At 41.9% G+C, this 141,754-nt stretch overlaps 2 protein-coding genes and 1 pseudogene across 3 annotated transcripts; all 3 read left to right on the top strand.

The window, feature by feature from the left end:
• Positions 1 to 24,733: 24,733 nt before the first annotated feature.
• On the top strand, positions 24,734 to 44,969 carry CEP78 (centrosomal protein 78). Of its 2 annotated transcripts, XM_053407991.1 has the most exons (16): positions 24,735 to 24,949; positions 26,132 to 26,414; positions 26,969 to 27,147; positions 27,232 to 27,304; positions 28,452 to 28,555; positions 29,412 to 29,586; positions 30,501 to 30,614; positions 32,132 to 32,196; positions 33,626 to 33,731; positions 36,023 to 36,158; positions 36,972 to 37,017; positions 37,305 to 37,445; positions 39,918 to 39,995; positions 40,426 to 40,592; positions 42,280 to 42,433; positions 44,247 to 44,969. In XM_053407991.1, the coding sequence occupies exons 2-16, from the start codon at positions 26,162 to 26,164 to the stop codon at positions 44,742 to 44,744; spliced, it is 2,289 nt and encodes a 762-aa protein (XP_053263966.1). In that variant the 5' UTR covers positions 24,735 to 24,949; positions 26,132 to 26,161; the 3' UTR covers positions 44,745 to 44,969. The 2 variants fall into 2 exon arrangements, with proteins under 2 accessions (XP_053263967.1, XP_053263966.1); XM_053407992.1 differs by lacking the exon at positions 39,918 to 39,995 and having other exon boundaries at positions 24,734 to 24,949.
• A 4,899-nt stretch (positions 44,970 to 49,868) lies between these two features.
• PSAT1 (phosphoserine aminotransferase 1) lies at positions 49,869 to 70,356 on the top strand. Its single transcript, XM_053408145.1, has 9 exons — positions 49,869 to 49,995; positions 52,642 to 52,702; positions 53,377 to 53,446; positions 55,150 to 55,355; positions 58,077 to 58,249; positions 58,899 to 59,068; positions 63,486 to 63,614; positions 65,676 to 65,813; positions 68,463 to 70,356. Exons 1-9 carry the CDS (start codon positions 49,936 to 49,938, stop codon positions 68,566 to 68,568), a joined length of 1,113 nt encoding a protein of 370 aa, XP_053264120.1. The 5' UTR covers positions 49,869 to 49,935; the 3' UTR covers positions 68,569 to 70,356.
• Positions 70,357 to 100,370: 30,014 nt separating this feature from the next.
• On the top strand, positions 100,371 to 102,413 carry LOC128423496 (dynactin subunit 6-like; annotated as a pseudogene).
• The last annotated feature ends 39,341 nt before the right edge of the window (positions 102,414 to 141,754 follow it).

The following is a 141,754-nucleotide window of genomic DNA, read 5'->3' as shown; positions in this document are numbered from 1 at the left end:
GAACTTCTTCTTCTTGGAGCTGAGGGTGTCCGTGATGGCCGCCGTCTCCTTCGCGAACCCTTTGATGAACTTGCGATAAAAGTTGGCGAAGCCGACGAACTTCTGGACCTCCTTCCGATTGCGCGGGCTCTTCCAGTCCAACACCGCGCGGACCTTGGCGCTGTCCATGGCGAGTCCCTTGTCGGACAGCTTGTAGCCCAGAAAATCCACCTCCGTCATGTCGAACTGGCACTTCTCTAATTTGGCGTAAAGTCTGTGCTCCCGTAGCCTCTGCAGGACCTCCTTGACGTCCCTCTCGTGAGCCTCCTGCGATTCCGAGAAGATCAGGATGTCGTCCAGGAAGCAGACGCACTTCTTGTAGAGGAGTCCCGCTAACACGTGATGCATGAAAGCTTGGAAGGTATGGGAGCCATTTTGCAGACCAAAAGGCATTACGCGATATTCATAGGTGCCTAAAGGTGTAAACATGGCCGTCTTCCACTCATCGCCCTCCCGCATGCGTATAAGGTTGTACGCCCCTCGTAGATCCAACTTGGTGAAGATCCGTCCCTTCCTCACCGTCGCGAGCAGGTCGTCGATCTTGGGCATGGGGAATGCTGCGGGCTTTGTTTTGGAATTTATGGTCCTATAATCAACTATGAGTCTCCGTTGGGGCGTGTCCTTCTTCTTCACGAAAAACACGGGACTGCCCCCCACTGCTTTAGATTCTTGGATGAACCCCCGCTTCAAGTTGTGATCTATGAACTCCCTGAGTTCTTGCAGTTCATCTTCAGACATAGAATACAGTTTCCCAGTCGGCAGCGTCGCTCCCGGCAGGAGGTCAATCTTGCAGTCGTAAGGCCTGTGGGGAGGCAGCTTATCCGCTTCCCTCTCGCAGAAAACCTCCAAAAACTCCTTGTACTTGTTGGGTACCGCTTGCACCATGCCTAGGTGTAGCTGCGGTTCATCTTCTTGCCCCTCCTCCTCCTGGTGGGTCTGGATGCAGTGTTCTGCGCAGTAGGAGGAGCAGAAGGTCAACTGCCGCTGGTACCATGCTAATGCCGGGCTGTGCCTATCCAGCCAACTCATACCCAACACTATGGGCGTGTCCGACAGGTGGGTGACGTTGAAGCTGATGACTTCGCGGTGGTTTCCAATTTGCATCACCATCGGTGGTGTTTGCTGTACCACCTCTCCTCCCAGTAGCTTCCTGCCATCGACCGTGACGACGTTCAGGGGCATCGTGGCTGGCATGAGTGCTATGCGATGTTGCTTGATAAAGTCCACTCCAATAAAGTCTGCGTTGCTCCCAGAGTCAATGGTTATTGGTACTTGCATGGTGTGCCCATTGGGCAACTGGAGCGATGCGGTGAGTTGCACCACTGGTTTGGGTGGGAGGGGGTCTGTGGGCTGTAAAATCTCTGGGGACTGCTTCACTGACTTGCCTGGTTGGGCCCCAGTGGCTCTGTTTCCAACCAGGCTTCTTCTTCCCCCTGCAGCTGTTTCGGCTGCTCACCTGTTCCCTTTACTGTTGCTGAGGCTGCAGTGTGCTTCTGGAGCCTCTGGGGACACTCTTTGGCCATGTGCTGTGCACTGTCGCAGATGTAACACTTCCTGGTCCCTCTAGGAGCCTTCCCCTTGACTGCTCCCGGTGTTTGGGCTCTGCTGGCAGTCTGAGCCCTGACACCACCAATCTCCATCGGCTCTTCTCCCCTTCCCAAAGGAGGCATGGACAGCGCCCGCCCCGCCTCTCTGGGAAAGAAAGGGGTTGTCCTGGCTGGGGTGCTTGCCTTACGTCCTTCCTCCCTGCCCAGCACGTTCAGTAAGGCAAAAAAGCGCGAGTGATATTGCCTCACCGTCGCTTTCCCTTGCTGTAGTCCATGCATTTCCCTCCGAGCAATATCTACATCTACCGTAGATTTAAAGCAAGCGTCCATAGCTTTGATAAATGCATCGGAATCTTTGAGGGCGGGGTCTTTTTCGCGCCACAAATTCCGCAGCCACGCTTTTGCTTCCCCATGCAAATGAGTGATTATGAAGCCCACCTTCTCTTCCTCATCTCTAAAGTCTTTCCGAAGCAAATTGAGCGCGTAAACCACGTCAGCTCTGAAGTTAGGGTATTGCTGCAGGTTCCCATCAAAGTGGGCTACTAGGCTGCCCCCCCTCTTCCCGAGGCCAACTCCCTCCGGTTTGGGTCCTGGCAGCCCCTCTTTCCCCCAACGGTCCCACCTGGCCTGCAGATCCCGGCAGAGCGCTACTGCTTCTTCTTCTCTTTTCCTGGATGCTGCTACTTCTGCGTAAAGCGTCGTGACTGCTTCTTGCAGTTCTTTCACCTGGCTCTCTGTAGTCATCTTTGCCTATCTTCGTGAGCTCGCAAAACACCAAGTCTTGCCCCTCGCTGCACCAACTCACGCTGCGAGGTTTTTATTGGGGACGGAGCATACTGTCAGGGCTGCCCTAGGTCCCAGCTCACAAAGGACCAACGCTGCTTCGTTGTTAAGTATAAAAGTCTTTATTGAAGTTCAGTTTCACTTCCAGAGCCGCAGCGCGCAGCCCCACGTCTAAAGTGTCAGACCACTGATGCTCCGTCTGAGTCTCCTCCCCCCTGACACCAATTTAAGATCCTAGCCTTGCTCCACCTTCTCCGCTGCTCCTTCCTCCTCTGGGTCCGCCTGCCCGCCGGGGTTCCGCCCTTTCTAGCCTCTTCTCCCGCTGATTCCCCTGAGCCTTCTCCCTCCCTCCGGCGGGCTTTAGGAGCTGGTTCCCCATCCGGGTCTCCCGCTGTTCCGCGCGCCTGCACATTTGAACTTGGCGCGCGCGCCCAGCCAGCAGCTTTCCTCCTGACCGTTTCACTGCTGCTTCCACTGCTTCCCCCTTCGGGGGGGCTAGCTGCAACTGACCTCCCTTCCGTTCCCCCACTCTCCGATGGAGGCGTGGTCAGCCCTGACTCCCTCTCTGGAGGAGACGCTGGCCCTGACACATGTGACTCCTCCCCCCCACTATGCTCTGGTGGGGAAACTGGTCCCGATCCTCCACTGCCGCTTTGGGGTTCCCCTCTGGCTCCTTGTTTCTGGTGCGTCCCCCCTGGGACCCCCCTTGCCCTGACCATCGGCGCCCGCTTCTGGGAATCTTCTGATTCGCTGGAGAAGCTCATGGAATCTCTCGGGCCACTGTCATACTCCCCTACGCTGCCCTCAGATTCTTCCCCTTCGCTCTCCCAATCCTCTCTCCCCAGTGCTCCTGCTCCTGATTCCCTGACACCATCAATACAACATTTTCTTACATTTTTCTCTTAGACCATAGCATGCTGTGAATTTTATATCCACAATCCACGATTCCACAATCGTTTCCATGCTTCCATATCTATATTATAACCAGTATCTATTGCCCTATGAAACAAATCAACCTGATCTTTGTCCATCCTGGCACCATTGCACTAGTCTCATAGCCAGAGGCTCATCTGGGGTGGGGATTGATAAAGTCATGACTCATGACTAGATGAACATGATGTTGTCCCACATCTGGACTTGATTTCCCCATTTCTCCTACTTCCTGGAATAGGCCTCATAAACGCATGTTTCAGACTGAGCTAGCGGGGAAGGGGCCGCAGCATGGAATAGTTGGAGCGGGTGTCTCCAAGCAAGTAGCATCTCAGTAGCATCTCTGAGTGATCACCACAATCTGATCACTCAGCTCTAGGTTGGTTCTCTGGTCTTATGGTTCTTTATCCTTAAACTGGACTTGGATCAGAGTGCCCTTCAAATAGAGGGCTGACATCTGCAAAGTAGGACACATGGCTACCCTGCAATGTAGCCAACAAGTTAATTTTCATTTTTAAGACTTCCACCCAGGCAGACAAGAGCCATGATCAGAGTTGAAGGACACATTCCAACCAGGTAACGACTCAAGGTGGATGTAAAGCAAGTCTGGTGAGGGGTGTGGCTAATGAGGGGGTGCACCCTGGGGGTGAGTCCCATGAGACAGATAATCGTCTCAGAAGACCACATTTGGTTCCTCACCTCTGTGCTAGAGTACTTGTTTTTAATTATCTGGGGTTAGTATCCATGATCAGAGAGATCAGTTGGCATGTTATGATGCAAAGTACTGTGCTTCTGGTTATTTTATTGCATCAGCAGACTATCAAGAAGCAATTTTCTGATTCCTTTTTTAACACATATCTTCTGATTAAGGCTGCTTTCCAAATCCAGTTATTGTGAAGTTACACTGTATTCAGTGTGATCTCGTTTCTGCATCCATGCAGTTAGAACTGGGGTGTGAAAATTTTATTGGCTCTTAATAGAGAGCCCATATGATATAACCCACTCATTTATCTCAGCCTAGAGAAGAGCAGGGTGACTGTTTGCCTTTGAACAGATTATCTCTTAAAATGTGGTTTCAATTTTTTTCTAATCATTTGAGTGTTCTATCAATTGAGCCCTAAAACTTTATTGATGACTACATTCCTTTGGTGTTCTCTTTTGTTGTCCATCAGCTGAACCAATGATACCTGCCATCCTTATGAAGCACACTTTACCTGTAATCCTTCCACTGTTAGGTATTAAAAACTATTATGTTTTAAATATTTGTGGGGATACCTAAATTTGGACTTTGCATGGAAATGTCACATACCTTGCATTTCATGGTTTCTTGGCATCACTGGTAAACTTCAACCCTACTGGTCCATGTGTGTATTTGTGTGTATATACGGAAGATAATACTTTATGCATCAGATGGTCTTTAGTTTCTACATAAGCAGTGGCATCTTTCATTCTCCATAGTGTTGTCTAGTATTCCAGTATGCTCTCTTATTATAGTTTAAACTTGCATATAATTTGTAACTAACACACACTACCTAATGTAATTCCATTAAGTCTAGCCCTATTATAGTGAGTAATCCAAAATCCATTTCCAACCCAAAAGCAATATATTTAGGCTGCAGCCAGGTACTGAATCCTGTGTACTTATCACTGATGAGCTTAAATATGCATAGAAATATATAAAAATAAAATAAATTGTCCAGTAGCACCTTAGAGACCAACTAAGTTTGTTCTTGGTATGAGCTTTCGTGTGCATGCACACCTCTTCAGATACACTGAAACAGAAGTCACCAGACCTTTATATATAGTGAGAGGGTGGGGTATTACTTTTACAGTTATTCTTCTTCATTTCCCTTTTTGTTATTAACTTTTAATTCATGATGAAGTAAGTTTATGTAAGAGCTAACTATGTATATTTAGAAGTAAGTTCTATTGAATTAAATGGGGTTTGCTCTCAGGTAAGTGGAGTTAGGATTGCAGTCAAAATCTTTAAGTAGGTTGATGCATAGTGTGAAAGCACAGCAGTTTCCATGTGAAGACATGGGATTGAACTAGATAATTCTTAGGGAAATTTCAGTTGTGTTGCACTATGTTTATGTGACTATTTTTAAAAAACAGTAGTTTTATTCTTGTGCATGAATGACATGGGATAAGAAAGGTTGTGCCCAGAGTCAGGACACAGACTTCAAATCATGCAATGCACTAAAAACCCAGATGTGTAGATAAGTGCTTTAGTAAGGATGGATTCCTGCAAAAGCCTCAGAGAATCTCATTAAGGTGCACACAATGGTGTCTCACATTTTTCTGCTAAAAGCAGATCTTTGCAGTCTGTCAGAAGCTACTTTAAAAGCTCCCCTGAGTTTATGATTTGTTAGACAGTCTGTGATGGCACACCCTGCTTTTGGAAGGAGGGAATAACGAAGACCACAGAATGCATGGAGCTTGCCCACTGATTGCAGTCTAAGAACTGATTCACACCTTCATTAAACCAACAGATTTAGGGTGCAGTCTTAAACACACTAACTAAAGAATAAGCTCCATTGAATATAGTGGGATTTGCTCCCAAATAATCATACATTAGGAGTGAACTGCTAGGAGCACTGCAAATTGTTTAAATGGATGTAAAAATAATTGGGTATCTTCATGTTGTCTCTGTATAGAGGGTTTTAGAGGATAGGGCATAGAGGAGTAAGTAAGAGCTGTTCGACAGTAAGAGCTGTTCGACAGTGGAATTTGCTGCCAAGGAGTGTGGTGGAGTCTCCTTCTTTGGAGGTCTTTAAGCAGAGGCTTGACAACCATATGTCAGGAGTGCTCTGATGGTGTTTCCTGCTTGGCAGGGGGTTGGACTCGATGGCCCTTGTGGTCTCTTCCAACTCTATGATTCTATGATTCTATGATTCTAGGATCCAAGAGGAAGAGGAACGGCCCTGTGTCATTTGAGGTTTGCAAGTGTGATGTGGCAGTTTGGAGCTTGGGGAAGCTCTCTGTCCCCCCAGAAATCTGCATCAAAAATTACTGATGGCAACATCAGGTGATGCTGGTTACAGAAAATGCCAGAAGTCATATCATCCACATTATTACATTAGGTAAAGGTAAAGGACCCCTGGACGGTTGAGTCCAGTCAAAGGTGACTATGGGGTGCGCTGCGCATCTCGCTTCAGGCCGAGGGAGCTGGTGTTTGTCCAAAGAAAGCTTTCCAGGTCATGTGGCCAGCATGACTAAACTGCTACTGGTGCAATGGGACACCGTGACGAGTGCCAGAGCACACACAAATGCCATTTACCATCCCACCACAGTGATACCTATTTATCTACTTGTACTGGTATGCTTAGTGCTAGGTTGGCAGCCCAAGATGATCAGGGGTCTGGAAACCAAGTCTTACAAGGAACACTTGAAGGAGCTGGTATGTTTAGCATTGAAAAGAGGAGATTAAGAGGAGATATGATAGCCTCCTTCAAATATCTTAAGGGCTGTCACATGGAAGAAGGAACAAGCATGTTTTCTCCTGCTTTGGAGGGTAGGACTCGATTCAATGGCTTCCAGCTCCAAGAAAGGAGATGCTGACAAAACATCAGAAAGAACTTTCTGACAGTAAGAGCTGTTTGACAGTGGAACAGACTCCCACAAGAGATGGTGGACTCTCCTTCTTTGGAGGTTGTTAAGCAGAGGTTAACAAGGCGGGTGGCGCTGTGGGTTAAACCACAGAGCCTAGGACTTGCCGATCAGAAGGTCGCGGTTCGAATCCCCGTGACGGGGTGAGCTCCCGTTGCTCAGTCCCTGCTCCCGCCAACCTAGCAGTTCGAAAGCACGTCAAAGTGCAAGTAGATAAATAGGTACCGCTCCGGCGGGAAGGTAAACAGCGTTTCCGTGTACTGCTCTGGTTCGCCAGAAGCAGCTTAGACATGCTGGCCACATGACTCGGAAGCTGTATGCCGGCTCCCTTGACCAATAAAGCGAGATGAGCCCCGCAACCCCAGAATCGGTCACGACTGGACCTAATGGTCAGGGGTCCCTTTACCTTTAAGGAGAGGTTGGATGGCCATCTGTCATGGATGCTTTAGCTGAGATTCCTGCATTGCAGGGGGTTGTTCTAGTTGACCCTTGGAATCCCTTCAGACTCTAAGATGCTATTATTCTATTAACTGATTTTCAAACTTCAATTTATTTTAGTGGGACTAAGCATTATTGGATGTGGAAGTGTGCTCAAGATCTTTCAAAGTCTATTCTTCAGACAACACATAGGAGTAGTTATTTATTTTAAATTGACACAGGATGATAAAATACAGCTTTCTTCTGAGTATATCTCAGTGGGCTTAGTGACCGGAGATCAGAAGCTGAACTTGATGATACTGGATGAGAACTGTCTTTCTAAAGCCAGCAGAATAGAACAAGCTGAAAAGATTTGCCCTTCCCATGTAATTGGAACTGTCATGATAATGATTGTTTTAGTCACCACTTGACATGGAATGTAGCTGATGCTGACTGAAGAACAAATTCTACTGCCTCTGTTCTTTAAATTAATTCTATTCTCATGTTCAGTAATTTTAATTGGTTAATTACAAAAATATGGACTCCCTCCCCTCCGCCTTCTCCTGGTTCCTAAAAGAGTTTAGAGCTTCACCGTATGGATACACTTCCATATATATATAGTTTGTGCATGCAGATGTGTATACATACAGATGTATGTTTTTGTGTAAAACTGTTTAAATAGTAAGATTGCAGGAAAATGTTCTGTAAATGGACTCGTGCTTATCTTGAAACTTTCCCAATGGAAAACATGTTGTGATTATTCATGTCACCTTTCAGATCAGCTGGATTTGAAAGTCTTCTTGTTTTGTCAGACTAATGTCCTGCAAAAATGAGCTTATCGGGCTTGGCAGATCTGTGTAACAGAAACTCTCTTATCCCTAAACATCAGTTACCTGCAACACTTGCTTTCAAACAGTAGTCTGAGCAGGGGTGTCACTAGGTATTTAAAAGATTTAGGGCACAAACACATTTGTATAACATTTTTACATGCTAATTTCTATGTATAGATGCTTCTGGGAAATTAAGGTGATGGGTGGCTGGACTGTCACCAGCACTGTGCTTTGCAACATTCACAACGCCCTATAAGCCACATGTGGAGGACCTTCAGTCTGTGGGCCAATCTTGGCCCACCAGCTGGTTGAGGTTGGCCCAAGAGTCCATTTTCCCCAAAACATTCCCATCCACCCATCAGCTGGTGTCACTTGTGAGGTCCTCTGATAGGTGCTAGAGTGAGGTTAAATCCTGCATTGGCTGTATGTGCCTGTTTCCATTGGGAAACAGAGGCATGCTGCCAAACTGAGCATACAAACCCCCTCCTAAACCAAGAAGGAGTTTGGATTATGAACCTATGCTGAAATGGAGGCTTTCCTCATTTAGCAGAGGTTTCCATGCAAACCTGCACGGGATCCCTTGCTAAAGCAATGGGAGAAAACCCTCCCATTTAGCAGGCTTTCTGAATCAGGAAAGGGTGTGCACCAGAATTTCCTGCCGAAATGAAAGGTTATTCATCATCATTTTGGCAGAGGATCCATGGAAATCCCTTGCTAAAATGAGGGCAGAAACCCTCACTTTTTGCAAAGTGGCAAAATTGATGTACATTAACCTATACTGCAGCCACAGTAAAGTCAGAGGTTTCTAGACACACACACACACACACACACACACACACACACGCGCGCGCACACACACACCCTCATTCCAGGCAAGGAAGAGACTTGCTTTAGTTCCCATTTGCAGAGTATGCAGAAGACAGCCCCGGGTGGTTTGACCCTTTAGTTCTCTTTTCCCTCCTATAAAAACTATGCAAGACACCCATTTAAAGAGCATATAACATTTACATTGTGTACTTGCAGTTGCAGATTTTATATATATACAGTAGTACCTCAGATTACATACGCTTAAGGTTACATACGCTTCAGGTTACAGACTCTGCTAACCCAGAAATAGTGCTTCAGGTTAAGAACTTTGCTTCAGGATGAGAACAGAAATCATGCTCCGGCGGTGCGGCAGCAGCAGGCCCCATTAGTTAAAGTGGTGCTTCAGGTTAAGAACAATTTCAGGTTAAGAACAGACCTCCGGAACAAATTAAGTACTTAACCCGAGGTACCACTGTACAATGAAGGGGATGTTTCTTTTAGTTGCTAAAACATCTTACATAGATTTTAATTAGGTTGGCTCTGTTGTTTTAAATTATAGTTTGTATTAAGATGTTAACAATACAATAATGAAAATCAGATAAATATACAGTGTAAAATATTGTCTAAACAAGTAAGATAAAATAAATATTGGAGACATGATTAATTTCAGCACATATAACAATTCATAAGCAAATGGGACAATTAAGGATATAAAAGCTTAGACACATTTTATAAGCTTTTATAGTCTTAATTGTCTTAGTCTGAGAAAACTAATATTTTCACCTTTCTCTTCCAGGAAGGATAAACAACAGAAATTATGATTGGGATAATACCATGACAGAGAAGGTGCAGAACTTTTTTTAAAAATGAATAAAAATATATGTACGTGTGTGTGTGTGTGGAGTGGGGCTTTGTTTTTAATAATTGGAGCGATATCCAAATACTTCATTGAAATGAGACCCATTAAAATCAATAGATTTACTAAGTCTTTTGATTCAGTAGGTCTACTCTGAATACAACTCATGTTGGATATAACCCTTGGGTTTTATTATGGGGTGGGGAACCTCTAGTCCACAAATCAAGAGCAGACCACTGGATTCTGCTTTAGTTTATTCCCCTCACCAGCTGCACCCCCTTATTTCCTTGTACTTTTATTATACTTCTTATTTAGTGAATTGAAAGATGGGCAGGGGGACTATAGAAGCCTCTCAATTTGCATAGCTGAAATGGAGCTTACACTACCAAGGTAGAGTCACCTGGTTGCTCAACTCCCACCTGCCTCTGACCCCCACCATCACTGGCATGCAGCCCCAGAGAGTGGGGAGGTTCCCTACATGGAAATGTGTCCCTTGTGCTGAAAAAGGTCCTCAGCAACAGTTTTATAATATGCCCCTCCGTAATATCAGTACAGATGAAGGTTGGTCTCCAAATATTTTTAACAATAAACAAGCACACAAGTAAGTCACTGCTGAGGTGTACCCACAATTGTGAGGCCTGGGGAAATGAGGATGATAATGATGCATCTCCAGCTGTTGCCATTGGCTACAGACTACCTGTGACATCACAGGTACATGGCAGCTAAAGGTGGGTCTTTTCCTCTTCCCCAACAGAACACAGCAAGCAACAGCTGTGATATTCAGTCTTCTTCCACCTGGAGGAGGTGAACAGGCAGATGGACAGAGATGATCATCTGGCTGTAGGATGCTATGGAGCAATAATAAGGCAAGTTCACTTGCAGTGTAGAATTGTGACTTGAAGGCAGCTGATATCCATGGTCCAAGCTAGTGGTGAATGTCCAGTGGTGGACTTAGCAGAAGCTGGCAGATGTTGGTGGTTGGAAGCCAATACAGTTATCATTTGGATGTTGTGAGGCTGAAACAGGGCGATGATGTTTGTTGATGTGAACTGGTTGAAATTCACCTTCGGAAGCTGATCGACAGAAGCCTGCGGATATTTGTGGGTCGAAGCCAGGGCACTTCCATGAATGAACAAAGAGCAAAAGGTGAGTGAATGTGTCTTTGTGAATATTGGCTGGCGTATGCTTGTGTCTGTGGATAGGAGGTTTCAAAAGTGGGCAAGGTGAAGGGTGGAAGTTGGGAAGCTGAAGCTGTTACAGACTAACATTTACAGACTAACTGATACTCTGACTGAGGCAGACAGCAGCACAACGTAACATACCTGCTGCTGCTAAGACTCACAAGACTGTTAATAACTGAACCAACTGAAATAACTTCCACAGAGTGTATGACATCACAGGTTTCTACAGCCCTTTCAAACATTAACCCTTTACATATGCATTTTGATTGCTAATATCCCACATGATTGTAGTTTAAGGAAACATTTCAGGCGGGCAAAAGTCTTCAGGGAGGGCATAGAGCAAGGCTGATGAGAGATTTGATCTGAGGAGAGGCCTAAGGACTACATTTGGCTTCCAGGCCGGAAGTCCCCCATGCTCATCTGTTTTTAAATAAATCAATAAATCCAAGTGGATTAACTGTGTCCTCACTTTCACTTCAGTGACTTCTGAAGAAAGTTCACTAAGATTTGCCTTTAATCAGTCCATGGTGTTGAATTAGCCAGAGCAAAAGTGGCCTCACTAATGCTTATTATTAGAGACTGATGGAACTTGGCCCATTATTATTAATTATTATTATTATTATTATTATTTTAAAAGCTGAACTATCATGAAAGGCAAACAGTAGGATGTTATGAATGTGAAGCACTAACACAGTTCAGGAAGTTCATGTTCAGGATAGACCATGGTTTAGAAATAATGAGGCATATAATATTTAACACCTTGATTCTTTAATTGACAAGTGTCAGTGTGTTTGCCAAACCTGCATAAAGCTGAAAACTGGTAAGTGAGATTTGCAATTACAATGATGTATGTTTTAGTTAGTTAAGTATTTTTATTGTTTTACTTGATCTAGGGGGCAGCTGCCTCCCCTGTCCCCGCGTGGCTATGCCCTTGGGGTCCCTTCCAGATCTATGGTTCTATGATTGAAGTTGAATCCTGAAAATACAGAAGTATTGTTTTTGGGGGACAGGGGGTGGGAAGGTGTGGGGTCCTGAATGGGGTAACTGCCCCTGAAGGACCAGGTGTGCAGCCTGGGAGTCATGGGTTAATTCTGTCTACCAGCTCCATCTCGTACGCCACCTGAAACCCTACCTGCCCGCAGACTGTCTCGCCAGAGTGGTACATGCTCTGATTATCTCCCGCTTGGACTACTGCAATGCGTTCCATGTGGAGCTGCCTTTGAAGGTGATTCAGAAACTACAACTAATCCAGAATGTGGCAGCTAGACTGGTGACTGGGAGCAGCCGCCGAGACTACATAACACTGGTCCTGAAATACCTACATTGGCTCCCAGTACATTTCCAAGCACAAATCAAAGTGTTGCTGCTGACCTTTAAAGGCCTAAACAGCCTTGGTCCTGTATACCTAAAGGAGCATCTGCATCCCCATTGGCCAATATAAAGACTGGGAGCCCAGACTGAGATCTAGCTCCGAGGGCCTACTAGTGGTTCCCACACTGTGAGAAGTGAAGCTAGAGGGAACCAGGCAAAGGGCCTTCTTGGTAGTGGCACCCACCCTGTGGAATGCCCTCCCAATCAGATGTCAAGATGATGAGTAATTATATAACATTTAGGAAACATCTGAAGGCAGTCCTGTATAGGGAAGCGTTTTAAGGTTCTTCTATGTTTTTCTATATGCTGGAAGCCGCCCAGAGTGGCTGGGGCAACTTGAGTCACGTGGCGGAGGTTACAGATTAATAATAATAATAATAATAATAATAATAATAATAATAATAATATTTTTCTGCTTCAACAATGTTTCATTATGTTCCCATTATCTTATTTAATGGTAATTTGTATAAATCATAAAAATTATAAATAAAACATGTTCTATTTACAAACAAAACATTTAAGTAGCTACCTTTCTACTGGTAGGATAGGGGGGTGCACAGGAAAGAAACAATTTGGAAAACACTGGTTTAGACTAGAGCACCACCCGCTCCCTTCTAGCTGGCTGTGTGTGCTTTGTAGTATGTCTTGAGAGCCTGGTTTTCAGTGTGGAAGTGGCAGCCAGGGATGCTGGCAACAGTCAGGCTGCATCAGGAGCTGAATTCAATATAGTTGCATCCCATCAGGCAATATAAAGACTGGGAGCCAGGCAGCCATGTGCCATCTGAAGCATGTGCAGGGTTCTTTTATCTCCTAGTTTATCTCATTTTGCATTTTTATGTTGTGAACTGCCTTGTGATCTTCGGATGAAGGGTGGTATACACATTTAATAATAATAAAAAATAAAATAAAAATTAATAATACAGCAACAAACAGAGTTGATGTAGCAGCTTGTTCATTTCCTCTGCCTCTCCCTGCCCCAAACCAGAAAACAGTTATCAATAGTTCAGCAATGACGTAACAATATGGCACCATCTGCTGGTGGAGGTGCTCCTTTTCAGCCCGGTATTTTTCTATTTTGCTACTTCCTCAGATAAACAGTGGCATTCTGTCTATTTTACCCAGTGGTCTTCTGAAAACACATTTAGGGAAGCAGATGATAAAATGACAGAAGAAACACACCTTTGAAATGTGCATTGCTGCAGTTAGATAATTTTAGATTTAATTTAACAGGTGAAATCCACAACTAGATACCCTGAGAGTAGACTGCTTTGAGTAGGACTAACATTTCCTGCCCTCCCTATATGGTGATGTGTGTTACTTCAAATAAAGATGCAATTATATATATATAGCTTTTATTAAATTGTTTAATAATAACTACCATTTTAAATTATATCTGTACATATTAAGATATTGTAAATTATAAAGACTCATGTTGAAAAATAGTATCTAAATATGTAAATAAATATATTATTAAAAATGTGGAATCACTGCAGGCTCAAGTCCTGACAAGAGATTAATCACAGCCAGAGCAGGCAAGGGGCCAATAAAAATATTGGAGATAGTGTTCTATCCTTAAGGTAATAATTATTTGCTTTTGTTTTTAAACCTGCCATGTTACATACAACTCTATTCCCTAGAAGTCATGTGGAACACATCTCATACAATTAGCATGTGTTCATTAGAGAATCTGGAAGTCAAAAAGAAGAGAAACCAAACCCTTTAAATTACCGTATTTTTCGCTCTATAACACGCACCTGACCATAACACGCACATCGTTTTTAGAGGAGGAAAACAAGGGAAAAAACATTCTGAATGAAACAGTGAATGTATCATTTTTGTGCTTCATGCTGTGGCCACAGACATGTGATCTGATGGTGAATTTGGGGTGACCCAATGCAAAAATCCTGAGAATTCCTGTGGATCCATGCTTTGTAACCACGTTTTTGCACCATTGCAGCCCCAGGCAACAGTGGGTACGTGATTTTTCTGGTGCAGGCTGTAGCCATGGACATGCTATGTGATCTGATGGTGAATTTGGGGTGACCCAATGCAAAGATCCTGAGGATCCATGTGGATCTATGCTTTGTAACCACATTTTAAGTGGGGAGCGAAGGAAAAACAAAGAAGGGACATGAGAGGGGTGTGCAGAGAAGCAGCTGGCTAAGAATGCAGGAGAGGGATTTAACGGGAGGGAGGAAAGAAAGGCAAAAGTTTCCCCCCACCCAAGCCAGCCATATCTCTCTCTCTCTCCCCCTCCCCCTCCCCCCCCCTCTCTCCCTCTCCCCCAGCAGCACCGGAGCACAGAGAGGAATTAGAAGGAACGACACTCTGCTTTCCCCTCTGCTTGCCTGGAGGTGAGGGGCTTTCCCTGCTCTTTGTTCCGTTTGAGCAAACACAGCAACGAAATAGAGGAGGGTGGGCAGTAAGACCCTGAGGCAGAATGCAGGAAAGCAGCCGCTTCCTCTTTTCAGGTTTCCCTTCTCCGTGAAGCGCGATTTGATTTTTGCCTGAATTTTCGGCTCCAGGGACCACACATTCGCTCAATAACACGCACAGACATTTCCCCTTCCTTTTTAGGAGAAAAAAATCTGCGTGTTATAGAGGGAAAAATACGGTATGCTTAAAACAAATTTTATTTCACAAAATAGTCACCCTGGTGCATTTTGGCATCTTCTCTCCTTCAAAGGCATTAAGACCTAAGACAACAAACACTTTATGAAGCCTCCTTAGTATCAAAATAAACACATTATACTAAACATATAAACAAATTGTATGTATGGACCATCCATAACTGCTGAGGGGGATGCCAGGTTGCTACTGCGAATAGGCTTGCTTCGGACTTCATGGAGCTGTCCAAACACATTATAGGCCCAATACATCTAGCCAGAGATGCCTTTGAATTGGTTGTTTACTGGTTAGAATGACAACAGCAGATTCCACCTGCAGGGGTACAGGCCTGCCCAGGTCAGGATGCTCCACCCCCAGAGACTGGGGCCCACCACAGATTGTGGAATATTGAGGGGGTCCGGCCCTCCTTGAACATTTTGGGGGACCATTGGGCTCCTCTATATAGCGCCCCTGCTATGGAATCACCAAGAAGGGACCTTCTCCAATGCTGAGCCCAACATGGCATGTTGAGTTCTCTGGCAGCTTCAGACTATAAAGCAGGTACGACGGCAACGGCAGCACAAATAGTGGAAGTCTCATAGTGAAGATGACCAAACATGGCTGCCAGCACTTACCGTATTTTTTGCTCTAGAAGACACACCTTTTCCCTCCTAAAAAGTAAGGGGAAATGTGTGTGTCTTATGGAGCGCATGCAGGCTGCGCAGCTATCCCAGAAGCCAGAACAGCAAGAGGGATCGCTGTGCAGCGATCCCTCTTGCTGTTCTGTTTTCTGGGATTCAGAATATTTTTTTTCTTGTTTTCCTCCTTCAAAAACTAGATGCATCTTATGGTCTGGTGTGTCTTATAGAGTGAAAAATACGGTAATCATGCCTATCTTGTAGCACTGACAGCAGCAAAGAAGGCTTTGTCACCTCCGCATCATCTACTGAAGCTATTGATATTTGGCCAGAAGTGTTGGAACCCTCAGAATCTTGAGGACATAATCACTTGCCTTCATGCTGAACTGTGGTTGCTTGGAGGTTATTGCCCAACCATATGCCCTCTGGATGACTGCCCATCAAGGCTGATAAAACTTGCTGGAGGGGGTTGACTGGGTCAGTCCAGAGCATAGTTATTGCTTCTTTGCAGGGGGAGATGTTTGGAGTGTTTACCTTAGCATGTAGAACATATGGCCCTTCCACAATCTTTCATTTGGGTTGATCAGTGGGGAGGAGGGGGTGCTTCCATGTGTAGTCTTGAAAAAACACACACCAAAATAATTAATTAAACTGTTGGAAACAATAATATAAAAGCAATGCTTTTCTTTTGCTGCAAAATAATGCTTTCTCATGGTGATTTTCCTATGCCCTTACCCCTACTCATTCAGCTGTGTATTGTTCTATTCACAATTGCTCAGCTGTTCAGTTTTCTCAACTAAACAAGAGCCTACCGGGGTATATTCTCCTGAATGTATAACCATTTTGAGCCCATTTGCCAGAAAGCTTAAATCTTCTTATTTTTAATTTTCTTGTTATTACATATGTAATATGTTCTAGAGCCTATTATGCAAGACTATGCAAGAATATGTAAATATACCAATCACAAGTGAAATAATTCACTACAGAGTCTTGAAATGTATAAATCTAACGGATGAATACAAGAAGTGAGTAGATTGGCTAATAAATGGAAACATGTTTCCTGTTCCAAAAATGATTTTGAAGAAAACTATTCTAAAACTCTAATCCTTTAACTATAGTAAGCAACCCCTATCTTTAACAGATTTTATTGTTGAACCTGGCTTTTAATACTATATTTAGTTTAAACCATGAACTACACAGGGAGCCCCTATCAAGCAGAAATATTATATATAAATTTCAAAAATAAAAAATGAATATATCCAGGTGCTGAAAAATACTAAATGTATCTCCATATTAATTAAATACCCATTTGTTAAATACCTATCTGTTAATTTGCAAATAACAAGGCCTAGCTGGGTAGAAAAGGTTGTTACATCATCCTTGTTTTCTTTACTGAAGCATTGTGAAACCTTTTGGCTAGCTTGTTTTAACTGAGAGAACAGTTACTTTTGCTACTTGCAGATCTGTATCTCGTTTTACGAGTTGTTTGCTTTAAAGTGTGTTTGAGAGAAAAGGAGGTGAGATTGAGAGCCCCCGTCTTTTCCTACTGACCTGTTTACAAAGCCTGAGATTAACTAGCAATGTAGTTAAAATAAGGCAAACTATTTTGGGGTGTTGGGGTGATATCAAATGCTAGTCATACTCAGAGTAGACCTTTTGAAATCAATGGACTCAAGTAATTTGTCCATTGATTTTAATGGGTCTACTCAGAACGTGACTTAGTTGGCTATCAGTCTTTGTTTTATAAAAGCAGGAGGACTGTAGTATCATAGGCTGCTTTGGTTGTTTACAATGATTTGGGGTGTTATCATATGCCTTTTATGTACATCTCCTTGCCACATTCCAATTACAACACTACATAAATGATAAAGAGTATATTACAACTATGTGGCTGGGCAATTGTAGGTTAAGCCAAATGCTACTGCTAATGGACTTAAATAATTGTTTGGGTAGGCATTAAAAATAAAGATCTGCAGGCTTTGTGAGAATCTTTTTCATGAAGGACATGACCATCTAGCAACAGCCAACAGGCCTCCGGATAAAAAGCTATAAAGAACAGCTTCAGCAGCTCCCAGAACATTTCCAAATACTTTTGGAAGTTGTGCCTTTGTTCCTTTGCCATTTAGCATTCAGCGCCAGCTGGCTTTTGGAAGAACACTGGATGAAATAGCAAACAAATTTCTCTTTGAAAGCAGACTTAAAAAGGAAAGGTGCTGTGAAAGAGCCTAGAGGAAAGCCAGACTATTGAGTTGCGCTTCTAGGCAGAGCACAAAAGAAGGAGCCTTCTGGGAAACACCCCAAGGGCATCAGGCCCTGTGGCATTGGGAGAACTGTTACATCCACCAGCTGTTTTTGTAGGGTAGTGAATTCTTCCTCCCTTATAGGTCTTATTTCTACTAACAGTCAGTTTGAAATCTGCCCCACATGGCTCATTGGGAGTGTTTCTGGACAGCAACAAAATACCGTATTTTTCCATGTATAAGACACCCCCATGTATAAGATTCCCCCCCATTTTTGGGGACTCCAAATTAAGAAAACACCCCCTTAGCACTACCCGTGTATAAGACGAGCCCCAATTTTAAACCTATTTTTTTGGTTAAAAAACCTAGTCTTAAACATGGCAAGTGTTAACCCTTTTTTGGTAGAATGCCATCTTTCCTCCAATACTTGCTTGTTAGCTAGACTGGCATCTTCTTGGCTCTGATGGGACATCCCTTGATCTGAAGTATACAGTCTAGGGCCCCTGCGTCAGAGGACTGTGCGCAAGAGCACCAGAGACTCCCATCTTGGTGGCACATAACTGTCAACAGTCCTGTAACAGGTAAAGGACTGGAGCTCAGTAACGCACATGCTTTGCATTCAGGTTCAATCCCTGGCATTGCCTGAAACATTAGAGGGGCATTACCAGCCTGTGTAGACAATACTGAGCTCAAAGAGCTAATGGTCTAACTCCAGAGAAGCAATGTATTATGTGTCAGTAGCTCATTATCCTCGTCTGAAGGAAAGGCTACCACCAGAGTCCCGAAATAGATGCATTTCATGGCACTTTGACACTGCAACACAATTGGGTTTGTTTTTTGCCCCTTCCTATGTTTTTTAATTTTAAAAAATGATTTTGTTAATTTAGAATGGCTTACAAAATGCTGAATCAACGAACTCTCTAAGTGTCTACAAAAACCAATAAATAGAAAAACAAGGTAAAATCAGTATAACGTTGTCAACCTTGTTTCCATGCCCCACAATTGTTTTGTGACAGGCTAAATAGTTAAATACTGCATCATTATTGAAAATCCACTGCTTTGTGTTTTAAAAATGCAGCAGTTACCAGAGAAGTCAAACAGCTAGCGTTGGAAAAACTCATTACGATGTGTGTATAATTAGAGTTGTTCATTTGTGAATAATTTTGAAAAAGCTATTGCTGTCCATTTGATTCAAAAAGCATGGTGCCTATTCGTGCTCTGTAGAAACAAATAGGAATAGTTAAGTAAAGTTGTTTTGATTGTCTGACACATTTTCATTCTGGCCATTCTTTGTTTTTCCATCATAAGGTGTTCTCACTCTGACCCTTCAATCTGTCCCCTCCACAAACAATGACAAGTATAATATAAAAGCAGTTGATATAAAAAGCAAACGAAGAGCTTTTCTCATCATTTGCATGCCAACAGCAATGCTGCCGAGATTTATAATATATCTGAACAATTCCAGTTCACTTCAGTTGACAGGAAACTTGACAGCAAAATGCCTTCCTACCTGAAAACAACCAAGATCTAATGTTTGCAATTATCCAGAATCTGATCTTCTCCTACGCAAGATGAGCTCGTATTTCTGAATTTTATTGAACAACAATATGGAAGAGGGAGTGCTTTTTAATCCATTGTTGATCCAAATCATCTTCACTGCTTAAATGGAAATGGAAAAAATAGCAAGTTTTTTACAAGTCTGTGTAATCTCTCAAGAAAGAAAACAGGACAAAGGTAAATAACTGGGGATAATTTTATACATACCTTATTTCAATTTCTTATTCATTGCTGTTAAAGTTTACATGAACTGTTTACGATAATATTTCAGAATATTCCTCTACACAACTCTTTCTACTACATTATCAGCCTTACTTTATCAAGTTCTGTTCTCTTTTGCTCACCGTTTTTAAACCATCTAATGTAATGAGCTTCAGCTTTTCCAAGGAAACAACCAGTGCAATTCTAGGCACATGTACCCTGCAAGCTAACCCCACAATAGGGGGTTATGGGGCATGGATGGAGCAGAAGTCTTCCTCTAGCCAGCCCACACCAGCTCTGCTGGCCTCCACAACATGACACCGGTGTCACTCTTCTGGTGTGGTCTTCATTCTGCCTGAAGTGCAGGTAGGCAAAAGATCCACCATTGGGATTCCTGCAAAAAAATAAATAAATAAAATCCAAAATGAGCCATTTTCGGGTCATAGAGGGGCTGAATCAGTCTAGGATTGACTGGATCTTGGGCTGGCCTCACTGGCATCATATGATGGCGTTGGCTCTGATGTGGACCTGATTGCTACGCCAGCATCAGGTCTTTAGCTGTCCCAGCCAGTGGGAGCAATGGGGCTGTGGATATGACTGTGGCTACACCACTGTGTTACAATCCGCTGTTGCCAAGCTGGGTTTGGGACTGCTATCCCCCTGGAGTAAAAGCCATTGAACACAGTGGGACATACTCCCAAGTAAAAGTGTAGTATTGCACTGTTATTGTGTTGGTCACTGGACTTTGAGGGAAACTATTTTACACATACTTTTAGACAACATAAAGGCTGTAAACAAAAGCAAAGCTGGATTGTTTTTTGTAACTGGCTTATGTCATTTTTTAACTGGCTTCTGACATCTCATAGGAAACTACAAGGAGGAAGCAGCTGGAGGGAACAACTCATGGTTTGTTTTCTCTACACAAATCCACACAGAATATGGGAAACAAGCAAGACGAATTGGAATAATTCAGAGTGGCAAATATGTCCTGGTAGGCATTACTGAAACCTGGTGGGATGAGAGCCATTACTGGAATGCAGGAATTGAGGGGTTAACCTGTTTAAAAGGAATAGACCAAACAGGAAGGGAGAAGTAGCAGCATTATATGTATAGGATGTGTAAATTTGTGAAGAAATCCATGACCTGGATCATGGAAAGCAGACTGAGAGTATATGGGTAAAATTGTAGAAGAGAGAAACAACAGTGACCTTACTGTAAGGTCTGCTATAGATCACCAAGCCAGGCAAAAGACTTGGAGGATGCCTTCCTAGAGCGGATCACCAAACACTAAAAAAGGAGAGATATAGGAGACTTCAATTTCCCTGATATCTGCTGGAACTCAAACTCTGCCAAGAATGTAAGGTCTGACAAATTTCTCCATTTCTTGCTGACAATTTCATATCCCAGAAGGTGGAAGAAACAAGGGGATCATCTATCCTAGACTTCGTCCTCACTAACAGGGAGGAATTGATCAAAAAAGTGGAAGTACTGGGAAACTTGGCAGGAAGTGATCAGTTCTTTCTGGGTTTCATGATACAGAGGAAAGGGAAAGCTGAGTGTAGTCAGACATGCACTCTGGACTTTAAGAAGGCCAATTTTAAAAAAACTGAAAAAGCTACTGGATGAGATCCCACGGTCAAAAATACAGAGAAGGGAGTCCAAGATGGATAAGTGTTTCTAAACGTAGAAATATTGAATCCCCAAACACAGACAATTACAACAAGAAAGAAAAGTGGGAGGCATCTAAGGAAACTGGTGTGGCTGCATGAGTAGCTTACAAATGAGATGAGAGTTAAGAAGGGCACATATGATTCTCAATAAGCAAAGCTGGAATATTCCTCCAGACAGCATTCATTTTCCTTATCTGTCTTTATATCAATGCTACTGAAATGTTTCCACAACATTGCCTTCACATATTTCTTTTAGCCCACCTAAGTACCCTTTTAATTATAGCTTAACAGTATTTGTTCTCCAATAAATTTCCCCCTACCAAGGTACATCTAACCTTCCCAGAAGTTGCATTACGCTCCCAAATGACCCTACTGCATTCATCTGTCCACCATGCAGTCATATTCCAGTTTCTTCCCACCTCCTTCCATCTAGGAATAGCATGAGCTGCTCCCAAAATACTTTGCTCCAGCTTTTTAGAAAAACTCTCAAAACCATTGAACTCACATGACCTACCAATATCCAAACATTTAAGCCTGATATCTTCTCAAATTCCGTGTAGGGACCATATCCACACCACTAAATTCCCATCTCCATAAAATAGCCACTGGGAAGTAATAACGTCTTATACAGGGTGAATCCGTTAAAAGAGACCCTGTGGATACAGAGTACACATGTTCCACCAGGGCCTCTTTTAAGACTCACCCTGTATTATTGGAAAGCTTCCAGCCACTCTCCTAGAAATTTCCCCAGCCACACTGAGCTGCAAAAGGCTTAAATACTATCCCTGCCAAGCCAAGCAAAGGATCCTGCAAGAGTCATATTGAGCCAGGCACTCTTTCTTACCTTTAAAAGGAAACGTATCACAAAACTGTCTGTAAAGCTCCTCATGTCTATTATTCTTCTGACTATGGAGAGCTGGTGAGTGCTCCACAAGCCAAGTTTCTTGAACAGAACTCACATCAGGCACCATGGAGGGGCAGCACGTTCTTTCTTAACCATGTTCACTCAATACAATGGGGTATTCTTATTGAATACAATGGGGCTTATTTCCAGGTACGGTTAAGACTTCAGTCTAATCAGCAAATTCTTTAGCACTACCTGCATTCGAACTCGGCACTGCAAAGCCCAAGACGTTTGCTCCAGAACCAAGTTACCCCCTTCTAAAAAATACTCATCTGCTGCTTTCCAAATTCACACCTTTTCTGATCTTTTACCTTTGAGACATAAACCACAAAAGCCATTCTTCACGAATAGCAAACCCACTCCACATTTCTTCCCCTGCACCACCACCCGTTTGCAAGGCAGCTCCCAGTTACTAAAAGAGCCCGTCGCTCAAGACTGGGCCTCGGCCGGAGGGGTAGTTCAACAAGGGGGGCACCTGAGGCGTGAGGGCCGGCGCATTGTTCGTGAGAGACAGCCTGCTTGCACGCGCGATCAAGTCAGTGACTGTAAAGACCCCACCCCATTTTATGGTGACCGGTAGGATCCATAGCTGTCAACGTTTCCCTTTTTTTAAGGGAAATTCCCTTATTCCGAATAGGATTCCTCGCAAGAAAAGGGTAAAGTTGCCAGCTATGGTGGGATCTCGTTGTCCAGTTTATTCTGGTCTACGAGCGTAATAAAGAGTTGTCGTTGTCGTCGTCGTCGGTGTCGGTGTCCAGTACTATGAACAATCGTGACTCTACAGTACTGTATGTTTGAAAAGTTGCTTGCAGAAGGGGCATGCCGTCAGCAGCAAGCCCAGCTGGAGGGGCAGCCAATAGGGAAGCTGCTTCCGGTCATGTGGCTTGCTGTGTCGGCGGGGGGGGGGGGCTAGGGCAGGGGCGAGGCTCCTGCAGGCGCTGGAGGGAGGCAGGAAGGAGCGAAAACTCCTCCTCGCTCTGCGCGGTTCTTGCGCTCTTCCTGCTCCTCCCAGATCCAGTCCAGTCCGTTCCTCCTTAGAGCGCGGCTGACGTTTTCTTCTTCTAGGCGTTGGATAGGTAGGGATTTTGCAGGAGAAGCAGAGCAGTTGATTCTCTGGACTTTTATTAGCCCTCCTCTTCAGATACGCACTCGAGGGAGGAAGAAGGATTGATGTGCATCCAAGGCAGTGCGTGCCTGAGTGCGGAAAGAGTAATTCTGTGTTACATAGAAGGTTGTGGGAGGAGCGCCCTGCATTCCCTAAAGCAGGCATGGCCAAACTTGGCCCTCCAGTTGTTTTTGGGACTGCAATTCCCATCATCCCTAGCTAACAGGGATGATGGGAATTGTAGTCCCAAAACAACTGAAGGGCCAAAGGAGCTGCTGGGAAACCAGAAACACACTCTTCATTGCCAAGCTTTGTACATAAACAAACAAATAAAACACTAGTGAAAAACCTGTGTGAGCATACAATGGATGGGAAGTATTCACGTGTGCAGGGATGATCAAGATGATTTGCGTAAACGGTACCGAAAGGGGCAGAGAGAATAGAACTGGGCTGCTGTGGCTTCGCAAATGACGTGCATTTGCGTTTAGGCTTGAACTGGTCAGAAATATCATTCATTATATTTCCATCCCGTCTTTGAGCGCTAGGTGGTTGTGTACTTGCTTCTCCCACTCCTAGTTTTATACTCACGACAGCCCTGCAAGGTAGATTAGGCTACTCATAGGTGAGCGGTCCGAGGTCACCCGCCGCACATTCGGGGCTTTAGGTTTTGCAGGGAGCCTCCAAGGGTAAAGAAGGCTCCTTGCATTACAGAACTTGGCCATCAAATTCGTGTCAGCAGGCGATACACGGAATATAAACGCCAGGCCGGACGCTGGGGCTTCACAGCGAGGCCCTTCCCCATTTCGCGATTGCTTGCAGGCGAATACAGTACAGTGAACGCCCGAATAGGGTCAGAAGTGCTAATATTTCAGGCATTAATATTACCTGTGTAATTGCCTTGATTCTGTCACTTGCTCCCATAATTCGTGTGCGAATGTTGTGTGTTATTGCTACACTCTCATTCTTTAAATCCAAATTCTCTGATGCCAGGTGCCCCCCAACCCCAATGAAAACATGATAGAAATATACAGTGGGGGGGTCACATCATATGGGCTAAGTTTACGTGTTTTTTGTTGTTGTTTAGTCGTGTCCTACAAATCTTCAAATAAATATTGACTGTCCAGGTATGGTACTGAAATTAGTAGGGTGCCACCCCTCCCCCCAATACATTTTTCTAGTGTTTTGCTGGGAAAGGCAGATAACTTCGGGGACGGGGAGGGTCTTAAACATTAGAAGGCGGCCTAGCGGAGCCTGCGCGACTCCTTTCAGCTTCTGGTCTTTTGCAGCTTCCACCCTCCCCGAACTTCTCGGACTGCATCCCGGTGTCCCTATTGGCTCGCCGTCGCTTTTCAGCCCCGCGGCCGCAGTTGCCATGGAAACCAGCCGGTCTCGCGGGCGCTTCGCGGGCCGCCGCCGAAGTACAGGGAGCCGCGAGGGTCAAGTTTCAAACAGCAATGGAAATGACCCTCGCGGCTCCCTGTACTTGGTCGGCGGCCCGCGAAGTTTCGGCGAGAGCGGCTGGTTTCCAGGGCGACTCCTGCAAACACAACGCGGGTTCCTCGGCTACCGGGAGCGAGCAGGGCCATTTTGTGCAGCGCGGGGAGACGCGGAGCTGAGAGAGGGGAAGAAGGCGGGCGCCGCGTAGGGTGAACTCGAGGTAAGAGGCAGGGAAGCGGCCCCGTCGAGAACCTCGGAAGAAGCCGCTTCTCGCCCGCCTCGCGCTCTCCGCCAAGGGTGGCCGGAGCAGCTGGGCGGAATATGAACCCGGCATTAAGCGAGGCGGTATTATTCATCCAAGCAAGACAGGGAAACGAGTCGAGCTTCTTGCCTGAATCGTTTCCACGGCGGTTTTATGAGGCGGAGACGCCGCGAGACTCAGAGCAGCGCCTGGATTTCGGCAAGATCAGGGAGGGTCAAGGAGTTCAATGGCGCTCTTCCTCACGATGGTTTCTCCCCGATAGCTGGAGTACCTGGGTGGGGATAATTGTATTTTATTGTTTCCAGTAGCACCTTAAAGACCAACTAAGTTAGTTCTTGGTATGAGCTTTCGTGTGCATGCACACTTCTTCAGTATCTGAAGAAGTGTGCATGCACACGAAAGCTCATACCAAGAACTAACTTAGTTGGTCTTTAAGGTGCTACTAGAAGGAAAAAAATTTTTTGTTTTGACTATGGCAGACCAACACGGCTACCTTTCTGTAACTGTATTTTATTGGACTAGGAAGCTGTCAATACCTACTAGCAGGGGCGTGGCCAGAACTCACGGGGGGGGGGCAAGAACCGACGAGATTGGTCAGTTTGTTACATATTTCTATTATTTTACTGGGGAGGCAGGTGCCCCCCCCCAGCCCATGGCTACTAGCCATGATGTCTATGCCGTGATCCATCAGGGTCTTATGTTCTTCCTTATCTGTATAGCTGTTTGAATATTCAGTAGTTCAGGAATAAAGGGCATGTCAATATTCCCCATGGACTATATAGAGAGAGAGACCTCAGGCTTGTCTGGTCCTTCCCGTGCTCTTCTCAGTGCAGGGAGGAGGTGAACCAGACGACTGCATTTATTTGAACATTGAACCCTCCTTAATCCTGTGAGCTTCATCCCAGCTTTAATCTCTTGCATCCACAAAAGATTTCATCTTCAAATAAGCACAGTATCTCTCCTAGTGAAGTTGTTCACTTCTACAGGAAGGGAACACAGAAGTCCAGTGTCTTCTTCAAAGCATCACTTGAAGGAAAAGTCTTTGGACAGAGCCATAGTTCTGGTGAATTCAGGAAAGCATACGCCAAACATTGTAGCTGTTGAAATAACTTCACATTATCTTTTGTTTTCTCTTCTTAGTTTCAGTTGCCGCCCAATACATGACTAAAAATGATTGACTCAGTCAAAGTAAGAAGACAGTGCAGCTTGGATTTTTACTCTCATTATGAGCACCTTTGTTCAGTTCAGGGCTGTGTCCCTCTACAATCTGTAAAAGCTAGAAGGCTTCTTGGTGTTCTTGATCTAAATGCAGATCGCATCAAACCTCCTGATTGGGTACCTCTCTTGGATGCTATCAGGCACAACAAAACTTTGACTTCTATTGCCATAAGAAGCTTTCATCATCAGGGAAATAGAGACTCAGGTAGTAACCAGTTAAATTGTTAACCATATGACCGCTCTTTCTCTTATAAAATTGTGTTCTTGTGCTAAATCCTACTCTGATCAGCTCCCTTCATCATGGTCAGTGGTCACGGATGATGAGAGTTAGAGTCAAACAAAAGCAGAAATACTGCAAGTTTCTCATTCCTGCAGTTACCTTTTTTTTTAAAAAAGAAAAAAGAAAAATTGGGATTATAAGAATTGTGTATTTTGGGTTGTCGTCCTTCCCCTTTCTGTCCATTTTTTTTCATTTAACGGTCCATTCCTCCCCCATTCATACTCCTTAGTATTTGTTTCTTCAGGTTACAATAGAAGAGGGAGAGTTATGCATGTGACTTGCATTATGTTTAAGTTGCCTTTGGCCATGGTGTCACTAATACAAAGGAATTTGCATCTGCTTATATAGCTAAAATGGGATGGTAGGCAGAATCAATCAATCAATCAATCAATCAATCAATCAATTACTCATGAATGGCCTATGTAAACGCTTAAGTGGTGTTTGTTCTGATGATTTTATTAGCTTTTTTTGTTTTCTAGGTGTTGAAAAGCAGGGAACATATATTGTAAGAAGGAGAATTCCAGCAATTCGATCCAAAGACTTTACTGCTCAACTATGTAAAGCTATTAAAAGTTGTCTGATGAGATCAAGTGCTCTAGTAAATTTGGAACTACAGGGACTGCTTTTGAGGGAAAAAGACTTAATATTACTGACAAAAGTAAGACTGCTCAATTGCAATAAATATTTTCATAGAAATACTTCTGTGCCCATTTTAAAATTACTAATATTCTTTATTTTGAAGGGGTTGGCTAACACATCATCTCTAGAGAGACTGTCTTTAGCAGACTCACCAATTGGTGATGGAGGTTTGGAAAGTAAGTTCTGAATTTTCTGAAGAAAACTAGACTTAATATGCGACACAGTGTCATTTGTAAAAATACATCTTGTTTCACACATTCATAATACTGCTGTAGTTAGTACATTTTAATTTGAAATGTCCTGTTTAACCTTGTTTTATGTTCTTTGGTATGTTAAAAACATTTCCCACATTTGAAATGAAATAATGGCATTCTGATTACATCTTGGCTTTCTTCTGTCGGAAGTTCATAGAAGTTAATTTGATGGTATCTTGGAAATCCGTGGCTGCCTTGGTGGCCATGATCTATCTATTTTTCTGTATGACAACTTAGGTAGCTGCTTCAGGTGCATTGAGTTGTAAAGAGGAGCAACTGCACGTGAAATACAAAGAAGAGTATAGCCTTTCTCAGGCGTTCTCCCTTTGCATGAGAGAGAGTGCAGGGAAGCCCTTGCTGCCCCTCCCCACCGATGCGACCCTGCTGCCCACTCCCAAACCCGTAGCTATTTACACATTGTGGGGAAAAGTCTGTACACACATAGGCTACCTCTCACCCCTTAGGCTTGAAAAGATACCTTCCTATTGCCCTGAAAGTTTCTATTGAGGCTAACTGCATTGCTGTGGGAGGGGCAATGATGCGAGGTTGTGGGCCAGGCAAGGAAGTCCCAACATGCCATAACTGTTCAAATTTGTATTCTCTGGAAATATACCACTGATACTAGGTAGTGTTGTTCAGCAGTGAGACTGACAAGAGCTTCAATCAGAGGAGTGAAAAATGACATACTGCATGAGGAACTGGTGACTTGTTGGCTTGTATTACATGACGTGCAAACACACACAAACACAACTTGGAACTACATTAACCAAAACACTTGTACAATAGTGTTTTTCCACAATTTACTATGTGATAGGATGTATGAATACACAAATGACACTGAAATTAATGGACGTACTTAGATTTTTTCTTTCTTTTACAAAAGCTTTGGGAAAGTAGACTGTTTAGTACAGCAGTTGCCACTCTAGAGTTGCCACCCTTGTTGCAAGCACATGGCAGCACAACATTGCTGATCAATGAAGTGAGAATGTACTGGTGATTAAAAGGAGCTTGAAGCTGTAAAGATAGCAACCTTCTATACTTAATTAGTGACATCTCTCTTTATTTCCAGTGATTTGTCAGAGTGTGAAGAATTCAGCTTGCATCAAAACTATAGATTTTACAGGGTGCAGTTTGACATGGCGAGGAACCCAACACATGGCCAACATTTTAAAGGTAAAACCACTTTTGAAATTTGATGTAAATGTTGCTATTCCTGTCTGTAATTTATATGTGAACCAAATGCTAACTATACCTGCATATTAAGCAGACAGCCTTGGCACTATCTGCTGTCTCGTCTGCTAAGTCCATGTATCAACTCATCTATAGGATGACTTTTTAAAGTTTGAAATGTCCCGTTTAACCTAATTTTATGCTCTGTGGCATGTTAAAAACATTTTCCAAACGTGAAAGGTTTTTGTTTTTTAATTGAAAAGTTGACTTCAAATTATGTCAGCTTTTAAAGGGATGTTTGTGGATGTGCATAATCCTCAGGATTTTTACTTGGAAGTAAATTCCACTCAGTTTTAAGGGATTTACAATGTCATTCTAACCATTCTAGCCATGTCTACTGAAAGGTAAGTTGTATTGAATTCAGTGGGGCTTAGTGAGGTTTGGAGTGCAAGCCTTACTCCCTAGTTTAGGATATTTAGAATTGCACCCTGAGTGTTCTGTAACACAAATCCATGAACTTTAAGCTTATGTTTCTGTTTGTGATGAAAATTGCCTGTCCCTAAGGACTACTTCTGAAGCCCTAGTATATTAACTTCTAACATAGCATCCAGTTTTCCTGAAGTTCACAGTAAGACAAGCCATTCAGTTTTGACAGGCATGCAGCATTCTGTTTGTCTTCACATAGAAAAGAATGAGTTTGAAATGTAACTTATTCTCAAGTGTGTTTTAATATTACTTTAACTTTAGCTTTAGCTCTCATTATACCTTCAACAATATAATGGTCATTCAGTTTTTGTATTCTAGCTGGCATTTTCAGCAACTATTTGCATTTGCATTTTGGTGGTTTTGTCTTTGAAAGCACCAGGCACTGAAAAGACACAGTGAAGCTTGGGCTGAGAGCCTGCGCTATAGGAGACCTGATTTGGACTGCATGGCTGGCTTAAGGCGCATTACTCTCAACTGCAACTCACTTATTGGTGACCGAGGTGCTGGTGTTTTAGCTGAATGCCTTGGAGAAGACCTATGGTTAAAAGGTAGGTGCTAATTATAGATATAGTTGTAAACAGCATGCTTGTGTAGGATACAACACCTTTACATGGAGTAAATTACTGCATATTTTACAAGGTCTGTTTCTTACTATGGGGAGAGGAATGTCAAGTTCCCTGCCCTTTTCTGTGAGCTAACTTGTAGCTCTAATATGGTCCTATAAATAAGGTTTAGAACCATTCATAAGTACAAACTATTTCAAAGAATTTCTGTTAAGCCTTCTGTTAAGCCAAATGTAGGCTCTGCATTTAAATAATTTTGCCCAACATGATTGCTTTCTTCTGTCCCTTTCTTAGCTTTCCACCCCTCCCTCAACTTTATTTCCATGAGCTTTATTAGTTAGGGACTAGGTTTGGGGAGGGCCTTCAGCAGCATGAGGAATAAGGGCTGTTGCTCCACTATCAGGAGCGCTTGCTCCTCAGAAGTAACACTGAATAATCTCAATTACCGTATTTTTCCATCCATAAGACACCCCCTATTTTGGGGGACTCTGATTTAAGAAAATGGGGGGAGATGTATCTGTGTATAAGACGCCCCCTAATTTTTGACATTATTTTTTAGGGAAAAAACCTAGTCTTATACACTGAAAAATCTGGTAAGTAGCCATGACCAGATGAATCTTGCTATGTGTGGACAATAATGCAAATAACAGTGTATGTACTTGATTATGTATGAGACCAGTTAACATGTAACTGACTGAGTGATGGGCAAATAATTTAGTGGGCAAAGTGTGTGTAAAATCACACATAATTTGTTGAAATAACATAATACTTCTTTTTCTACCAGTATTTGGCAACTTCAGGTTGAAGTTAGAGGAGGGTCTGTCTAAACATTCTGCTGTGTCTGTGTTTAAATACTTCTAGATCATGCCAATTAATAATATTCTTCTTTAATATTCTAGCACTTGATTTGCAGCAGTGCGGAATTACCAATGAGGGAGCTAGATCACTTTTGGATATATTTGAGACCAACAAAACAATTGTGGTTCTAGACATCAGGAAAAATCCATTAATAGGTATGCTTCTTTTGGTTGCACCATCCAGGAGTATAAAAATGTATATTAGAATTTGAAAAGTATAATGCACTTAAAAACAGTGTGACATTAATGTTCCCCACCGCCTTGAGAATGAGGATATTCAGGGCACTCTTTATAGAAAGAGCATCTTCTTGTGGGGCAAAACCAGATTTACAAATGTGCAGGTATTGTAGGATTCTGCCTTTTGACAGGGTCATATTTTGAATGGACAAATGCTAGAGAGCGCTCTCTGTTGCCTTCACTGATGACCCCTTCCCACAAAATTGAGCCATAAAGTACTCTTTAATACCTTCTCTATCCCCAACATGAATACTAATAGGCAGGTGCTCATGTTCTTTCCTTATACATCTCTGTTGCTGGCTGCCATGTACTAGCAAAGAGACATGTGTAAGGAAGTGACTGAGGTGCATTGGGAGAAAATGGAAACCTTTTGGTTGTGTAGAAGAAAGTGACTAAAGTACATTGATTGGTACCTGTGATGGGTACATACACACTCTAGGGCAGCAGTATCCAATGTGGTGACATCCAGATGTGCCATCAGCCCCACTTGTCATGTCATGGTCAGACAAGATAGGAATTGTAGTCTAACAGCATCTAGAAGTTACCACACTGGCTTCCCTGTTCTAGGGGCTGCACGTCCAAACTGCATCAGCCTAAAGCTCCCAGATCTAACCAGTCTTCAGTACAGTAAGCTTAAAAGGCTTCAGGCATCTGCCTTCTAACACCAAGGGCCAATACTCATGATTACTGAGCTTGTAAGAGTGACTCAAACCTACTGTGTGGGTTGGTTATATATCCATGGTTCACCAGCAGTAGATTGTGTCATGAATAAGGCCTTTGAGGGCAGAAACTAGAAAGTGCTGGAAGACTCTGGAAAGTTCATATTGTTTTGACTAACTCAGAGTCATGTGGAGCCAGGAGAGATAAATTCCTGGACTCAGCGAGCTGCCTTATCTCTTTGCTCTCTCTCTTTGCTCTCTTTTACTCTGCTTGTACATTGCATGGAACAGAATTTTTGCCACAGTAAAGTTTTTCTTTTACTGTGGATCTTTGAGTCTGCGTGGTTCTTTTTTATTTACTGCAAGACATTACTGTTCGACAGATTCACCATACGGAAGCACATGCCTGTATCTCTTGTGATGTAAAAGAAAAAAATAGCCATTTAATGGTCTCCCCCTCTTTCCACTTAATAACCTTAGTGTCTTCATAACTTAATAACTCAAAACCTCAAAGCTCTGGTTAGACAATCATTGAGACAGTAAATTCCTGGTCCCTCTTTCTGCACTAGCATTTAGATAACTCTGGGGATATATTTAGGTCCTTTGACTTGGCTCTTTGATAGATATGGGGCTGAGCCATGGAGACTTTATATATAGGTAGTTCTTTTAGCCACTCTAGTAGTAGAAATGAGGGCAGAGGAGAGGCTGAATGGATTATAGTGGGTGCTAAAAAAAATAACATATAATGAAAATGTATTTGTTAATCTTTTTTTGTAGATCATGCTTTAATGAAGACAATAATTGAAAAAGTTCTGATGAATGCAAATGGAAGTAACATGGAGGTATATTCTGTAACAGAGTTTGTTTGTAGTTACTAGTATAATGAAATAATCCACAAAATACCACATAATTGTGCCAGTCATTTCTCTGCTCATTACATTTTGGACAATGGAACTCTTGGGGGAAAAAACACTTTTGAGTTATAAAAAGGCAGAGCATGTTTTTAAAATTCAGACTAGCATTAGGTTGCTTCTTCAATGTGCTCAGAGCAGGTTTTTAGTTTGGTCAGACAGGGAGACACTTCCTTTTATCTCAAGCAAATAATTTTTCTCCTGTTCCTGAGAATTTCCTATTCGCATTGCCTCGTGTTTTGCTTGAATTCATCCAGTTTGCAGACACTGCTTGAAGACTGGGACAATACTGATGACACCTGGTCCCAAAGCACTGAATGACCTCACTCAGTGGTTTCATAGATACATAGTAAATAATATATAAAACTCTGTCGAAATGCAAACAACAATTCCAATGAAGACAAGTGACTGGAAGTGTTGAATTAGACAAAACAGAAGAACTACTGGAGAATCACCACCACCAGATGTTCTAAACCGTGTAAAGAATGGTGCAATCTACACAGTCAAAAACTGCTGAGAGGCCCAGTAAGATCAGTAGGGAGGTGATGTCTTTGTTGACCTTCAGGAAAGGGATCCCCTACCAGGGCTGCTGGTCTCTTGCTGATACTGGACTGAAAAGGGTTGAGAGGTGTATCATTCAACAATACCTTGAGGAATTCTTCTTGCACAAATACCATAATCATTCCACCAAAGAGAAAGATTTGGTGCTGGTTGAAAACTGGCTAAACTTCTTTATTTGGTGTAGATTTTTAAAAGAATGATTGGACCACTGCCAATTTGAAATTCTGGACTTTAAAGAAATATTACCAGTTTTGTTGAGAAATTTGCTAAGCTCTCCATGATAGATCTGTGCTAGCCAAGGCGTGTGAAGTTGCTATTTTAATGTGGTGGTTTTCAAAATCCCAAGCACCCTGTCATCATCCTTGAGAATGATCTTATGTCAATCCAAGCAACAGCAATGGGTGGCTGTAGACTACATATGAACTACAGCATCCAAGCCAGACTGAATTTGAGCTAGTTTATCAATGATGCATCAGGCAAAACCATCAGAGCAAGCAGTTTCTGGTGACTCAGTCTGGTGAACCTCCTGAAAAAGCTCAGCTGCATGCAATTCTTTTGATGTTGTGGCAGAGAAGAAAGATTTCTTTGCAGTTGCCATCACTACCACCTCATAGGCCTGGGAATGGCGTGCTCCATGAGCCCAGGAAGTATGCAAATGATAGATAAATTTTTAAATACATTTAAAATTCTTATGTTTCTCCTTTATTCCCCAATATCTGGTATCAATTTAAGTAAGGATGTTCATCTTGACGTAGTTACTACTAAATCAAAATATACACTCTTTTTTTTCCTCTTCCAGTATAAGTGGCTTCCATCTCCACCCTCAAAAGACCTTAAAAATAAACCTAAAAAAAGAACAGTTGTCTTAGGAAATGGCAGAAAAGGAAAAGCTACTATTCGTATTGGTAAGTATATTGCTTTGTACAAGTTGATATAAAATAAAAATTAACTGATATGTCAATGAGTTGATACAGCTTGTATATATAGATGGTCATATTTGTTTAGAAGCAAGACTGTAAAAAAAATAGTAAAACAAATGATAAGAAAGAAACTTAAGAAACTGTCTAATAAACTAAAAAAGATATTCCAACACATTTTTAGTTACTAGTGAACAAAAAATGCAGAACAATCAGGATCTTGGAATAAGAGTGCTTCCAGGAATTCAAATTGGGTTGTATCTAGGTTACTAAACCATGGTTATCTCCTGGCTGAGCTAGTCATACATCAATTTATTCAATTGATTCCAGCCAGTTGGCAAGGCTGAAAATTATTTTGGCTTGAAGAATGAAAGCTTCAAAAACAAACCAACAACCAGCAAATAAAATCATTGATTCCATTTTGCATTTTTCTAACTGGGACAGTTTTTGAAGTGCTTCTCATTTTCAAAGTAGAACTATTTAAAACACACTAGCCTAGCCAGTCCAAGGGCTTCTGCCTCTTGCTGCCAAACCACCCAACATTTCTCTCTACCTTGAAGCTAGCCAGGGAAGGGCGACTGGGATCTTCCCCTTCTTTACATACAATCCTCTCAACCTCAGTGAAACTTCAGGAGACATTTCCCCACTGCTTCCAAGCTAAAGCTTAAGGTGGTAGCTCATTGTCACCATTAACAAAGGGTCATGGACCACTTGCTAAGGCAGGGGTAGTGAATGGAAATATGGATGGCTGCTAATATACTTAACTAGGATAGATAGTATACAGAGTTCTGAGACATGCCCTATGTTTAGGATTAAATGTAGTCAGAAATTTCTGACTTCAATTTGCTGTGTTCATACTTTACCAGTGTTCATGTCCTTAGGTATCTATCCATCTATGCACACAACCCACGTCGCTTCCTTAATACAGCTTGCATACTGCCTTCCATTTTAAATCCATTCACAATCCAGGCTTTATTTGAAATATGTGGAGGGAAAATGAATCACCTGAAGCCCAACATTCTAATTTTAAGTGAGGTCTGTGATGACCTCATGAAGTAAATTTAATGTCCTGCGTGATGTTTCATTAAACAAAAAGGTTTGTTTTAAGGCTTTTCTAGTAATTGGGAGTTTGTTAGATATGCTTCAAATATGAGCCTCCTAGTTGGCATGGGAAAACCTTAAACTTATAACAACTTCTGAGCAAGCAAGCCAAGGCATTTTTATGACTACTTAAATTGAAAGGTATTTAAAATGTATTATCTTGATTAATTTATGTATCTGGCTATTTCCCTACTTCTGCTTCAGTAATCTGGAGACACAGAGGTAAGCATGCGAGCGAATATCTATGAACTTTCTGGACACCAAGGCTGCAGTTCTGTGTAGTTGCCTGGGAATGAACATGCATAGGATTGTGCTACAAGATTGCCATTTGCCATGGATGGTATCTCCACCAAGCGGGGCACTTTTCTTCCCCATGGAAGAAAATGGATATGATTGGACTGTGCAATGGAATATTAAGTACATTTACTCATGAGTCTTGCTCAGCATGGTGAGACTTAGCCTGAATCTAGCATCTGACTATAAAAAGAAAAATTATGTTAAAACAATGTTTATATATAAAATCTGGAATTTCATCAACAGCATGCTCTAGTGACTGAAATATAAATCACAACAATATATATATATTAAGCCTTGAATCATTTCCATTTATATTGCTTTTCCTGCAATAATCTCAAGGCAGCAGCCATGATTCTTCCTATTTCTTACAACAACCCTGTGAGATTGGTTATTCTGAGAGATGGTGGCCTTGATGGGTTTGCTATATAGCTTGCTCTACCTAACCTAAGTTCCTCTCTCATAACTTTTTAATTTTTCTTTTAATTTTTAAAACCGTACACTTTCACAGGTCTAATGAGGACTAATGTGCAACAATAGGGGATCACATAAGGATTCCCTGTTGTTGCACATTAGTCCTCATTAGCCCTGTGAAAGCAAGTTACCAGTAAGTCCTATAAAGTTTTATGAACCTATGTGGTGGTAGAAGAATTATTTGTTGACTTTTAATCAGCATTTTCCCAAGTACTTTCCAACTGTGGAATATAACCTGGGACTTATGGAATAAAAACAATTTCTCAGTAAAATCTTAGGTGATTGACGTTGGATTGACAGCAGAAACCCATTTCATCTACTTCTTGTCTCCTAAATTTTTACAATTCTGTATCCCCCCCCCGTGTTATCTAGATCAATTTTTCTTCTTTCTCTTGCTTGCTATGATACAGGGTTTGCATCAAAAAAGCTCTTAAGTCCTAGTAAGACAGTGCTGTGTGATCAAGACAGCTATGTTCCAAAGCCCTTGCCTCCAGGAGCACGTGGCTTCCTGCCTTGGCGTACTGCTGAACGTGCAAAACAGCACAGGTAATATTTATTGAAGGCAGTGAAGAAATGCCATATGCTTTGTGGATTAAGGTAACGTGGAAGAGGCTAGTATATTCTTAGGTAGCCCTGGTATATATATTTTCACTGAGTTCAAATTGTGTTATAGATAGGTAAATGTACAGTGCTATAAATAGTTTTTAAAGAAATAAGTGACATCAGCATCTGTGTTGTACTCAGTAGCTCAACATCTGAATGCCCTGCAGCTTAACAACTTCTTTAGGGACCCCTACAAGCACCACTCTCTTTTGAAAAGCTTGGCTTGTGTCTGGGATAGAAATAACTCTTGATATTGTAGTGACTACTTTGATGACACATGAATCCACCTTGTGGCTAGTTGCTGTACATGTATGCCATACAGGGCTTGTGCCCATGTAGAAAATGTAGGTGAAAATCAAGTAATGCTCCCAATATACCATGTTCTTGTGAAGACAGCTAGTATATTTGTATCAGTTCAAGAGAGATTGGAGAAAGACGTGCATAGTTTTTGCTGTGGTGGTTGAACTCATCTAAATAGGAATGTCTGATTCTGCAAATAAACATGGAACGCAAGTGAATTAGGGAGAGAGATTCCACTGACCCCATTCACAGTCTACTATGAATTACTTACTGTCAGCAGCTTGCTGTTGTACATTAACAATATTTTGGGTGGAGGGAAAGTGAAGGCTTTGGTTGGGAATACTGATATGAGGACTTGATCTCAGGCTGAAATAAACTTTGCTTAAATCTGTAAAGTCATGCTGCAAACATCAGACTCCCCCTCCCCACTTCTTAAAACATTTAATTTGTGTTTAGGGCTGCATCTAGGAAGAGTACTCATGAAATTCCATTGCAAATCCAGGTAACATTATAATTTCTCTTCATTTCTAGGAAACAAACAACAGAGTATTATCACTGGCTTTGGGAAGGACAGCTTATTTTTGACAATGTCCGATTGTAAAGATTCTTCCTTAGGGAAGTTTATGACTTAAATTCACTAACAAGTACAGTGTGACCTGGACTTGTAGAAAAGGCAAAATAAAAGATATCTATCAGATGATCACTAATATTATATAATCCACTTGTAAAATGAGATCATGAGCATAATTAAATCTAATTGTATACTGTGCCTATTGTATGTGCATGCAGGCTGGCATTCCAGTGAAAGTAACTGTGGAAAGTGCGTCTTCATCTGAAACGGAGACAGATGGTGCTGCAGAGGATGTTATATGTGAAACTGATGCCACAAAGTCACCAGAAATAAAGTTAAAACAGTACCATCAGTTACAGGTACAGTTTCTGTCTTTTAGATTTTATGAAAGACAAATGAAATTCAGTGATTAGCCTTTGTGCGTGGGACTAGGCACATAGAAATAGTCCGCAAATGACCCCATATAACTTAATTTTTCTAGAAGGCTGCTAGATGTACAGGTCTTTAAATTTTTTATAAATACAGAAATAAATTGCAAATATAGGCTGTGATCCAGATGAATGCAGGCAAGGAAACCATATGTGCAGTTGGTACATCACTTTGCTTTGGGAGTTGTAGTAACAAAAGCAACTAGATAAGCAACTTTTTGTCTTATTTACTAAGGGCAACAGTGACAAAAAATTAATAGCACCTTGTCTGCCCAGAATTAAGTTTTTTTGGGTTAGACAATATGTAATTTATAATATATTTCTATGAGATCCATGCCCTCACCTGTCTTACATTTGTTTACAGAAACTTTATTTAACCCTCCTGCCAATACTAGTTAATCCTACTATCTTTCCCTTGACAAAGGCCACCCTATAAAGCAGCCAAGGCAGTTTGTGTCTTCAAAGGAGACCTGAAACCGAAATGGATCTGCATATTTGTCCAAGAGTAACTAATCACCCTTTTCATTACCTTGACACGGAAAGGAATATTAACCACTTGCCCATTGCAGTTAATGTCATACTTGTACAAACTAGGAGCTGGTCAAATCATATCAGGAGCTGGTCAAATTATATCATCTTTTAAAGAAGCTGGAGTTGTGCCATCCTGTGATCTCCTAGACTCAAATGAACATCCGCTCCCTGCTACATTTATAATAAGCCAGAATTGATCAGGTACCTTGGTCTACATACTCAAGTAGCAATAACAGTGCTCCAGGCACCTCCACAAATGATATGGCATTAATTGTGGCAACCAAATCATGATAGATGCCATCTACGTGATCCTCAGAGTGCCTTGCAAATGTGTCACAGCCTGCTGTATCTCCTGAAAGCCAGATTTCAAAAGGCCCCACAGCACCCAGAAAAGCTCTACTGGACACTACAAGGTGGATGCAGTGGTGGAGGAGAAGGACCCATTTCCTCGCTTGCATCATGACAGAGGAGGCCTGATGGGTTTGATCAGACTCAGCATGTTTTTCTCCACCTTCACTGCAGCCATCTTCATTAACCTCAGTTCAGGTGTATAGCAAAGAGGGTGCTTTGGAGTGATTGTGTCACCTACCTGAGAGTAGAACTTCAACAGGAGTGCCAACCATACCAGCTGGAAAATCCCCCAGAGCCCTCAGTAATCAATTAGTCTTGGACTATTTCACTCCACAGACAGGTAAAGTCACTGATAGCCTGAAGTTCAACCAAAAAGTGACCTGATTGCGACAAGGGAATCAATATCAATTTCCTCACTGTTAGAACACTTATCTTTCTGCCCTGTTGAGCAAATCAAATCTCAAGTATTCCAGGTTTCTATGTTGAACCAATGACATGCCCGTGGTTGTCATAGCTGTGAAGTCCTGACCTGCCTCACAAGGCAGCCCTGGCATGAATGGTGAGATACACCAGAAGCCCTGGAAGTCTTCAACACTGTCTCTGAGAACAGCTCAATCAGCTCAATCAGCTCAGGTAGGGAGGCTGCTGAGCAGAAGGGAGTGGTATACCAGTAGCACCCCCAATATGAATGCCCAAAATGAGTTACAAACACCTCAAATTGGTACGTATCCAGATCAGAGACGTAGAAAAGCAGTGGCTCTCGTGCTGCACTAAATAACCAGATGGGGGCTTTCTATAACTGTGTGCTGCAGATTGAACCTTTACATGCTTTCTACCACTTAACTATGACCTCTCCTTCTGAGAGATTCTGTGTAGGACATGGTGTGTTTCATTCCTTGCTCTGCCTCTGACGCAAAGACTGTATCCTAGAATTCTGACAATGTTATCTAGTATAGTAGTCAAAGGGTAAAATATTCCCATCAATTCATTGGTGAGTACTGTGTTTGTTGGGGGAGAGAAGTTAGACCTTTAACTGCTTGTGCTCCCTTTACAGCTGTTTGCTATAGTTTCTTTCCAAAGTGATGTGTTAGTAACCTTTTTCTCTTCCAACTTAAATGTTGTTTCAAACAAGAGCCACTGGAGCGAGCCAAAATTGCTTGAAGGAATTACTATAGGAAACAACAAGATTGTAATTAAAAGTTAACTACTGTAGTTAAAAGCTTAATGATGCTTAGTTTAACTTTATTTACATCCATATAATAGTTATTTTGATCATAGTGAGGGTAATGCACCTGATCTGCTCGATTCATGTATCTAAACTTTACTTATGTATGGGATGTATACAGACACAGCAGTAACATATTTTAATATGGTCTTGTCTTTTGAGGTTAAAACCCCTGATTTTGAGAGCAGAGGTAACCCAGAAAATTTTAGAAATTCCAAAGTTCTAAAGCATAAATCCCAAAGAATCTAATTTTCAGCTATAGTACCCTTAAGAAACCATGATCTTCCTTCTGACAGATGGATTATGAAAAATGTCAATTAAGATTAAAAGAAGAACGAAGAGAGAGGGCAACTGCTGAAGAACGGATAATGGAGGTAGCACTCATTTTCTTTCTTAGCACTTTTTTAAAAAGAGACACTAACTTGTCCTGCTTTAAATATTGTTTTAGCCTTTTTTCTCACATAAGTAGAAAATTGAATTTTCCAGGATTTTAGGTTTTAGAGGCTTTTCAAACTGAGTTCAATAGAGCATACACAATTTGTCAGCTTTAAAGCCATAAGGACATCAACACTCAGTGTGATATAATTTCTTTTCTGTTCAGGGCTTTTAAACTCTTATCTGATAATATAGCTTTTGTTTAAATGACTGTATATAATATTGTTGGAGTGGTGGTTATGGGAAAATAACAGCAACCTATTCTGCCCTAAGGGCCACACACGAAATAGGAAGCAGCAGGTGTGTTTCCCCAAGTTGCCAGGTATTTATTTTAGTATTAATTAAATTATGTTTCATGATTTCTTCTAGCTGGAACTAGAAAACACCCGCTTACGGAATCTAAACTGCTCTTTGTCAGAGGTCCTCCATGCACAGTCAGTCGCCAGCACAATTCTTGAAGATGAAGGAGTTTTGGGCAGCATTGAGAGTTCTTTCCAAAAGTTTCATGCTTTTTTAGATCTTCTAAAAGACGCAGGGTAAGAGTGTGTTTTTTGAGTTACCCTTGGGATTATCCATTCTAATAGATTAGTTTGTTATAGTTCAAAACCATCCGTGGTTCATCTTCTGAGATCCTCACTGCTCAAAAGTTTGCCTAATCCTGGGGTCGCCAATCCAGTATCAGCAGGCACCATGGCACTTGTGAAGGCCTTTCTTTCTGTTCTTCAGGTCACCTGACCTATATTAATTTTATTGAAGATGAGGCCCATCACCTTCTATATAGAACACTTATAGGCCCCATCCCTTTCTACTCCAACTGGTTACCAAGGGGGGGAACCATCCTCTTTGGAGGGAATCCTGAACATGCTATGGGGAAAGCTGGAATGTTACTGGCTTATGCATTGTGAGATAAAGGTGGCATGGAAAGGAAAAGTAGGGTGGTGGCCATTCCTTTGAATGCCCAGAAGGGCATTTCATTTCAGCATGGAGTGAGGAGGGAAAAGCTACAAAGATGGTTTCTCCAGATGCTTCCTAGCTTGCATGTGGACCTGTGAATTGTGAAGGCAGCAACAGGGTTTTCCGTGTCCTGGGGGGGGGGCATTTTCTTTCAGTGTGAGTTGGATGGCAAAGAGAAGCAATGAGGATGATGTCCCTGATTGCTTCATGGTCAGTCTGACCATCCCCCTAGCGGGCCTTTACAAGGCATTTGGGTACAGAGGGGGAGATCTGTGTGGTCAGTGTGTTTGTGTAAAGAGAGTCTCTCCCCCACCCTTTTAAAGAGCTTGGTGTGTGGAAGAATAAAGGAGCATGAAAGGTCAGGTGCTAAGTCTTTTGCAAACTACACTGTTATGAACTGAATACCATTCAACCTCTTTTCTTTGCTTAAATGCCCAAGAAAGGACATCCCCTCTTTCTTTAACTTTTCAGTGCTGAAGAAAGGGCAGAGGAATTGACTTCATTTAGCTGCCTTTCTTTGCTATGCACATGTACAGCTTCTTTTCTTCCTCTTGATTTTATTTTCCTCCCCTTCCCATCATTTTCTTTAATGGAACTACTGCTAGTGTGGCATACCCCAAAATTATGTGTAAATTCATTGCTGTCCTCCCCACTCCCACCAGACCGCGGGAAGTCAACTACATTATGCTGGTCCTGATTCTACAGATCACACAATACTGATTTTCTCTGCATGCATGTGTGTGTGTGTACACACCCACAGATGCTCCAACAAAGAGCATTCCCCTGTACTAGGAAAAAAAAAATATGACTTGGCACTCCACACATGCTCTCTCTCACACATTGCTTCCCCCCTCCCTGATTGAGCCTGCCGTCCCTGGCAGTCAGCCAGCTAGTTGATGCTGCACATATGGTGAAAAGGAGCAACCTCTAAGCTAGCAACAACAGTTCTTGGACTGTGTGTGGAGCGGCTACATCATATACTTTTCCTAGTATGGGGGAATGCCACCCAACAGCAGCCATTTTGTGTGACACCCATGACACTCTCTCCAAATTCCCATTGCCCCCAAACACCTGACCTACTCATTCTTGGAGAGCAAAAGTGTATAAAAATGATCTAAAAATAGTTTCTTCTCTATACTTATGCTGTGAGCAGCTGTATTAGCGTATGATTTTACTAACAATTGTTTTATTTTAGATTTTTGTAAACTGCTTAAATGTTTTCTTACCATCAAATGGTATATAAATTTTAATATGTATTTTATCATGCAGACTTGGACAGCTTGCAGCAATGGCTGGTATAGATCAATCAGATTTTGGCTTATTTGCCCATCCTCAAATGACTTCTACTGTAGCTAAACCAGCAGTAACAGAAAGGGAGAAGTCATTTGAAGAAGAAAGACAAGAACACATGGAGAATTTCAAAGTAAGTATGGTGACAAGTGAAAAATACTGCCTGTTCAAAATTCATCTGGTGTGTTGTTGTTCAAATCCTCCCCCTTTTGCTTTACCTACAAATTTTTCTTTCATGACTTCTCTCTTCTTCTTATGCTGTTGTGTGTCTTCACTTCCAGGAAACTGTGGTTCAAGCACTGTTTTACTCTCCATTCAGATTCTTGGAATAGCTGCCTTTTTATTGGCGATACCCAAATGAAACCCTTGGTTGTAAGGCTTACAAATTGAAGTCCAAGGATTTTAGACAGCATTTTTAGAAAAGAAACCACCTCCCTGTGCAAATGAAATATAAGCTGTTACCAAATACAGTTAAGAGTGCAATTTATGGTTCCTTAGAAGTGTCCCAGAAGCCATAAGATACTTCAGAGTTCTTAATTGGTGGAGAGTAAGTCTGCCCCTACAGGCCTCTTGGTTGTGGCTGAAGGCAGCTCTGTAGGGCTGACCTCTCCAGCACTGCTGCTCCAACATTTGTATGGAGAAAAAAATTGTATGGAGAAAAAAGGGGAGTGAAAGGCGGGATATCAAGTCCAAACTCTTCTTCTTTATGCCTGGGGCAGACTGAGTGAGGCTTTGGATTGCTCTGTTAATGGTGAAAATTCAAGTTTCCTAGGATTGTGCCTAAAAAGCCAAGTGAACTAACTATTAAGACATGAGAGTGTTTCCTAATGATACTTGATCATTGGTATGTGGAGAGATTTCTATAGCTGAGGGAGTAGCCAGGGAGATCCTCTATATTGATTTCTTTACCCTGGCCTTTGATAAGTATTTTGAGGACCCACTCAATTCTTGCGTCTGTAATTTGTTTTAAGCTGTTCTTAATATTGAATATTGAATTGCTGTATCTTGGTTCCTATGGTGAATAGTGGGTATGAAATAATAATATCAATACATGCCCTCATCATCCTGGCACTACCTGGATTATGATGGTAAGAAGAAGATCCTCTCAGTCAGTCTTAAATTATTTGGACAGACATGCCAAACAGTCAAGTATCATTCTTTTATGCATAATGCTCAAGGTTTTTTTTAAAGTTGTTTTCAAAAATAATTTTTATTAAAGGTTTTCTTGGTTTACATGCATTGTCTTTTTCGGATTGTGAAGTCTTTTCTACAAATCAGTTACATTTGATATGAGACATTAGTGTTGTAAACAGTATAAGGTTGGGGAAGAAGGGGGGTGATGGGGTGGTGAATCTTATGTTCTTTTATATAGTGTGCATGTGGGGGTTTTGTCAGCATTTAACTGGGTAGGTTTGCTATCTATTTGCTTATTACATTTCCTTGGTGTTGAGAGGGATTGCGGGGCAAAACGTGGTTGGTTGTCTGCAGTTGGCTGCAGTGAGGTTTGTTTGCATTTGTGAGGGGGGAGGGATTGTTTGGTCAAGTAAACCATATTGATTCGTATGCTGTTGGTGGATTCTTCTTGTTGCCTTGTTGCATACTGCTCAAGTGTTGAACATTATGGAGCAATCATCTTTGTGACTGATGACAGCATATGCTGTCAAAATGCTTACAGATGGGAATAGAGCATAAAAAGACGTATTAGAATGAATTGCTAATATGATAATGAGTTTGGTGAGACTTGCTTATTTCATACTTTCCAGCTATCTCCCTTTTTCCCAGTGCAGAGAAAGTGGTAGCCAACTCTGAGCACATTGATGATGTTTTACATTGGGGTGGGAGAGAAGCAATTCTCCCTCTGACTGTAAAGATAGCAGTCTAGTTAGAAAATTGCTGCAGATATTCAGTTGATGTTCATTTTGATTTTCTTTTCTTTCCCTCCCTAGAATGCTGGTTCAGCTGTTATTCCTGATCCCATCTGCTTCCAGACTGATTTAGCTCCATTTCAAATTGCAAATAATGTCCTAGCTGCTGCAACAGAAGGACAAGAACTTCAGGGCATTGGGCAGCCCAATAAAAGTTTATGGCAAGACTTTGAAGGTGAAGTTGAAAGTTGGAGAATGGAAGAAAATCCATCAAAAATCAGCCAGGCAGCATCTTCTGAGAAGAGCAGCCAACCTGTGGAACTGGAAGCAAGAGGGTCCTCTGTAAGGCAACAAGTTGCTAGTTGGCATTCAGTCTCTGATCCCAGTGCAAATGTGTATAGTAGCAAATTCAGCAATCTTTCTAGTGAAAATGGTAAAGTTTCCTCAAAAAGACTTCCCTATATTGCAAGCTTTGTTGCTGGAGATCAAAGTGTACATCAAACAGATCTTTCTAGAAATGACACAGTAGGTTCTGATTCTGAAATACAAGAAAGCATCCATTCTATGGGAGGTATTTAAAAAACCAAAACATTCCTATTGGGGAGTTCACTTCACGGGTCTTGGAGATAAATGCATGCTTCAAAAACTTTATGCAGGACTTTGTGCATCTATGTCATGCCTAACTTCTTGCAGTGTAAATCTTAGCAAGAATACTCGCTGGCAGTATCCAAAAGGATTGTGCGTTTTACTTTTTATATTGTTTTATAAATGATCCCATGTGATTCCGATAATTCTTGTGCATAATTCTAATGATAACAAAATGCTGTGTGAATAAAATGTTTTTTTTTTAGTTTGTCTAAAAATATTTTGTTAACAAGTTTTGATGTCTGATGTTGTATAGACTATTCACATACGGAATACCAATATTAGGAATCAAATACCAAAATGTAAGTGGCTGTGGCTTTTTTTTAGTATTTCCCCCTCCCTTTTTTACGCAAGTATAACTTGTCTTTAAAGGAGCTTTATTGATTAAAAAAAGTATTTCAAAGGTTTTTGCTTTTCATTTTAACTAACTGTGAATATTATAAAATACAAAAATATTTTTGATGACTGAATCTTGTTCAAACTGCATCCAAACTGATTTAGGGGGTATGCAGGGGAAGAGAGGGAGGAACATTCCATTGCACAAGCAGAAATCCTTGTACTGATGGAATGAAAGACCTAGTGCTATGCTGGATAAAAGCCTATACGATATGCATGTGTGAACCAGGCCTAAGTTATAGCAATAGGTATGAAAGGTATACCAGATTTCAGCCTACAGTGAACAGTTTGCTCTCATACCAGTTTAAAAATAATTTTATTTTAATTATTAAACCTGAATTGACTATAAACAAAGCTAATTGTTTTCCATGGAACAACTGCTTTTACTAAGCCAAAACAACAGTAGACTTTCATCATTCTTAAAACTAGATTTACGGTACATGGTACTGTTAACTCCTAGCAAACAAAGCAGTTTGATTAACACTTAGTTTTGAGTGTTAATATTTTATTACAAAAATGGTTTCAACTTGTTTTAAGAAGCATAGAAATTAAAATGTCTTTTTGCTGTAGTTGCTTTGTGGCTTTTAAAAGAACCCCATGCGTGGTGGTTAATGTTCTACTTTTGAGTGCTTTTGTGTTTGACATGCCAAACGCTTTACATCAATACTCTGACCTCTATTTGTTCCATAGCTTATCAGTGTCCATAATTTAAATTTGTCATTTTACAACTTCTGCTCACTTTTGATGATATAAGTATTAGGTTGGCTGGTTGGACAATTTCACAGTTGTTTACAGCTCTACGGCAAGCTACTGAAGGCATTGGTTTCTTGGTCTCATGCAGTAATATCATGAACTTGTTGGCAGCTTTCTGCTTAAACTTAGGAGAGTATTTGCCCTTTCATATGACGTCAGTTTGTCCATTTCATAATCTGCGGAATGTGTGCACAGTTCACATCTACTCAACATCAGTTGCTTCACCTCCACACCACATTGCTTTTGGGGTGGGGGTGGGGGGTAGGATTTCACCATTTGTCTTTTTGATAAATTGAACCTTAACCTGAATTAATAAAGGAGTTTCTTTCCAGTTTCCCAATATTACACTGAAAAAGTAAATTGCATCCCTATTTCCTACCCTTTTTCTAGTGCAATCAATGCTTGATAAATTGGTTTGCTAACATAGGGTGAACCTAGGAAGCCAACTTATTCTGTGTTGGGACATTACTCCATTTTTCTCTCCGGCTCTTTCACATCCCTACTTGAACATAGAATTGAATATGGGACCTTTGGAATTCAAAGAAGGATAAATATTAAGACATTTTAAAAATTCATTCAAACCACCTCTCAAAGCCCATTTTGGTACTCTCCATTCTGGTAGAGTTTTGAGCCCAATTTCAGTAGAAAGTGCTTATAGCATCCCACTCATTTCAACCTGGAATACTTACAGGCCCTCCAACTTCCCTCTCCAGTACATTAGGCAGAGACAGAGGCTGGCCTAAGGTCACTCACTGATCTTCATGGTTGAGCAAGAATTTGGACACAGATATGCTTAGTCTGAGTCCAATATTCTAACCACAATAATAATAATAATAATAATAATAATAATAATAATAATAATAATAATAATATCTTTATTGTCATTGCCCCATACTGGATCACTGAATGGAATCTATTGTAACACAGTTGGCTGCTAGAGTTGCCATTGCAGCAGCTACTTCAAAGGACAATTGTGTTGTATGTTGAGCGTTGAGAAGTTCCAGGGCGACAGTATTTTTTGGATTTGGTTTCCTTTGGATGATTATCAAGGGTGGCTTATAATAAAATATAAAAGTTGAGCACAGGTAGAGGCACAGTGTAAATAGTGCCTTAGCTCACTGCACTGCAAAACTATGCTTTTCTCAAAACTGCACCTTCTCTTACACAAGTCACCTGCATTACCACCTCCTCTGCGGTGGAGCAAGGTCTGCTCTCTTTTCTTCAAATAAGTGCATTTTCATCAGAACATTCTCAAGATGAAGAAGCAGTTGACTAACTGCTTAGTTCCATGACAGCAACACACTACTATTAACACTCTCTTGTCAAGTCCTGGTATAGCCTCAAGACAAAGGCTAGTTAACTATGAATAATCCATACTGGTTTTGGAAACCCTTAACAATACTTCTCTGGCTGGTTAGGAAATTCTGTTCTTCCAAATGCTGATGGAATGCAACTCCTGCCACCGCTTTGAGGTTTCTCCCCTCCTTTACAATCAGCGGTATATACATTTCACAAAATAAATAAATAGTTACAGTAGTTTAGGAAAATCTGTCTAGAGGGCCCTAGGTGCCACATTCCTGTTTTAAATGCACCCCAGTGACCACTTGAAAATTCAAACAGTGTATTCCACTATCCATTAATAATAATAATAATAATAATTTTTTATTTATACCCCGCCCTCCCCAGCCAAGGCCGGGCTCAGAGCGGCTTACAAGCAATAATAAAAACAAGTTGAATGATTACAACTTAAAAACAAAATTAAAATACAACATTAAAATATTAAAATATAGCCTCATTGTAGGAGGAGAAGGAAAGGAAAAAAGAAAGAGAGGGAGGGAATCAAATTGGCTCCAAGCCAAAGGCCAGGCGGAACAACTCCGTCTTACAGGCCCTGCAGAAAGAAATCAGATCCTGCAGGGCCCTGGTCTCATGAGGCAGAGAGTTCCACCAGGCCAGAGCCAGAGTTGAAAAGGCCTTGGCTCTGGTTGAAGCCAATCTAACTTCCTTAGGGCCTGGGACCACTAGGGTGTTGCTATTTATGGACCTTGAGGCTCTCCGTGGGGCATACCGGGAGAGGCGGTCTCGTAGGTACGAGGGTCCTAGGCCGTGAAGGGCTTTAAAGGTCAAAAGCAGCACCTTAAATCTGACCCTGTACTCTACCGGGAGCCAGTGCAGTTTGAAAAGCACTGGGTGAATATCCTCCCATGGCAGAGACCCCGTGAGGAGCCTCGCTGCAGCATTCTGCACCCGCTGGAGTTTCTGGGACAGCTTCAAGGGCAGCCCCGCGTAGAGCGAATTACAGTAGTCAAGCCTGGAGATGACCGTTGCATGGATCACTGTGGTCGGGGCGGGGCGGGAAAGGTAAGGGACCAACTGCTTGATGCGGCGAAGGTGGAAAAATGTCACCTTGGCTGTTGCTGTAACTTGCACCTCCATGGAAAGGGAGGCATCAAGGATTACACCCAAACTCTTAACGGAAGGCAATGGCACTAATTGGGCCCCCGCAAGAGAAGGGAGTTGGTCCCTCATCCCCATGCCATCCCGACCCAGCCATAGGACCTCTGTCTTTGAAGGATTTAGTTTCAGTCGGCTCCCACGAAACCATCCAGCCACAGCTTCCAAGCATCTGGTCAGTGTGTTCGGGGCCGAGTCGGTGTGGCCATCCATCAGCAGGTAGAGCTGAGTGTCATCAGCATATTGGTGACAGCCCAGCCCAAAACTCCGGATAATCTGGGCAAGGGGGCGCATAAAGATGTTAAAAAGCATCGGGGAGAGAATTGCGCCCTGCGGCACTCCACACACTAAAGAGTGGCGTGACGACATTTCCCTCCCTAGTGCCACCCTCTGTCCCTGACCAGAGATAAAAGAGCACAGCCAGTTACGGGCTATGCCCTGTATCCCCACGTCTGCGAGGCGGTGGTCCAGAAGATCATGATCGACCATGTCAAAGGCTGCTGACAAATCTAAAAGGATCAGCAGTCCTGACCTGCCTCAATCCAGTTGTCTACGGAGATCATCTGTTAGGGCAACCAGAGCCGTCTCCGTCCCAAAACCAGGACGGAAACCGGACTGAAATGGATCTAATGCCGATGTTTCCTCCAGAAACCTACGAAGCTGTTCAGCAACCGCTCTCTCAATTACCTTACCCAGGTATGGAAGATTTGAAACTGGGCGGTAATTGGATAGGTCTAAGGGATCTAATGAAGTTTTCTTTAAGAGTGGACACACCACTGCTTCCTTCAGTTCCCCTGGGAATGTCCCAGTGTCAAGGGACAAATTGATAATTTCAACCAGGGGGGTCCGCGCAACATCTGGACACTCCCTAATCAGCCAAGACGGCACCGATCAAGGAGGCAGGTGGTGGGTTTACCAACTTGGAGGAAGTTAGTTAGGAAGGAGCCAGCGCATTCCAACATGCATTTGTAGCCCATCCTTTTCAGGGCGGGGTGGTCTGGTTTCAAATAAATCTAGACTTCAGCTCCCTTTCTTTCTTCTTTCCCTAGAGCCTTCCCCCATCCCTTTTGTACTCTTCTTGAAACGCTTTGCAGAGAGCAGAATTGCTTTGTCGGTGCAGGCGGGGCGGGCAAGGTGCCCAGCGCAGAGTTCGTCGTCCTCTGAAAGAGAACAGGCGCCCGCGGCTCCTCGGCTCCGCTGCCAAGGGGGAGTGGCAGCGGCGGCGTCGCGGCTCCAAGGTTGCCGCTGCCCGGACGAACCGCGAAGAGCCGCTTCAGCTGCCGGAGCCCCTGGAATGTTGCAATCTGCCTCCTGCCTTGCATCGCCTCTCTCCTGCGCCCCTCCGGCCAATGGCTTGGCCAGACCCAAGCCGCTGGCCAATCGGAGCGTGGCAATTACCATACCTCGGCACAAGGAGCCAATCGGAAAGCAGGCACGCTCAAGGGCTGCGGAATATCCGGAGAGGCGGCTGGGCTGCAGCCCCACAAAGCCGGAGGGACGCGGAGGAAGCCTCGCCTGGACCATGGACGCCCAGAAGCACGTGGCCAACTTCGGCGCGGGACCCGCGAAGCTGCCGCTGCCGGTACGTGCTCCGCGGGGGCTCAATCCTGCAGGCAAGATGCGCGGGGGGGGAAGAGAATTTGCACTGCGCAGCCCGATCCTATGCATGTGCCTTCGGAAGCCCGTGTCGCCGTGGCTGCGGTCCTGTATTCACGTAACCATGGAAGCTGGCCAGGCTTGCTTCCGAGTAGGCTTGCGCTGTAAGTTGGAAGTAAGCCCCACTGCGTTGGAGGTGCGCGCTTTTTGGTGCCCTCGGGACGGGGGTTATCTAGTTCGCAGCAGGAGCTGCGGATCGTTGATCAGGGAAGAGACTCCCCGAATCAGCATTCCACAATGCTAAGAGATGTTGCCAAAGGGGCGTGCTTGTGTGCTTGTGTCCCCGTCCTCTCTACGCTGTTATGTGAAAAGATCAACAGCTATTACACTGTGGAAGCGATATCTCCAAGGGGCAATTTGCAAGTGTTTGCTTTAAGTGCAGAGGACATTCCCGCATTCTCCCGTCGGAGAGCTGCCTCGAGACGGGTGTTAGCAAGTTGTAACAAAGGAGGGATTTTGCATTCGTGGTTAAAGTGGAGCAAAGGGTGAGAAAGGCTGGGGCTTTTAAAAAGTGCTGTACAGGATTCTTGTCAAGTACGCTAATTAGCTGACAAGTTCGCACTAGCTCGCCTCTTCATATCTTCGTTTATCTTGCTGTGCTGGCGTCTTCTATTCTGGCAGTGAACTAAAGAGCAATTGCTAACGCCTTGCTCTTTCAGGTACAGTAGTAGAGGAGGGAATATGTATTTTTCGAGGCTGTCCCAGAACATCTGGCAATTCCCCCTCTTTTTAACTCCCAAAGCCTTGTATTGGAAGAGTGCAAAGCGCGTTTTGTCTCTGACTCCCACTCTCTTTAAAAGGACATATGTCTGTTTTAAAATGTCGAACCTATGCTCCCAGATCTATTATTGGTTACCCATTTTAACTTCCTATCGCTCCTAAACAAATGCTTTGCATGGCTTTTATTACAGGATAACGTTTTGTTGAGTTGTAACACAAGGGCCATTTCAGGGGTTTTAAGAACAGTACACATTCTCTTTCTGTGGAGGTGTGTCCCAGCAGCTGTGAAAAAACTACCTAAATTCCCTCCTTCCTTGCTCCAACAGCTGTGAAAAGGAATATAGTTTGCTTGGTTTTTTTCCAGTCGAAAAAGCTACTAATATCAGAGCTCATGGAATAAAAATGCTTACCCCTTTTGTTTGTGTGAAGGGCTGGAATTAAAAGAACCCTTTGTTTACCACTGCTGAATAAATGCTTTGTGAACATGTAGGACAGAAAAACATTTGCAGATATCCTAGTTTAATGTCAGGGGACTGGAGAAACAGATTTTATACAACATATGATAGTAATATGCTGACTGTAAACTCATCTGCTCAGAAAGTTACACCAGCATCTGCCTTGATCCAATCACATATGGGAGAGGTTTGGCTCCTTCTCAGATGTAAATTATTTCTCCAGCTTTCCGTAAGAATTGCATTCCTAAGCGCTTTAGTTAGTTTAAAGCATTCTTGTGCATTGTTCTCTTTTGGACCTGGGAAGCTGCATGGACATAGCCGGGGGGTGGGGGTGGGCAGCTGCCCTGTCCTAATCAAGTAAATCAATAAAAATATTTTACTGAGGTTCTCCCTCCCCCAAAAAACACAAATCCTGGCTAAACCCATGGGAAGCTGTGAGGTTGTTGCTACTTTCTAAAAGACTGCTTTAGAAGTCTGCAGCAAACATTTTCATTTGAATTAATCTTGATACATAATATTCTGATAGGGATGTGAACCTTGTGGTCCTCCAGATGTTGTGTGATTCCAACCCTCATAAGCCCCAGCCCATAGGGCCATGGGAGATGGAAGCTGTAGTCCAGCAACAGTTAGAGAACCAAATTGCCCATCCCTAATAACATGAGTTTGATACCTTTTCTAATCAAAGGATTGTGCATTAGTGTCTTATTGTTGTGCTGAATCTGATTAATCAGCTGGAAAGGAACTTTGATGTTCAATAGAACTTGTACCTAAACACATGTATATCAGTGGCTATTGAAAAATGCCTTTATTTTTCAGTGTTTTACTGGGGAAAAATGGTGCCCAGTGTTAGTAATGCCAGATCTGATCTGTCCAAAATGCTGTGCATGAAAATGATAAATTAGGTCATTTATTCCAGCAGTCTTTCACATCGGTGCAGAGAGAGAATGACTCTGGATGCGAGGTGTTTTGTTAATAACTCATTCCCGGTGTAGGACAGTGTACCTGAAACACTGAACAATCTTTGATTGGCTGCTAAAACTTTAGCCATATTGAAATAACCACATGATCCGATCCTGTTGAATCTGTCTTTTTTAAAGTCTTTATAAGAATTCCTTTTTATTAGAAATATACAAGCTCAGAAAGCATAGCTCAAAAGTAGAAGGTGCATGCCCAGTGTGCAGAAAGTCTCTGGATGTGTTTTTGGTATCTCCAGTTCTACAACAGCAAAAGGAAAAAGAAACAAAAAAGGATTAGTTGATAGAAAACAACCTGGTATAATTATGTCTGCCCATGCTTGGATAACACATACACTTACAAATGATTCTATATAGTAACTAGGATTTGTGAGATTTGACACTGAAATGTCCACAATGATATCGAATTGATTTCTTTTGTAGGTATTGTTAGAAGCCCAGAAAGAGTTGGTGAATTATAATGGCCTTGGCATTAGTGTTCTTGGTAAGGCACTCTTACTTATTCTTGATGTCTTTTTAGCATTTGGAGCTTTTAATTGTATTTTCTAATGAACACAACAAGGAAGAGCTACACATTTAAATGTAGGCATTCCCAGTTTGAGAATTATCCTTTCTGAAATATCTCTCCAACTTTTATCCCACCCTTGCACCAATGAGCTCTGGAAAGCAGATGTCTGCAGGGGCCAGGGGTGTTCATTTTCTCTTGAGAAACTGCAGTTGGTTCAGAGTCACCCAATGAACTTTGTAGCTGAGCAGGACTTTAAACTTTGGTCTTCCTGGGCCACCTGCAACACTCCAGCTACGGCTCTGCAACACCAGCTCTTGCTATTTCCCTTTCACTTGTCCAGTGAAGTGAACTGAGGATCCAGCTCCCTTTGCAGTTTCTACCCCCTTTGGTACTGAAACAGAAGCTGTCACCCTGGTCTAGCACTTTCCTCAAGGTTGTAGGAGCTCTGATATACACAGCTGTGCTGCCTAAAAGAGTGTTCCATTCATTTCAGTGGAGGAAGCGGACATTTGCACACAGTTCCTGCACACACTGCCCTTCTGTCTCCATTGAATAAAGGTGGATTAAAAGATGGCCATTTTATAAAGCCAAATTTATTTTAGTGATACGGTTTGTTTTGTGTCATTTCTGATATATTTATTTTGTTGCAGAAATGAGCCACAGATCATCTGATTTTTCAAAAATTGTCAAAGCAGCTGAAAAGTGCTTGCGTGAACTCTTGTAAGTGATCATTTTTATTCACATTCTAAAAAAGCCTTTAATCTGAAGACATAGTAACTAGTACAGTTCCCACTCCATGTGTAATTTCCTTACAGTAAGTTCATCAAAGTGTCTGTTTTATTGATAAGGACACAAGACCAAATACTTCGTGCTCCTGTTCTCAGAATGATTTGTTCTTAAAAGGTTGCCAGCAGGTTCGGTTATTGCTTCTAATATTGTATTGGCAAGTTCAAAATACATGTAATACTTGCAACTGTAGCACAGTACCATGGTGTGGTGATCACACAGGGTCCCTGGACGTTTAACGGTCTATTGATCCCTGTGCCACCACTGTGATTGCTTCCCCGCTGCCACCAACCAGTTACTCTCTTCCTATACCTTCCTAATACCCTCTAACTGATTATCTTAACTGTTTGACTGACTCCTCTTAACAAATTCTCTCACTCTTTCACACCAGACTAGCCCAACCCACAGACTTATCTTCTCTGTCTCTTCTAACTCCAGACTGTCTTCTCAACAACTCTAACTCTCTAAAAACCTCTGTGCTTAAAACTTGCACACTTAACTCTGCCCCCTGGGTTTCCATTGGTTAGTCATTTTACAATTAGTTAACCCTTTTCCTATGAACCCAGTATGATGTCACACACATAGGAGGGCAAACGCCACACATGGGTTAGATGAAGATACGGGATATTTGCTCAAGTTTGCTCTGAAGAAGTCAAGAGTAGGCCTTCCTTTGTGGTGTTTTGCCAACGGCTGTCCATGCTTGAAGACTGGAGCATGTGACATGTCTGAGATCCACAGGGCAGCCTAGAATTCTGCCTAGCATATCTGGGAGCGGGCTTCAAGTGATGCTTCACAAACAAGAAATGTCAAAGAGATTATCGTATTTTTTGCTCTATAAGATGCACCAGACCATAAGACGCACCTAGTTTTTGGAAGAGGAAAACAAGAAAAAAAATATTCTGAATCCCAGAATCCGGGACAGCCAGCAGGATCGCTGCGCAGCGATCCCACTGGCTGTCCTGACTTATGGGAGAGCCGCACACAGGCTCCGCGATCTCTTTAAAGGGAGCGCTGAGCAGAGCCTCCCGCCTGCATTCGCTCCATAAGACGCACACAAATTTCCCCTTACTTTTTAGGAGGGGAAAAGTGTGTCTTATAGACCGAAAAATACAGTAGGTACTTTTTTGCATGTATCTGGTTATAAATTTTGACTTCCGCAGTTCATTCTGGAACAGCATTGTAAGATTCCTCACTCTGCTAAAATTTGTTCAGCAGCACCAAGCACACGCCTAGTTGATTATCTGTAATTTTGCATTGTCATCAGTCATCCGACCGCATCACAAGGCTTTCTTCTTCATGTTGTATTAATGTGATTGGTCCAGTAGCAGCATTTATAGAGCTTCTGGAACTTAACAACTTAGAAACATTTTTCTTATTTTCTTTGGAAGCTAAACTATGTAGACTATTATATCTAATGCTTATTAGTCTGACAGAGGGTTATACTGAAATACTGTGTATCTGTTGAAATACTGGATAGTAACTATTTACAAATAATGTAAAACATTTTAACAAAAAAGTTTCATTGATCTATAACTGATATTTTCACCAGGGATCTAATTTGGAGAACAGCAACTGTCAAATATTTTGAATCCTGAACTGATAGTATTGTTTCATTTTCCCGATACTTCTTTGCACAGAAATATACCAGACAACTACAAAGTGATTTTTCTCCAAGGAGGTGGATCTGGACAATTCAGTGGTGTCCCACTTAATCTTATTGGGCTAAAAGAAGCCAGGTGTGCTGATTATGTGGTTACAGGAGCTTGGTCAGCAAAAGCAGCCAAGGAAGCAGAGAAATATGCCAAAGTGAACCTTGTTCATCCTAAACTCTCTAGTTATACAAGTAAGTAAACTTGCAAACTTCAACATTTGTGAAAGCTAAACTGTTGTATGTACATTTTCTTTCCTGCTTACTGTTTCTGTTTTTTATAAAAACAAACTGTGTGTGTATTATTTACTACAATCCTAAAGAGAAATGGGTCCCAAAGTATGAAAACTGGTTATCTCATTATTGAAATGCAGCCATTCTTATGATTTGGCCTGGATAGGAAGCTTTCGCTGCTGCTTCCTAGCCCTTGACCTTGACCAGCTTTCTTAATGGTCTTTTAAAAGACTGCCGAATTTGCACTGCTGGTACCTGTGAACCCCTTCATGAAAAACTAACCGCTTCTGCACATTGCTTTTAGGGGAGGCTAAATCTGGCTGTTAAACTCCCATCTTGGCCCTCCCCCCTTCTGTGGGCACATTACATCAAAGTTATTGGACCATGTATGGGTAAAATTGTGCGTGGGAGAAAAAAGAAAACAAAAGTTTACGAGCCTGGGAAAATCAGTAGAGGGAGAGTGAGGATCAAAGCAGAAATGCAATTTGACAAGAGTGCTGGCCTGGAAGTACCCATGCATGATGAAAAAGAATAGGGCAACTTGCTGTATCTATGAAACACATCTTGTTCTACCAATTCAGCCAAATGCATGATGATATTGTGTGTCTGCTGTGCAGTGCATAAATTAGGGTTCTGCCCCCGCTTTCAGAACAGCTTATGAGACTGTGCAAACATTAGGTAAAGGAAAGAGACCCTTGGACTGTTATGTCCAGTCAAAGGCGACTATGGGGTGCGGTGCTCATTTTGCTTGTGAGAATGATGGCGAGGGTTTTTTTTGGTAAGCAGTGCAAGTAAATGCGTGTCTACTTGCAAGCAAGCCCTACTGAATTCAATGAGGCTTACTCCCAGGAAAGTAGAAGTAAGTTTAGTTGAACTCAGTGAGGCTTCTGCATGCACAGATTCCACTTAGACCTCTGAGTGGGGAAGCCAATGCAACTTGACTAGTAAATCACTTAAAATACTCTTAAATTAGGGACGCAGGTGAGCCTAGGGCTTGCCGATCGAAGGTCGGCGGTTCGAATCCCCGCAACGGGGTGAGCTCCTGTTGCTTGGTCCCAGCTCCTGCCAACCTAGCATTTTGAAAGCATGTCAAAGTGCAAGTACAGTCATACCCCGGGTTACAGATGCTTCAGGTTGTGTTTTTTTGGGTTACGGACCCACCGAAACCTGGAAGTACCGGAACAGGTTACTTCCGGGTTTTGGCAGTCGCACATGTGCAGAAGCGCTGAATCGCAACCCACGCATGCGCAGATGCGGCGCTGTGGGTTTTGAATGCTGCGGGTTACAAACATGCCTCCTGCACGGATCACGTTTGCAACCCGAACGTCCACTGTAGATAAATAGGTACCATTCCTGTGGGAAGGTGTGCGCTGCTCTGGTTTTGCCAGAAGCTGCTTAGTCATGCTGGCCACATGACCCGGAAAAACTGCCTGCAGACAAACGTCGGCTCCCTTGGCCAGTAAAGTGAGATGAGCGCCGCAACCCCAGAGCCGTTCTCGACTGGACTTAACTGTCAGGGATCCTTTACCTTTTTTTTTTTTAACTCTTAAATTAGTTGAAAATATATTAAATATATTATATGGAAGTTTATTTAATTTTTTTATTAAATTTACTACTTTCTTAAATTTTAAGGCCCTCCACTGCCACAGGGAGCCTTCACTGCTGCAGTGAAGTGCGGCACACCCTCTGCCACCATGGGGAGGTAGTATGGGACCTTATGCTGCGGGGGAGTGTATCGCACCCTCTGCCACTGTGGAGAGGTACGGCGAACCCTCTCCCACCGTGGGGAGGCCAGGCAAGGCCCTCTGCTGCTGTGGGGAAGTGTGGCACACCCTCCACCACTGCAGGGAGGTTGAAAACCAGATATCGCCCAGCCCTAGTGCCAGGTTGGGGAAGCCTGAATTATTATCTAAAGCACGACTGGTTAACCTGTGGCCTTTCAGCTGTTGTTGAACTACAATTCTTACCATTCAGAACCATTTGTTGTGCTGTCTGGGGCTGATGGGAAATGTAGTTCTTGATACATGTGTAGCTTATGCATGTCACCATGGGGAAAATGTCTGTAGCAGCAACTCCTACATTATAACACAGCCATTTGCAAATGCTGTGTTGGTGTTTGGGTGGGTGAGTAGCCTGTTAAGTTCACAAAATACATTGGCATCAATGAGGATTAGCATGCATCATGGAGATCAGGGTGTACAACTTATGGCTTACTAGATTTGCCGGATCCCAACTCCTATTAGCCTCAGCCAGCATACCAATGGTTCAGGGGTGATGGAAATCATAGTCTAGGAACGTCTGAAGGGCCACAGGGGCCTCACCTAACTACCTTATTACGCCACAAAAGATTACTTTCTGGCTTGAATGTTGAAATGATTTTGAATGGTGTCTGTTTTTAGCATCTTGAAAGGAACCTGGTATCCTGTTTGTTTAACACACTCTACTACTTCCATGATGAGAAAGCGTGGTGGGTGGTGGGTGTTTTTTTGAAATTGGCCGTTTCTCTTTTGTAGCCATTCCAATAATGAATTAACTTTGCTGGCAAAGCAATAGAAATTTGTTGAACTAGAGTTGCTTTCAGAGTTCAATATTTAAAGGAAAGTTGTATCTCATCGGACTTCTGAATCTGCTGGCTGGGAAATATTTCCATTGTTTCTCTCTCTGTTGTCTTACCTGCTTCAGAAATTCCTGATCCAAGCACTTGGAACCTTAACCCCGATGCCTCTTATGTCTACTATTGTGCAAATGAAACGGTTCATGGTGTGGAGTTTGACTTTGTACCTGATGTTGGAAAGGCAGTTTTAGTGTGTGATATGTCATCCAATTTCCTCTCCAGGCCGGTGGATGTGTCTAAGGTAAAGTTCCAAAAGGGCAGTTTGTTCCTTTGCATGGTGTAACCTAATATCTCAAACCTTGGTTTGCTCAAGCTGATTCGTGTAATGCTTTTACTCACTTGTTCAATGAGCATGACTAAATTTGATCCATTAATTTCAATAGGTCTGCTCTGAGTAAAACATATTTAGGATCACATTTAGTTATCACATGAGAAGGACCTCCTGAGAGTATTTCACTTTCAGTATATGCATTGTTAAGTGATTTAGCTTGCTAATGTTTCACAGCAGTGATCTTTTCCTTTATTTGTGTGTATAGGAACATACAGCAGTATGTGTTCTGCTTATACAGTCATACCTCGGAAGTCAAACAGAATCCATTCTGGAAGTCAGTTCAACTTCTGAAATGTTTGACCTCCAAAGCATGGCTTCAGATTGGCTGCAGGAGCTTCCTGCAGCAAATCGGAAAGCACAGAAGCCCTGTCAGACATTCGGCTTCCAAAAGAATGTTCAAAAGCCAGAACAGTCACTCCTGGGGTTCAGTTGTTTGGGAGCCAAAATGTTCGACTCCCAAGACATTTGGGAGCCGAGGTACGACTGTAATGTACAAATGAGTACATGGATTTTATATCCATTTCCCCTTTCTTTTCTCCTTCCCACTTCCAATGTCAAGTTTGGTGTAATCTTTGCTGGTGCCCAGAAGAATGCAGGCTGTGCTGGAGTTACAGTGGTTATAGTACGTGAGGATTTGATTGGCTTTGCGCTCAAAGAGTGCCCAACAGTGTTGGACTACAAAGTGCAAGTGGAGAACAGCTCACTATACAACACTCCTCCGTGCTTCAGGTAATTTTGCCACAGTGCAATATCCTTCATTTTGCTAATTACTCGGAAGTTTACTATGCAGAGCAGAGGTTAGGAATGTCCAGTCTGTGGGCTAAATTAGGCCCACCAGACCTCTCCATTTGGCCCCCAAGGCCATTTTGGTGAAGCCGTGGCCACCTGCCCTATACTAGATAAAGACATGACTGGGCCAAGTGGAAGTTTGCAGACATCTGCAAATGGTGCACAGTGCTTTGCAAACTCTGACAGTCAGCTGATGATTGCATAACGCCATGCATGGCGTTTTGCAAACCCCAGTGATCAGCTGATTGCTGCTGATTTGGTGTACAGTGCTATGCAAAAACAGGTTATCTAATGTCATTGTGATGTCAGGCTATTGGACAGGTGGCTGTCCGAACCCACTGGATAAGGGGGATAAGGTTCCGCCCCAAGCTTTTCCAGAAAAGAAAGCTACTCCAGGAAATAAATGTGAGTTGGTTATGTCTCAGTGACATAACCAAATTTTCCCAGTGAAATAAAATATCAGGGTGGTATAAATTTTAGCAGAGTCTCATTTTCCTGAATTGGTCCTCAGCGGGACTGACTACAGACTTGAAGATACCCTTGACATAATGCTTCTTTGGACTTCCTATCTGCTGGCAGATAGGCTTACATAGCAGTAGTGGCTAATTCATTGTTGTGCCCTTGATGTAGTGTCACATTGCGGCACTGTGCGAAAACTGCAAAGATGGTCATGGCAATGCCAGGTCTGCTTCTGATCATGGTCTGAATTGAGCCGAGAAATTCTCTGCCCATAGTTTTAGTCCCTTCCACTGCCTACACGCATCTCTTGACTTACCTGTTTCAAGCTGAACTGGCTCAGGTGATTATTTCCCCAGACCAAAATCCCAACCAACAACCATGCCTTTTCCATTTTAATTGTCATCTAGGCATCATGGTTACTAAATGGAATTTAATTAGCAGTCTGGATGCAAACAAGGCAAAACTGAATAAAAGGTTACTCTCTGTGTTTCTGAATTGCTGACAGCAGTGAAGTTGTGCTTTTGTTAGTAGGGTAATTAGGAGTTAATAGTTAAGAGGTGAGTGAGTGTATGTGTGACTACTGAACCAAATACTCTTCAGATCTACTGTGTGAGCACATGAATTATGTGAATGGAAAATTTTAGTTATGCAAGCAGTTCCTACAACTTCTTTCTGTAATAGGTTAGGAGTATAAAACAGGTATTTCAATTTTTTCAGGCATTTAAATCCCCATTTCTAAAGGTCTGTTTCAACTTCATAGGATGTACTGATGGAAAAATGTTATGAATGTTACCTTGCAAGGTGGAGAAAAACCATATCAGATGCAGGAGTTCAAACGGATCTCTTAGTATTTAATTGTGCAACATGTGTCTACCACGTACAATAGGCTGGTGCCCCCCCAACCCTTTTCCATCACTAGAAGTTTCATACAGATTTTATTCACACATGCCAAAAGTTACTTATTCGATAGTGAGTGTTGGCAGTGTTCTGGAATGTTTGGAGTATTTTAGCTTTATTTCAAATAATTTTATATTGCCTTTTAACTAAACATTTTCAGGGGGGGTTTACAACCCCATCAGAAAAGCACCATTTCCTTCTCCCTGACAAGCCCAACACAAACATTGCAAGGATTTTAAAATTTGGAAATATGGCTATGCCATATAACATGATTGGTTGTTTCTGTCTGGCTAAACAGAAAAACCAAGAAAAGCTTCTCTGCAAAGACAAAAGGGGGTGTGGTGGAAGGGAAGAACGCATCATTATTGATAAAGTACCCTATTTGACCAGTGGTGAGTTTTGCATCTATTGGTCATTTTTGGTGCCTAGTTTAAGTCCTTCCCCATTACATTATTCTAGTAACCTGAGTATGGAGTGAAAGGTTTACATGCATGGAAAATAATTTCAATTAAGAAAAACTGAATTCTCCTTGAAGCCATAACTGCTAAATTATCAGTAGCTTGCATAATAATTGTATACTGTAGTAGGGACATAAAACTCAGGGCAGACAATTGCAAACTTTTAAACTTCATTTTTTCTTATATATTTGTAAACTAGTTACCCATTTTGTATAACATTCCATATTTACAGTGCTGTAAAATTTGTAACCTGCAAGTTGGCTGGATGTTTCTGCCTTGTGTTTGCTTCTTGAAAACAACATGTGTCTTGCAAGAGATTGACCAAACTCTCTTTCCTTTTTTCGGTAATTCTGACTGTTTCTCTTTCTTCTCTGTGCAGCCGTTAGTTGGCTGGGGACCTGACCTGAATGTCCATGAGCTGCTGTAGTGAAGCACTGAATTAAATTATTCCAATACGGATCGTTTTAACCTCTTGCCAAAAGGAGTCCTGGCTTCCTGACGTTAATCTGCTGCATGAAGATTAACAGTGCTCCCCCCCCCCCCGGGAGAAATCGCATTTCCTAGCTACAAGGATTTCCCTGATATTCAAATCTATGACTAAACCTGCTTTGGGGGTGGCATGGAAGCTTGCTATGTGGCTTTTAAAGTGGGTCAGTCTATTACGCCCCCTGCCCCCACTTATTTAGTGAGTGTATTTTTGTGGATCATAAAGGCTTATGTGAAATTCAGTACAGGATATAATGAACCGGTACCAAACTAGCTCATACAGGAATTCTCTGAGTGTGGGACACTTTTACAACAGGTGTGCAAATGTAGAGAGAAAGAGTGATGTGGAAATGGAACAAAATAGCTAAGGAACAGGAATGTTTTATATTTTAGCCTTATTGTCTGCCAAAGACTTGTGCTGGTTTGTGTTCTGGCATCAAAGTCTGTCCTTTTGTCTGGAAGGTGGATTAGAGCCCCCATACCAGCTTCAACACAATTCACGCTCCACATTGGAACACTGATTTCTGGGCGTTCTCTGCTTCCTTAATGCTCATGGCTTTTGTGTAATGTCCTGGAAATGGGGCATGTATCTGAGTGACTTACAGATTTGTGTGATTCTGGGACCAAATCCAGGCACTGGCATAATGGAAGCTTTACAAATAAAAGGCCCACGTTCCTGCTTCCAAAGTAGTGATCAACCAGAAGGTCCCTGGAGAAGGCAGGCAGCTTAGAAGGACACTCCTGCATGCCAGTTGAATAGGGTAAATGATGCTTTTCTGCACATGGGGACAGTAAAAGATCAGATGACTTGGGTGAGCACTGTGAGATGCAGTTGGCTCAGGCTATTTGCTTACAATAAGCACTGTTGATTTAGCAATAATCCAGCTTGGTTCAGTAGGAGCAACTTCCTAGTTAGCTGAGAATCTGAGTTGGGAATCTCTGCCTTGAATTCACAAGGTAGTCTTGGGTCAACATCATCCCTCAGCTCCCCACCTGTAATATGGAGGTGATGCTATTCATCTTCCTTGCATTCAAAATGGCAATCCTTACAAACAACACTGTAATGTACTTTTAACAGTCTTGAGCACTATTTGAATGCTTAATATTAATAGTAGTTATATTAATATCTAGGATTATGGCTATTAGCTTTTTACAAGCAGTTTAGTATGCAAAGTGACATCCATGGGAAATACCTGTGATCAAGCAGAATTCTCTCTTTGTAGCTAAAATCACAGACAATGCTTTGCATTCTGATTTTCATTCAGTAGCTGTCTTTGGAAAAGTTTGTCAATGGCTACATGAAAGCAGCAGGACAGTATTGTTCTTACTGGCTAGTGCAAAAAAGAACAGCTCAAGGTGTAAAGGTTTAAGTTATTTTAAATAGGAAATAGGTTTGATGAAAATGTTAATGCTGTCGTATCAACAGGAGGCCAATGCCAGCAATATCTTTCGCAAGTTTGAATGGCTTCTCCACCACTTGAGCCAAGATCCTTTAATTTGACCAGCATTTCACAACTGGATCTCTTGTTGGTTAGACCATAATTTCAGCAGTCATGACAGGGCCAATACAGATGAAGAAACAATGGGAATTTTCAATTTTGCCCTAGCATTATATCTACAACCTCCAATTGTCTCTACGGTATTGTGTTCCCAGAGCCCTGTTAACCAGCAGCTAGATTCTAACTAGAATACAAAGTATTATATAGGAAGTTCTCTTGCTTTGGCTGACAGGTTTCACTTGCCGTAAAATGATGCTTTGCCTTTTTGCATGTGATTTGGCTTGCTTGCTTGCGCCGTTTGAAACAGGATGCCTGCTGACACCTTGGCATGGCACACTTCTGGTCTTCATGGGGCATACCAATTTAGATGAGGTACTGGGTGCATTTGTGAGTTTATGCATTGGGGACAGATGACTCTGTCTCTTCCCTGTCCCCCAACACACTCTCTTGTTGGTTTTACTTCTCTTCTATACCATGTAAGCAAAACTTGCTGTTTTTGTTATTGGGACATGAACATAGCATTGCAAATAATTGGTGCCTCTTCTCTTTTGATTCCAGTATCTATATCACAGGCTTGGTCCTGGATTGGGTAAGAAACAATGGCGGAGCTGCAGCTATGGATAAGCTTAGCCAAATGAAGTCACAGATGATTTATGATATTATTGATGGATCCAGTGGATTCTACGTGTAAGTTGTCCTGACTTTTACCGTTGTTACTGTGCAGTGCTATCTCAGAGGACTTCGTCTATATAGGACTTTACCAAATCTTCCACACAAGCATTTGTGGAAAACTAGCATTTGAGTGAAAAAGCTTGTAGCCTTGCTTTCTCCCAGGAGCGGCAGCTTCTGGGTGTGTGCATATTGCGAGAGGACTATGCCATGCTAGAAATCACATGCTTTGATGGTACGTTATCTGTAATATTCTAGTTACAGGTAGGTAGCCGTGTTGTTGAAACAAAATAAAAAAAAATCCTTCCAGTAGCACCTTAGAGACCAACTAAGTTTGTTATTGGTATGAGCTTTTGTGTGTGCATGCACACTTCTTCAGATGCACACGAAAGCTCATACCAATAACAAACTTAGTTGGTCTCTAAGGTGCTACTGGAAGGAATTTTATCTGTAATGTGTTTACCTTCATCCTACCCATCTCATAACTTCTAGCTTGTTAGTTCCATTTAAGTGAGATTATAGCCAGGAGAAACTTATTTTCCCCCATGGCAGCTAATATGGTTTTTGCCTGTGGCCAGCCAGCTGTTTAGGAATTCACAACAAAAGTTGTGGCCATTATTATGATGCAGTTGAGCTGTATGCATCTTATCAGTACGTACTGCTGTATTTTGTGCAATGCTTTTTGACTGGAGGCTGTTTACCTGTGAAATGCCACCTAAGCGACGAAGTGCCTTACTGGGCAGAGCAAAATGTGAACAGCTTTTCAGTGCGCCAAGAATCTTATTTCATCATGCAAACTTGCTACAGTTTGTTTGCATTGCATGTCTCTGCTGTATGCTGGTGTGAAACAGTGAAATTGTTTTTTAAATGTAGAGTGCCTGTTTGTTGACTCCTTTCAACCACAAACAGAAGTGGCCTAAATTATTTAATACCCATTCTCCTTTTCAAGTGTGAATAGGGCTTTGCTATCAAATTGTGGCAATTGGCTTTTATGCATGTAGATGGCTTAGAAGTCTATTTGGGCATTCAGTGATATATAAACTAAATAATAATAATAATAATAATAATAATAATAATAATAATAATAATATCACATGGGCTTCAGAGTTCTTGTGGTTGAGATTGTGCTGCATCAATTGAGCCAACTGCAGGCTTGCATGTGGCTTCTTGGTAATTGTAGCTGCAAATCTTTTGTTGAATTTCTCCTGGATTTGATGAGAATTAGGTGGAAGACGAGTTTAATATAAAATGATTTGCAGTACGTTCTCCTTCCAGTCAAGCAAAAGAGTCCTTCAGCCTTGCCTCTTGCCACTCTCTCCCCAGTGTGGTGCTGCTGCCTTTCTGTGCATCTGGGAAAAACAAAAGCTTCATTGGCTTTCGCCAGCTAGAGGAGCCTGTAGTGGAAAAGTACATTTCTTGTGCTAAAAAAATGTTTATTTCATAAAATTTTATATGCCACTTGTTTGTAGAAAACAGCAAAGCAGTTTAATTTTGAAAGGCAACCTGCCAGCTTCATGTATTATTTTCCCTTGGTGCTTATTTAAAAGTTGTTCAGACACACACATACACACACACACACATACATATACACACACATGATTCAAGCATCTTTGGCAGGTGTGTTGAAGATCTTCACACATAGGGACACATAGTCTTCTCACATGCCAAATGAACACCTGCCAAGTGTTCAGGAGCAGGGGCATGGCTGTTGCCCACGATGGCGCATGTCTAGCCTTTGCAAATGCCTCCATGCATTCTTTCAGCATAAAGGGATGAGGTCATCTGACACTTCCCCATGTAATTTCCGTGTAATTATCTTTCAGGTAGCCCTTTAGAGTTTGCAAGTAGAACTGATTTCTGTGGCTGACAAAAGATTATGTCACTGAGAAACATAGGATGGTAGTCCAAAAGTAGACGTCCAAAAAGGAATGAACACGGCTATGTTAGGCCCATTACTTTCAATAGGTCTGTTCTGAGTAAAATTTAGTTGAATACCACCTACAATTTAGTTCATTAATATGTACTCATTTGATAACAAGCCAAAATATGGCTGTAATCATATTTCTGTGAAATTTTCAGGTGTCCTGTGGAGAAGAAGAGCAGGAGCAGAATGAATGTTCCTTTCCGGATTGGCAGCATTAAGGGCGATGAGGCCCTGGAAAAGAAATTCCTTGATCAAGCTACAGAAAACAACATGCTATCCCTGAAAGGGCATAGGTAAGAGAGAAGTCTGTGAAGAAGCTTTGGCTGAGGTTGAGTTACAATGTGACGGAAAGAGCAGTAGGAAGTGAACACACAAAAATGAGAGGCATTGTCATTTCTCAGAACTGTGAAAAAATACAGGTTGTATTAGTGCTGAAGCTTAGCTGTGCTTCAGTGTTGTCTGAAAAATCCCTTATATGTGTGACTGCACAATTTTATAGATATTTTTCAGTTTTTAAAAACTGAAAAGCCGTGTGATAACCAAACCAATTTTTATTTAAGTTTCAGTTTAGAGTCTGGATGCCCAAATTGTCAATGAATTAAGAGTCCATGAGCAGAAATGCCTTATTTGTGTATGATATTTATAGTAAATATTTGACTAAGGTGATAAGTACTGTCACCATTTCCCCAATCTGCTACTGCTTAAGCACCCTATTTTGGCCATTGGTCATCTACCAATCTAGTCCAGGGTTTCAGATGGAAGACTTCCCCAGCCCCATCTGGAGACACAGGGAATTGAACCTGCAACCTGCTCCATGCAAAACATGTGCTTTACCTCTGAGTTAGGGTCCTTGGCTTCTTGGCCTACCAGCCAGGAATCACGTAATACTGTGCTATGTGGTCACCTGGATTTGGCTATCATGCTCATGTTCTGCTTCCTGGTTTCCCTCAAGCATCTGGTTGACCATTGTGCATGCTGGGCTTGATGGGCCATGGGCCTGATCCAGCAAGCTACTACATTCCGTAGACCCTTCCATTTTGTTTTGTAGAAAAGCTCAAATGCTGATATAAACGTTTCTGAAAATTTAGTTTCCTTCCAGCTCCGCCCTAATTATTACATAAATGAAGTTATCTTCTTTCACAGTCCTGAGAAAATACAGTATCTTGGTCATTCCTTTTAGTTCACTGTTGGAGTTGTATCTCCCCACCCCTGTCTTGTACTGGGGCTGGTCTTCCTGCCTCCCGCTTTCCTCTTGGCATCTGGTGTGGCGATGCTTGCAAGGTGATGCTTCAAAATAAATCTGTCACTCTGGTCTAATTATTGCTCCCCTCATGCAATCTCAGACTCACAGTTCTTCTGTTCATGCACTCTTGGAAGAACAGAACGAGGAGACTTCTTTTCAGTTTGTATGCATCTAAAGCATTGCTAGCTAAAGCATTGCTGTCTTTAGAAACGATCCATTATTCTCAACAAGATGTGCATGCCTCTTGCTAGCACACACCAGCCTTCCCCATCCACATGTTACTGGACTCCAGCTCCCATCAGCCAGCTACCAATGTGGCCAGTGGACAAAAATGGTGGGAATTACGGTCCAGCAGCATCTGGAAGCACCAGGTTGGTATAAATTTAGGGTGGACAACCTCTAGACCTGGAGACCAAATGTGGCCCTCAAGTATTAAAGGTTTTATGATCTCTGGCTCATAAATCCAGTGGTCTAGCAACACTTCCACTTGTAAAAGGTAAAGGACCCCTGGATGGTTAAGTCCAGTCAAAGGTGACTATGGGGTGCGGTGCTCATCTCGCTTTTCAGGCCAAGGGAGCCAGCGTTTGTCCACAGACAGCTTTTCAGGTCATGTGCCCAGCAGGACTAGACTGCTACTGGTGCACAGAGGACCGTGACAAGTGCCAGAGCGCACAGAAATGCCATTTACCTTCCTGCTGCAGCAGTACCTATTTATCTACTTGCACTGGTATGCTTTTGAACTGTTAGGTTGGCAGAAGGTGGGACAGAGCCCAAGAGGCTCAGTGGTTTAGACCACAGTGCCACCTGCGTCCCCTCACTTCCGCACTTCTGCCTGTGCCAGCCTTTAAACCAGCAGAGAAAACAGCGCAGCTCCTTCCCTGGAAGCACATTGAGGGTTGGTTGCACATAAGGGGCAATAAAATACTCATGGAAGCAATAAAAAAATCAGTGAAGTAAGACATTTACTTGAGCAGGTTGCAATATGCAGCATTTACTTCATCTCGATAGAACAAAGGTACATTTAAAGTCCAAACAAGAGTCTTCTGTGCTCTGCATGTTGCCGGTAAGAGAAGAAAAGCAAGACTGGTTAAAACCAGCTCTCTGGGTCTCCTGTAGGAACTGCACATGTCCAGAAATAAGTTCCCACAATCAGTATCTGCTTTGGTAGACTAAACAATCTGTGAAAACTGCTTTTTGAATCTTCTTTCTGTTTCTGGAAATGAATGGCTCTCAATCATTCACCCCAACATCCAGGTCTCTCTATCTGCCCTTCAGGGCTTACCACTCCACACTCGGTCTTTAGCTGCCACACCGCCTTTCCAGGTCATGCTCGTCACTGTCCCTGATTCACAACTTCTTTGAGTGCTTTTGCCTTGCCAGAATGTTCCCTTGTACTCTGATAAGACCTCTGGCTTGCGTAGTGGAGGACAGAGTGGGGTGTGTGTAGAAACTAGCCTGCTGTTCAGAGGTAGAAGGTACACTGGAGGCTCCGCCCGCTTTTGCCTCTGGCCTTGCTCACCACTGGCGTCTTTCTCCAAAAAGGCTTGCCCAGAAAGGAATGCAGCCTTTGGGCTGAAGGAGGTAACTTTCCCTTTGATATAAATGAATGTTCTGTACTACAAAAAGAATATAGTGCACTGGTGAAACTGGGGGACGCCCCAAATGTACTGTTTCCCTGCATTTCCCCTTATTCTTTCAGATCTGTGGGAGGAATCCGTGCTTCTTTGTATAATGCTGTGACAAGAGAAGATGTTCAGAAGTTAGCAACATTCATGAAGAGCTTCATGGAGAGGCATCGGTCATGAACTCAAATTAATTAGTGTTGCCCCTCTTGGAAATAAAAGTGTAATGAATTGGAAGCTGGTGGAAATATTTTATATACTAAAACTTTCAATATCACAGTCAAATTTTGGAAACCAATAAAAATCCCAGTGTCTCTTGCATCTGCCCAATATTCAAAGTGGTTTTGGCTGTAGAAGATCCAGGCTTGCTTGTCCCTGCACTTTGAGAATTGACCCCAGTGTTTTATCACAGTCCTTAGAGGTATGCAGTTCATTTGGTTTTTTTAAGTGGGTAGGTAGGGAGATAATTCAGCAGCCTGAAATAAAATAAAATGTACTGAGGATAGAGGTAAAAACATAGAAAATACATTTTGGGGGGTTACAATCAAATAATAGATCTTATTCTAATTGCCCCTGCTGAAAACCTTGCAGTTCTTGCTGTCACCTTATCATCTTGATCTGCTAAAAGAAATGACACAGTAGCAATGGTTAAGTGACCATGGCAGGGACAACAATAGAAGAGTGGTGGGTTAGAGGGGTTGTAGAGATTAGTATTGCATACATGGCAACTCTCTGAAATTGTTGTTCTCAGTGTAACGGATCTGACAAACAATCCATCTTACGTAAAATATTTTCCTTGGTGCCTGTTTGTTACATTTTCCTGAGGTTAGTCTCCTCCTTAAGCGTGCCATGTACTTAGTATGGTAAGCAAAGTTAAATACAGTGGTACCTCTGGTTATGACCGGGATCAGTTCCGGACACCTGGCCGTATCCCGAAAATTTCGTAACTGGAGGACCCCTTCTGTGCACACATGCGGCGGCACAGAGCGCTTCTGCGTTTGCCGTAGCCATAACCCAAACATTCCGTAACCTGGAGGTTATGCAACATGAGGTACCACTGTATTTAGATAACATTCAATGGGAACAGATTTTATATGTTTAATAATTCCAAGTACACCTCACTAGTGCCTAAGGGAATTACTCGCAGTCATCCTTTGTTAACATCAGGCCTTAGTTTTTGAAGCAGGAAGCCTGTTAAGTTTTGCTGACTTTGACCATGGAATTGTTAAACGCACACTTAACTATACTGTCGTGCAGTTCCATCCTCTGCTTTTAAAATACTGAACTACTTCTGACTTAAAGACATTTACATTTGGCACCCTTCCATTCTACAGCACAGAAACCAAAATCACTTTCTTTCCCTGTGCCCTCCTGCCTGTTTTGAAACCAATATTGCCTTCACGTTCACAAGATCCCACACAATTCCCCCCAATGAACGTTTTTGTTCAGGGGCCATGTCACACCTTTTGTGCCTTCTTGGAAGATGCACTCGCAGCAGATGGAGGCCTTGCCTGTTCAGGAATCGAGGAAGCTTCCTTTCCTGAGTCAGACCATTGCTCCCTCCAGCTCAGCATTATCTGCACTTTCTGGCAACAGATCTCTGGAGTCTCAGGCAGTCTCAGCCCTACAGGGACACACTGGGGTTGGAACCTGGGACTTCTGCATGCCAAGCAGATGCTCTTCCACTGAGCCATGACCTCACCCCCCCTCGCTCATCATACATAATTCTGTTGTGTGTTTTTTAATGACCTGTACAGAGATTGTGTCCATGTAGGACACAACTGTCGTGTATGAAATGGCCAACACTCTTAACTTGTGAAAGGAAGGTTCAGTTTATTGTCCCCTTGCATTCTATTTCCTGTTCATACTCTGGTATAACTTACCCATATGCCCAATAATGTTTCCCTTAAAAATAAATTTTAACCAAAACTGTTTATTTCACAAAGGCTACATTCATTAGAGCATGACATTGTTGATAGAATTTGGCCACCTGATCAGTTTGTTTCTCAAGATTGGATTTCTTAGAGCCACGGAGACAGTTATCAATTTCTTGTACCCTTTCATGTACACTTTAATAAAATCATCATCATAATAATATTAAGAACAATCCTTTTCCTGGAGTTTTTACTTAAAAGTATGTGGGTCAAAATAGGAGAAAGTGTCCTCCTGCTTTGTTTAAAATAACCAAGTTTTTCTTTGTGTATACTAAATTGAAAAATAATAAAAGTCTTTTAAAGTACCACTGGTGAATTTGATGTTGTTTGTTTTAACTCTGAAAACTCAAAATGGGATGTGAAACTATTTTTGAGACACTTTTTTAAAAACCTACCTCCTGAAGTTTTAAATCTGTTCAAAAGCATTTTATGTGAATCTGCTACCTCAGTTCAGCGGTGGACTAGTAAACTCTCATATTTGCACATGGTCTGGATATTGCTTGGTTCAGGCTTAGCCAAAGTGGTTCCCTTCAGATGTTGCTGGACTCCAGCTCCCATCACCCAACATGACCATTGGTTAGGAACAATGGAAGCTGGAGGGCACCAGGTTGGTTACCCCATTAGCATTATATTCTCAATTAAGCTCCACAGTCCCAATATGTAATCTGCTTTCATATACAAACATTTAAGCAGTCCTATACGTAGTTATTCAATCTAGTCTGAAGGTCCATACTACTTTTTCTCCTGCAATATCCAGCTGCCCTTTTACATACTAGTATTGATGACCACCACTGGATGGATGGCCTGTGATTAAAGTGAGCTGAATAGACAGGTTGTGAGAATTCTGTATGTACATACTCACTTTTATTACAAGATCCCAGTTCTTTTGCTTTCGCCAGTGGCTGCATTGGCATGTCATGCTAAACAAGCCATGGCTTTGCACAAGTGCATGAACAGGCTGATCCCAATGAGCCTCCTTGCTTCTCCTTGGGCTTTTAAGTAGATGTAGCATTGCAGCTAAACCATGCTTTGGTTGGTGTGTCTGAACTGAGGAATGTATTTAAGGTGTCTCCTCCTTACGCTGTTGCCAAGATTTGTCCTATGGTTACATGTGGTTGAGGAGGAGAAGCCTTAATCATCATCCTAAGTTTGGACAAGAAGCCAAACCTTGGCTTAGCTGCCATTCAACATTGATCTAAAAGGCTAATGGAAGAGCAAAGCAGATGTGAACACCTCTGGGAGTCAATGGTTATGACATGAAAACTAGGTCATTATATGGAAGTTTAAGAGAATGCTGTGTTGGTCAGTGCAAAGGTAAAGGACCCCTGACAGTTAAGTTCAGTCGCAGACGACTCGGGGGTTGCGGCGCTCTTCTCACTTTACAGGCCAAGTGAGCCGGCGTTTGTCCACAGACAGTTTTTCTGGGTCATGTGGCCAGCACGACTAAACCGCTTCTGGCGCAACAGAACACCAAAACCAGAGCAGCGCCATGGAAATGCTGTTTACCTTCCCGCCGGAGCGGTACCTATCTACTTGCCCTTTGACGTGCTTTTGAACCGCTGTGTTGGCAGGAGCTGGGACTGGCCTCCAGAAGATCAAAAGAGATTACGAGGCTCTGGGCAGGAAATTGAAGCAATTAAATGCACAAATTGTCATCTCATCTGTCCTCCCAGTTGAACGACGTGGCCCAGGGAGAGAGGGAAAAATAGTGGAAGTGAACAACTGGCTTCGCAAATGGTGTAAACAGGAACGGTTTGGATTCTTAGATCACGGAATGCAGTTTCTTGAAGATGGACTTCTGGCAAGCGATGGGCTGCACCTCACAACGGTTGGGAGGAATGTTTTTGCCAAAAATCTCAGAAACCTCATCAGGAGGGCTTTAAACTGACTAATGTGGGGGAGGGAGACAGTGCTCCTGAAGGTAGGAGTCTATCAATTGATGAAGATGATCATCCAAATGTCATAGACCGAATGGAGCAAACAGCATGCAGACCTAGTGGTGGGAGGAAAAAATCCTTAAATAAGAGACACGGGGGAATGATTAATGGACTTCAATGTCTGTACACTAATGCGCAAAGTATGGGAAATAAACAAGATGAGCTTGAGCTCTTGGTACAGCAAACTAAATATGACATAATAGGCATCACTGAAACCTGGTGGGATAAGTCCCACGATTGGAATGTAATAATGGAGGGATACAATCTATTTCAGAGAAACAGACCAGACAAGAAAGGAGGAGGAGTGGCGTTATATGTCAGGGGTGTGTATACCTGTGAAGAGATCCAAGATTTAGAACCTCAAAGCCAAAGTGAGAGCATTTGGGTCAAAATTAAGGGAGAGAAGAATAACAGTGACCTCATTGTGGGAGTTTACTATAGATCCCCAAGCCAAACGGAGGACATAGATGATGCCTTCCTGGAACAGATGGCCAAGCATGCAAAAGGAAGGGAGATAGTAGTAATGGGGGACTTCAATTACCCGGATATTTGTTGGATGTCAAACTCAGCCAAGAGCATAAGGTCAAACAGATTCCTCACTGGCCTTGCAGACAACTTCATTGTCCAGAAAGTGGGAGAAGCAACAAGAGGAACAGCCATTTTAGATCTGGTCCTAACCAATGTTGATGACCTGGTTAGTGGGGTAGAAGTGGAAGGATCATTAGGCGCGAGTGATCATGCTCTTCTGAAGTTTACTATACAGCGGAAAGGAGCAGCCAAGCATACTAGGACTCAATTTCTCGACTTTAAGAAAGCCGACTTCATAAAACTTAGGGAAGTGCTGGGTGAGATCCCATGGACAGTAATACTAAAAGGAAAGGGAGTTCATGATGGCTGGGAGTTTGTTAAGAGGGAGATAGTAAAAGCACAACTTCAGGCAATACCAATGAGACGGAAACATGGAAGGTGCCTAAAGAAGCCAGGGTGGCTATCTAAAGAACTTTTAACTGAGTTAAGATTAAAAAAGGATGTGTACAAAAAATGGAAAAGGGGGGAAACCACCAAAGAGGAATTCAAACAAATAGCCAGCACGTGTAGACACAAAGTCAGAAAAGCTAAAGCACAGAATGAACTCAGGCTTGCTAGAGAGGTTAAAAGCAACAAAAAAGGCTTTTATGGGTATGTTCGTAGCAAAAGGAAGAACAAAGAAACAGTGGGGTCACTCAGAGGAGAAGATGGTGAAATGCAAACAGGGGACACAGAAAGGGCTGAACTCCTCAATGCCTTCTTTGCCTCAGTCTTCTCCGATAAAGAAAACAATGCCCGACCTGAAGAATTTGGAGCAAATGATTCAGCAGAGGAAACACAGCCCAGAATAACTAAGGAGACAGTACAAGAATACTTGGCTAGTCTAGATGTATTCAAGTCTCCAGGGCCAGATGAACTGCATCCAAGAGTATTAAAAGAACTGGCAGATGTGATTTCAGAACCACTGGCAGTCATCTTTGAGAATTCCTGGAGAACAGGCGAAGTCCCGGCAGACTGGAGGAGGGCAAATGTTGTCCCTATTTTCAAAAAGGGGAAAAGAGAGGACCCAAATAATTACCGCCCAGTCAGTCTGACATCAATACCAGGGAAGATTCTGGAGCAGATCATTAAGCAAACAGTCTGTGAGCACCTGGAAAGGAATGCTGTGATCACCAATAGTCAGCATGGATTTCTGAAAAATAAGTCATGTCAGACTAACCTGATCTCGTTTTTTGACAGAATTACAAGCCTGGTAGATGAAGGGAACGCAGTGGATGTAGCCTACCTTGATTTCAGCAAGGCATTTGACAAGGTGCCCCATGATATTCTTGTAAAGAAGCTGGTAAAATGCGGTCTTGACTATGCTACCACTCAGTGGATTTGTAACTGGCTGACTGACCGAACCCAAAGGGTGCTCATCAATGGTTCCTCTTCATCCTGGAGAAGAGTGACTAGTGGGGTGCCACAGGGTTCTGTCTTGGGCCCGGTCTTATTCAACATCTTTATCAACGACTTGGATGATGGACTCAAGGGCATCCTGATCAAATTTGCAGATGACACCAAACTGGGAGGGGTGGCTAACACCCCAGAGGACAGGAACACACTTCAAAACGACCTTGACAGATTAGAGAACTGGGCCAAAACAAACAAGATGAATTTTAACAGGGAGAAATGTAAAGTATTGCACTTGGGCAAAAAAAATGAGAGGCACAAATACAAGATGGGTGACACCTGGCTTGAGAGCACTACATGTGAAAAGGATCTAGGAGTCTTGGTTGACCACAAACTTGACATGAGCCAACAGTGTGACGCGGCAGCTAAAAAAGCCAATGCAATTCTGGGCTGCATCAATAGGAGTATCGCATCTAGATCAAGGGAAGTAATAGTGCCACTGTATTCTGCTCTGGTCAGACCTCACCTGGAGTACTGTGTCCAGTTCTGGGCACCACAGTTCAAGAAGGACATTGACAAACTGGAACGTGTCCAGAGGAGGGCAACCAAAATGGTCAAAGGCCTGGAAACGATGCCTTATGAGGAACGGCTAAGGGAGCTGGGCATGTTTAGCCTGGAGAAGAGGAGGTTAAGGGGTGATATGATAGCCATGTTCAAATATATAAAAGGATGTCACATAGAGGAGGGAGAAAGGTTGTTTTCTGCTGCTCCAGAGAAGCGGACACGGAGCAATGGATCCAAACTGCAGGAAAGAAGATTCTACCTAAACATTAGGAAGAACTTCCTGACAGTAAGAGCTGTTCGACAGTGGAATTTGCTGCCAAGGAGTGTGGTGGAGTCTCCTTCTTTGGAGGTCTTTAAGCAGAGGCTTGACAACCATATGTCAGGAGTGCTCTGATGGTGTTTCCTGCTTGGCAGGGGGTTGGACTCGATGGCCCTTGTGGTCTCTTCCAACTCTATGATTCTATGATTCTATGATTCTATGACTGAGCAACGGGAGCTCACCCCGTCACGGGGATTCGAACTGCCGACCTTCTGATTGGCAAGCCCAAGAGGCTCAGTGGTTTAGACCACAGCAACTTCTCACCTGCACCATCCCAGGGGTAGTATGTTGGAAGCCTACATAAAATATAACTCAACATGACCCCCCTTTCCCTCAATGCTCATCCTAGGATTCAACAATGACAATAAGACGACAGTCCAAATAAAACTTTTCTCCATGTGAAAAGAAGTATGGGTGAAAGAACATAATACCCAGGCAGGCCTTCTGCCCACCAAAGAATTACCATCCAGTCAGTGATTTGAAAAGTGATTTGTTTCCCACAATGCCCTTGTAAAACAGTGCAGGAACGCATGGCAACAACTTTGGCATGGAGTTGAAGTTCTCTGGTCTGCTGGGATTGAAGATACGTAATTTGATATTTTCATCATGGGTAGTATTAAAGATGGTATCAGTTTATCTGAAACTGGGTTTTCATATTTTTTTTCATAAAAGTATATGAAATTGAAGTGTCTTAAAAATAAAGCTGTCTAGAGAGACAAAACAGCATGACTCTGTAGGATGGATTTAATATGATAGGTGAATCAGGTTGTGATTCTAACCAGTTATTATGGAGTCAGTTCCACTGAACACAGTGGATCTTGCTTCTGAGCAGCTATGCATTGCATTGTGCTGTGAATATAGCAAATCAGTTTTCTTATTTTGCTTCTCCAAATTACTAGATGCTAGAAGTAACTAGGATTAACCATTAAAAGTGATAGGATATTTTGATAGATTAGTTTCTGTCAAATTAAGGTGTCAAATTATTAGGCTTGGCATTATATCAGCATATGATTAATGTTCGTTATAGTACACTCTTGGAATGTAAAATAAAATGTGGGAGAACCTCTTCACATTTGATAAGAATACATAATTAAAAAGTGAAATGTTACTTGGTTTTTATGTGAAATCAATCACTTTAATTGGAAAGAAGTATCCCTTATTTCTATTGGTAATTGGGCTCTTGATAATTTTAAATCAGGATTCATGACAGTTTGTGATAAATTGGCTCTTTTTAGGCTAAAAGAAGCTCAGAAGTTATAATTACCCATGGATTACTCCTGGATGGCTAGATCAAAGAGATGGAAGGAGACAGAGAGAAAAGCTGTTTAGTACATGAAGATTTATTAGGTTTTTAAGCAGCTAAAGAATTAAGTGTGTATTGGTAGCAAAAACAAAAGCTTATGCAGCAACTGAAATCCCAGGGAAAAATGGGTCTTGAAGGACCAGAAAGATAGAGAGAGGTAAGGGGTATTTTAGGCCATGCATTAATCTGCAAACATTTGGGCTGAGGAAATTATGTGTTGGGGATTTAAGTGTGTGGAACTATTGTAGCAGGAATTGCCAGTAAAATGATTAGAGCCATAATTTAGCTAAATCAGAGCTCTTGGGTTTAGTTGTCTCGCTTTGTTTTCAAAGCTTAGGATATCCATAGCTGTATATGCTTAAAAATAATATGCAAATATTTGTTTGAGTGGGTAGAGATTAGGCATAATGGAAGGGGGTGGGAGAGGGCAAAGTCCACCACATACCTGACAGCTCTAGTTGGCAGTCAGCCACAGGCAGCTGCAACTCAACAACCCCCCACTCACATCAGTTATCCCTACTTATACTGTATGTTGATGTAAATACGTTCTGGAGCAACAGGCAACGAAAAACCAGTGTTTCCTCTTGGGAGTCCTTACTGCCTGAAGGCAAAATTGCCAGGTATAGACTTTAGATACTAGAGCAGTTTGATAGAGAATTCATTATGCATTAAATAAACTATAGTTAAACAGTAACCTGCTTCATAATGGACGTTAACAATCCGTAAATGATGCAATACACTCATGAAGCAGAAGATCACAGTCTATTTCATGGAAATAATGGTTTGCTTAAGGCACAAGCAAGGCAAGTTCTAGATTAGTCAAATCGCCAAACTAGGCATGATGGTGGTGGCAGACACATGTGATACAAACTCACCCAGTAAGGATCTGGTCATTGGTCCTGCTGGCCATATCTTTATGGTGGCCTGTCCCGCAAGTGCAAAGAGACTCTGGGAAGCTGAAACTTCCCATAAACTACCACATTTCACACAGCACCAAGTCTCTGGGGCTTTGGCTGCTCCACTTTGACAAAACTTTGACTCTGTGCATCCCATATATGTACACACACACCCAACCCAGAATCCTGGGACCTGTAGTTCACTTCAGAGCTATAATTCCCAATATCCTTAAGAAACTACAGTTCTCATGAACTGTTTTCGGGGGTGGGAGTGAAGTTGTGCTTTAAATATATGGTGTGTACAGAAACTCCCAGCAATGTTCTGCTTGGTTATTTCTTTTGCTTTGATTTGAAATTAAACCTCATTTTTAAAAACTGGTAAGTAACATTGCTTTGTGCACAAAACAAAGTAAGAAAAATTTCACTCGCAGCTCAGTCTCAAACATACTGTATGCCTGCAATATCTGTAGGCCTTTAATAGTAGAACAAACACACAGAAGAGAGATTCAAAACCCTGACCTTCGAGGTTCCTACCTCCCCTTTACCTCCAAGTGATCTTCAGGTTACCTCCTCACTACTACCCCAAGCACTCTTCTAGAGGCCGATCCCCCAAGTCAGGGATTTTTTTTATAAAAAAAACAACAACCCCAAAACCTCAAAGCCACACACTCTTCCTGTTCCACACACATTTAATACTTCTATTTGCACTCAAAGAGAAACTCTGCAAGTATTTATGGTATGTCAGTCAGGTCTCTGCAGCACTCTGCAATTCCAATCCAACACTATGGCAAAAAGGTCCTTCCTATGTATCTCTAAGCCAAAGAACTGGGACAGGAAAAGGTAGCTGTACGAAATGCAGGATGTTGCTGCAACTTAGTTTGCTGGTAACCCCATGAATCTGGCTGAAGAGAAAGGAGGGACAACAGTTTCTGCTTTATTGATGTTTGCTAGGGAGGTAAGTGGACACATGCACATAAACGAATGTCTCTCAACTCAAGTTTCTGGAGCTCTCACTGCAGAGAGAATATAGGAGGTCCGCCTTAAACCAGATGCAGAAAATAAGCACTGTGCTTTCTTAATATTTCTTTGCATGCAAAACATACAGCCATTCCAGTCATGGCAGCAAAGTGCAAAGTCACAAAATAAATAAATAAATAAATAAATAAATAAATAAATAAATAAATAAAATAATAATAATAATTGAGATGGGAAGTTATAAAACAATATGCCTGCAGTGTGTATCTAAATAACAGAAAAATGTTTTTTAAAAACAACAAGCCTGAATTTTGCTGGGCTTTTGGAAGGCGGTAGTCTCATAGAAAGTGTGATAAACCAGTTCTCTGCTGTTACCAGTGCTTTTTTTCTCTAAAAAATGTTTAGGGCTACTCTCCTTTTCCTACTCATATTGAAATACTGCCCCTCAATGAGGCCAAACTTAGATTCACAAAGTGTTTAGGGGTATGCACCCCCCCCCATAAAAAAGCACTGGCTGTTACTGATCTAACTTCTGTAAACCTTACTTTGGCAAAAGTTGATCATGCACCTGTAAGACTACAACTACAGAGCTCCAAGTCTGAATCCATTCACTAATCATATTACATGTGTTAGCAAGAAGGAACTGGTTTGTTCTCTAACTAGGCCTCTCTGAACCACAGAGCCCATAGCTTGCTTGGATATTCTGAGAGGCACCAGGTTGGGAAAGGCGGACCTACATACATGCAGTTCCTACCAAAATGAGGAGGGTAGTAGTAGGAACTCTGGTTACAGTCCCACTCCATCCATGTGTTGACTGAATGCCTGGTCTGGAGCATGAGAAGAGGGCTACAAGGATTTCCAGCTGTGTCCTAAACATTGACTCATTGTTAGGTACTAAGCCTGGATCCTAGAACAATAGGCAGGTAGGATCCTAGAATGCAACAACCTGATTGGCTTGCAGGAGCAGCCCAGTCAGGCCCCAGGAAGCAGTCAACCTGCCTGTTAGGCAGGTAGGATCCTAGAATGCAGCATCTGATTGGCTTGCGGGAGCTGCCCAATCAGGCTCCAGGAGGGAAGCAAAATCAGCCAATCAGGTGGGACCCATTGTGTAAATAATGTATATAGAGGCAGAAGTTTTGGGGGAAATTCATTCACTGTTTTACGAGCTGCAATAAAGAGCATGAAATCACTACGTGACTCTGAGTATATTTTACTCATACTGAGGAAATTTTAGGGGACTGACCTTTGCTGCAACCTGGAAGACAGTTTGTGTGACGAACCTTCCCCATCACTTCATTTCTATACCCGGAAACACTCCACTTAGTTAATGCTGTTAAGACATACGCACTGAGACTGGAAAATGTTGACTGTATACTAAGGTTACCAGATTTTTTTCAATGAATCCAGAGACACTTTTCAACTTCCTACTAAATAGATGGATTTTGTCAGGGGACTGATTTGTAAATCTGGGGACTGTCTCTGGGCAACAGGGACGTCTGGTAACCTTGCTGTATACCAGGGAAAAAATGCTAGAAAACCTTCTGTTTAGCTCAGGTAGTGTAAACTGCTTTGTTAAGCAGTCACAAATAATGAATGACAGCAGCAATTTCCTGAAACCACTGGGATTGTGCTCAAATTTTGACAGAATGCTAACTATCCACTTTAAGTGCTATTACTTCTGCTATTTCTCAGCAGCTTTCTGGATATGCACTGCACTTTTACAACCCTAAAATGTGCTGAACATTATGTCAAAGACATGGAGTGATGCAGGGAGACACACACTTTCTTTTTACACTATATACGACAACACTATTTCCCAAAGAAAATCCCTTCCCCAGAAAGCTGCAATTACTCTGTATGATAAACCAAAAAGGTGCCCTCATGAAGGGAAGTCATCAAGATGCAGTTTCTAATCAGTCAGCTGTGCAATATGGAGGTTTATTTATCAACAACAGCATCTTCCTGTACTAGTTAGCAATTATTGTTATTACTATATTTTATATTTTTTTATCCGCCCTTCACCTTAATGTTAAGGGAAGGTTACAACCATTTAAAAATACAATATTAAAAGCAGTGAAAACAAATTACAGTCAAGGGAACAGAGTTGGCCCTAAACTGTATCTCTCAGACAGCAAAGGCAAAGAGGTGCATCATCAGTGTATGAAAGGCCTTGGTGGGGCTGACACTATTTTTCTTTCTTTTGCTTTAGAGGAGACAAACCTTTAAAAAGTTTTGAGAAAAGAAAAAGGGACTCACTTCTTCCTATCCTGCAGCCTGGCCAGTCTCCTTCCCCACACCCAGCCCTGCTTTCCATGTGGCAGTGATGGCAGTTGCCTTGATGCCTTCATTTTAGAAATGTATTACAAAGTGGATCTGCTGCTGCAGGTAGCCATGCCTACCATCTTCATTTCCCAGAATGCTTCTGAGCCCATGTTGTTGGGTCCGAATGTAAAGATGAGAGGCACAGCAAACTGGAGAAAGAAGATGAAAGGCCTCACTGTCTGGAGCATCACTCTGTGTGCCCACTCAGTAAAAAGTTAAAAAGAAATGGAGGAAAAGACATAGCAGCAACTGCGGCTGAAGGAGGGGCCCTCAGATCTGCATCCCATAGTCCAGCTCTGTGTTTAGAGGTATGCACACCATACATTTAAAGTTCCCCAAAAGAATTCCAGGAACCGTAGTATACCCACCACAGAGCTCCATTTTATAGCACCCTTAACAAGCTACAGCTCCCATGTTTCTTGTGTGGGGGTGTGCTTTATCTCTATAGCAGTGGTGTCCAAACTTTTTTCAAAGAGGGCCAGATTTGATGAAGTGAAGGGCTGTGAGGGCCGACCAAAGGGCTGACCAAAGTTGTTAACCTTTGTTAGGATTGAAGTTGTTGAGCATTTTTTAGGGTAGGAGTTGTTGAGGATTTTACCCCAGGAAATAAACTACAACAGCGGGTCGGATTAGGCCCCAAAACGGACTTTGGACATGCCTGCTCTATAGCATGGATGCAGCCAAAATCACATGAACCTCCTGTGGTGGAATGAGCTTCACAATTAGGGTGCAGTGACCCGGGCCAGTATTTTAGGTACTCTGGACCAAAGCCATTCAGCGTATTATAAATAATAGCCAACTCTTTGAATTGTGCCTGGAAGAGTAAACTAGTGCTGATGCTCCAAAATGGGCATCTTGGCTGCTGAATTCTTGACCAACTGAAGATTTCAAAAGCAGTTCATATGTAGTCCCATATAGAGTACATTGCAGCACTCTAGTCTTGGTTACCATGTAACCATGGCATGTGTTACTGCAGCTATGCAAAATTCTGAGCTGACTGTAGTTTATTCTTTTTTAAAAAATGATTCTTCATGGCTGCTACTCAGTTATAACAATCTGTCAAAGCCTGAGCCTTGCAGAAGCTCTTTGAAACATCGTGGAATTCTGTCTGCAGGAAGGCCTGTCAATAACCACCCTCCTTGCAGAGCTTGTTTGCTTCGCTAGATTTGTAGGCCAATCGTTCTTGAAGTTTTGCAAGAGATAATGATCAAAGCAAGGCTAGGTTCTAACATCCTTTGCTCCTTTAGGAATCTGGGGAAGCCCTCCTGCTGATACATCTGAGAAACTGATATGAATCTTCTCATGCAACTTCTGGATCAATAGTGGATACCGAAGCTCCAATTTTCAAGAGAACTCTATTACGGGTGTCTACTTTCCTGCTGTGTTTCACTATGTGGCAGCAAAAGATAAATGTCCTAACAATGTCCTCTCTACGTGAAGAATAGGATCTAATATTTAAGATTTGGGTCAGGGTCACTCAGGATTATTTGTTATCATAGCACTTAAAAGGCTTCACCAATCCCATAGTTTAGGGATTCACAAAGGGCATAGGCTCTGCTTAGCCTTCTCCATCCTTAGTTTATGATTGGGGGAAAATAGTGACAATGTAACAGGAAGAGCTGGGTATGTTTTTAGTGTCACCCGGCTGCCACACAGAGCTCTGTTATAAATGAGTTCAGACACCAGTCTATTGATTTTAGGGCAAGCCATACAATGACAGACATCTTTAGAATAGTTTGGGAATGTACTCCCAGGTGTTTGATAATAGACTGATTTCTCCCAGGTCACATATGTCAACAAGACATAAGATCCGTGTTTAGGAAAAGGATTTTCTGTACTGCATCTCTCTCTTTTCAGGTTGCCATCAATATTAGATTGTTCCACCCCCCCTCTCCCCCTTCTCTTCTCCCCCAACCTTATACATTACTGATTCTATGACTTGAAAAAAGAGATGTTGCACATACTTTTGTAACCAAAGAAAATATTTTAATAAAAAATATTTTTTTAAAAATAGATTAGATTGTTCCTCAACTGAGCTTAGCAACAGTGTGGTTCAATTCTCAGCTTGCCAGGCCAAACAATTAATAGAACAGTTATTAGCCAGCAGCCTCTTTGGAGCTTCCTCCCACAGTCACAGACTGGTTGAAGTAATAGCTCATATTGGGCTTGAATTTTTAAAAACAGTCCCAGGATGTCTGCCTGAAAAAACTGCATGCTCCTTTATGTATTAGTATGTGTTATCTATATATATATTGCAAGGATTGTTCCATGTAATTGTAGATCCTTTGGTCTTTTTCTTTCCTTTTTGTTATATACTAAGCTTGGATCCTAGAACAATAGGCAGGTCGGATCCTAGAATGCAACAACCTGATTGGCCTGTAGGAGCAGCCCAATCAGACCCCAGGAGGAAGTTAATCAGCCTATTAGGCCGGTAGGATACTAAGATGCAACAACTGATTGGCCTGCCGCAGCAACCCAATCAGGCTCCAGGAGGGAAACAATCAACCAATCAGACGGTACTCATTGTGTAAATAATGTACCGTATATAAAGCCAGAGGTTCGGGAGGGCGGACGGGCGGCGGAATTCAATCACTGTTCCTATGAGCTGAAATAAAAAAGCATGAAATTACTACTTGACTCTGAGTATATTTCACTTTTCTTTTCTTTTTTCCCCTCCCCCCCCGTAGAGTAGCATTTGAGCCTTTGCATAGTACAAATGACTAATGGTGGCAAGAATATGAATATGCATGTAAGCGATTGGGAGGGGGGGGAATTTGTGGCTCTCCAAATGCTGTTAAGACTCCAACTCCCCTCAGCCCCATTCACATTGCCATTGGTCGGGGATGCTATGAGCTGGACTCCAACCATATCTGGAGGCCACAGGTGCACGATCCCTGCTGCACATGGAACTTGTATAGAGGGGAGGTGAACAAAATACTTAAAAATCTAAAAAACCCCTGAGAAATAAAATGTATATTAAAAACGATTAGGACGTTTCTGTGTGCATTTGTGGGATGATGGTGGGAGTCAGGTGTCTGCAACATGTTGCTGCTGTTTACCACTTTTGAGAAAGACAGTTGGGGCAGCCCAGTGTTCTGTAGGTGATGGTCTTCAGGAAAGGGCACAACTTCCAAAGCATCTTCCAAACCAGCTTATCTGCAGTCTGGATGAGCTCGCAAGTTGCTCAGCACATGGCCTTGCCACAGGGATTGTGATCCGGGGTGGAACTCTAAGCCTAGAAGTGGGTACCCCCCCCCCAGATGATACAAGGCAACCAACACAGTTTCTTGTTTACGTGTTACATTAAGCCAAACCATGGCGAATGAGCAAACATGCAGGTTCCTGGAGAAGAAGTCGTGGCCCCTTTGTTCCTGTTTGTTTTGCTGCTGTGCTAGGATAACCCATGGTTTGATGTAGTGGGTCATCCAAACTCAGGATTGTGCTTTTTCTGGGAGAGCTAAATCATAAACCCAGGCTAGGATAACACACTAAGCCAAACTACAATTTAGCTCAGTGCAGCATAGCTGTAAAAAAGAAGCAGGCGCAACCTCCTCTCTGGGAGACTGCATATTTGATTGCTCATTTGCACTAAGCCACTTGTTACATGTGAACAGGAACATTATGTCATGGAATACATTCAGGCTAAGACGTGCACCTAAAAAGTTACAAGATGTTCCATGGCCTGCTGTAGTCTATTTAATTGTGTGTATGTATATAAAAGGTAAAGGGACCCCTGACCATTAGGTCCAGTCGTGGCTTTACTTTCTCGCTTTACTGGCCGAGGGAGCCGGCGTACAGCTTCCGGGTCATGTGGCCAGCATGACTAAGCCGCTTCTGGCGAACCAGAGCAGCACATGGAAACGCTGTTTACCTTCCCACCGGAGTGGTACCTATTTATCTACTTGCACTTTGACGTGCTTTTGAACTGCTAGGTTGGCAGGAGCAGGGACTGAGCAACGGGAGCTCACCCCGTCGCGGGGATTCAAACCGCCAACCTTCTGATCAGCAAAGTCCTAGGCTCAGTGGTTTAACCCACAGTGCCACCCGATAAAATAAAAATCTTTTTATTAAAATAAAAAAATGAAGTTGATATTCTAAATATTTCTATGGCTTTCTATTTACCTAATATAAGTAAAAAAATTAAATAGTGAGGCTCCCAGATAGTAACAACTAGGTACCTGGGTCCCACCTGAATTCCATCCCTATTATTGTGGTTGGGCCACCTGCCCTTTGAACAGCTTTCCATACAGAATGCACTGCAGTCACAACCACCACTATTTAGTATGCCAAATGACTTAATCATTAATTAATTCTGAATGTAATTAGTATACAATTACAGAGTTTATAAATAAATAGTATTCTGGCAGATTGGAAGCTCATTTGCTTTGATTAGTATAATTGTGATGCACAGGCACATAAAACTTGTGAATCATTTCATTACAGTGTACCAGATATGACACATTTTAATAACTAATAATATTAGAGTTTTATAGGCGAATATTTTAAGTTACTTTTAGTAATATTGATAGGATTAATCATGGATGCCGTTATGTCATTGCTTGATGAGATCATGCAAATTCAGCTATATGGATGACTGTAAAATGCAACATTTAAGAGATCTTGGCTACATAAACTATTGCAAAATATAATATTTCAAGTTAATGCAATTGTTTACTGAGGAGGGGAACAGGAAAAATCAATTTTGAATCTCTTAGGCAGGCAGCCACAGATCTTTTGCATAGATTTTGTGGAGCCTGCACTCAGAGTTGTTCTGATACCATCAGATTTATCTCTAATTTTTATGGGATTTTAAACACTTTGTGCATGGTGGGGGTTTTTGGGTTTTTTTAAGTTCCTAGTGCTTTCTGTAATCATTTGATGCTCTTTTCCAAAGACTTGATTTTACCATCCGCTGTTCAAACTACAAACGCATGAGGGAGACAAAGCCTTAGGTAATGAGGGAAGTAATTGCTGTGCTCTGAAGCCTGCTGTAATTTTAGCCAGAAAATTATTAGAAATCTTGGGGAAATTTTGCATATGCTTTCCTAATGTAGGTATGATGAAAGTAATCTTTTTTAAAAAAATAGTATGCATGTTCACCTGAACATGCCTTTCTTTTACTACTGATCAAATATTTGGGTGTACATTAGTATTTTTAAGAAAGACAAATTTTGCATCCCCTTCATCGAATTTAGCCTACAATCCAGCATTGATTTCAACTGGAGAGTTAAGCATTTAAAAGTACTTTGGAAACTCACACCATAACTGCTAGGAATCAGGCACCGGCAGAAAAACTATGTTTGGAAAACGTGATTATTAAAGCGTATCAGATTGGTGGTTCTCTGCGAGTATGATTTTAAGAAAACTGTGATTGCTTGTGTTGGCTATTTGCAGTTTAGTTGCGCTGGGGAGACCACACAATACAAGGAACTCAAAAATAACTTTAACAAGGTTTTAATAACAAAAACAAAAACTCCTTTTACACTAAATATATCAACAAGCATGACCCAACCACCAACCCATCCCGCAGGGGACTGAGCGAGCTAGGTGCTGCTCTGCATATACTATACCCAACTGCTGACACAGTTTAATTAACACAACTTAGCAGCACCTGCTATACTGTTTCACAGCTGTAAAACTGGGTCTTGTTATTTGCTCTGGCCCTTAAAGACATACACATCTTGTGGAACAATAATGAACCTTCACATTTAAAGAGACCATTCAACAGCTTGACCTGCTCATTCATTGTAGTTTAGAGCCAATGTCCACTGCTCCTAGCAAAATCCCCATTCATTGTTTCATTCCATGCCGGTGCTTGAGGGCTACTAATGTGTCCGGTGCAGAAACAGTGATGAAGCAGAGGTGTGGAGTTACTTCAAATGCAACTGTTAACGCCATGGAGACATGTGTGTGCATTTGGCTTACACCTTTCATCACTAGTGATTGAAATCTCTCTCCCCCACTAATTTAGGGACACATGAAGTTGCCTTACAGCAAGAGAAACCACCGGTGCATCTGGCTTGTTACCGTCAACACTGACTTCCCTTTCGTCCCGTCCTTCTATCTGACACTTAAGAAAGCACCCCCTCGGTTTATTTGGGTGGGGTTTTGGGGTTTGGGGATGTGCCAATTGTATTTATAAACAGTCTGTCCCATTTGAATCAAGTGCAAATGGCAACCTTTATTAAGACAAAGACCAAACAAAAACAACCCACCTCAAACTAGATGATAAAAAGCTATTGGAAGTTCAGGCCAGGCAGATGGGTTACATTGATTCCAGAGCAGTTTGTTCCTTTTTTTTTTTTTAATAAATTTTTATTAGTTTTCCAACACATATTAAAAGACAATACAAAACAATACCTAAACAAACAAACATATAAACACGTATAATTTCTTAACCTTCTTTTCCTTAAGCCTTCTTTCAGCGACTTCCCCATACCTCCTTTTTCTGCATCCCTGTTTTAAATCTTTCCAGCAACCCCTAATTTTAATTACTTATAACATTTCCTTTCAATCCTTTTTCTCATGTCCAATTGTTTATCGCTGCAATTCTATTTTGCATTACTCATAACATTTTAACACTCATTAATTTTACAACAGTTCTTAAGATAAACTTTAAATTTCTTCCAATCTTCCTCCACCGTCTCTTTCCCTTGGTCGCGGATTCTGCCAGTCATCTCAGCCAGTCCCATGTAGTCAATCACCTTCGTCTGCCATTCTTCCAGTGTGGGTAGTTCTTGTGTCTTCCAGTACTTTGCTAAAAGTACTCTTGCTGCTGTTGTCGCATACATAAAAAACGTCCTATCTTTCTTTGACACCAATTGGCCTACCATGCCCAGGAGAAAGGCTTCTGGTTTCTTCACAAAAGTGCATTTAAGCACCTTTTTCATTTCATTATAGATCCTTTCCCAGAAAGCCTTAATCTTTGGGCACGTCCACCAAAGGTGATAAAAAGTACCTTCAGTTTCATTACATTTCCAGCATTTGTTATTGGGCAAATGATAAATTTTTGCAAGCTTGACTGGGGTCATGTACCACCTATAAATCATTTTCATAATATTCTCTCTTAAGGCATTACATGCCGTAAACTTTATACCGGTGGTCCATAACTGTTCCCAGTCAGCAAACATAATGTCATGTCCAATGTCCTGTGCCCATTTAATCATAGCTGATTTAACCATCTCATCCTGTGTGTTCCATTTCAACAGCAAGTTATACATTCTTGACAAATTCTTAGTACTGGGTTCCAGAAGCTCTGTTTCTAATTTCGACCTCTCCACCTGAAAGCCAATTTTCCTGTCCTGTTTAAAAACTTCATTTATCTGGTAATAATGAAGCCAGTCTCTTACTTTAGACTTCAATTTCTCATAACTCTGCAATTTAACTTTTCCCTCCTCATGCTCTATAATTTCCCAGTATTTCGGCCATTTGGATTCCATATTTAATTTTTTCACTTCCTTAGCTTCCATCGGTGACAGCCACCTGGGGGTTTTATTTTCCAACAAATCTTTGTACCTAATCCATACATTGTATAGGGCTTTTCTAACAATATGGTTTTTAAAACCTTGGTGAATTTTAACCTTGTCATACCATATATATGCATGCCAGCCAAATCTATTGTTGAACCCTTCCAAGTCCAAAATATCTGTATTTTCAAGAAGCAGCCAATTTTTCAGCCAGCAAAAAGCCGCTGATTCATAGTACAGTTTTAAGTCCGGCAGGGCAAACCCCCCTCTTTCTTTTGCATCAGTTAGTATCTTAAATTTTATTCTGGGCTTTTTGCCCTGCCAGACAAATCTAGATATATCTTTTTGCCACCTCTTGAAACAATCCATTTTGTCCACAATCTGCAATGTTTGAAACAGGAATAACATTCTCGGCAAAACATTCATCTTGATAACAGCAATTCGGCCTAACAAGGAAAGTCTCAAACTTGACCATATTTCTAAGTCTTTTTTCACTTCTGCCCAGCATTTCTCATAGTTATCTTTAAATAAATTCACATTCTTGGATGTCAAATTTATCCCCAGGTATTTCACCTTTTTTGCTACCAATAAACCAGTATCACTCTGGAATTTCTCTCTTTCTGCAACTGTTAAATTTTTATCCAGTACTTTCGTTTTCTGTTTGTTCAGCTTAAAGCCTGCTACTTGACCAAATCCTTGTATTAACTCTAAAACTCTTCTCGTACTAGTGTCTGGCTCTTGTAAAGTTAAAACTAGGTCATCTGCAAATGCTCTCAGTTTGTACTGTTTAGCTCCGACCTGAATCCCTTTAACCAGCTGGTCCCCTCTAATCATGTTTAATAAAACCTCCAGGACAGATATAAAAAGCAGTGGGGATATTGGGCATCCCTGTCGTGTCCCTTTTTCAATAGCAAATTCTTCTGTAACCACATTATTTACAATCAGTTTTGCTTTTTGTTCAGAGTAAATCGCACTTATACCATTCTCAAAACCTTGGCCTACCCCCATCCCTTGGAGATTCTTTTTCATAAAGCTCCAAGAAATATTGTCAAAGGCTTTCTCCGCATCTACAAATATTAATACTGCCTTAGTGTTAATATTAACTTCCAGTAACTCCATAATGTCTATTATATTTCTCACATTATCTGACAAATGTCTTCCTGGAAGAAAGCCCGCTTGGTCTTTGTGAATCTCCCCCACCAAAACCCTTTTCAATCTTTTTGCTAAAATGTCTGCAAAAATTTTGTAGTCCACATTGAGTAATGATATAGGGCGGTAGTTCTTAACCTGGTTCTTCTCAGTCTCTGACTTTGGTATAAGTGTGATGTAAGCCTCTTTCCACGATTCAGGTGCCTTTTTCCCCTCTAAAATTTCATTACAGACCTCCTTCAATGGTTGTATAAGCCATTCTTTCAAAGCTTTGTAGTATCTGGAGGTTAGTCCATCAGGTCCTGGAGATTTTCCCAATTGCATACTTTGAATGGCTCCCTCAATTTCTTGATCAGTAATCTTCTGGTTTAAAATCACTTTACTTTGTTCAGAAATTTTTTGTAATCCGTATTTTTCAAGAAATTCTTCTATTTCTTTTTCATTCACCGGCCCTTGTGCATAAAGTCTCCTGAAGTAACTCTGAAAACAGTTTCTAATCTCATTTGGTTTATAAATGTTCTTTCCTTCCACTTCTAGATTTGTAACCGTATTCTGTTTTTGTCTCTTCTTCAATTGCCATGCCAGAAGTTTCCCACATTTATCAGCTGATTCAAATGTCCTTTGTCTCATTTGTTTTATTTTCCATTCTATCTCTTGGTTCATCAAATCCATATATTGTCTCTGGTAAAACTTAATTTCTCTCAAAATTTCATGTGACTTTGGTTTGGATCTCAATTTTTCCCCCTTCTTTTATCTTTTCCAAGATCTTGTCCTTCTTCTCGTTATATCTCTTCCTTTTTATAGAATTCTGTTGTATTAAAAATCCTTGCATGACGGCTTTACTTGCGTCCCAAATTACTCTTTTTTCCACTTGTGTTCTCAGATTTATCTCAAAGTAATCCTTCAATACCTTCTGGGCCTTTTTATACACCTCTGCATCTCTAAACAGGGAGTCATTCATCCTCCATCTAAAGGATCCAGCTGTTGTTATGTTCATTTCCATCTTTACAGCATTATGGTCGGAGCAAGTCTTTGGGCAGATTTCCACTTTCTTTATCTTAGATGCCATTCCACTAGTTACCCAAATTTGGTCAATTCGAGTCCAGGTCATTTTTGCCTCAGAAAAGAAAGTTCCCTCTCTCTCAAGAGGGTTCCTTGTTCTCCAAATGTCAATCAGGTTCATGTTGTCAGTCATTTCAAAAAAGGTCTTAGGTAGTCTCCCATCTTTGGAGACCACCTGTCTTTGTGCTTTGTCCATATTTGTAGAGACCACTCCATTCATGTCTCCCATTAAAACTACATTATAATCCAAATAGTCCATTAATGTCTCATGCAATTTCTTGAAAAATTCTGACTTCCCTTCATTCGGTGCATAAACTCCTATAATCAATAATTTTTCTCCTTGAACTCGAATTTCAATTGCCAAATATCTTCCTTGTTCATCTTTAAATACAAATTTAGGAGCCAACTTTTCCTTTGCATAAATCACCACTCCTCTTTTCTTCACTTTGTCCGATGAAACAAATTCTTGTCCTAATCTTTTGTTAATAAGTAATTTTCGGTGAACTCTGGTCACGTGGGTTTCTTGTAAACAAATCAAGTCCAATTGTTCTTTTTTCAAGATATGGAAAACCTCACGTCTTTTTCTAGGGAGATTCAGTCCATTACAATTCCAACTTAGAATTTGCAGAGACATCTTGTTATTTATTTAGTTATTCCTCCAGCTGCTCCCAGCAAGTCTTCTTCTGTTGGTGTTTTGATCCCAAAGGATAGGTTTGAAATGTCTGGTACTTCTGCTAGGTCCGTAGGTTCCGCCGTTCCCTTCAAAAGGTCCTCCTCGTTCCTTGCCAAAAATTGTTCTTTATCTTGCACTGTTTTTATCTTGATTTTCTTTCCCTTATAGTTGAAAGACAGGCCTTGTGGGAACTCCCATCTGAATGGTATGTTGTTCTTTCTTAATAGGGTGACCAAATCCTTGTAGTAGGTCCTCACTTCCAGGATATATTTAGGAATGTCTTTAAAAATCTGCACACGAAAATCTTCAATCTCAAGGGGTCTTTGAAAGTGTAAATTTAATATCTTGTCTCTCTCCTCCTGAGATCTCAGAGTTATCAAGCAATCTCTTGGGCTCTTTCTGTTTTGTCTCCTGCCCAGTCTGAAAGCGGTTATTATCTTAAATTCCTCTTCTTTCAAATCGTCCTGCCAAAATTCCAGAAATTCTTTTGTAAGAAAGTCTATCAAATTGTCCTTTTCATTTTCTGGGAACAATCTTAATCTCAAGTTTCTACTTTTCCTCTGTAATTCCAATAGAGACAGGGCCGCATCATGTTCTTCCAGCTTTTTACTGACTGGTACCAATTTTTCCTGTGCAGTTTCTGCAGAATTTTTTGCCTCTTCTGCGGAAATTTTGGCCTCCTCTGCAATCTTTCTAGTTATTTCATTTTCTTGAACTAATTTATTTATTGTCTCTGTATTTAAATCCAAGTTTGTTGACAATTCAGACAGCTGTTTGGAGTTTTCAGTGCTCTGCTTCCAAAGATTCATTTATTTTAACTAATGCCCGTGTCACTGTCACTGTATCCATAGAAAAAGTTGTAGCAGCTGCAGCTGGGTTTGTAATTGACCCCCTTCTTTTAAGTTCAACTTTACTCTTAGCTCTTGTTGTTATTCTCTCTTCCGTTGGGCCACTCATCCCAAGGTCGTTCCCACGGGAATTACTTTCAGTTGGAAAATTCCACAAGCCTGTTCCTTACAGTAAAGATAATAGCAATTTCCCTGCAGCCTCTAGAGGGAGCAGTCCAAAGTTCCTAATGCAAAACAACGAGAGTTCCCTTCAAAGGTAACAAAAGTAACAACCAACTCTTAATTGTATCCAAGTAATAGCAAATTGTAACTTTCCAGAGTACCAGACTTGAAGCAAGTAGAGTCTTTACTTGTTATAAAAGGGCAAAACACCAACTTTGTAGCAAGCCTCTAGTGACAGCTCTCAGTCCCGGTGGCTCACTTTCCAGGCAGCCCTCCCCAAGGGTTCAAAACGGCAGAAATTTCCCCTTCTATGCTTCCTCCATGCAGGAAAGACAAATCAAAAATCTTCCCCCCCTGCCCCTGCCTGCTAGAGGGGGAATTAAGTCCAATGTCTGAGTCCGTCAATTTTTAAAGCTGCTTCCTGTCAAATTGCAGCCTCCTATTTCATTGCTTTGGTTACATGCAGTCCGAGGAAGGCAGACTTCCTTATTTTTTGCCTTCTCCGTTTTCAGCCAATTTCTAAATGTTTCCTTTTAAAGTTGTTGTTCCTTCTTACTCACGGATAATCCAATTACGTTCCGAATGTCAGGAAGGAATCAACGCTCTCCGTCAAATGGCAGCACGGCTTCACCTCGCGGGCTGGGTAGCGGCTCTCAGCACCGCGCTCCCCGATGCCGCTCCGGAGCCTTTAAAAAGACTCCTTTGCAGTGAGGGGGGGCGCTTAAGGTGCTCACCGAGCCTCCTTGCTCTCAGGCTTCTGCGCCTGAGATTTTAGGGGTCCCCGCTTCGCCGTAGCGGTCAGACCCGAACTCGCGAAGCAGCCTCCCAGAGCGGAGCTCAGCAGGAGGCAGCCATTAGACGCTGGCGCCGACCGGAAGTCCAGAGCAGTTTGTTCCTAATGCTTTTTAATCTGATTTGTAGCCTAACTGGAAGCTGGTAGAGAGATGGAAACATGCAAGTTGGTTTCTTTTTTTTCACTTCATGATGTGTTGAAACAGTTATTTTTCATTATAAAAACATTACTCTGCCTCTGTGACATTTTCTTCTCTTCACACTGGGCATTCACTGACATAACTTCTTTTTTTTTTTTAGAATGGAAATATCCAAATTAATTTATAATCTAAATACCTAAACTGTTATAGAATGGGAGGGAAACCAGTAAATGAGACTTCTTCTTTTTTTAAGGCAAGGGGCTTTAGACACAGGAATGGTCCTTTCAAGTGGGGGGTGTTCTCTGTCTGCATGAAACACCCCAGAGTGAAAAGAATGAGGCTGTTGGTGGCAGTTTGCTATAATAATCCACGTATAGGTTTCATGTATGTTTGCCTTTGGGCATTCCTGTATGGAGAGAAATTGGCCATGGATAACTGAATTGTATTTTTCCTTGTGTGTTTCAAATGAATTTGTTAAAAGTTGTGTAGTCATAAATGTTGTGTAATAACTCCTATTAATAGGGTAACAGGAGAAATACTACTGTATTACACCAAAGACCTATGTTAACAATGGTCAAACCAGTGTCACTATTCGCAGGGAATTGTGTTTTTGCTTTCAGGCAATAGTATTGCAACTCACACCACGATCCAGGGGCACAGCAGGCTGCATCACTCACAACAGCCGTTCTTCGTAATAAGAGGAAGGAAGACATCAAGACTGATATTCCTGATGCTGTCATTTAAAATCAGTCAGCGTTGCCCCACAATATCAACCTACTTGTATGGTCTTCGAAGCCAAACATACCAGAGAAAGGAACAGAAATGAGTTAGCGGGAAAGAAATATAATAATATATACGGCACAGTATTCTGCACCTTGCACTGATTTATTAGTGTGTCACTGACAGGAAACCACATGTGTTAAGCACACTTTTCAAAACAGCAGCATGTGCTTCACTGACTCCTTTAGTTTTTCATAGAAGGAGCTGCCCTTTGTGTTCCAGATCGGAACTGTGAGCATAGAGTTCCCTTATGACAAATGCCCCCAGCTGCTATTTGCCCCAAATGTATTATTTTCAATATGCAGCACCTTTGGGGGGAGGCAAAGCAGCAGGTGGTTTTTTGTGTGGAATTATATATGATTTTTTAGCTTGCAAAAATACGTGCATTGTCTCTTTTTTCCAAGTTGTGTTTTCTACAGATCAGTTTCATTTGTTGTGAGACATTAGTGTTGCATGCAGTATTAGGTTAGGGAGAAAAGAGGGGGAAAGGGGAGGGGGAATGGTGAGTGGGGTGGGGTGGCTATGCTTCTATTGTTCTGCTTAGTGTATGTGGGGTTTTGTGTCAGTATCACTTGTATGGATTCTCTTATTATTCGCTTGTTGTATTTCCTTGGTGGTGGGAGATGTTGGGGTGGCTTAGGATGTGGTTGGTTGTCTTTGGTTGGCTGTAATGAGATTTTTGTGTGTGTGTGAGTGGTGTGTGTGTGTGTCTGTATTTTTGGATCAGGTTAGCCAGATTGATTCGTATGCTGTCAGCAGATTCTTGTTGCTGTCCTGTTGAGCTATGTTTGTGATAAAGGGGAGCCATACTGGGGTGAAGGTGTCTTCTTTTATTTGTCCCTGTGTCAGTTTCAGTTTATTGGTTAGTTTTTCTAATAAGGCTGTTTTCCATACTAATTGATGCCATTGGTCCGTGCTTACTCCTGACAGGTCTCTCCGGTGTCTGGCTATGATGTTTCTGGCTGCTGAGAGTAGGTGGGTTATGAGCTCTTTATAATGTGAGTGGGCATTATTGTCTTGGAAGATGTTTAGTAGGGCCAGTTCTGGGATGACTTCTAATACTTAGTTAGTTTGCCTTTTTCTTGTATGACTGATGTCCAGAAGAGTTGGATTTTGGGACATTCACACCACATGTGGAGATATGTGCCTGTGGTGGTGCATCCTCTCCAGCATTTTGGTGAGGTTCCTGGGCGTATTAGCGCTAGTTTCCACGGTGTTAGGTACCATCTGTAAGTGAGTTTCAGAGTGAGTTCTTCTTGGTTCTGTGTAAACTCTTTTAAGGTGTTTTTATGTGTAAATTTACTCCCAAGTAAGCTTCAACAAGATTCCTTTCAATTTTATTTTTGTTTGATTACTCATGTTAGGTTCCATGTAAGGTGAAGAAATGCTTTTTGCGAGTCTAAAGTATAAAGTGCCCTTCCATTACAATCCTAATGCAGCCGGGCTGACCAGTGCTTGCCAGGGAACTGCCTTTGGCAGAAAAAAATGCTCACACACCTCTTACTTTCCTATGTGTAGATCATGTCTAGTTTGTAAAATGAATCAACCTTAGCTATTTAAACACTGAATGTTCTGAATCATAGAATCATAGAATTGTAGAGTTGGAAGGGACCACAAAGATAATCTGGTCCAGTGATGTCCAACCAGTTGATCACGATCTACCTGTCGATCGCTGGGTTTCCCTGGTCGATCCTGGTCAATTGCGAGACTGATCGACCCTCCCCCAAATCTCACCAGCTCAGCTGATCCTCCCCCAAGAAAGCTCAACAGCTTTGGTTGATCCTCCCTAAAAAAAGCTCAACAACTCTGGTCAATCCAGAGGGTAGATAGATCACTGCCAGTTTTTTATAGTGGGAGTAGATCACAGTCTCTTGGAAGTTGGACGTGCCTGATCTAGTCCAAATGATTCTCTTCCTCAGCTTCCCACCTCTTCCTCTGTTCCTCCATAATTTCTTTCTCACACAAACCCACAGGGGATCCTATCTTCTGCTTCACTGGAGAAAGCCACGTAGCCTCTTCAGATTTTCCAACTCTCCCTGCGTTGTGTTGTAAATGAGCCTTTTTTGGCTTCATGGGGAGAGCTCATGGCTGCCATTCACTTTTTCATCTTTCTCCCCAGCTGAAGCCCAGACATGCTGGGAGGCTGGGAACCTCAATGGCTCCCCTCTGGAGGCTTCACCCGGGGCAGAAACCCTGGCTAGACCCACCCCCCAGCCACAGCTCTAGAATCATAGAATCATAGAGTTGGAAGAGACCACAAGGGCCATCGAGTCCAACCCCCTGCCAAGCAGGAAACACCATCAGAGCACTCCTGACATATGGTTGTCAAGCCTCTGCTTAAAGACCTCCAAAGAAGGAGACTCCACCACACTCCTTGGCAGCAAATTCCACTGTCAAACAGCTCTTACTGTCAGGAAGTTCTGCTTCTCCCCCTCCCTCAACTTAGCAGTAATAATAATTAAGGGCACAATTTGTGGTTTGCAGGAATCCCAGAGGACAAAGAATTTTGCAGATGTCCCACACTCAAAAGCCCCCTCCCAGTTGCTGTCAGAGAGACTGCCGCAGAGAGGGGGATGAAGAAGGCAAAAGGAGGGTGTTTGAGGAAGAATAGGGCAAGCTCTAGAACTATTGGATTTAAAGCTATTCATTCCCCCAGCATGCTCTTAGGCTGGGCATGCTCCCTTCAGGTGTCCCTGCCACTCCCTGCCCTGGCCGGCATAAAACTGCCCGGTAGATTTGATGCTTCTATCAAGACAGATTCTCTTCCCCTACCCTTATTGAATTGCTCTGCCCATATCAACTTGATGGCAGCCCAGATCAGAAGCTTAAGACAGCTGCCTCTCTCTGCCTAGTGGTAAGGTTTGGCCTTTGAAGTCCATGTGAAACATTTAATGCTCTGAGCCAGGCTGGCACATACCTTGATGAATCATATACATGAGGATGAGTTAGAGTTTCAATGTCATTTAACACTTCAAAACTTCAAAAATGGATCTAAAACTTTAATTTCTCTTCATGGTTCATTCCCCTCCACCTATAAGGATTTCACATGTGAGTTAAATGCTGGGATAATATACTAATAGGTCTTCCATGCTGAAAAAATTAATGGAAGTCAGAAAATGATACCCTTATGCTTTTTTATGTTTATCAAGAGCATTGTTCCATAGGTAAGAAAACAGAGCAAAAAACACATTTTCAAATATGAAACAGATACATGTGGACTTAAGCATCTTTGATACTAAGAAAAGCCACACTATATAATATGCAAATAGTGTCTTACTTCTTTTGTAGACATGCCCCAGCTATGAGTTGGTTCCTACATGCATGATTATCACTTGATCACTACGGCATCAAGTGGTGACCCACATACATGAATAATCCTTCACAGATTAAACACCACAGATAATATGACTGCAGTAACATTTTTCAAATAAGTTTAGCTGCAATTGATCAAGTGGTGAAAGGAATCAGGTGATGCATAAGGATGTGTGAACCAATCAGATGAATGTGTTATCTTAGGCGTAAGCCAATGACCAATGTTTAAATGTTCATGTCCTCTTTTGGACAGAGATGTGAATATACTATCTTCTCCATTCATTTTACACTCAATTTGCATATGCATAGCAAGGGAAACCTTCTAAGATGGGTGCTCAGTGTCCATTGAAAAACTGTAAAAGATGCTTGAACTGACGCAGTGGGCAATTCTGTATGTCACAAAAGCCATACATTTATGTAAAAGCAAAATATATAAAAGGAAGAATACAAAGTTTCATCAGTGCATATCTCTTTTGGGAGGGGGATGGAGTGACATTATTTCCCATATTCTTCTTGTATAATATTCTACTGTATTTTGTAATAATGTTTTAGTGCAGTTCCCAAGTATATATAAGGTTTCATAAATACGGACCTCACCGTCCATGCCGGCCAGATTGCATTTCCACTCCAAGTCATTTTATCAAATGCATTTCTATTAGAAGTTAATGAAACAAAGAGACTGAGTGCAGGGAAGAGACTGACTTAATATAACACAACTGAATTAGATAAAAAGGGGGAGGAAGGAGATCTGCAATTACAGATTGACAAGTTGTTTTAATATCTAGTAATGCAAGTCTGGAGCAGCTGGATTAATTAAGTAATATGGCAAAATGAACCAAGGGTTATTATGAATTTCAGCATACCTCGGGGGTTTATTGGGTCCTGAGGGTTTAGAGTTCAACTTCTGACCACACAAAAGTGATCGTATCTATAATTATCTTGGGGATCTTGCTGTGATTAGGGAACAATGGCTTGAAAATGAGGGGTGAAAAAAAGCGTTAAAATTAGCGGGGTTGTAAAACAATAGGAAGAAAAACACTAGAAATTGGTGCTGGAAAATATTACACATATAGAACCGAATCTGTTATTACTGGCAGTTTGGTGTTACTTTGAGCATTTATTAAGGCCAAGTAGAGAGTTCACTTCAAGGCTGAAAGTGGAGAGTGCTGTGCCATTATTCATTGACTAAAAACTACAAAAGCTACAGTACTTCAGAAGGATGGGTAAGGTGATTGAGAGAGCGGTTGCTGAACAGCTTGGTAGGTTTCTGGATGAAACATCGGCTCTCGATCCATTCCAGTCCGGCTTCCGCGCTGGTCATGGGACCGAGACGGCTCTGGTCGCCCTAACAGATGATCTCCGCAGGCAGCTGGATCGAGGCGGGTCAGGGCTGCTGATTCTTTTAGACCTGTCAGCAGCCTTCGACATGGTCGATCACGAACTCCTAGACCACCGCCTTGCCGACGTGGGGATCCAGGGCACAGTCCTCCAATGGCTGCGCTCGTTTCTCTCTGGTCGGGGACAGAGGGTGGCGCTTGGGGGGGAATTGTCATCGCGCCACTCCTTGGTGTGTGGAGTGCCTCAGGGTGCGATTCTCTCCCCGATGCTTTTTAACATCTTTATGCGCCCCCTCGCCCAGCTTGTTCGGAGTTTTGGGCTGGGTTGCCATCAGTATGCCGATGACACCCAACTCTATCTGTTGATGGATGGCCATCCTGACTCGGCCCCAGACACACTGACCAGATGCCTGGAGGCTGTGGCTGGATGGTTACGTGGGAGCCGGTTGAAGTTAAATCCTTCGAAGACAGAGGTCCTCTGGCTGGGACGGGACGATATGGGATTGAGGGGGCAACTCCCATCTCTTGCGGGGGTGCAGTTAGTGCCAGCACCGTCCGTTAAGAGTTTGGGTGTAATCTTCGATACCTCCCTCTCTATGGAGGCACAGATTACAGCTATAACAAAGGCGGCATTTTTTCATCTCCGCCAAGCTAAGCAGTTGGCCCCTTATCTCTCTCGCCCTGACCTAGCCACTGTGATCCATGCGACGGTCACCTCCAGACTGGATTATTGTAACTCGCTCTACGTGGGGCTGCCCTTGAGACTGACCCAGAAACTCCAGCGGGTGCAGAATGCCGCGGCGAGACTCCTTATGGGGTCTTCGCAGCGAGACCACATTCATCCGGTGCTATATCAGCTGCACTGGCTCCCGGTGGAGTACAGGATCAGGTTTAAGGTGCTGGTTTTAACCTTTAAAGCCCTATACGGCCTAGGACCCTCGTACCTACGGGACCGCCTCTCCTGGTATGCCCCACAAAGAAACCTACGGTCTGCAAATAAAAACATCCTGAAGGTCCCAGGCCTCAGAGAGGTTAGGCTGGCCTCAACTAGAGCCAGGGCCTTCTCGGCTGCGGCTCCAATCTGGTGGAACGCTCTGTCAGAAGAGACTAGGGCCCTGCGGGACTTGACATCTTTCCGCAGGGCCTGCAAGACAGAGTTGTTCCACCAGGCCTTTGGTCAGGGCGCAGCCTGACTCCCTCCTCTGGCAACCTGCACAGAGCTTTGTTTAATGGTTGCCATTAACTTGATTTTAATTAATTTTTATAATGAAATATTTTTAGAATGTTGGTTTATTTGATTGTTTGATTATTTGATTGTTGTTAGCCGCCCTGAGCCCGGCTTCGGCTGGGGAGGGCGGGATATAAATAAAATTTATTATTATTATTATTATTATGAAACAACTTCAGAAAGATGTATGAATTCCAAAGAAAGAGAGGGGACCACTGAAAAGGATGTAATTTATCAAATGCTGCTCCTATTCAAGTCCAACTGGAGCATGTGTACAAGTAGTGATTCAGAAATTAAAGGCTCTTGCTTGTGCAAAGTGGTTGGAGTTTCTGCATTTGATGTGTTTGTGGAGCTCCTTATGGGCAGGGACTGAGAGCTGTCATCTGAAATAGCTGCATTCTAGCTATCCTGGGCAACTGATAATGTCTCTTGGAGTAAAATACAAAAGGAAAAGAAAGGAAAGTTGTTGGGTTATTGAAAACTGCATTGCCTCTTCCTTGTGCTAATCTTTAAAATAGAAAATGGCATTTTTTTAAAAAAAGCCATTAATTCTATCCTTTAGGATGCTAATCTGCAAAGCAGATTAGAACTAGAGTTCAGAGATACACTGTTTTATTAATTTCTTTTGTCATTTCAATTTTAAAAGCTATGAAATCTGATGTGGTTGCTACCACTTCTGGGTTTCGTTGAATTAAAATGCTATTGAATCAAAAGCCCAGGTGGCCAAATATTCCTTATAATCAGATAATTAACAATCTAAAGATCCTATTTTTCAAAGATTTCCTAAAGAAAAATCTTATAACATTGTAATATTTGTACCACATTTAAATAACAAGCAGGTACCCCAAAAGCAAACTTTTGGAACAATGGATGAGAGGCCGGACAAGATGGCGGAGAAGGCACAGAATAGTGTAAAGATTGCTCCTGTTGTGTGTGCAGTGTTAAATCAAGGGTGATGTGACAACTGGGCCTAGGACAGTGATTCACCCCAAAGCGTGGATCGTTGCAGAAGCTGCGCCAATAATTGGGGAATGTAACATCATAGAAGAACAGACAATTATCATAAATGGCTATCCTGAAAACATTACCCCTGATGCAGAGCAGGTGGGAGCCAAACCAATGATCATTGGCACCAACAACATCTTTGAGGTTGGCTGTTATTTTCAGGCAATGAAAATAGGAGACTACAATGTAATTGACTTCAAAGCATTTGTAGGTAGGAACGTGATCTTTTATATATATATAATTATTATTTATGATTTTTAATTTTATACATTTCAATAATTTTACAATCGTTTTAACATTTCAAAACTTGACTTCCTGCCTCCTCTTTCTGTGGTTCCTTACATTTGTTTTTCATATTTTCTGCATATTCCAAATTAACTTAACATAATCATTTATTTGTCTACTTTAAATGTATACTCTTATAAAACTGCAGGTTATTACAATAATCTTGCCAATGTTCTTATCTGTTTAGTTTGTTTGTAAATTTTCAATATTGTAAATATTCAATAAATCATTTCCATTCTTTTATTAAAAAGTCTGCTATGTTGATTTCTTATTTTTCCAGTAAGTTTCGCCATTCCTGCATATTCCACAAGTTTTTGTATCCATTATTCTTTCGTTGGGACGACTTATTTTTTCCACTTTTGGGAAATATTCTTGTTGCTGTATGAATAAATTTCTATACAGTTTGGGTAGTTATAAGCTACCCAAGCTATAAGGAAAGCTTCTAGGGTTTATTTTTGGGTTGGTTTTTTTTACAAACATTATTTTAAACAACTTTTTCAGTTCATTATATATCATTTCCCAGTAAGCTTTAACTTAGACATATATGAAAAAGAACCTTACTTTTCTTTACATTTCCAATACTTAGTTGATTTTGCTTTATACATTTTTGCCAAATTACTCGGTGTTATACCATTGATATAACATTTTCATATAATTTTCTCTTAAACCAGGGGTCGGCAAATTACGGTCCACGGGGCTTGTAAATCCGGCCCGTGGACCCTGCAGACCCTGCGGCCCACTCAGTCTCCGCGCTAAACTGGTGTGGCATGGAGGCCTTGCCGCACAGGGACTGATTTTCGTTATGCTGACACAGCTTCAGATTCCTGCAGCCAATCTGAAGCCATGGACGCCTCTGGGTGGATGGTGACGCTGGCATGGCTTTGGATTGGTCACAGGAAGCCCCTGCAGCCAATCCAAAGCTGCGGATGCCTCTGGGCAACGCCCCTTCCTTCGGAGTTGGCGGCTGCAGCGTGAGTGGCGGCGGGGGGTGTCCTTTCGGGAGGGGGCGGGTCCGGCCCTCCACAAGGACTGAGGGACAGTGGACCGGCCCCCTCCTGAAAAAGTTTGCTGACCCCTGTCTTAAACCATAGCATGCTCTGAATTCTATATCTGTTTTCCACAATCGTTCCCACGCTTCCATATCTATATTACTGTATAACCAATATGTATTTCCCAATGTATCCTTGAGGATTTTACTTGCTCATCCTTTGTCTCCCATCCCAATAGTATCTTATACATTTTAGTCAGCACTTAAACATTACATTCCAACAGATCTCTCTCCAACTGTGATGTTTGTTCCCCAAACCCTTGTATCCTATCTTTCTTAAATACTTTGTTCAAATGATGATATTGTATCCATGTTGTTAATTTTCCTGATAAATTCTTAAATTCTTTTAATTAATTGGTAGGAACATGATCTTGACATGTGACAGCATCATTGGAGGCTGCTGCGAAGTCCTACGAAGTCATCCCTGAGAACACAGTAATCATCTTTGGCGAATGCAGACTAAGCAGCCACAGCCACAAACATTGCAGCTGGACTTCCTAATGAAAATCCTGCCCAACTATCATCATCTTTAAAAAGCCGTGAACCAACCTCTACTGCTGTGAAGAGCTGAAGACACACAAAACCTGTATGGTTACCAAAACTGCAGAGCTTTCAGGACTATGTGTCTGCAAGAACTCACTCACTCACTCACTCATTCCATTGTGCAATATAATTTTATTTATTAAAATTGTGGTGGTGGTGGAAGCAAACTTTTCTTATTCTAGTTACAGGTAGGTATCCGTGTTGGTCTGCCATAGTCGAAACAACAACAACAAAAAATTCCTTCCAGTAGCACCTTAGAGACCAACTAAGTTTGTTATTGGTATGAGCTTTCGTGTGCATGCACACTTCTTCAGATACCTTATTCTGTCTTTTATTCTATGCGGCTGCTGCCTTGAACCTAAATACATTGCTTGGAAGTAATTCCCATGGATTTTTTTTTATTGTCTTCAATGGGATTACTATGATTTAGTAGCATGCCTAGCACACAGCACTTAACACATCTACAAAAACACATCTGAACATAAGAACAGCAGATGGGTAGAACCAACAACAAGATATTAGACAGAGATTTGTAAAGCTGTGAGATGAATAACTTAAGGAAAGAATAAAACATAACAATAAATAGAGACATAATATATTTCCAAGAGTTATGGCAACTATAAGATGGTGATGGGAAGACAACCGGCAAAAGCGTATGTTTTCCTTCAAGAACAATAAGAGAGCAATAATTACTGATACAGCTGGGATCCTTTGGAGGCATTTATCAACCCATTTTGCAAAAGTAAAATGTGTTAAACTTGATAAAGACCATCTTCCAGAATACAAGTGTTCATGATAAAATGAATGTCTGAAATTACCACACAGGTAAGGAAATTAGCAGAGATTACAAGAGTTAAAAAGTGTGGTTGCCCATGAGGCGAGGGGAGGTGGTTGCCTCAGGCAGCAGAGTCAGCCTTCTCTCTTCGTGTTCACGGCTTCTGCCCCCTTTGCCACTACCTGCCAGACACTGTGTTCTCCACGTCTGCATGCCCACTGCCTGATGGTGGTGATGGAGGCAGGTGGTGGAGACAGAGGAGGCATGCAGGGTGGTGTGCGCAGAGGAGGAGTGGACAGCAGCAAAGGGGGCAGCGTTTTCTCTTTTTTCCTGATGTGGCAAAACATCCTGAGCCAGTCCTTTACACGGTAGATAGTATCATAGAACTGGACACGAATTAGAAAGAAGTTAATTGTAAATAAGCTAATTATAATAGAAAGGGACTGTGGCTCAGTTGTACAGCATCATCCTTGCATGTGGAAGGTTCCAGGTTCAATCCTTGGCATCTCCCAGTAGCGCTGAGATAGACCCCTGCCTGAAATCTCTGCCAGTCATTGTAGATAGTACTGTGCTAGAGGGACCAGCATTCTGACTGCAAGCCAACTTCCTTTATCCTTATTTGTTCTTCATGGAAGAAGTTGAAATTGTCATTAAAAACCTGCATGTCTTTAATTGTATTTGGTATTATTAACATTGTTCACTGGAGAGAGAATACTCAGCAACTTTATAGTCCTAGTTCCCTTACCAAACTGCTGTTTTTGTACGTTGTCTCACTATTCTTCCAGGAGTCAGAAAGCATGAATTAGCCTCTGACAGGGAGACCTACAGAGTTAGGAAAAGGGCAAATGCCCATCTAGTTCAGCCTCCACAGAGCATAAAGTATTCCCAGATTATTAGTTAAACAAGAGTCGGAATCTCAGTTTCCAAACATCTTCTAAAAGTCATATAGGATGTATGCATGATACATTTGATAAAGTATGAGCAGCAAACTCCTTTCTGGGCAGTTGCCATTTCAGATGACTTCAGCTACACATTTATAAATCAGTTATGGTTTATTTGAGGCACAGCCAATGAACGGACCTATACTCTTTATTGGTGCCAGATCTTGATGCTTGCAGGGCATATTGTAGTTTTCGTGTTCTATGCTACGAGTTCTGCTTTAAGAGAAGAAAATTCCTTTCCACAGTTAAGATTTATTGCCTTTGGTCTGTGAATGATTTGCTACTTCATATCAACAAAATAAAGTTGCATAACCTCTACATAAAATTAGATATCTGGCCACAATCTGAGAGCTGTTCAGAAAATTACACTCTTCTCCAGGACAAAACAGAATCTCTTCTGTTTTTTGATGAGGATGTACTTTTGTAATTGTGATAAAAAATTATTTTGACAGTAGGGCCTCTAAAGGAATCCATAGTTTTAATGGATCATCTGAGGCAGAATAGTTGTACATTCTGTACATTTTTACACAGTAGCTGACCAGATTCTCCAACTGGTCTTTAGTTGGGGCAATATCTGGCATGCATGGTGATGGCCACCAAGTCACTTAACATCTGGCTTAGATCTCCCATTTAAATCAATGATATTATGAAGTACATACCTTCATGCACATTGTAAATAAAGATTTTATCTAAACACATCACTATTTTGCTGCTGTCCTCCACACCTGTAATCAGTGGCAGACAGGACTCTCAAACTTTAACAGTGCCCTGTGTGACGCTAAAATGCGGCACACACTCCCATGCTATGTTCTGCGCATTGTTGTGGCACCCCCTGCAGCCTAAAACTGCCTCAGCTGCAATGTTCTCCATCATTAGTAGCCCAATTATTGATGAAAACGTTATTAGCAAAATAAATTATGCTAATTAAATACATTTACACAACTTTGCGTAATTTCGACTGAGTGTAGATATTACAAATTTTTGTATGACCCATATGAAATCTGAGCCATAGGTATTCCAACATTCATAATCTCCTTTGTCTTTTTCAGATGCTGGCCTTCCTGGTCCCTAGAGCTCACCTGAGCAGGCTGAAATTACTAAAGCCCACCAGTTGCAAAATGGTGCTGCAGGGGAAGATTAAGTAACAAAATGGTGGCAGATAGAGAGTGAGTTTGACACAATCTGCTGGCAATTGCTGACACAATTTTCTATTGATATCTAATCCCTCTTTTGAAATTCATTGCCACCCCATTTTCCTTCGCATAAGGAGTTTCGTAGTTCATCTTTACTCAAGTTAAATACAAACGTTAGCTTGGGAAATATTTGGAAATGGATCATATTTTTAGGGAGAGTTTTCTGATCCAGAAGTTCCAAGTTCAGAGGGCTTTTAAATCTACATTTCCCCCTCTTCCCATGTCTCCCAAACTGTTTCCCCCTCTAACTTCATTCAGCACCTTCTCTGGCCCTTTCCCCTCAGAGGAGGAAGTCCTCTCTTCCCTCTCTTGCAACCCCCTCTCACACTGAGCCACCTTTACTCACCTTACAGGCAGTTCCTGGTGGTGGCACCAGTCCAACAAAAGGCTACAGCATGGCCAGAGGGGGTTGGGTGGGTTTTGGCCCTGAGATCCACCTGAATGTGGACAGAGTGGTCCTCTGCTCAGCATTTATTAAACGTTACTCTGCAGCTTTAAAAAAATCGACCCAATTCCATTAGTTTCCTGGGGTCGCCCATCCAAATTGTCCCACCACCATTAAACTGCCATTTAAGTCATTTCCTACACTTTCAAACTTGCTTTGATATTTGGTGCTCATGCAGCAGAAGGTGCCAATGACTACAGCACCGGTGACACCTTTTTTGCCAATATAATTGATACCTCAAATTGTCTAGTATGGGCAGTGATGGAGTTCAGTGGCAGATGACGGAGTCAGTGGCAAAGAGTCCCAGAGTCAGCACCAGACCATCATGTGGACGCTCGAATCCATCGGTCCTCACAGCATTCTTTCTTTTTTCTTATTTTCAGTGGCACTTTCTTGTGGGGGGGCAAGGTTACAGGTGCTCTTTTAATTATTATTTTGACTTTTAAAATATATTATCCTTTTTTCTGCTACAAAATGGTGCCTATTTCCAAATAAATGTGCTTAGTAGCAGAAGCAAACTCCATTCTTTTTCTGTAGTCCTGATGATGCTATGATTTACGTGAGTTCCGAAGGAAAAAAACTACACATGCTCAAGAGTATTTTCTTTTCTTTTTAAAAACAGGGTTGGTGAACTGGTTTTTGTTTCGCTCATATTGCTCCAACATATTAGGAATGGAGAAGCAGCTCCTCAAGCCATGCCTCCCATTTGCCCATGTGCCCTTGAACCTTTTGATTGCCTAGGTGGGCGATAGGGAGTGGTGTGCGTAGAGACTAGCCTACTGTTCAAAGGTAAAAATTGCTCTGCCCACTTTTGCTTCTGCCCCTCATCATCATCATCATCATCATCATCATCATCATCCTCATTTTATTTGTATGCCGCCTTTCCATAGTTGAAACAATGCTCAAGACGGCTTAGAACATGACAAGATTGACATAATTACCAACATAACAAAAGTCATAAGCCATAAATAAAACACATCAAAAAGTACACAACCAAATGGAAAACAATTTCCACATAAATCATAAAATCTAAAACTAAGAATACAGCATTAATATCAATCACAATTTAAAATGACATAGCTAAAAAATAAAAGCAATTTAAAAAACAAAAACATTGGCACGAGGCTTCCAGAAGGCTGTCCAGAAGGCAATGTGGCCTTTTGGCTGAAAAAGGTTCTCCATCCCATGAGGGAACTAAACTAATTCTGGGTCTTCTTGTGCCAAGATTCTTTAGGCACAGTCTCTACCCAAATTGTCTCCAAGGTGGACCCTGGGGATTCCTCCACACCGCCTTCCATGTTCTGTCTAGAGTTCAGATGGTCAGCTATTTTCAGAGACAGGCAAAACAGGGTATTGCCTCTTGCCATCACTTTCCTGGAACTACATTATAAGGACCGAGGGAAAATAATTGCGTAAAATGTTTGCCAACATTTAAGTTACAAATAATTAGCCCTTTATTGGTGAGAAATAAATAGGCACAAACAACTGTCTTGTGCTTCAGCACTAAATTCTGGGAGGATGATGGAGTAGACTTCTTTTTAAAAAGCAGCAATTCACACGCTGGAAGGGCCAACGTGAGACAGGATTCTGTTTGCTTCCCTCCCTCCTTTGCCCTGAGACGTTAGTTAAATAAAAAACAACAACAACAAATATATAAAATCCCCCCAAGAACCTGAATTATGCACAAGAGAAAAAAACAACAACGAAAAAACCCCTCCATTGTAAACAGCAGGTGGAACTTATGACAGGCTTTGTTTGCAAATGATAACAATTATAGGTAATTTTTCATTTTGATGAGGGAGCAGGTATTAGGAGGAGAGAGAGAGACAGAGGGAAAGAGGGAGAGAGAGAAACTAACTTGTGGGAAGGAGGGGAGTTAAAACTAGACAGAATGAAACGGAGAGAGATTTCCCAAGTGTCTTATTCAATCCCAGGTTGACAACCTTACATGAAGGTAGAGAGCGAGGTAGTTCCTTCTCATCCCACTGAGTGGGATCTAATTGTGTCTGTTCTGTCTGTTGGCAGATGCAGTTTCTACATAACAACAGCCCCGAGACAGAGCGGCTTGATTAATGCCTCCAGCTGTCATATGCCCCATTATCTGTGCATTTGCATAACTTAATGGTTTAGGACAGGGGAGAGAGGATGCTTAATTTAATGTTTAGCAGGCCCTTGATAGCTGAATAATTTAAGAACTGTCAAGGGAGGTCAGCAAGACAGCTATAATTTCTGCATATCATTAAATTCTTAGACTGGAGGGGGGCTAAGCAAAAGAACAACAATGTCTGAAAGGAAGTATTGCATTTCTGTTAACCATTCACTTTCCTTGCAGCTTTTGGACAAACACGTGTGTCAAAGGCAGCCTTTAGGGAAAGGGTTAATAGTTGTTAACCCCCCACCCCCATCCCACCTCAATTTGTCGAAGGGGAAAAATATAGAATTTGCTTAAATTCAACTAACAGCTCAACATGCTTTGAACAGGAAACACTCTCAGTTTCATTAGATACTAATGAATATTATTAAGCTAATCTGCCATTTATTTTCTAATTATGTGTCACAAGGCACCACAGTGGCAGCTGAGGCAGCTGCCAGAGTACATTTATTTTTATTCCTACTCTGTGTTTCCTCAGTGACTCTAGCAGGGAATTATTAGAATGAGCTGAAAAAGGTTAACTGCAAGCCATCTAGGTTGTAGCTTTTTCATTTGGTGATCCTTGTATGCATCTGTGAAATGGGCATAGCCATATTTAATGAAGCAGCTGTCTGCAAGCTGCTTTATGCACTATGTGGCTAAGGCTGCAAACTCATTGTTTGTACATGCAGAAGGGGAGATCCACCCCAGGCAGCATAGCCAGGGGGCAGGATGATGGGAGTTGCAGTCCAACAATTAATATATAGAGGGCACAGCATTGCCTACCCCTGAGCTAGATTCAGGTATGGTATGTGGGACAGAAGAAAGCTCCAGTAACTCCTGTGGGCATTGGTAGTATTTATGCTAGGGGAGTGTGTGTGCAAATTTAGGTCAGGCATATTCCAGAATGTTGCATGATTGGTTCAGTGACAGCTAGTTATCTTTCCTATATTGACAAATGTGTTCTTTCCTTTCTTCTGTTACCATCTCCTGAGCAGTTGTGGATTGTTTGCCCTCTAATTTTAGAGCAGCCAAACAGCTGACCCGCATACTGGCATTGCCTTGCAGGAGTGCCCAAACTTTTTTCAAAGAGGGCCAGATTTGATGAAGTGAAGATGCATGAGGGCCGACCAAACTTGTTGAGCTTTTTATTATTATTATTTTACCCCAGGGAAATAAACTGACACAGGGGCCGGATTAAACTGACCAGGGCCGGATTAGGCCCCTGAAACAGACTTTGGACATGCCTGCTTTACAGTGTGTGAGAGTGTGCTGTGTATACTCACAATACTCACACACATTTATAGTCCATCTTTTAAGGAATTGCCCTTACGTGGTGGCTTCTGTCATCATGAAAAATAAAAATACATTAGGACAATGCAGTCTTTTTATAATACAGCAGCACTTTTATTTTAAAGCCCTTTCAGCTAGTTAATGCAAATCTTAATGAAATAGCAATGTAGATTCCAACAAACCAACAAATACTGCAACACTGTAAAAATTAATGGATGATCTCCAATGTAAGATACTCAGAGTAAACCCACTGACTAAGCTGTCCATTGATTTCAATGGGTCTCTTCTGAATAGATATCCAACTACTCTTAGTTGAAGATCACCTATTACTTTTAATAATTTTAAACCAGTAATATTAGGAAACTTCATTTATTTGAAGGCAGTCTTGTTTTTCAGACCTGCTTAAAAGTCTGAAATATTGGAGCTCACTTCAGTGGAGAGGAGTTCCAAAACTGAAGGGCCCCATGGAAAAGACTGTCTCATTTTATTCCAGTGATAGAAATAGGGTGTCTCAGAATAAAGGGGGTTAGTAATTCTGAAATCCTCAATCTCATATTTCACCTCCACTAGCTTTTCTATGGGCCTGTAGCACTTGCCCTTCCTAGTATTGGAAGAGTGCAATTTTCTAGGATTTTGATGATGAACCATAGGCATTTCAACTGAAAGGGCTGGCACATGCACAAAGAGAATACTGTCAAGCCATATGCCAGCCTATTTTGCTTCTTTTTTTCCCAGGTTGAAATTGATGAAGTTATTTCTGCACGTTTTGATCCAACAGATTGGAACAGCAGCTGGCACCAGGACATTAAGGTTTCCTCAAAGGTAAAGCTCCAGGGAAACTTGTAAGGATAAGAAGGGAGAAGGAAGTGGTTATGCTATAGGAGAAGAAGAAGAGTCTGACAGACATTGTCCAAGAGAGAGGTTACTTGGCTTGGAAAAGGCATTAGACCATTTTGCATGAACTCACATGCTTTAATCACTGTTTCAGTTACAGTAATGGGAGTTAAAGAGTGGTAAAATGTTGGAATTAACCAACTCTTTAAATACTTCTCTGTGTGTGGATTGGAGATTATATTCTCCATGTGATTAGTGCAGAGAGATAAATTAATAAATATATTTAAGTGGTCACTTCCCAAGTCTCCATCTCATTTTAGCATCATACTAAGAATTGGAAGTCAGTGGGGCATATGCAGATGGCATTATAGAGATCTGGGTTGGCTCACTTCTCCATATCTCCCATTAAGGCTCATGGGATTAGACAAATAGATGCAGTCTGGGCTATATAAATCACAAACCTTTATAGCTTAACCAAAGGCAAGCATGAATCATATTGTAATACCACAAAAACGGTACACTACTCAATATATGATTAAACCTACTACACTATTCAATATTCAGCTGGCTGACACATGCCCATTTTCAATGTGTGGGAAGGGTAAAGGAAAATGCAGAATTTAATACAATATTCTGTCTTGATTGAAAAGTCAAAAGGAATGTTGACATGAATGTTCAGTACACCTTACCACATTACAAGTTCTAATCCCAGCTTGACAAGCTTTGAAACAAGCTTTGAAAACTTGTTTCCAAAGGGACCATGAAAGATGTCAGAAATACCATAATGTCGTACGTTCCTTGAAGAATATAAAAAATAAAATTGGTGTGTATGTTTATGATGTTATTCTTGTATGAACACTGGCTTGAACCCAGTACCTACTGAGGTGAAAAAAGATATAAAATAGATTTTAATGCTCTCTGAAGTGATGCCTCTCAAACACTATATTTACTAGGTGCTAAGGCAATAGTGCCAAAGGAAAGCAATAAGTTTCAGAGATGTGGTGGACTGTTGGTCCACGTGAACCCCAAAAGAGTAGTCAAACTCAGATATTCCAACAAGAGTATTCCAACAAGGTTATTGTAGAGTGGGAATAGCTTCCAAAGAGGGTAACCAAAAGGATCAAGGAGATGAAACAACTTCCCAATGATGAAAAGTTAAAGCTTTGGGAGCTTTTTAGCTTGGAGAAAAGGCATCTAAGAGGAATCTGATAGGGCTGCATACATACCATTGCACATGGCATGGAGAAGGTAGATAGAGAAAAGTTTTCCTTCCCCGGTCGTAATACTAGAACGTTGGTAAAGCCAATGAAGCTGAATATTAGAAGACTTAGGACAAACAAAAGAAAGTACTTCTTAATGAAGCGCATGGAACTATGAAATTCACTCCTGTAATATATAGTGATGGTCGCCAACCTTAGAATGGGATTAGACAAATTTATGTAGAATAAGGGTATCAATAGCTGCTAGCCAAGATGGCTGTGTTCTATCGCCACAATCCAGTATGTCTCTGAATACCAGAGAATCTAGGAATCTAGGAACCAGAGATACTAGGAATCAGAAGTGGGAAGAGTCAGTGCTGTTGCGCTCATGTCTCACTGGCAGGCTTTCCATAGGCATCTGAGAGAACAGTGGGTTAGATGGGCCTCTGATTCAGTGGCCCTCTAATCTAGTGGGACCCCTTTCTTATGTTCTAAGCCCCATTAAAGAGCCCTGCCATTAAAGGGGCTGCCTAATATTTATGGCAAGCCACAGTAAGGTGGCTCCTGGAAAACACCATTACACGGGTAGACAGCATGTGAAATTCCTGTAAATCAGAATGAAATCGAAACATGAAGAACCTCTTTATCTTTCTGTTGAGAGAGTAAAGATGTTTTGAAGGGAGCTTGAACAGGGGAGGGAACTCCACAAATGCTAAATCAGCTCAGTAGTTCACATTGGTGCATATGGTACAGTAACAGTGCTCACAGCTCAGAGACCCACTAATGGAAGACCATATGTGCTGTTGTAATATCAAAACACAATGGACTTGAGTTTTGAGCCCTGCACCAGCCTTGGCTCATCACTTCCCTTATTGCAATTGGTGTGTTACTTTAGTTTTAATTTCTTTGCACCAGCAGTACATTTGTGTGGTTTTCTTAAAATAAGTTTTGCATTTATTTTCTTCTCTCCCTCTCTCCCCAAATACTTTAGTCATTTCAATTCACTGTGACAGGCACAAAAACGGCATTGCAGGATCAGATCTAACACAATACTCTGTCTCAACAGTGGCCCTGAAAGAGCTCATTCATCAAGTATATCAGTCTTCTCAAAACCCCTTATCACGACTTCACTATTGCATAAAGAATGTACATATTTATGAATGGCTACTCATTTTTTCCAATCTGAAATTCAGTTCTCCACTTTTCCCCATTTGCATTTTAAAAAGTTATTATGAAGGTTCATCAACATTTTAATAATTTCTAATAATATACAAAATTTTGTATGCAATTTTAATATAAATATATGCATTTTGTTTGTGTACATTGTATACATTTTGCATGTATGTTTTTGCAAATTTCCCTTGTTGTTTAGTCTAGTCGTGTCCGACTCTTCGTAACCCCATGGACCAGAGCACGCCAGGCACGCCTGATTTCCACTGCCTCCCGCAGTTTGGTCAAACTCATGTTTGCAGCTTCGAGAACAGTGTCCAACCATCTCGTCCTCTGTCGTCGCCTTCTCCTTGTGCCCTCAATCTTTCCCAGCATCAGGGTCTTTTCCAGGGAGTCTTCTCTTCTCATGAGGTGGCCAAAGTATTGGAGTGTCGGCTTCAGGATCTGTCCTTCCAGTGAGCACTCAGGGCTGATTTTTTTCAGAATGGAGAGGTTTGTTCTTCTTGCAGTCCATCAAGTCTGTAAGTGACTGTGGTGGCCAATTCCAAATCATCACAAACCCTAAACCATACCTAAAACTTAGACCTTCTGCTAACCTAACAACTGACCCTCACCCTAACTTTTCCCATGTTGCTTCGTTTTTGGTGGTTTGCTTCGTTTTGGGGTTTCAGGTGAATTTGGTTTTTTGCGTGTGGTTTTGCTCATTTTTTGTCTCTTTTAGTTATGCTTATTTTGGTGCTTCGTATGATATTGCTTCATTATGTGGATAATCTCCAAAAACAAGCAAAACCACCTGATGTGAAGTAAATAACCAGAAATGCAAAAACTATTTGAAAAGAAACTCAACAAACAAGCAACCCGTGGAAAAACAAATTCCCAAGAATCCCACAAAGAAGCAAACCAACCCCAAATAAAGCAAATACCCCGAAAACCAGAAATCCCTAGAAACGAATATGCTAAAAGTTGCTTGGCTTCTGGGTTTCTGAAGATTTTGCTTTCCCTTGTGTTGTTCTGTTTCTGGTGTTTCTGCTTCTTGTTTTTGTCTTTCTTCTGGTATAGCTTCATTTTGGAGTGTTTTCTTGGTCTTTGTGATTTTCCTTTTCCATGAGTTCTGGCATTTCTGCTTCTTTTCAACAGGTTTTTCCACTTATGTTGGTCTTGCTTTCTTTACTGAGGTTTTACTTCTTTTTTAGGATTATCAAATCCTAAAAATGAAGCAATATTTAAGAATAGAAGCGCAAAAATCAAGAAAAGATTACAGAACCTAATCCTAACCCCTACATTATCACTAACCTCTAACCTAACCCCTAAGCTCTTCAGTTTCTGATGGTTCTGCTTCTTGTTTTCATGTGTTTCTTCTGGTAACGCTGTGTTTCTGGGGTGTCTTTTTGTTTTTGCATTACTGGTAGTATTGCTCCATTTTTATGTGATGTGATAATCTCCAGCAAACAAATCCATCCGAAGTGAAGCAACCCAAACCACCAGAACCACAAAAACTTCTTGAAAAGACACAGATCAGTGACCCAACTAATGGAAAAGCACATTCACACGAAACTCCCAAACAAGTGAAAACTGATATGCTACGTATTCCGTGTTGTTTTTTTTTTTTTGGCGTTTCTGTTGATTTTGCTCTTCCCTGTGTTTCTTATTTGACTTTGAGTGTTCCTGCTTCTGGTGGTTTTTATTAGTTTTTGGTGATTTTGCTTCATTTTGGGGTTTCCTTCTTTTGTTTGTGTATGTGCCTCTTCTGGTATTGCCTAATTTCTGGGGTTTTCTTGGGTTTTGCGTTTCTGGTGGTATTGCTTCTTTTTATGTTATGGGATAATCTCCAAAAATCAGCAAAATCACCCATAGTGAAGGAAACCCACCAAACTGAGCCACCAGAAACTCAAAAAACAAATTAAATGCAAAAGTAGTTGAGGAAACAAAATCACCAGAAACCACCCCAAAGCAGCAAATTCACAAGAAATACAAAAACCAAGCAAAGCAGCAAATTCACCAGAATCACAAATATTAAGCAAAACCTCAAGAAACAAGAAAGCACCAAAAATGGAAAGAACCAAACTGAGAAAGCAAAACCAGCAAAAATGCAATGAACAAATGAAAAGAGTACCACCAGGAACCCTCCAAAAGACGCAAATTCACTCAAAAGTCAAATATAATAAAAGCACCAAAAACATTGCAAAGCACCAGAAATGGAAAACAGAAACGAAAAGAAGCAGAATCTAGACAGCCCAATAGAAGAAATTTACCAGACACAGATAAACTAAGACAACCCAACAAAAATAAAGAAAAACCACCAAAGTAAAAAAGCAAATTGAAAAGAACCAACAACCCCCCCAAACAACACAAAAATAAGCAAAACCACCAAAAAACAAAGCAAGTCCACCTGACGTGCAAAACCAATTAAAACATAATCATCAAGATCCACCCAAAGAAATCAAATTCACTCAAAAAACGAAACAAAGGAAACCCCCAAAACCAACCCAAAACCACAGTAAATGACAAGAACAATTAAAAGGAAGCAGAATCAACAGAAATCACCCAAAGGCAACAAATCAATCAGAAACACAAATATTAACCAAAACCAACAAGAACAAAGCAAAAGCACAAAAAATGCAAAAAATGAATTGAAAAGCAGAACCCCCAGAACCTCAATAAACAAATGAAAACTACCAACAGAAACGTTACAAAAGAAGCAAATCCACTAGAAAGAAAACATTGAAGGAAAAGCAATAAACTATACAAAAGCGCTAGAAATACAAAAAACAAATGAAGAGTATAAGCAGAAACTCATCAGGGGTTGTATTAAGGTAAGGGTTAGGTAGGGTAGGGTTTGATTTACATTTTGGGTTAGGGTTAGTGTTAGGTTAGGGTAAGCATTAGCGTTGAGTTTAGGATTAAGGGTACAGTTAGACTTGAGTTAGGGTTAGGGTTAGGTTTCAGGTTATGGTTATGGTTGGCTGAGGGTTAGGGTTAAAGTTAGGGTAAGAATTAGGGATAGAATGTGGTTAGGGATAGTGTTAGTGTTGGGTTTAGAGTTAGTTTTAGGATAAGGTTTGGCTGAAGGTTAGTATTATGCTTAGGGTTGAGAATAGGATTAGTGTTAGGGTTGGTTCAGGATTAGGGTTGAGGTTAGGGTTAGTGTTAGGGCTAGTGTTGAGGGTTGAGGATTGTGTTAGTGTTATTGCTATGGTTTGGGTTTTGTTAGGGGTAGGGGCAGAATTAGGGTTAGGATTAGGCTTGAGTTGAAGCTAGGTTTAGTGGTAGGGTTGAGGTTAACGTCAGGGTCAGGGTTAGGGTTGAGATTAGGGTTAGGGTTAGGGCTAGTGTTGGCTTAGGGTTTGGGTTTGGAAAGGGATAGTTGGGTTGGGTTGGTGTTAGGATTAGTGATGAAGGTTAGGGTCAGGGTTAGGTTTGAGTTTAAGGTTGAGGTTAGGATTAGGTTTTGGTTAGGGTTAGGGTTAGGGTTAGGGTTGGCTGTGGGTTAGGGTTAGGGTTGCGTTAGTGTCATAGTTAGGTTTGAATTTAGGGTTAGGGTTAGTCTTGGGGCTTTTCTTGCTTTTTGTGCTTCTTGTGCTCCCTTTTAATCTGGTGAGATAATCTCCAAATACAAGGGAAACCACCAAAAACGAAGCAAACAACCAGAACTACAAAAAGTACTAGAAAAGTTGCAGAACTGTCATAAAACCCAACAAACATCTCACTGAAAAGGAATTCATTAGAAACCCCCAAATGAATGTAAACTAGTATGCTAAGTATTGCATGTTTTTTGCATTTCTGTTGATTTTGTTTTCCCCTTTGTTGCTTTTTTGGTTTCTGGTGGTTCTGATTCTCTTCCATTGTTTTTCATGTTTCTGATGGTTTCCCCCCCGTTTTTGGTGATTTTGCTTTGTTTTGGGGTTTCTGGTGAATTTCCTTCTTTTTGCCAATTTTCAAGGAAATTGTGGCATAGGATGGCAGTTTGTGAAACAGCAGTGCTAGGAATAGGTTTTCTTTACAGTTCATGCTGTCAATTTAATAACTATGAGGAAAGAGTGGTTCCATAACATCAGTATATATGTTAAGTAATAGTCTAATCATATTCTGAACCCCACTTATTAACCTGTGCCATTGCAAATGTGCAAAGGAATTGTGGGTTGCCATGGATATATCATTTGCTGCTTGAACTGTGATTACTATCATACGATGCCAGCAATGTGTGGTAATATAGCTATCACCAGAACTAACATCCAGTACACAGTGCAGAGGGTGGACACTTTGTCTCATTACCAAACAGATGGCTTACAGGGATATGTCAGGACACAATGGATAGCCATCATGGATATAAATGTGGTCAAATGGAAAATATGTTTGCCTTCCTGAGGGTCATTTCCTGTGCTTGCTTTTGTGTATTACAGTGTCATAAATAGTCCCAAAATGTCTTGATAACAATACACTTTTCATAACTGGTAGAACAGGGCATATGGAAAGGCATTGTTAGCTGTTGTTCTCCAATGGTGGATCTTCTTTCTTGAAGATTTGTTAAAGACTTAGGCATAGCATCTATTGACATTGTGGTTGAGATCCATTTTTTTCAGCTGCCTTCATGGTTAGCCAGTTGGCTGGCACAAAAAACAGATCCTTTTTTCTGGACCCTCTTTTCTGAGTAAATTTGGTGTTCTTATGTGTTTCCACTTCCTAAGGCCGAAAAGTTTCAGGTGTAGCGCTGTATAGCATTTAGTTTCCCTTTGATGAGAGAGCACAGAAGACGTATCATGTATTTGTCACATTTGCTCTATTTGAAAATAAAGTAAGTAGATGCAAACAAGCACTCCTGCAGCAGGCAGCAGATCCCTGGAGATCCCAGTTCCTGTTAACTCCAGCTACAAATTCTAGCTATAAATTTCCCCTCATCATATAGACTGCAAAACTGCAGTTCTGCCTGTCTGCTATCTCTTTCTCTGTCTTGCATATACCCTGCAGAGGACTTGTCTGAGCTCCCCATCTTAGACGTGACTTGCCCTTCAGAGGACCATTTACAACCATTAAGAAACTAACATTTTTTTATCAGGTTGACCCAAGCCAACCAAACTTAATATTCTGGCCGATCTCTTCCTCATTTGAGCCTGGTTGTGCTTGCTGTTTGAGTTTGTGGAAATGACCTTTACCATGCTTTGGCCTAGTGTAATGTGCAAATATGACTACTACTACTACTACTACTACTACTACTACTACTATTATTATTATTATTATGCATATACCCCAGAGCTGAGTCTTTGAGATTTCAGAGGATATGTATTATGCAACAATAATCAATACAATGTTTCTGTTTGGAACATAATTTCTTGAAAAATTTGGAGTTAAAAAGGATTCCAGAATTCAAATTATGCCCCAGACAAAATTATTTCTAACAGAGAAGGATGAGGTACATAGCAATTGTTATGCACTCTTTAAAAAGAAGTATATGTTTGTTTCATATTTGTTCTTTAATTGAATTTTGGAGACAGAATTCAGTGAAGAATGGAGTTGTCATTCTGTCTCCTTTGGCAGCAGAGCACTCTGTCATCTGTTGGAGTTCAGGCTGTTTTAGCTCTGAAGATGTGAAAAACAAAATTCCTGGAGGCAAAGCTCTCCTTGTTCAGTGAAGCAAAGTATCCTTTCCATTCACCTACCTTGGAAATCAGAACTGCAGATGCTCCTTCTGTAACCAGCAGGAGGATATTCAGTATATGTAATTCAGTTGGAATTACATTGGGCTGGTTTATTCCAACAGTTCAGGTGAAGCAATGAAGAACTGGGGAAAAATAAATAAAGCATTGGCTGGTTAAGGAGAATGTCCTGTTCAGAGATGCCCTTGCTAATTCCATCCCATGTTCTCTGGGTGAATGTAACCTCCTAACTACCATATTTGTGACTAATTTGTAGCACAGATGCCACAGACAAGCAAACAATAAGCCTTTGAGCCTGGATATGGTAGGGTTGCCACAAGTCCAGAATTTTCCTGACATATCCGGAATACTGCAGCCGCAGGCAATGCCTGGGTTGAATTTGGCTAAATGTCTGGGAAAATCTACCCATTGCGCTCAACAACTTTGCCCTTCCCTCTTGCATAAGCTCAACAACTTTCTGTCCGGATTTTCACTTTTTGAAATATGGCAACCCTAGGATATAGTGTAATATGCCTTTCCCCCATTTCAAAGGAAAACTACCCCCAAACATAGCAGTGGTGTGTGTGTGTGTGTGTGTGTGTGTGTGTGTGTGTGTGTGTGTACAGGCACCCACCTGCTAATGTACATGACATATGGCACTTTCCCCAAATCTTTGACCATCATCAATCTAATCTGAGGCCTGGTTCAAACACATACCAAGCCACTGCTGCAAATCATATAGTAAGGAAGAAAGTGTGTTTTCTGCCCCTTCACCACACACATAATACAAAGTATGATGCAGGCACTCCAAGTGGGGCCCAGTATCAACAATGGCTTTTTTGTACCATGGGTGTGGGGTGTTTTGCTTTGCTTTTTTGAGTCTCTTATATGCTTGGCTCCCCTGGGTCCTGCCCCAACTGGAGTCTGAGTCGTAAGTGGTACTCAGGCCTACCATTAGGCAGATGACTGCCTCAAGGGGAAGACACTGTGTGTGTGTATGTGTAGAAGCACCAGCCCCCCTGGTTGTTTCTCTTCACCTCCCTGACAATATCCTTTTGCTGGCAGATAAAGCTGTATGTTCTATGTGGTCTATTCTGCACTCCCATGACTGGCCTTTAGTGACTCTTCTGTTGTTGGCGTTGAAATAAGATTCAGCTGCCAATCCGGCTGGCGTCTGTACATAGAAAGGTGTGGGTGCCATCTTGCTCTTAGCCTCAGGCAGCAAAATGCCATGAGCTGGCCCTGGTGACACTCTAGATGTCCTACTTCCATGCTCTATGGCTTTGGCTGTAGTCTCTGATTTAAAGACATTTCAGAGGATGTACTGTTTCTTTATGTCGGAAGAGGTCCTTCAGGCAAAAATCTGTATCTCCCTGTTTGTTTTTATAAAGTTTTCTGTGCCTTGCAGACAATCCAGTTAGTCTTGGAAGAAGGCTGTAGCTCAGTGGTGAAGCGTACCAGGTTCAGTCCCCAAATGGCCCAGGGCAGGCTGGGAAAGTCCCCTGTCCGACACCCTGAAGAGCCCCTAACAGTCAGTTTAGGCAGTTCTGAGTTAGATGGACCAATGACCTGACTTCCTAAATTCACTCTGACACCATGCTAGCGTTATTTTCCTCTCTTTCCTTGTCCAGTGCCACTGAGGGGCTGTGGTGTTTATACACTGTTACTATCACAGTATGATCTGTGGAAAGGCCAATCTGTTTGCATTCTATTTGACAACTGACACCTTCAGCTTTTTGTACATTACTTGATCTCATGTGTTTTTGGTTCTGTGGGACCAACAGGCTACCAAGCATTAAGAAGTTGCAGTGCTTCTTCTAGTATTGGTCCAACACAACGGACATTAATTTACATTGACAGGTGATGGCACAGCTGTTACCTTGGAAAGATGGAAAGTTAATTAAACCAAACAGTGTGCACAAGGCTGGGGCAGTCTGGAGCAGAGAGAGGATGAAACTTTGCAGAAATGTATAATTTTGGCTATCCCCTATATTACATGCTCTCTGTGTTTATACGTGTGTGGATGATTCCTCAGATAGAGTCCAGCTGGATTTAGTCACCATGACTACAAATGATTTATTCTTGTGTCCCGTTAAAGCCCTCACAACAGCCGAGCAGCAGTGCAGTTATAACCTTTGGCTTACAGGGCTCCCATTTTAGACAATAATGTGTATTAGTTCAGTTGTGAAGAGCACACCATTAGCATTTTTCCACCTCACTCCTTGGCATTCCTGATAGGTTAGAGTAAAATAATCAACAACAAAGTAGTCTGGCAATCCTGATAATATATTTTAGATAAAATATAAAATGAGCACTTGTAACCATGTGCACATGATGGAAAACTTGGTGATGTGGAAAACTTGTGTGTTATTGAACTGCAGTTATGTGAGACTGAAGGGAAAGTGCTCATCTTATTATTACTCCACATTTCAACATTTCTTTCTGAGGCTTGATTAGGTCAAGGGGTGTGACCACAGCTTGCTTCTGTTATACCTTCCATATAAGTGTTTCTATTTTTGTTTGATATTGTCAGAGGTGGTAAGTCTGAAACTGAGGATCATGGCATTTGAAGCTCTGGGGGATTTTCTGCTTGACAGGTCTGATTATTCTATTGAGATCCTGGTTTCACTGTGGAATGGCAAGAAGGATAGTGCTATTGAAACAATGGTTCCCAAATATTCTCTTTGATGCTGTGGAGCCCAGAGTTTGCTGGGGACCGCAGGGCTACAAAACAGGCTGGACAGTGGCCAGAGAACATGTGGTGCAAGTCATGCAGCAGTGAGGGTGGCAAAAAGAACTTACTTTGCTGCCTCCATTCCATCTTCTAGATGTCATCCAGCTGAGCTATTATAAATGGTGAACGGCTTGCTGGGATCTAGCTTGGAGCAGACGAGATGAAGCTCTCAGTGGCCTGCTATGACAGATTTGCAAAGCATTTTGGGGATAAAATTCCTTGCATCTACTCTGGTGTTGGCACTACAATTCATTGACTTCCTGTGGAGGGATCCAGATTACCACCTAGCCAGATTTTATGGGGTTATTTTCAGTTATTTCATTCTGAGGAAGTGGACATGACTCTTGAGACTGTCCATCCAACCACACCTAGCCTTGCTATACTTGGCTGCTGACACCTAGCAGAGGAGGATTCACTGGATGTGTCCAGGGGGTGGTAAATGCCTCTTGGGCTTCCTGATCAGAATATTGGCAATTCAAATCCACTCAACAGGGTGAGCTCCCATTGCTCTGTCTCAGCTTCTGCCAGCCTGGCAGTTCAAAAGCATACCAGTGCAAGTAGATAAATAGGTACTGTTGTGGTGGGAAGGTAAACGGCATTTCCGTGTGCTCTGGCTTCCATCACAGTGTTCTGTTGTGCCAGAAGTGGTTTAGTCCTGCTGGCCACATGACCTAGAAAGCTGTCGGTGAATAAACACCGGCTCCCTTGGCCTGAAGCGAGATGAGTGCCACACCCCATAGTTGCCTTTGACTGGACTTAACCGTCCAGGGGTCATTTACCTTTTACCTAAATGCCTCTTTATGCCAAGGAGTGATGGTGAACTCACCACTGAAAAGTCCCCACCCCACCCCAGTTGTGAATTTCCCCTTCTTTGGCAAGGTGTTCAAACAAATGTGTGGGAAGCTTTACATGTTAGTGGAGGAAGCAGTTTATCTAGACCCGTTGAAGTCTGTTTTTAGACCGGTTTTGGGACTGTGACACCCTTAGCTGCCCGGCCAGATGACCTCTTTTGGAAGGAAGAAACAGAGAAAGTGTGTGATCCTGTTGATTCTCCTTAATTTCTCAGTAGCTTTTGATACCATCATCCATGGTATCTTGCTGGGTGGGAATTAGAGGCACTGTGATTCTGCTCCTACCTACGGGTATTAATTCCAGAAGGTGACATGGGGGATTTCTGCTCTTCCACTTGGCGCTTCTCTGGGTCCCCCCCAAAAGAGTGGTTTGAAGGGGAATATCAAGAGAGAGGACCTTTTCAGTTGTGGCTCCCCATCTGTGGAATGCACAGTGAATTCCACCTGGAACCTTTGGTGACACCTGTTTGGTAAAGACTTACATTTCCACCAAGGCTTTTGATTGAGTGAACTGATTTTGTCTCACTGTTAGTGTGCTGCCAAAGTTTTCTGTGGTTGTTATGAGGGTTTCTTGGGGTGTTTATGTATATATATGTTGTAGCTGTTTGCATGAGAATGTTAATATATAAATAAAGAATAACAATAATCTTAGGGTACTGTAGATTTCCATATGAAGCTATATTTTCTTTAAATACATACATAAATAAAATAAACCAGACATAAGAACATAAGAAGAACCACTCATGGTGTCCAATCAGAAGTCCATAGGAAGCTTGCAAGCAGAATGTGATCATAACAGCACTCCCTCCACCTCTGTGGAGGCTGAACTTGGTCATCATGCCTAGTAGCCATTGATAGCCTTATCCTCCTTTAATTTATCAAATGTACTTTTAAAGCTATCCAAGTTGGTAGCCATCACTATTTTCAAGTAGATAAAAACCAAACCAACAATTAATTAAAGATCTATTTTCTTCCTCTCATCGCTTGTGATCTCACGGTGGGTCACAAAAAAACAAAAACAAAAGTGCAATAAAAACAAATATATTTCGGGGCCATTATAACCTTTTCAAAAAGTCTGAGGGAAGAGGAGAATCTTCAACTGGCACCCAAAAAATAACCCAAGTTGGTGCCAGTCAAAGCTTGGAGAGGAGAATGTCCCATAGCTCAGGTGTTACTGGGGAGAAGCCCCTCTGATGAGATAATCTCATGCAATGAAGACACTACCAGAAAAACTTCCTCAGCTGACCTCAAAACACAGGGCAGAAGAATTATAGTGGGTCCCAGTAACTGGGAGACACTCCTTCAGATGTCTATGTCCTAACCCAAATGGGAAATTAAATGAATGTAATTAAATGAATGATGATGATGATGAAACTTTTAGTGAATGGAGAAATAAAATCCCATGCACACGCCTACGACACAGTTTTAGCTGCTTTGGGGAAATAATCCATAGATTTCATTTTCCAGGAGCAATTCTCTGTTCTTAATTCTACACCAGATCTCTTTTAAGGCCCTGCAGCCTGCGGTAAATAATGTATTCCCTCTCCTTTGTTTGTACAATCCCCAAGTCTGTGTAGCCTGAAATTGTGTCTTCTTCCCACCACCCACTTGACTGTCACTTAGGCAAGGTGCTCTGGCAGCATTTTGCTTCTTGAATCCTGATAATAATATGCTTCTGTCCTCTTAATTATTTTTCTGTTTTCCTCTCTGAACTCTCTCCAGTTTCTCAGCATCTCACTGGGAACTGGCAGGAGTTTATTTGGGTATCCTGTTTGCTACCAAGGTTCTTGCGTGGACTATTTCTGAGTGTTCAGATACTACTCCTTTGATTAAGTCCTCTGGGCTTTTACAAAACATTATAAAAGTGCCCTAAAAAGGAAACTCACATTTTAAAACCATAATTTTACAACTAGATTAAAAAAACAACCACACAAACATCAGCCTAAAAACAAGTCAAAAGCCACATAAAATGCAGCACATAACAGAAAATCCACACAAGGCAGTCTAGAAAACAGCGCAGGGGAAAGTAATTCATGCCAAAAGCTAAAACTGCAGTAAAATCCTGTGATTTAAAAGCTTGGGAAAATAAAACTGGCCCTTCACTTCAAAATACTGCAGTTTAGGTGCCAAGAAAGCCCTGCTAGGGAGATAATTCCATGACTGACCCCCTTTCTGGTAACCATGTGACTTACTTTATTTGCTGAGAACTTCTGGAGAGCCTCTGATGAAGATATTCAAGACCAAACAGATATATAAGGGAGGGAGACAGCACTTCAGATCATAACATGTGCAACATTTAACCTTAGAGGTTTTCTAATTGCACTGTCATATTATAGTGTAGCCTTTGTCAGCCTGGTGTTCAACGGATGTTTTGGATTACAACTCCCATCTGTGCTTGCTGGGGCTGATGGGAATTGTAGTCCAGAACACATGGAGGGCACCAGCTTGGCAAATACTATTATAGTTAACACCCATTTTCACCACTCCTTTTTTTTTAAACATTGATGTATTCCAGGTTTTCCTCAGATTGAATTTCAGAACATTTCCCCCTCCCAGATAGTCTAATATCTATCATTCTAAATTACATCATAGTTCTTCTTCTTCTTCTTCTTCTTCTTCTTCTTCCTCTTCTTCTTCTTCTTCTTCTTCTTCTTCCTCCTGTTATTATTTCAATGTTTCCAACCTTTTCAGATTTACTGTTTTGTTATCCTTTCTACACCTCACCCAACTTAAAATGTATGCGTCTATTTTTCCCCATTAGAAACAACATGCAAAACTGCACTATAGCTTACTTGATTTTTAATTACCGTATTTCACAAACATTAGAGCATTTTTACATAGTACCATCATTTCCATTTGATTTTAACATTACAATTATGCTATATAAATATGTTCTCAGACTACATTTATTCTCAGGAAAATTGTGAATATCTATCAATCTATCTAATGAAAACAGTCAACACTGTGTATATATATATGTGTGTGTGTGTGTGTGTGTGTGTGTATGTGTGTGTGTGTGTGTGTGTATCTCCAATTTATATTTATTTGGATTTCTACCATTCCTTTTCCTATCAGCTCAGGTTACAGCAATTTAAAATATAAAAATAAATTCAATTTCTTTGGTCTAGCAGTTGTTTGTGTGTTGAAAATCAGTTGTGAGTTTAGAATCTCCACTCCTCTCAACGGTTTCTCCATTCATTTGTATGGAGATACAGTATCTGCAGGGACGCAGGTGGCGCTGTGGGTAAAACCTCAGCGCCTAGGACTTGCCGATCGCATGGTCAGCGGTTCGAATCCCCGCGGTGGGGTGAGCTCCCGTCGTTCAGTCCCAGCTCCTGCCCACCTAGCAGTTCGAAAGCACCCTTAAGTGCAAGTAGATAAATAGGTACCGCTTTATAGCGGGAAGGTAAACGGCGTTTCCGTGTGCTGCTCTGGTGCTGGTTCGCCGGAGCAGCTTCGTCACGCTGGCCACGTGACCTGGAAGTGTCTGCAGACAGCGCTGGCTCCCGGCCTCTAGAGTGAGATGAGCGCACAACCCTAGAGTCTGTCAAGACTGGCCCGTATGGGCAGGGGTACCTTACAGTATCTGCACACATAAAGGCATTGAACAAAATTGCTTCAAGTATTCTTCGGTTCAGGCTATTAATACTTTCGTACTTCTTCAGTTGGAAACTTGTTTGCTGCTCCTCTGTTGCTTTAACAGGGGAACTCTAAATGCACCTGGCACAGCCAGCAAGACAGGAATCAGCTGTACATTGAAAGACCTGAAGAAGGAAGTATACCTGCTTGGAAGTGTACCTAATCTGGCCCCAAGTGGGCATACCAGTTGAGTCTTATTGATCCTCAAGAGTGGATATTTCTCTCTGCATGTGACTGCAAGCCTATTTCCACTTACCTGTGAGTAAGCCCTAGTTAATTCAAACTGCATCTTGTGCAATATGTGTCCCATTATTAATGGGTGTGATTGTGGAGTGGCACTTTCACAGTTGCACAAAGAGCAAAAAATGCCATTTCTTAGGCCCATTGTTGATACCAGTAATCATATATAGTGAGAAAAGAGAGAATGGTGGTTACTGGGCTCTAAAAGGTTCATGTTTCCTGTGATTCTTGAGAGAGGCATTTAACTGTCTACTTCATCATGGCCTCGTGATGCCAAACAATGCCAAAATGGTGTTTTTTTAAATAAAAAATCCTTCCCAATGGGTGCATTTGGCTGGTGATATATGTCACAATAAGCACATCTTTAAAAAGCAAAGTAACAGAAAAGAAGACACTGTAGGACTGAGTTTTGTCTCTTCCTATCAACCCCCATTGAGACAGCAAGAGCCGGCCATGTCTTCTTTCACCTATTATCTGTGAATCCTTGCAATAATTAGCCAAAGTAAAATGAATATTAACTTCTGCTTAACTGCCTTTCCAGCATGTTCCTTCGCTTTGACCTAGTACTGCTAAACCAATTTTTTTAACTTTATGGATTTAAATAATCCTTTGCTCTAAAACACCCTCTACCCCCTCAGCTACTTAACCGCAGGCCCGACTGCCCTAAATCCTTTTCTTATACTTTGTAGCTTTTTAAGCAAGCCCCCTCTTTAAGTAGACATAATCCCTTCTCTGTAGAAAACATGAAAGACCTTGAACAAATCAAGATTTCTCCATGGAGAATTCAGCTAATCCTGTGCTTAGCTCCTAACAAGGAAATCCATCTCTCCACCAAGCAGCCCATTACTAGGACTAATGCCTGACTTGAATAACAAGCAAATTATTGTGCTTTAATTGTAGCATTGCTCTATCACATGGAAAACTTGAGGGAGGAATGTGACTAGGCTTCACTAGGAGAGACAGGTCAGGCCTTTTCATTGCTGTTAAGGTTTCTACAATTTAAAAGCGAGCTAAATTAAGTATTAATATGGACTGCACACATGCTTATGATTAGATGACGCAGCCACACCCACTATAGCTGTGTTGGCTTGATTGCCACTAGAAGAGATTAGACGGGTTCTCGCTTTATTGCCTTCTGTATATGTGTACAATTTAGAGAGGTGTTTGTGTTTGGGGTGGAGAGTCACACTGATTTATAGCACACAGCAGGAGGAAGCAGGTTCAAGGGGGGATTGTGAGTGGTTGTGGGAAGAGCTGGCAAAGGCAGCTGGGAACTTGATTTTAAATAATGAGGTTTTAAAAGTAGTTGCTAGTCAGTTTGTGACTCTGCAAGAAAGAAACTGCATGTGCTGTAAATTGGGAGCTCAGAACAGATAAGACTTAGCGGTCCACCCTGAAATATTGTAAAAGACACTCAGCAGCTACATCTGCACTCCTATTTTCTAAATATAATATTTCAGTTAGGGTTGCCGTATTTCAAAAAGTACAAACCAGGACATCCTGAAAGTTGATGAGCTTTTTTTGGGGGGGACCCCAAAATTGTTTGGCCTTTTTTTCAAGGAAACCACTGAAATTGCTGGCAATTGTTGAGCTTGATTGACTTGCCTAATATACAAGACAAAGCACCACATTTCAACACCCTCCCCCGACATCAGTTCTGCCTTTGACATCCCAGTAATGTCCGGGAACATCCATATGTATGGAAGCCCATATTTCAATAGTTATTAATTCATACTTAATAGTTTCAGCCTTAGCATTTAGATATTAAATTTTAGTGTATTTGCTTTGTGGTGCAATAACACATGCATACCCCCTTCATGGATCACTGCCTTGCCGTGGCGAAGGGGCTTGAATAACTCAGAGAAGCTATGAACTATGCTGAGCAGGGCACCCAAGATGAACAGGTCATAGTGGAGAGTTTTGACCAAACGTGATCCACCTGGAGGAGGAACCGGCAAGCCACTCCAGTATCCCTGCCAAGAAAACCCCATGGACAAAGACAACAGGCATATAAAAGTTATGACGCTGGAAGATGAGCCCCTCAGGTTGGAAGGTGTCCAACATGCTACTGGGGAAGAGCGGAGGACAAGTACAAGTAGATCCAGAGCTGATGAAGCGGCTGGGCCAAAGCCGAAAGGACGCTCAGTTGCGGATATGCATTATTGCGGATAATACAAATTCTACAAGGAAGGCTCAAGCAGTATGTGGACCGAGAACTCCCAGAAGTGCAAGCTGGATTTAGAAGAGGCAGAGGAACCAGAGACCAAATCGCAAACATGCGCTGGATTATGGAGAAAGCTAGAGAGTTCCAGAAAGACATCTACTTCTGCTTCATTGACTATGCAAAAGCCTTTGACTGTGTCGACCACAGCAAACTATGGCAAGTTCTTAAAGAAATGGGAGTGCCTGATCACCTCATCTGTCTCCTGAGAAATCTCTATGTGGGACAAGAAGCTACAGTTAGAACTGGATATGGAACAACTGATTGGTTCAAAATTGGGAAAGGAGTACGGCAAGGCTGTATATTGTCTCCCTGCTTATTTAACTTATATGCAGAATTCATCATGCGAAAGGCTGGGCTGGATGAATCCGAAGCCGGAATTAAGATTGCCGGAAGAAACATCAACAACCTCAGATATGCAGATGACACAACCTTGATGGCAGAAAGTGAGGAGGAATTAAAGAACCTTTTATTGAGGGTGAAAGAGGAGAGTGCAAAATATGGTCTGAAGCTCAACATCAAAAAAACGAAGATCATGGCCACTGGTCCCATCACCTCCTGGCAAATAGAAGGGGAAGAAATGGAGGCAGTAAGAGATTTTACTTTCTTGGGCTCCATGATCACTGCAGATGGTGACAGCAGTCACGAAATTAAAAGACGCCTGCTTCTTGGGAGAAAAGCAATGACAAACCTAGACAGCATCTTAAAAAGTAGAGACATCACCTTGCCAACAAAGGTCCGTATAGTAAAAGCTATGGTTTTTCCAGTAGTGATGTATGGAAGTGAGAGCTGGACCATAAAGAAGACTGATCGCTGAAGAATTGATGCTTTTGAATTATGGTGCTGGAGGAGACTCTTGAGAGTCCCATGGACTGCAAGAAGATCAAACCTATCCATTCTTAAGGAAATCAGCCCTGAGTGCTCACTGGAAGGACAGATCGTGAAGCTGAGGCTCCAATACTTTGGCCACCTCATGAGAAGAGAAGACTCCCTGGAAAAGACCCTGATGTTGGGAAAGATGGAGGGCACAAGGAGAAGGGGACGACAGAGGATGAGATGGTTGGATGGTGTTCTTGAAGCTACCAGCAAGAGTTTGATCAAACTGCGGGAGGCAGTGGAGGACAAAAGTGCCTGGTGTGCTCTGGACCATGGGGTCACGAAGAGTCGGACACGATTAAACGACTAAACAACAACAACACATGCATACATACAGTTTTGGTATGTTGAATAAAAATTGCATTTCAGTCTGCAGGGGACATGCATGCTTTTAAGTGAATACTTCAATGGTAAGAGGATGGGGATGACATGACACCAGGTACTTCTGGGAACAGACTTCGTTGCATTTCTTCCTTTGCCTGCTGTAGATTGAGGTGCTTCTGTTTTTATCTGTCATGTGCTAGAGTGCAGAGTTTTGCCATAATGCAAGATGGCTATATTAAGAGCTCTGTGTTAATTGGGTCTGCAGGCACATACTCCAAGTCTGTCAAATGACATGGTACATTTCTGTCATGCCGACTTTTCACTTCATCCTGATCACTCCCTATATAATTTAATTACTGATCTAGAAGGTAAAAAGGTAAAGGTAAAGGACCCCTGACAGTTACATCCAGTCGTGAATGACTCTGGGGTTGTGGCGCTTATCTCACTTTACTGGCTGAGGGAGCCAACGTTTGTCCACAGACAGTTTTTTCCGGGTCATGTGGCTAGCATGACTAAGCCACTTCTGGCGAAACCAGAGCATCACACGGAAATGCCATTTACCTTCCCGCCGAAGCGGTACCTGTTTATCTACTTGCACTTTGACGTGCTTTCAAACTGCTAGCTTGGCAGGAGCAGGGACCGAGCAATCTGGAAGGTATGTTTATCTTAATTGCAATATAGTAAATGCAGCATTGTGTGAGTTGAATGATTCTTGAAATGTACCTAATATAAGTGGGGCAATATGAAAAATATGAGTGTGACCATTATTAGGTTCAGAAATCACTGCACTGATGTCATAAAATATCCACTTAGTCTTCATCAAGAGAGCTGTGTCCTTTGTAATATGGCTGGCAAATCTGAATCCACATGGTCAAATTCACAACACCACTGGGTGCATGGCTGAGCATTTAGTTCCTGCTAGTTGAGGCCCCTCAGTGCAAGTGGAGGAGTGCTCATGCTACCAGGGCTCCCAAAATATAGCCCAGTCTCTGTTTCATATATTCATATTCAATACTATATTACATTTAGACACCCTGGGCTTGTTTCTGCTCATCTCCTGTGCTGGCCAATCATCTCTGGACATCTCACAATAATTTTAGCAATGTTATCAACTGTTGTTCACATAGTCATTTATTTACCACCCCCTGTCTTTAAAATGAAAAAAGGTTTATGCATTCAGCTTGCTTAATCATTTGTAACGAAAGTCACTCAGTGTGTAGAACTAGTGGCCATAAATACTGGTGTAACTGAGAAACAGGGGCTCCAAAAATACTGCTCCTGAATGATGTGTCAAACTGCAATCTCACACACTGTTCACACAAATGTCTTGCCATGTGTATGTGAGAAACAGAGAAGAAAACATGTCTACCCATCTGCCAATTTTGTGTGTATGTACTTACCTGTGTGCATGGTTTGTGCACTGTATACACATATACAGTCGTACCCTGGTTTTCGAACAGCTTAGTTCCCAAACATCTTGGCTCCAAACGCCACAAACCCAGAAGTGAGTATTCCCATTTGTGAACTATTTTTGGAAGCCGAGTCCACAGCTTCCTGCAGCCAATCAGAAGCTGGGCTTTGGTTTTTTAACGTTTTGGAAGTCGAACAGACTTCCAGAACAGATTCCGTTCGACTTCCAAGGTATAACTGTACAGTTAATTTAGTCTTCTTCTGAGATATGTACCTTTTTATTTTCTAGCAGATAACCTAGCTGATTCAGCAGCTACTGTTTCCCTATGTCCCCACACCCCTGTTTGTATTAGGAAGAGCAAATTCATTGGGAAAGAGGTGCAGGCAGAGGACTTGGCATGAGTAAAACAGAAATATTAGAGGCAATCAGACAGCAAAATGGCAAGACGTCACTTTGAAGTACAGTGGTACCTCTGGTTACTACAACTCCCATCAACCCTGACTTTCAGTCATGCTGGCTGGGGCGGATGGCAGTTGAAATGCAACACTGTGGAAGGGTCACAAGTTCCCCAGTCCTCTTACAGAGTGATGAAAAATAAGGAAAATAATCCTTTTTATTAAATAGTACAAAGGTCATCAACTCAATTTTTCTCTTGCCCCCCACCCCCAGTTTTGTCAGCCAACAATTTCCGCTGCCTATAATGCAAGCTAGTTTTCTGCAGTCATGTTTCCAGATCCTGAAAATCAGCATAAGGCGAGGTTGGGAGGATGCATGAAGATCAAGCGGTAGTCTTACCTGGCTTAGGCTAATATAGTGCAAGGTTTTAAATTCCCATGTCTATGGCAAAATTTCCTGGGAGATGGCAAAAAACTCTTAATAACCTGAATGCAAAGACCTCACTGGCTGTTCTTTCAATCTCAGGCTGTGATACAAAGCACCTACTAGAAGGGAGGATTAATGGGTTGTAGTTTTACAGGAGTTCCACTAGATGATAGTATAAATCTTCATAATGAACAAGCAGAGAGTGGGCAGCTTAAACAGGAGTTCAGGAGCTGCGAGAGTCTACACAGGCAGTGACAACTGTGAACTGCACCCTCCCTCCCTGCCTTATTACAAGGCCAGGGCGCATCATGATGCCAGCTGCACAGATCTAAGCAGCACTCAGCATTCTAATCTATAACAGAAGAGCCCACAGAAAATGAACCAAGCAGATGACTTGCTTGATTTAAACATCAAATACGAATATGCCTGATTTATTTTGCAAATTAGAACGGGCTGACGTCAATTCATTTGTTAAAACAAACTTGCTAAATTGAGAGTAATTGTATAATTAGTAGTAGATTCATTACAGGATAATATAACCATTTGCATAAAATTGAAACGGAAAATTAGAACTGAGTTGTTAATGCACCTTCCACTGGCAGATGCTTCAGGTAATGGTGGAGCAAAAGACCCATCTCCCCTAGATGGGGAGAATCTGATAATTTTGGTTTATCACCATTTCTCATTTTTCCACTTTTAAGTTCTGCTGCTCTGTTTCAGGTTACTTTTTTCTGTAAAAAAGAAGCCTCTATGAAAATTAATTTGCATTTTCATGCAGATTTCTTCCCAGTATAAGCATTTTTGTAAAAAAAATAAAAATCCCTAGAATACATGCATTTTTGTATATTATTTTCAGTAATAAATGCCTTTTTTCTGTACACTTTCCCCACATATATAGAACCATACTATTGTATGTAGAGTTGGAAGAGAGCACAAGGGTAATCTAGTGCAACACACTGCACTGTAGGAATTTTTGGCCAAATGTGGGGCTCAGACCCATGACCTGGAGATTAAGAGTCTCATGCTCTACTTACTGAACTATTCCAGTTGTATATGTAGAATTACAAAAATTAGAGAAGCACAAATTCCAAAAGTTACCTCTTTTTTATTGTATTGGTTTGGAAATTTGAGATGGAACAAATTTTTTCCACGCCTCTAAGACAAAAACGAAAGGAAACAACAGAGCTGAATTCTAGTTCCGTAGTTTGCCTGATGCCCAGACTACATGTGATGCCAGCAGATCAGTGAACACACTATACACTCCCCCCCCCATTCTGATGGAAAGCAAGGGGTGAAGGATGTGCAGTTCAATGAACCAAAGTGGTCGTGGAAAGTCATGCTGTCCCCTCCCAGCATCCACACATTCCCTCCATTCCCCAGCTGTTTCCCATACCCAGGTTTCAGATTTACCCAGTCAGCTTCACCAGTTCTGCACATTCCATCATCTTCATCTGCCACTCTTCTATCGTTGCTATCTCTTGTTGCTTCCATTTTTGAGCTAAAAGAGTCCTTGCTGCCGTTGTTGCAGACATAAACAATTTTTGGAGACATAAACAATTTTTGGAGACATAAACAATTTCTTTGGAATCTCCTCGCCTGCTATACCCAGTAGGAATGTTTCTGTTTTTTAAAACAAATGTACTTTTATACATTTTCTTTAATTCATTATATATCGTTTCCCAGTAAATTTTCACCTTGCTGCAAGTCCACCACATATGATAAAAATTCCCCTCCTTTTCTTTACATTTTCAACATTCCTTATTTCTTGATAATGGTAGCTGATTGCATTAACTGGGCAGCCTGGCCATTATTTTGTGATCGTTAATACTTTAGTTCCTGAATCTAGGTCACAGGCTCACCCTATTCATACACAAATACACCCTTAAGACAGAATTTGTAAGCAAAAAAACAATGGAAGATGGTGGTATAGTGGTATAGTGTGTTAAGAGCAGTAGATTCGTAATCTGGTGAACCGGGTTCGCTTCCCCGCTCCTCCACTTGCAGCTGCTGGGTGACCTTGGGCCAGTCACACTTCTCTGAAGTCTCTCAGCCCCACTCACCTCACAGAGTGTTTGTTGTGGGGGAGGAAGGGAAAGGAGAATGTTAGCCGCTTTGAGACTCCTTTGGGTAGTGATAAAGCAGGATATCAAATCCAAACTCTTCTTCCTCTTCTTCTTCCCCATTTGCCTCCCTTACTGCAGAGGAATATACAGACACATGGTTTATTTATTTAGATATGTGTGCATTTATGAATATTTATTCTATATTTGAGACCTTAAAATTCTTATAACAGCTGATAGGCGGTGACTTTAAGTCTGTGGATCAGTGGTGCTTCAAAGCACAGGGCTCTTTGTAGACCCTGCATTATGTTTTGAAGCCTTGATGATACAGTGGTACCTCGTGTTACAGCCGGGATCCATTTTGGAGGCCCACCCGTAATGTGAAAAGCCCACAACCCGAAGTGGTGTGTCTGCGCAGGTGCGCAGTACGATTTAGTGCTTCTGCACATGCGCAAGTGCCGAAACCCGGAAGTAACCCAGTCCGGTACTTCCGTGTTGCCGCAGGATGCAAGACGAAAACACGCAACCTGAAGCAGACGTAACATGAGGTATGACTGTAATCACCTAATGTTATTTTAATGTCAGGTGATCAACCAATGCCCACCTGTCACATTTGGTTTGTTGGGGGTATGGGAGATAAGGATCTGACTCACTGGCCACATCATATTCCCCATCCCTGGTCTAGAAAGATCTGCCAGGACAGGGAGTTCAGGATTATGAATGCTACCGCCAAGAAGGCTCTGACTTCTATGTTTCTGCCAACTATGTGTCAGCTAGTGGCAGGACATGTGGATGTGTGGGATCATGCAGCACTAGTTGGCCTCAGGCCATTTAGGACTTTAAGGTTAGTCAAATGCACTTTGAATTGTGCTTAGAAATGGCTGGCATCAAGTGTAGCTGACAAGTTCCTACTTTGTCAAGCATTTTGCTGCTGCATTTTGAACCAGCTGATGTTCCTGAACTTTGAAGGCAGCTCCATCTAGAGCACATTGTAATAATCCATACCTAAGACATGTGTTACTTAGGCCAGATCCACCTGTGGAAGACAGTATCTCGAAATATCATTTAATAGATTTAATTATAACAAACATTTCAATGTGTATGCACTTTTTAAACCCCCTCTCCCTACTACACAGTTCTCCATATTGAATGTGCATCCCCATTCACTTCAATAGAAGGGGAAAGTTCCTTATAGTTGTAGGAGTTGCAAAGAGAGCCGCTCTCTTCAGCGATGAAAGCTTGGGGGAATTCCCTTACTACAACGGAGCTCTCATGTTGCCCTCAAGGAATTACTGAATAAGCACTGATGTTATTCACCCTTTCAAAAGTGGACCATTGTTATTCTTCCAGTCCCGAGGGCGATTTGACACCAGTAACTTGCCACAGGTTGTCCATCAACTCACAGTTTAACATTTGACATAGGGTCTTCAGGAGCCAAGTCCAAATGCAGTTGGATCTTAGACATGTTATTGTAAATGTATGAAGTTATATGATTCTTAATAATCACAGGGGAATGGTGACAAGCCTAGGCCCAATTGTAGATAATGAAATTACTCATTAACTAGGTAGCTACAAATATATTGCTTCCTTTGCCAATGATATACTAGGGAAAAGCTGACAATTTTATTTAGGTGATTGTTTTATTCCATGTCAGTTTAAGTTAATGTTTGTCACTAACTTTTACTTCCATTCTAAAATAAATACAGTATCAAAAATGGCAAATGGAACAATATGAAAAGTGATCTAACAATGAAATGCTAAAATATTCTATCAATATAATTTCTATGGAGAGCTTTCAGGGGGCAGGACAGCAAATCAGTTAATGAACACAATACAGAATTCATAGGATTCATAGAGGCTGTTGATCAGGGACGATGGGAGTTGGATGGGAAACAGTGAGGAGGCTGCTGCTTGCCACTGAATTTGCTCTCGCTTCTCCCACTCCTCAGGTACTGGGAGCTGCTTGTGCAGAGGTGTGAGCCAAGGGTTGAGAACTGAAGGGCTCTAAGCCCATGGTTTCCCTCTGGTGGATCATCATTGAGCCAAGCAATTTTCTTCTTCTGCAAACAATACCAGAAGATCTGCAGTTGTTGATAGAAGGTACAGATCGTCCATCATCACTCAGCTCAGAACTTGAAAATGGTTGACTTTCATATGGCCAAGCTCAGCCCATTATGGCAGCAGTGAAAGTGAGCGTAAGCTTCATGAAAAGTTGTGCCTGCGTCACAGTCAAATTTTCTTTGGGATAGGTCCCCACTGTACTTGATAGATGATGTCACAGTGTGAATCCAAATCACAGGATCATAGAATCTTAGAGTTGGGCGGGACCCCAAGGTCATCTAGTCAAACCCTCTTCAATGCAGGAAACTCAGCTAAAGCATCCATGACAGATGGCCATCCAACCTCTGCTTAAAATCCTCCAAGGAAGGAGAGTCCACCATCTCTCGTGGGAGTCTGTTCCACTGCCAAACACCTCTTACTGTCAGAAAGTTTTTCCTGAGTCAGAATCTCCTTTCTTGGAGCTTGAAGCCATTGGTTCAAGTTCTACCTTCCAGAGCAGGAGAAAACAAGCTTGCTCCATCTTCAATGTGACAGCCATTCAGATACTTGAAGATGGCTATCATATCTCCTCTCAATCTCCTCTTTTGCAGGCCAAACATACCCAGCTCCTTCAAGTGCTGCTCATAAGGTTTAGTTTCCAGACCTTTGATCATCTTGGTCACCATCCTCTGCACGCGTTCCAGCTTGTCAACATCCTTCTTAAATTTTGGTGCCAGAATTGGACACACTATTCCAGATGTGGCATGACCAAGGCAGAATAGAATGGTACTATAACTTCCCTTGATCTGGACACTCTACTTCTGTTGATGCAGCCTAGAGTAGCATTAGCTATTTTTTTGCTGCTGCGTCACCCTGTTGACTCATCTTAAGCTTGTGGTCCACCAAGACCCCTAGATCCCTTTCACATGTACTGCTAGTAAGCCAGGTGTCCCCCATCTTATATGTGTGCATCTATTTCTTCTTGTCTAACTGCTGAACCTTACATTTGTCCCTACTGAATTCATTTTGTTAGCTTGTACCCAGTTCTCCAATCTGTTAAGGTCATTTTGAATTCTGATTCTGTCTTCAGCAATGTTAGCTACCCCTCCCAGTTTGGTGTCATCAGCAAATTTGATGAGCACCCCCTTAATTCCTTCATATAAGTCGATTATAAAGATGGTGAACAACAACTGGCCCAGGACAGAATCCTGTGGCACCCCACTTGTCACTTTCCCCCAGGATGATGAGGAACCATCAATCAACCAGCTACAAATCCACCGAACAGTTACCTCATTCAACCCACATTTTACCAGCTTTCTCGTGAAAATTTCATGGGGGGCTTTGTAAAAAGCTTTACTGGAATCAAAATGTGTACTATGCCCACAGCATTTCCCTGATCCACCAAGTTGGTAATTCCATCAAAAAAAGAAATGAGGCTTGCCTGACATGACTTCTTTTTGAGAAACCCATGTTGGCTTTTAGTAATCACAGCATCTTTTTCTAAATGCTTACAGACTGACTGTTGAATTATCTGTTCTAGGACCTTCCCTGGTATTAATGTCAAGCTCACCAGCCAGTAGTTACCTGGGTCATTCTCCATCCCCCCTTTTGAAGATGGGGACAACATTTGCCTGCCTCCAGTCTGTAGGGACCTCCCTTGTTTTCCAAGATTTCTCAAAGATCATAGACAAAGGCTCTGAAATGTGTTGCTAGGATAAATAATAACAATACTTTCTAGATTTGCTGTTCTTGGGGCATTATTGTTCTGGTACAGGGACCTTTTGCAGAGGGATATAAAAACCACCAATATAAAAAAAACCCATGATGAGAACTGGGAAAAGAAAAAGAATAGGATCCAAATGAGCACCACAGAAAGGCTTTGCTTCATCATCCACCACCTTTTAAGAGTGCAGGGCTGAAGTGGACACCAAATGTCTAAGGTCATGCAGACATAAGCAGGATTTTTGTCCTGCTAATGAAACTCCCCCCACGACCTTTCTCTTGAGATGTAGACATAAATTGGCCTTAACTACTGCATCGTTCTCATTAGTGTAGATCCAATTTGCAATGTATGTTCAGCTCCATTCATCACCTTATGTTTTCACTTAGGTGCTCAGTATTCAGCATCTGAATTGTTTGAGATGGAACATTTGTGCCATGCTGGGCTGCTTGTTTAATTTACCTCAACAGTTAACAAAAAAGAAGCAAAACAGTTTGCCACACATCATTTACCAACTAATTGACTTTAATTTCCCTCTTTCCCTGACTACAAGATTTAGTAATGTTTCCAACTAGGACACATTAGGTCAATTTTGTAGTTTCCTAATTCTCTGTTTACTTGTAGGTGTAGCAAAGGGGGGCACCAGAAATTTGCTGTGCATGAAGCTCCAGTGCTTAGTAGTAGTTCATCAAGGGAAAATAGAGAGGAATTCTCACAAGCTGACATTGGAAACTTTCCCAGACTTCAAAGACATTTCAGCTGCTCGTGTGGCTTCATTTCGATAAGCAAAAAGAATGGTTTTAGGAAATCTAGGAGTGAATGACTTTCCATTGGGGCAGAACAGAACAATCCATGAAAGAGATGAAATCCCTACTGGTAGACTGGGGATGAAATTGTCAAAGTGATAGAGTGGACTCTGGACTTCAAACTGCTTAACATAAAAAGCCCACCCTCCTTCCTTCCATCACCCAGATGAAGGTGGTTCCATTCTCTTATCTATCATGTGAATAATAGAGGTTAAGAATTTGAGTTGAGAGCTAGGAAGTCAAGTCTCTGATTCAAATTTTGTTGCTTGAAATGAAGCAACATATAGTATTTACTAAAGTCCACAGTAGAATCTTACTTCAGCACTGATGTTAGGTCAGCATCCTGCACCACACCTGATGGCAGCAAACTAGCTAGGGTGTGCAGGGTATGCCATATAGCATACACAGCTCTGCCCAACACCTCACTGCAGCTGCCCCCACTCCAGCATCTGCCAGCTGCCTCACTAAGTCTACTGGTAGGGCTGGCCACTAACTTGGATGACTTTAAATTGAAAGAGGATTAGACGGATCCATTTCAGTGCTGCTAGGAATGATGGGTGTGTCCACTTCTGGTGTCAGTGTGCCTCTGAATAACAGCTGCTGGGGATCGAAAGTGGAGAAAATGCTACTGGACTAAGGATGTACTCATAGGCTTCTTATAGCATCTGGTTGGACACTGTGAAAACATGGTGCTGGACTAGATGGGCCTTTGACCCATCCAGCAGGACATTTTGTGTGCAAGTCATTACATTTTAATTATTTTTAATTATTTTTAAAAGTACATTTTAATTATTTTTAAAATGTACACCAATTTTACCAACTCAAGGTGGCTGACAATTCATAGTTAAGGATGGAAGGATCTGTCACTCTTTGTTCTCAGCTTCTCATTTTTCAAATCTTCAATTTATTTCCTCACATTTTTGCAGCAATTTACATTAAAAAAAAATCTTATGAAAATTCACCAGCATTTTAATGTGAATTTCTCTTAATAAACACATTTTTGTATGTAGTCTGGACCAATGTACACATTTTTACAATCAATTTCCTAATATATCAGGCATTTTTATTTGGTTTATAGAACTGCATCACAAAATTTGGATAAATGTGAATTCTGAAGTATAGCTGTATTTTGACTCGCACACTGTTTCAATAAGTGTGAATTTAGTATATTTCCTTTTGGATCTCTTGGAGGAAGGTCCTTCCATCAGAGTAAGAAGGCCTTGGCACCCAGCCTGTAAAGTATGAGCATGATGAACATGTCCTTGCAAACCTGTGTGTCATACATGTAGATTATTAGGGATCTGCAATTGCTTGAATTTCTTTGTTGAATGTATAGTTGGTTGCAAATGCAGGTTTGCCTCTGGGTAATGTGTGAAACCAATTCCCAGATGAATGTGATTTTGATTTGGCATAAATGCTAGCGAGATGGAAAATAATGTCAAGTGTCCAGGAGAATCAATTCAGTCAGGCTGGAGAGAAGCCTCAAGGGAAACTGATGAGATGTAGGGCAGGACATCAGGAAAGGTGGCATAAGGAGTGGTGGGTGGAAATCTTCTGGATGATCAGACCAATGCTCTAAGCATGATCTCCGAAATGTTTGTGATGGTGGAATGCACACATCTGCCTACCCCAGCTAGCTAGAAATTAAGAGAGGGAGCACTGAGGTCCTGCTGTGACTTAGAACCTCTGAAATATGTTGACATGCAGGCTATCTTTGGGTTTGCAAACCTAGGAACATGATTGAACTTGTGTTGCAAGTTTGATTCCTGACAAGCAGTGGCTTGTGCTGCCATATCTTTGCTTTGCTCACTCCCAGACTTCATCAATATGTCCAGTATAAAGCAATTACAACAGTTTTAGCTAAACCATTCAGCTGAATCCAGTAGGCAAGAATTTCACAATTCCTATATGTGTCTAAGCTATAGAGTTGTAACTACAGAGACTTTTAGAGGCATAGCTGTGTTACTCTTTTGTCGCAAAGACAACAAAGAGTCTTGAGGCACCTTAAAGGCTAACAAATTTATCATGGCATCAGATTCTGTGGAGTAGAGTCTACTTCATCAGATGTTGAATGTTATGCTATGTTAACTCCTGGAAGACATGTAGTGCATGAAGACTACAACCAACTAGCCATTTACTCCAGAATAACACTAAATAGCCAGTTTCCAGTTAGCAAAATCAAGTGATAAAGCTACGTACTTCAGGTTGCAAGTGGAAAGTTTTAACTTCAGATGCTTTCCCATGGGGGGGGGGGAGATCCCTATGGAAGGAAGACAAAGAAGTGCTGCTGTTCAGTAATGGTGCATAAAAACATAAGAGCCTTGGTGGATTAGACCAAAGACCCAACTTGTCTAGCATCCTGTTTCCTATAGTGGGCAACCATTTTGCCTATGGGAGGCCCACAAACAGGACACAAGGCATTAGCCTTTCTCCTGCTTGTACTCTTTAGCACCTGGGATTCAGATTCCTACTGCCTCTGTCAGAGGCTAGCAGCCAATGGTAGCCCTATCCTGCATAGAGCTGCCTAATTCTCTTTTAAAGCCATCTAACTTGGTGGCTACATCTTGTGGAAGCACATTCCTCTGTGGAAGTACTTTTTGTCTGTCTTGAAATCACTCACCTTTAAGTTTCATTGAATGATCCTCAGCTCTAACACTGAGAAGGAGAAAAACCTTAATCCACTTTCTTCACACCATTCATACTTAAAAAAACTTCTGTCATGCCTCCCCTTACTCACCCTTCCCCCCCAAACAAAGCAGTCCTAAATGTAATTCGCATTGTAGGAAAGTTGCCCTAGCCCATTGATAACTTAACTTGTTGTTTTCTGCAGCTTTCTCAGCTCTGCAATATCCTTCCTGAGGTGTCCCAACAAACAAACAAACAAACAAACAAACAACAGTTCAACAACTTTTGGGTCAGGATTTTCACTTTTTGAAATATGGTAACCTTCGTAGATCCACCCCAAGTAGATCTTTGGTGGACCCAGTGTCTTACATTCCTCCAACTCTTCTTCCTATAAAGATAAGAGGACCTGCTCTTTTATCCCATGACTGCTAAATTTGCACAGGAGCCTTTGGAGGGGGACTTTGTCAAAACCAAATACAGTAAGTCCGCAATTTATGGAGTGGGGAGTTACTTCTAGGGATTACGCCTGAGGCAAAAATTGTGTATAGTCAAAACCCATTTTGGTTCAATTGCAACGTCATTTCTCCGAGACCCTGTCCCCCTTTTCACATACATACATACAGTGTGGTGTAGTGGTTAAGAACGGTGGACTCGTAATCTGGGGAACCGGGTTCGCTTCCCTGCTCCTCCACATGCAGCTGCTGGGTGACCTTGGGCCAGTCACACTTCTCTGAAGTCTCTCAGCCCCACTCACCTCACAGAGTGTTTGTTGTGGGGGAGGAAGGGAAAGGAGAATGTTAGCCGCTTTGAGACTCCTTTGGGTAGTGATAAAGCGGGATATCAAATCCAAACTCTTCTTCTTCTACTACTGCATACATACATTTATTTCCACACACATAGCTGAATGTGCACAAGTTAAATGTGTAAATTGTGGGCTTACTATACACAAATAACACCCCTGTATACCTGCTTTTTGGCACTGCATGCAGAAGATTCTAGGTCCACTCACTGTCACTTCCAGGTATAGCTGGGAAGGACTCCTGCCTGAAACCTGGAGAGCTGCTTCCGGAGGATACTGAGCCAGTTAGACTAATGGTGTGATGGTGTGAGGCAGCTTCCTATAATGCAGTGGTGGCTGACCTGTGGCTCTCCAAGTGTCGTTTAACTCATGCCATCTCTCACCATTACCTGTGCTGGATGTGGCTGAAGGTAGTTGAAGTCCAACGATATATGGAGGTTTTTGTTAACCACCCCGCTACTTTTCTATGTGCAGGCAAGGTTTTTTGTTTGTTTGTTTTTAATGAGGCTGTATTTAAACATCCTTAAGTGGCATAGTTCAGAAACATTCCTTGTATAATATGTGTACTCTCAAAAATTAACAGGGGGGCA

The sequence above is a fragment of the Podarcis raffonei genome, chromosome 11 (genome assembly GCF_027172205.1).
Source record: "Podarcis raffonei isolate rPodRaf1 chromosome 11, rPodRaf1.pri, whole genome shotgun sequence".
Lineage (NCBI taxonomy): Eukaryota > Metazoa > Chordata > Lepidosauria > Squamata > Lacertidae > Podarcis > Podarcis raffonei.
The sequence above is the reverse complement of the archived record's forward strand: the minus strand, read 5'-3'. Positions and strand labels throughout refer to the sequence as shown.

What these genes read in the sequence shown, in the direction of transcription:
- CEP78 (XM_053407991.1), top strand. Translation starts at nt 26,162, where the DNA reads ATGATTGACTCAGTCAAAGTAAGAAGACAGTGCAGCTTGGATTTTTAC. An exon ending in CAGGAAAAATCCATTAATAG is followed by an intron (nt 30,615 to 32,131) that starts GTATGCTTCTTT and finishes CTTTTTTTGTAG; the next exon opens with ATCATGCTTTAATGAAGACA. An exon ending in CTGAAGAACGGATAATGGAG is followed by an intron (nt 39,996 to 40,425) that starts GTAGCACTCATT and finishes GATTTCTTCTAG; the next exon opens with CTGGAACTAGAAAACACCCG.
- PSAT1 (XM_053408145.1), top strand. Translation starts at nt 49,936, where the DNA reads ATGGACGCCCAGAAGCACGTGGCCAACTTCGGCGCGGGACCCGCGAAG. An exon ending in AACACTCCTCCGTGCTTCAG is followed by an intron (nt 59,069 to 63,485) that starts GTAATTTTGCCA and finishes TTTTGATTCCAG; the next exon opens with TATCTATATCACAGGCTTGG. An exon ending in GGATCCAGTGGATTCTACGT is followed by an intron (nt 63,615 to 65,675) that starts GTAAGTTGTCCT and finishes TGAAATTTTCAG; the next exon opens with GTGTCCTGTGGAGAAGAAGA.